Below are 144,179 nucleotides of genomic sequence, written 5' to 3'. Positions count from 1 at the left end.
GTAATGACCTTTGGATTTGGCAAGGAACAGGTCATTACAGACTTTAGTGAGTGCTGTTTCTGTCGAGTGTAGAGGGCGAAAACCGGATTGAAGCGGTGTGCTTGTGCCGGGGAATGCTGGGAAAGCCACTCGGCAGAGTAAGCAGGCTTCTCTTGGGGAAACTGCGGTTCCGACTTTTAGGGTAGGCGGTGCGCAGGCTCTCTTACAACTATTTGCGTTCATTGGTTGCCTTGCCTCTCACTGTTCCGCCCTCAACGTCATCACGTTTTGACGCAAGGGTGGGACAGAGAGAGATGGAGACAGTCTGATGAACCTAACAAACTTTACGAACCCTTCACTTCAGTGAAGCCACGGAGTCAGCTTCAGAACTTTGGCGGAGGAAATTTTTATAGTAGATATTATTTCTGCAGAAATATTATTCCACACCCATTGCTTAGTTTTGTAAAAGTGAGCAGTGATCCACACAGTCTGTTCATACCAACCCCGGAGCCTTCTCTCTGACATAACTTCCTGCCTAGGTGGAAGTAGGAAGTTACATCAGAGAGAAGGCTCTGGGGTTGGAGCGAACAGGCTGTATGAATCGCTGCTCACTCGCACTGACCACTAGAGAGCAGGAAACTCTTAAAAGGTACACTCTGTTCCAGCACAAGTTAAGCTGGCCCTACTAATAAATGACCCTCAACTGAGTGGCTTTTTAGGAGAACGCCTTGAAACAGCCTTGGGTGAAACATGTGTCAGCACAGTACCCTTCATCTATATTTTAGATAAATAATACTCTTATCAACTTATTAGTTTATAAGCTTGTACGCTTTTGAAATGTTTTTAAATATTGAGTGAACAGAAGATTGCAAGAAGAATATAAAGTAAAAGAAAATATATACAAATATGAAAAAAAGTGCAGAACATTATTTTGGATTAATGAAGAGATAAGGTATTACACCAACTTCCATTATTTCCAAAGCCGACGGCTTAAGTGGAAGTTTACCTCTGAAGATCCAATTACATATATGTGTTGATTGTTTTTGATTACAACAGCAATGAATATATAGTACATTTGTAGGCCCACCTAAAGTTAGGCACTCAAATACTGGCTTACGCTAATATGCTATAATGGCTTCTGTGCCCAAAATTTAAAATGAAAATAGCTACAGTATTACATGGATAGTACCAGGGTAAAATTAGGACAGTAGCAACAGTGTTGATATTCATCCTTTATCTATATACCTAACCAGTTTAATTAGAACAGCAGGAATCACCTTACATATATTCATATAGCAGTGCTGAATATACATATTTTTCACATTACAGCCAGCATAAAAAAAATGTATTGACTCACCAGAGATGCTGAAAATGGACTGAAATATGGACAAGCAGACAAAATGACAGATCCTCAACAACAGGTGCTATTGCCAGAACAAAATATACCTAAGAAAAGCATATTGGGACATGTAAGTTTACATTTATTTTGAAAACGTAACCAAACTTTGGAGGAAGCAATTAAAGCAGCTATCTGCAGTGTCCTGAAGTCACCCTAAATATTATTGCTTAGTAGAACACACTCCTTCCAGAAGTCAATGGCACAGAAAGCACGATCTATCTAAATTGATCGACTTGAGAGACTTATTCAAAGAAGAGTTATAATTGAAAATGTTAACAAAGTCAATGAAAATTAAAGCCTTGACATGCACAAAAAAAGATGTGACTAAGAGCATTCAGAACCTTTGACTATTTAGTTCAAAAGCATATTTTTCAGAAAAGTATTGACAGGCTTTACCTTATAAATTTATGCACTTTTATTTGATTTCTGACTTCAACATCAAGAATATAAAAATACAAGTTGACATATCTGCCAAAGCAGAAAAATGTCCCAAAAATGGCATAACAAGCAGATAAATGTATTTTTCACAGAAAAACTTTTAAAATGTATAATCAAACCAACACCAGAAAACCGCCCAAGTCTTCTACCTGCCAAAAAGAAGTCCTTCCCAGAGGGGGCATTTTGTGAGCATGACATGGGCAGTGTTATAATGAACGTTTATAGCCAATAATGAATAGCAAAATGGCTTCCTGTTGGGCGGAAAGAAAAACACCCAAAATTAGACCTTCTTTAAAAGCATCTAGGCTAAGGCTAAATGTGTCTTTAGACCTATTTGTGATTTTGCTGAATTGGAAAGTGGAGAGGTGAAAGTGGTTGTTTGTGAAAAATAATAGTGAGTTGCTGAGCTCTTTGTTACCTTTGTGTGTTTGCCTCAGTCTGAAACTTTTGACCCTTACATTTCCTGACTTACCTCCTCAAGTTCTTGCCAACACCTGTTAGTCCCCCCAACCACACCCATTCCTTTCTCTATATTTCGCCCCTTCCCCCACCAAACCTCCACTGTCCCTAAACCCCACGCCTCCAATTCTACATCCCTACCTGCTTGTCTCCTGCCTCTCATTATTCCTCTGTTTGTCCAGTCCCAATTTGTCACTGTGCTCTGTTCTGCTGCTGTTGTGTGAGGGCGGTGTGCTGTTTCTGGGAGAGTGAGTGCTTTGTGCTGCTGCTGCTGCTGTGTGCGTGAGGTGTTGGGAGAGTGAGTGCTTAGTGATGCAGCTATGTAGGTCTAGATTGTTTGTTAGTGGTGGGAGAGTGAGTGTTTTGGGCAGCTGGTGTGTGTCTCACAACTGTGCGCTGGTGAGAGTGCTGGTGCTAGGTCTTATGTAACATAGTAACATAGTAGATGACGGCAGAAAAAGACCTGCATGGTCCATCTAGTCTGCCCACGATAAACTCATATGTGTATACCTTACCTTGATTTGTACCTATCTTTTTCAGGGCACAGACCATATAAATCTGTCCAGCAGTATTTCCCACCTCCCAACCAGCAGTCCCGCCTCCCATCACCAGCTCCGGCACAGACCTCGTATAAGTCTGCCCTCCCCCATCTTAGCCTCTCAACCACCAACCCCTCTTCACCCCGCCACCCAATTTCAGCTAAGCTTCTGTGGATCCATTCCTTCTGCACAGGATTCCTTTATGCCTATCCCACGCATGTTTGAATTCCGTTACCATTTTCATCTCCACCACCTCCCGCGGTGCAGTAGGTGGATATGTGCACAGTGGTGTTTCTGGGGTCAGTGGGTTGCACCTGTGGAGGTGTATCACATGCACATCAATCATGGATGTGCTGCATTCTTTGATGGATGAGAGTTTGTTGGGGAGATCCCAGAGAAGTTATCCCTATGAAAGAATCTTCAGGCCCTGCACTCACTTCCTGGACCTTTCTGAACAGGAATGCCTTATTAGGTTCTGCTTTGACAGGGCTGCCATACATCACCTCTGTGACCAGCTACAACTCATCTTTCAGCCCAGAACACGCAGGAATAATCCAATGCCAGTCCACCTGAAAGTCACTGCCTCTCTCAGTTTTCTGGCCACCAGCACCTTCCAGTCAGTGCTATCAGTCACCCAACCCACCATCTCCAATTGTCTGGGCACTTTTGTATTGGTCACTGGAGGATGCTTTCCAAAGGCTTTCCTTCCCCCCCTGGTCATCCTTCCTTTCCATGTCATCTCATAGGCTGGGGGTTGACTGCAACACATTCTAGTAAATATTGAGGTTGTGGGCAGACTGTAATGAGGGTAGCTGCATACGCAGGCTTTGATCGGGGACAGAGCTGCTATAAGGGTGCTATGTCTATGATACTTATATTGGGTCCTGAGGAACTCCCTCATGCATCAGATTTGCACTGGATCTTCTCACCGGACATGCCTGTACTGGTGCCGGAGCAACTCAATGTCCCGGTGTATCCCAAATCATCTGCAAAACAGAAGTTGGAAGAGACAGGGTTGAGGTCATGGGCCTTCTTGGCATCATGTACTGTACATTATTATTTTGGACAACATAACAGATGGCAATAGGCAGATCGGGGGGGGGGGGGGGGGGACTGAAGGGGTGGGGTATGTATTACATAGGCACATTTGCTGTGTAAGCTAAGATGACCATGAGGGACATGGTGGCATTTCTGTGGAGCATGTGCACTGTTGCAGGGAGGTGTGGATGGGCAGTGGGGTAAAGCAGATGTGCCTTTGGGTGGCTCAATGCAGTGGCATAGCCAGACCTAACATTTTGGGTGGGCCCAGAGCTAATATGGGTGGGCATTGTATATATAGGTATGAGTAGTGTTTCTTGCTACAAAATAATGCATTAGAATGCACTTGATGATGGATTTCTAAGTAGTATGCCCAGCATCAACATACAGAAAAAACAATATTTTAAAATATAGTTACACTATCCCACATCTTAAACTTGACCAGGTGTAAGCCTACTATAATAGCAAACATCTCAACACACATGACAGGATCCTACAGTGTAATTTCAGAAATGATATCCTTCAAACTTTGCTTCCCTACCCCTCCGTCCAACCCTGTAGCCTGGCATTAGCCCTTCTCTTCTCTACCCTACCCCAACCCCCACCCATAGCCCAGCATCAGCCCTTCCTTTCCCCATCATCCATCCCATAGCTATGCATTAGCCCCACCCTAACCCCCACCCCTCCCCATAGTCTGGCATGTCCTCCCCCCCCCCCCCCCCCCGCCACCCTGAAGCACACCAGCATTAAATATAAAAACTTTTTTTTAATGTCCTGGGCACTGCAGAGGCCGCCCCCACCTAGGAACCTGCCTACATTAAATATAAATGGGTTTTTTAAATTTTAAACCTGGGCACTGCAGAGACAATCCCCACTCCAAAACCGAACATTATTGGTGGGGGTGGGCTCTTCACTGCCTAGGGAAAAAAGATGAAATATACCTTTTTTCTCCTAGGCAGTGAAGAGCCCACCACCAACATTACACTCACACACACAAAAAAAACCCACCATTCAGACAATAACTGAAATGGAGACGCCCCTTCTCTCCACCCAAGAAAGCCAGTCTCTAAAAGCAGGGCAATAACAGAATTTTTTTTTTCTCCTGTACTCTGCAAAGTACAAAACTAAACATTTTTTTTTTTTTAGAAAATGTACATTTCACAAAGCAAGCACATCTCAATCTTTTAAAATAATATTAAATAAAAATAGTTTTTTTTTTTCTTTTCTACCTTTGTTGTCTGAGCTCTTTATTTTTCTGATTGGGCTGGTCCCACTATCTTCCACTTTCCATGTGTCAGTCTTCTAAATTCTTTTCCATTTCTTCTCTTTCCTCTTGTTGCCTTCCTTTCCCATTCAATCACCAAGTCCCACTCATCTTCTGCTCTGTTTCCCTTCCCCCCACACCCCTAGCCACATCCATTTTCTGCTCCTTCTCCCTCCCTCCCTCCCTCCCTCCACCCACACCTTCTAGTCTCATCCATCTTCTGCTCCCTCTCTCTCCTCCACATAGTTCCATTCATCTTCTGCTCCCTCTCCCTTCCCTCACAACCCATAGTCCCATCCATCTTCTGCTCCTTCTCCATCTCTCTCTTACTCTCCCCCCCGGTGGTCTCATTTTTTTAACCCTTTGCTGGCTGGCCTCACATCCGTCTCTCTCGCTCTCCTTCCAGCAACACCCTCCCCCGCTGCCGCCACAGCACTGGAGTCTTCCAGTTCCTTCTCTCCCTCCAGCCCCATGCCGCCCGGTATCATCCCTTCCCCCTAGTCTTCCAATCCCTTGAGTCGCCGGCAGCTTCATCGAGAAAGCAGTACAAACACTGCTTTAGACCTGTCCCTGGAAGCCCTTCTCTCTCCTACAACTTCCCGCCTACATGGGAACAGGAAGTTGAAGGAGAAAGAAAGGCTTCTGGGGGCAGGTCTAAAGCAGCGTGTGTACTGCTTTCTTGCTGAGGCTATCGGTGGATCGGGGGATTGGAGGACTCGGGGGGGGGAGGGGGGCAATACCTAGTGCCGCAATACTGGAAGGAGAGAAATATGGATGCATTCTGGAGAGCTGCTCTTTCCTGTCGGCTGCCTGGTTATCAATAGAAATCAAACAAAATAAAACATGGAAAAGCAGCATCTTATTTTCTTTTCCATGTTTTATTTTGTTTGATTTCTATTGATAACCTTTAAGAGTGGACTAACACGGCTACCACACCTCTCTAATGTCGGCTGCCTAAAAGCACGTGGCTATGGCAGAATTCAAAGGCTGGCTGTGCACTGATTGGAGGAGCAGGGAAAAGTGGGTGGGCCTAAGCTGAGATTGGAGGCCCACCCGTAGCTATGCCCCTGGCTCAATGTACTTTAGTGAGCTGCTGCCAACATTGCCATCACTATGTAGGCATGGGCCAGGATGCTGGGAGTGTGGGGAGGGGATTCAGGTATGTGCAACTCCTCATTTTAGCATTGCATGGTTAGTGGAGGGGGGGACCTATAATTAGTTGTTATTGCATATTCTATACATTCTGATTTCAGCAATATTTGTTTTTCTTTCTTGTGAAAAAGCAATAACATGTATTGCAACAACAAAGGGACCTCAGTGCTTATGTCCCTGCCTATATATGGTGCTTGCACATGAGTGGTGCTGTGATCCTGGAGGGCAATGCTTCACATTCACTCTTCCAAAGTGCTCCTTCTTGATTTCCATGCTCTCATGGAAACATTGTGTGGGGGCAGGTGGTGGTGGTGCTTCATGATTTGTCAAGCACAGGAGGACCAGGAGCTTTGACTCCAACATGGATAAATTAGGCTCCCAAGACATAGCTGTGCCCACTGAGGAATGTTCCTCCACATGCAGAGATAAATACACACATTTTGGATGTGGAGGGAATATCCTGCTGTTGCCACAGACGTTTTCTCAGTCTGGTGTCCTGTACTGCCATTATGCGTTTTGCGTAGTGTATTTGATTGCTGGAAACGTTTATCTCAGAACATCTATGAGGTCTTTCAAAACTTTTTTTTTGTGTGTGTATATTTTCAATTATCGGAAAACATTTAAATTTTTTCTTCCATTACGGACTTCATAAATCCAATAACTTTATTTTTTAAATGTTTTCCAATAAACATTTATTTCACCATTTTTTTTTTGTTACATTTGTACCCTGCGTTTTCCCACTCATGGCAGGCTCAATGCGGCTTACATGGGGCAATGGAGGGTTAAGTGACTTGCCCAGAGCCACAAGGAGCTGCCTGTGCCTGAAGTGGGAATTGAACTCAGTTCCCCAGGACCAAAGTCCACCACCCTAACCACTAGGCCACTCCTCCACTCTTTTGAATGTCATATCGAAAATGTCCTCCACATGTGCATCATTTCTGTTTTCTTGGCCTGAAGAAGGAAACAATTTATCATGCTAGTGTACATTGGGTGGCAATGCTGGTAATTAGGAAGCGAAACCGGTGCTGCGCAGACTTCTACGATTTACGCCCTGATCATGACTGAATATAGATGGGCTGAGTATACATGGGCTTGAAACATTTTAAGGGGTTTCAACATTATCTTCATAACTTTTAGCACAAGAAGAGTGCTGGGCAGACTTCTACGGTCTGTGCCCTGAGAATGGCAAGGACAAATCAAACTTGGGTATACATATAAAGTATCACATACCATGTAAAATGAGTTTATCTTGTTGGGCAGACTGGATGTACTACGTCACTGTAACACCCCTAGTGGTAGACAGCTGTTACTGCAGCTTACAACATAAGAGTAGCTATACTGGGTCAGTCCAATGGCCAATCTAGCCCAGTATCCTGTTTCCAAACAGGGGCCAGGCCAGATCACAAGCTTGTTTTAAATTCCTGTCACAGTGTTGGGTTTCCCTGATAATTAATAACTTAGAGGTGCCACAAAAATAAATAAATAAATAAAAATAAGGAAGCTTTAATGTGCTGAGCAATTACCGTATTTTTCGGACTATAAGACGCACCGGACCATAAGACGCACCTAGGTTTTAGAGGAGGGAAATAGGAAAAAAAATTTTACTTTTTCCCTCCTCTAAAACCTAGGTGCTCCGGTGCTTCTTGTCCGAGTTCGGGATCACCCTCCCCTACTCACGTCATGCAATGTTCTCTGGTGGTCTAGTGACGTCGGGGCAGGAAAGAGCCCCCTCTTTCCTGCCCAGCGTGCTGCTCTCCGTCCTCCTGTATGATGAAACGGTCTCGGCGAGATTCAAAATGGCCGCCGAGACTTCAATTCTCGGCGGCCATTTTGAATCTCGCCAAGACCGTCAGGCAGCATACAGGAGGACGGAGAGCAGCGCGCTGGGCAGGAAAGAGGGGGCAGTTTCCTGCCCCGACGTCACTAGACCACCAGGGAACATCGCGTGACGTGAGTAGGGGAGGGCGATCCCGAACTCGGGGGGAGGGCGATCCCGAAATCGGACCTCGCTACCTTCGGACTATAAGACGCACCCCCCATTTTCCTCCCAAATTTTTTGGGGAAAAAGTGCGTCTTATAGTCCGAAAAATAAGGTACCTAAACACTTTACAGTTTACAGCAATTGAACAATAAACAGCTGAAAATTTTATTGCACAACCATATTGATAATCTGAATCACTTTAAAATAAATGTTAAAAGCAGATTAAAAGCTATTACTTTAAAATCTGAATTAAAAAATTTGCAGCTGCTTTAAAACCATTGAAATGCATATGTTTAAATGTGCACACCAGGTGTAAAGTTCAGAGCTCCTTAAAGGGCAAAATTAAGAATTGCTCAGCATTGCTAACACAAACACCTTTTTGTTTAACAGTTTTAAATAATCCTCTCTTTTGTAATGTGGATACCAGAATTTACTTCAGACAACTCAACAAGCTCAGGATCAGAAACACTAGTCAGATAAGTGTTTTCTTCTTTTTAAATTAATCCTTTCCTTACTTTTACTTATTACACTTTTATTATTCCAATTTTCCTTTTAAAAGGACTGATCCTTTGTGCTTTTATTTTGTCTTTCAGGTTCTCCAAGCGGAGTACATCAGACCCTCTCAGGTAAGTATGAGAACACTAAACTCCTCCCCAGCATTAACCAAGTCCCAAAATGTTGTTCCCTTTAGAGTAGCGGTAATCACCACTTATCTGGAACTCTGTCTTGAGAACGCTTTGGTCTTATTTGCGTGAGGGCCCATGACGCTGTCTCCAAAGGCATGCTGCTCCCAATGGCTTTTTACCTGTCTTTACAGTGAACTTAAAAGGAGAAAAATCCTATCTCCCTCACTCTTATACATTAAATATTTCCCTGAGTATGGAATGAGAGATTATTGTGGTCTCTTAACTACTTTTTAAACTAAAATTAATTTTATTTCCCTAAGAAAACTCCCTATTCTTTTACTTATGTCCTATCTGTAGGAGCCAAGCAACTGACAGTGTCTCGGCCCACAATACCACTGGTTCACACTCTCACATATCACAGGTTCACTCTCTTATTGAGCCCTTGCTTCTCACTTCAGGTAAAGGCCTGTCAGTTCATTCAGGCTTTTATTTAATCCATCAAGATTAGGGAGTCATGGTTACTAGTCTTACTATTAGAGCTGTCTCTCCAACCAGGTGTAGGTTTAACAAATAATTCCAGTCTTTCAGTACTGGAAACAGGCCTTGCCACCATTTAGGATGTGCAACACTCTTGTTCACAAATAAGGAACTGAACTAGCCTCTTGCACACAACTCAGGTTTTGCACTAATGTGCCTCCGTCAGTCTTAGAACTGAAGAATTACAATAGGAAGTTGCCTAACCAGGCTTAACACATTCAAAGCGCTATTAATCTTTCAAAAGCTGTTTCCCTTTCACTCTCAGATTATTCAAATAACCAAACATTCAGTTCTGTAAGAGACTCTTTTATCAAAGCGTTCTAGTAGTCCAACAAAGCCCACTCACTTTGAGCTTCGTCAGCATTGCCTTGCGGGAACCGCTAGCGCGGTTTGATAAAAGAGATCCCAAGTAATTTCTGTCACTTTTTCTCTCTGAGGTTACAGACACTCACATAGGCTTCCAGCCATGCTGATATCCAGGGCTCCTCTTACAACAGCTAAAACTGTCTTTGCTCAGGCGACAAGAGTTTGGCTTGGGTCACCTGACCCTCTGCAACCAATCAGGTGCACGTACTTGGAATGTTTGATTTTTTTGTTTTGTATTGTTTTGGTTTTTTTACTCTTTGCAACCTGGAAAAAATCTTCATTTTTAAACTCATTTTTCCTATTGAAATCAATGGGAAAATGGATTTCTTTACAAACTATGGTCCAAATTACACCACATTTAAATAAAAAACCATACTATTGTCAAAGTCACATCAAACACAATCCAGTCCATGTTTAAAGTTTTAAAACCCACTTTCTGTTGCCAAATTACACAATTTTACCAAATATTAACCTTAAAACTTTACAACATTTTACCAAACTTTCAACATTATAATACATTTACTCTTGTGAATACCACTGTCGGATTTTGAAAATCCACATCCTGGGCAGTGTAAGGCACTCCACACAAAAACTGAGTAACATAACCGTTATACTTGCATTTTAAAAATTTGTAACACCTGAGCCCACCTAAAGGGCACCTCAAGACCCCTGACTATAAAAAGAAAATTTTCACAACAATTCTAGAGATCCCGAAAAATAAATCAGCAAAACTCACTAAAATAAAATAAACCTGAGGCCAAAAGACCTTCTACTTTGAGGTCCAAACGTCCTTCTGGTGGTCTACATTTTTCTTCAGGATCTTAGTGAGCCCTCAATGCCATCGGAGTCCCGATGTGGTAGGCTGCTGAAGCCTGGAAAGCCTCATAAATCGAGGCCCCAACTTCAATTGTGGCCTACCGGAGAGCTACAGAGCCATTCTAAGCAAGTGCAAAAGTTTGCACATGCTCAGAATGCTCCTGGTTCTGGAGCAGGCCCAAGCATGGGATTTTCCTGCTGGCCTGCTTCCTCCGGAGCTCATTCTGTGTCCAGAGGTGACAGGAAAAGACATGTCTGAGTGCCGCTGGACCCCAAAAAGCCCCAGAGCCTTCCCAGCCTCAAATTAGGCCACCAGCCATCAATGTCACTGGAAAATTGGCCCAGAATAGCCTAAAGAAAACACTAGAATCAGAAGCTGTCCCTCTGGAACAACTTGGGGCCCATAGAAGGGTTTCTACAGCGTGAAGATGACCCCGAGCAGCCCAGAAGCGACCCCTTATGTCCTAGACCGACCCAGGATCATCTAAAACCACCTATGGACCACAGGTACACCCCATGATGGGCAAATTTGTTTCACCCTTTACAATATCCAGTATGCTCCTTTTTATCAGCCATTCCTTTTTCTTTTTTTTTGCATGTTAAAGCCTAATTTTCCAATAATTGGTAGGCACATATTTTCTGCATGTGGAAATACTGACAGCTCTTTTATTACTTAGCCTAAAAATGCTATCTCTGAACAAGTGAAACATTTAAAAAGCTTATTTAAAAAAACAACAGCAGTGGAGGAATGACTTAATGATTAGAGTGACAGGCTCTTCTCCTTCTCCCAGGAATGTTCTTTGTAACCTCCATTGCCTCAGGTAAAAACTTTGGGCCTCAGTATCCAGTTAGCATGTAATTGTATAGAAATGCAATTTAGCACATGTAAAATACGGCAAGCGCCATTAATCTCAATGGGGCCTATTTACTTACTATACACTTAATTTGAATTAACATACGTTAATATGCTTTAATACACATTAATTGGTTAATGCATGCTAGTACATTCGTTGTTTTATATTGTAACTTGCCTCAAGCTATTTTGGTGAGGTGTGTTCTCAAATAAAATAAAGCAAAGCCTTTAGGTTATAAACTCTCTTAACAGGGCTTTATTTACTTACTTTATTGTAACTTGCTTTCTGTGTTGCTTTGGAAAAGTGAGCAATCAAATCTAAAATTGAAATCCGAAGTAGACATAGGACTAGCTCTGTCATTCAGTGGCAAGCACTGCATACTGTCATGAGGAGAAACTGGTTTTAATTCCTGCTTCTCCATTTGCCAGGACTAGAGGTCTTGCAAAGATAGTGTGTTAACAGTCATCATTCAGCAATAATCTTTGGATCCACATGGTTCTAGAGGAAGCACTAGCTTGTAGTTCCTGGTGAAAGACCATCACTGAAATGAGTTGGCTGCAGGGCTGGCTTAATCCATGGGCCAGACTCAGGTCACTGGCAATAAAGGGCACCATAATTCTAAACATCTGATGTCACCAACTCGGCTTATCTTTTTTCAAGTTTGTTTACTTATTTATTTAGATTTTGTTCACACCTTTTTCAATAGTAGCTCAAGGTGAGTAACATTCAGGTACACTGGATATTTCTATGTCCCAGGAGGGCTCACAATCTAAATTTGTACCTGAGGCAATGGTAGATTAAGTGACTTGCCCAAGATCACAAGAAGCAGCAGCAGGATTTGAACTGGCCACCTCTGGATTGCAAGACCAGTGCTCTAACCACTAGGCCACTCCTCCACTCCTGATATACCTCTGATCAGGTAGCTTAATCAGTGGTATACATTCAAATAATTCATATAGTAAAAGTACAGAAATGAAACCCTACAAAGATACAATAGTCTGGTAGAGGAAATAATAATAAATAGTAAGTTGTAATACAAAGGTCTCACACCAGTTTTAAATCCCTCTGCTTGGTCTTAAGAGATAGGTTTACAAATGGAACATCTCTTGGAATAAGTAAGTGTTGAAGCTACTTGTGAATTGAATGAACAAAGTATCTTGTCTGATATAGTGAGGAACCACATTCCAGAGTGTTCATCCAACCATGCTAAAAATGGCAATGCAAATGGTGTCCATCCTAATGAGTGTAAAAGAGGGTATTCAAGAAGATTCTGGTTAAGTGAATGGAGGTTCCTAGTTGGAATGTACAGGATTATAAAGCACATTAGAAAACATGGTAATCCTGTATTTTGAATCTTGTAACTTAACTCAAAATTTTAAATCTAATCCTAGTAGAGATAGGTAGCCAATGTACATTACGAAGAAGTGGTATTATGTGGTCAAATATTTTAGCATAGTTTATCAATTTAACTGCAGTATTTTGTATTCATTAGAGGTGTTGACTCTCTTTACTATTGAGCCTACAGAACAGGGCATTACAGTAATCTAAATATGTAAGGAGGGGAGCTATGGTCAAAGTATTTAACAAATATTGGGCTAGATTATATGGCACCTGAAAAATCTGCTTGTAACAAAAATACTTCTAGGCATATTCTGTAAAGTATGCCTAAATATTATAGACTAGGCTTAAATTTCTGCACAGCATGTAGAATACGCTGAGCGCCTCTCCATGTGACCAAATTTGGTCACATCCATTTAGGCCATGTTTTACTTGGCGTAAATCCTGACACCTATATTAGGCACAGAGCATGTGTATTCCATAATAATATGAATAGATTTTAGAAACGCCTTTTCCACGTCTATAACCATGCCCCCTTTTCAACTATGCAGAATATTACAGAATACACTTACTGAATTGTGCAGGTAAATCAATATTAATGCCAATTAGTACTGATAATTGCTTGTTAACATTCAATTGACAGTGCTGATTAGCTAGTTAACCAATTAAGTTACACACATTGTTATAGAATACGCTTTGATTTCTGCATGGAAATTAAGGCACAATATATAAAATTTGGGGGATTGTCACAATAATCTGTGGACAGAGTGAATTAATTTCAATTTAAATGTAAGCCCCTCCCCCACTCCTGGTTTACCAAATGTATTCCGATTCAGGTTTTCAATGTAGTCTAGACCGGGTGGCACAAACACACCAGGAGCGGAGAGGAGATACAAAAAAAAACTAATAAGAAGTAGAATTGATTAAAAGTTACTTTATTTATAACATTGGTTTTAAACTCAACAATCCAATACTTTATAGCTTGCACACTAGTTGAGGGTAATACTCTTCTCTATTCACAATGTGTTCTTTACACATCAAAATGGCAACTCTTAAGCTTCTTTTTTTTAGTGCAAACTTTGTTACCATTACCCATTGACCTTTATGATTTTATTATAGTCTTTATAGCAATTCCCTCAACAGTCTTTGTTTCCTCCTACTATGGTAGAGTTTAAAAGGATACTTTTGTTCCGGTTGCTATAGTTGTCTTTCCTTTCTCTTCTTTCTTCTGTCTTCAAGCGATGGGTACCATTTGTAAGCTGGGTGATGCGATGTCCTCTGGCCAGGAATCAGGAACCAGGAACTTGAAGATCTACTACTCTACCCTTTAATAAACCAATAAACCCTAAATTCAATCTAAAAAATAAATCAAATCCAATATGACTACTGCAAACACTTTCTAACTTCCCCCGAAAAAAAAAACATATAATTAGAAGTCCCTACTCTTTCCCTCCCACATTTAATACTTCAGAGAGTCAGTGTGAACAAATGTCCCTATACTCCAATTTACAGTAAGTCTGAAATACTTTGAAAGTTACTCAGAGCCTCACATGTACTACCATTCCAAACTCATTGTATTTTAACAAACACATATATATTGATTATTTATATATTTAAATATTAGACAGTGCACACGCTTACAGCTTCCTTAGGCACCCCTGAAGATAATTTTTCTCTTCAATATCAAGAACCTTATATACCTATAGCACATTGAATGTGCCTCCCAGACAACATGTTATTCGAAATCTTTAGAGGAATTATTCCTCCGCTGCTCCTATAGGCAGCTTAAGATACCTTTTGCTATCCCAGTCTGAAATCTTAATACATTTTTCTTAGTGTTCAGCAGAAACATCAGACAACTCTCTTAAAGCCTTTATGATCGTGACAGGCTTTTCAGTGACAGTTAACTTTACTCAAACATACTGTTCTCACTCATACATCTCTTAAAGCACTCTAAATCTGCTTCTAAAATGGATTTTCTGCCACTGCTGAGCACAGACTCAAAACGCAGGTCTGCTCAGCACTAAGCTTACCTCCCAACTGCCCAGCAAGCCGTTACCAAGGCAACCAGGTCTCAGCATGCTCAGCTGCTGTCCCAGAGTGATGTCACTTTAGAACCTGTATTTTTTTCTCTGGAGGAGCCCAGTCAAGATTATTTTAACCCCTTGGGTTACATAAAGAAACATTTTTGAACCACATAGGTTACATGTGGACGAAACATTAATTTTGAATCTAGAATGACTCCTAGTATCTTGATAGAAGTTGCTAGTGGTAATAGGACTCCAGGCAGCCAGACCAGGAAGCAAAGGCTACTTCTGGACTACCCTCTGCATCCCTCTTCCCCCCCCCCCCCCCCAGCACATAGGGACTGTCCTATCTTGGAGGGGGATTTCAAATCTCTGGTAGTCCAGTGGGCCCAAAGCCTCTCCCCTTTTCAAACTCTCCCTTTCTCCTCCCCAACCCATGTATCACTCCAACATTCTTCCTGGAATCCAGTTTCACCCATAGGTTCCTGGAGTGATGGGGGCATGAATGATTTCCATTCATTCCTGCCCCAGCAGCTGCATTTACCAAAGAGTGGAGGAGTTGCCTAGTGGTTAGTGCAGTAGTCTGAGAACCAGGGGACTCAGGTTTGATTCCTGTTGCAGCTCCTTGTGATTGTGGGTAAGTTACGTAAGCTTCCATTGTCCTAGGTACAAAATAAGTACCTGTACACTTCAGTTGTAACCACAGAAAGGCAGTATATCAAGTCCCCTCCCCTCTTCCCTTATATGGCAACTTGAACCTGCTAGCTGTAGTACTATGAGACTACTGCTAGAAGTCAGTGATACCATTTCAAAGAAGACATCACTGAAGAGGGGATTGCTCTTCTCCCCATTACCTCCAAGATGCCTGGGCTGATTGTATACAGGAACGAGTGTGGGGGATCTGGATGGATGGAAGGCAGCAGATGCAGGCAAGCTAATGGGTTATAGAATCCAAACTTAGGGCTCCTTTTACAAAGCCATAGTACTGATTCCCACTCAGCAACTACGACAAAGTCCATAGGAATTGAATGGGCTTCATCACATTTACTACACCGGAAATCAGTACTGCGGCTTTGTAAAAGGAGACCTTAGTGCGCAGCATCCCAGCACCCAACTTTATGCAACTTTTTGAGAATTACCCCTGCTATGTGCAATGAGAGTGCACTCTCCTTAAAGAGTGCACGTGGTTTCCTAAAAATGTGCATATGCATGATGGATTGTGCATGTGTAATGGTTCATCCATGCACGTACTATTGGGGAAAAAATGTGAAATATACCTTCTTTACACATGGAGGGGCATTTTTGAAACGATGTCCATGTCATACATAAAAACCCCACCCATCTCAAAGGCTTTTTTGAACAAGAAAGACATCAATATTTCCTGTTCAAAAATACATGAGAAGGACGGTTTTGCATGGAGAATGTCCAAAGCTAACAGCCATTTTCCAAAATGAAATTTCCAACTTATCAACAGCGAAAAACCAGAGACAAGAGCATCTGTCTGACAACTTTTGCAACAAAATGGCCACACAGATGTCTCTGCAAAGCAGAAGAGCAGCCTAGCAGTGGCACTCAGGTACAAATCCAAGCTTAACTCCTTTATTATGTATTGTGAGCCCTCCAGGAACAGAACAATCTACTGAACCTAACTGTACACCACTACAATAGCTTTCAAGCCTGCAGGTATCTCCTATATGTAGGTATGGTAGGTATTTTATTGTATTTGGAGGGCTCATAATTTCCACCAAAACAGAACTAGTTAGAAAAGGATTTGGACCTAGGTCCCCTTGTTTACAGTCCACTGCACTGACCACTAGGCTACTCCTGGGACCTGTTTGCAAAGTGTGCATTTTCTTGATGACATCTGTCCTGAATGAAAAACACACAAATTTTTTTTGGCTGCCCATCACTAAATCTGAGGTAATTCATCACCAGAAAAAAAAAAAAAAAGATTTTTACAGATGTGGAATTAGAAAAAATGTAGAGGAACACCCATGAAAAAGAAATACAAAAAAAAAAAAAAAAGAGAAACGGCTACAGAAGAATCCAAAATCAAAATTGTTTATCATGAACCCTAAACAACTTCTCCAGTAATAGCACAAACAGCATAAGATTATCTGCTGGCTCAAAAACAAGAAGAACTGAAACAGAAGATCCTAGAACATATGAGAGAACAAAAACAGTATCAGCCCATCTGCACTGAAACTTCTTACCAAAAAAAGAAAAAGGTAGTGCAAGAGATCTGGATGAAGTTAAATCTATACAAACAACTTTAGAACAAATCAACCAGCTTATTTGCATTGTAGCAGCGGTGATCACGGAAGAACTGGGATATGCAGTAAAAAGACCGACTAAGAAATACTTCAGTGATCACCAAAGTGGAAAATTTGATTAGAAAATAAGATCAAAAAGTTGAGATCAGATTGAAACAAACTGAAATACATAAAAGAAAAGAAAATCAAAGAAGATCCGATTAAAAGGTACCACCTTGACACAGGGAAGATCAGTGTCTTGGACTTGGAAAATAAAAAAGCAGTGAATAACAGCATAATCCAGAAAATGGACAGATTGGAAGCTAGAATCATCCAGTGCAGGCAGAACCAACTGTTCCAGTCAAATCATTGGCCCTTTACTAGAACAGCAGTGGAGAAGCTAACGGAAGCTGTGAAACTACCCAACAAGAAACAGTTCAGTTTTGGAAGAACCTGTGGGGACAACAATAAAGATTACAACCAGAAAGGGAAAGGAAATTGGGCTTGATTTACTGCCTTTCTATGTTTTTTTACTACTACATTCAAAGTGGTTTTACATAGTATATACAGGTACTTATTTGTACTTAGGGCAGTGGAGGGTTAAGCAACTTGCCCAGAATCACAAGGAGCTGCAGTGGGAATCAAGCCCAGGTCCCCCAAGATCAAGGTCTGCTGCACTAACCACTAGGCTACTCCTCTACTCCTTCACAGTTACATGGTTAAAAAAAAAAGTGGAAACTGAACTACTTGAAAAATCTATGTAAGAGCTAGTAATAACACTTAGACTAGTATTTGGTAATTGAGTGGGATTGATAGATGAAGTGCATATATACAGTCTAGGTACAGGAAGTATCCCAAAGTAGTAACTTTTGGAATCTATAAACTAACAATCTTTCATATTCTACATGAGGAATATCAAAGTATAAAAGGATAGATGGTGGCAAGGGTAAATGTCCACAGTTTTAGAGAATTAACACATTTCTTTCCACAGACCATAATATAAGAAGTGTTAAAAAGAAAAAAAAAACAGCTATACTTCTTCCTGTGCCCTAGGGTGGAATAATTATATTTCAAATAGAGTTTTTTGAGAAGTATATAAAATCTTTATTACTTAATAACTCCTGGTGAAATGGTTCATAGGCACAGTGGAAGGTGTTAAGCTCTGGAACTTGTTGCTGGAGGATGTGGTAACAACGGTTATCATAGCTGGGTTTAAAAAAGGTAGGGGCAAGTTCCTGGAGGAAAAGTCAGTACATAAGTATATAAGTATTGCCACACTGGGACAGACCAAAGGTCCATCAAGCCCAGCATCCTGTCAGCAACAGTGGCCAATCCAGGTCACAAATACCTGGCAAGATCCCCCAAAAGTTCAATACATTATATGCTGCTTATCCCAGAAAAAAGCAGTGGATTTTTCCCAAGTCATTTTAATAATGGTCTATGGAATTTTCCTTGAGGAAGACAGTCAAACCTTTTTTAAACCCTGCTAAGCTAACCGCCTTTACCACATTCTCTGGCAATGAATTCCAGAGTTTAATTACATGTTGAGTGAAGAAATACTTTCTCCAATTTGTTTTAAATTTACTACTTTTTAGCTTCATAGCATGCCCTCTAGTCCTAGTATTTTTGGAAAGAGTACACAAATTATTCACGTCTATCTGTTCTACTCCACTCATTATTTTATAGACCTCTGCCATATCTCCCCTCAGTCATCTTTTCTCCAAGCTGAAGAGCCCTAGCTGCTTCAGCATTTCCTCCATAGGGAAGTCGTCCCATCCCCTTTATCATTTTTGTCACCCTTCTCTGTACCTTTTCTAATTCCACTATATCTTTTTTGGGATGTGGTGACCAGAATTGAACACAATATTCAAGGTGCACTATGGAGCGATACGAAGGCATTATAACGTCCTCATTTTTGTTTTCCATTCCTTCCCTAATAATACCTAACATTCTATTTGCTTTCTTAGCCACCACAGCACACTGAGCAGAAGGTTTCAACGTATCATCAACGCCGCTACCTAGATCCCCATAGTCTGTTATTGAAATGGACATGGGGAAAGCCACTGCTTGTCCCAGGATTGATAGCATAGTACCTGGCAGAAAGCCAAATAGTAGCAATATTCCATGCTATCAATCCTGGGACAAGCAGTGGCTTTCCCCATGTCCATGTCAATAACAGACTATGGGGATTTAGGTAGCGGCGTTGATGATACGTTGAAACCTGGATTGGCCACTGTTGGAAGTAAGATACTGGACTAGATGGATCATTGCTCAAACTCATTCATACCAAATAAATGTTGGTCAGGCTCAAATTTCTCCCTGATAGGCAGTTACTACTCAGAAATGTTAACTAAAAAGATTAACAAAACAGTTATGGTAAATCAACTCCCTTGTGAAGCTAGAGTAAGAAAATGAAGGCAGAGAATGAATGGTACTAATTGTAAATAGACTACTATAAAAAAATGTTATGAAGCAACCCCATTACTCCCACACCAAAACTGCTTTAGCTGTTCTTTTCTTTTAGCACAAAGCAGATTTTAATACCAGCATGCATGTTTATTTATTTATTTATTTAATTATTTGCATTTGTATCCCACATTTTCCCACCTATTTGCGGGCTCAGTGTGGCTTACAATACATTGTAATGATGGAAGTACAATTTGTTACAACACAATTATGGTTACATTGTGAGGAGTTAAGTTAAAACAAGGTCCAGGTATCATTAAGGGGAATAAAACAATGGAGAAGAATGACTGAACAATAGAAGAACAACGGATACTGATAGGGCAACAGAACATTAGCAAGAGAACGTTCGGGCTTAATATTTTTTTACCTGTAAAATTAAGGTTTAAATGTGTTAAAGTTACGGGGGATAATAGTACAGAAGAGAATGTATTGATGCATTGTTAACAGTGTGTGTGGACTTCATGTGTTTTGATCTTTTCAATAGACTTTTTTAAAGAGATGCCTCTTTAATAGTTTGTGGAAGTCGGTTAGTTCATAGTTCGTTTAGATTTTACTCACACCTTTTTCAGTAGCAGCTCAAGACGAGTTACGTTTAAGTATACTGAGTATTGCTATATCCATGGAGAGCTCACAATCTAATTTTGTACCTGAGGCAATAGAGGGTTAACTGGCTTGCCCAAGATCACAAAAAGTAGCAGTGTGATTTGAACCAAGCAACTCTCTGGATGTCAAGACTGGTGCTCTAACTATTAGGGTACTCTTGCTGTTGTGATGAGCGCTGGTGGTCAGGGGATCAGAATTTTGTCTTCTGCCTGGACATCTGGCCCTGGATTCCATATATGGCACACAAAATTGTGAGCACAAATTTGGGTGCATGCTCAATTTGTACACATAACTTAATTGAGTAAGAAGCCAATTAGCACAACTATTGGCAATAGAATTTCCACGCACATCTTGCTAGATGTATTCTTTAAAGATGTGTGTGTAAATTTTTGTGCATGGATCTGGAAAGGGGACACAGCCATGGAAGGGGCATGGATGGATCATGGGCATTCCAAGAATTTGCATGCAGTGTTACAGAATACGCTATATCCGTGCCTAGTTTAACTGCGGAGATTTACACCAGGTTTCTGTTGGTATAAATCCTTACACCTAAAAGTTAGATCCCAGTGCTAAGCACTATTCTATAAACAGCACCCAACTCAGAGCACCATTTATATAGTTCATCTAGTGTTCCGCACCGAAATCCAAGAGTATTCTTTAAAGATGCGTGTAATATAATTGGCTTAACAAGCTAATCAGCATTATTAACAGCACTTAACAAGCAATAATGAGCACTACTTGGCAATAAATAGAAATGACATGCAGAACTTGTTAAGTGTATTCTGTAACGCTCTGCGCCTAAATTTTAATGCGCACAGGCAAAAAGGGGTGTAGTTATGGGCAGGGAAATGGACATTTCATGGGGATTCCAAAATTGACATGCAATGTTATACAATATGGCCCTCTGTGCCTAAATCTATGCGCCAGGATTTATGCCACATTTTTGTTGGTGTAAATGGAGGCATGTAGTTTTAGGCACTGGGATATCAACTAAGCATATTCTACATACCATGCCTAAATCTAGGCGCCATTTATAGAATATGCTGAGGAGGAAATGTTTTCCACGTTGATGTTTTTAGGCACCATATATAGAATCTGGACTATAGCGCTCATTTTTTTCAGCACCATGTTTAGAATGTGGTCCTATGATACTGGCTCCATTCTTGGCATATTAATTGTCCGTTCTTTACATTACTCTGGCCACCTTCAAAATGTGCAGGAAGCATAACTAGGAAAGTGAGCATCACCTCCTCTGGCTAAGTGCTGCTCACAGTAGAAGGTTCTATGTAAAAGTTAATTTTCAGGGAGGTCACTAAAATGGATTGCCAGCCATGGTGAGCAAGGCCAGAAGTGATAAAAGGGGTTGTGTCTGTGAAAACGAGGTCTTTGGTTGCCCCTCTCCTCCCATCAGCGGAGACCCAAGCACCGAGAGGGAAGTCCTGGAAACCAAAGGGAAGACTTCTGCAGTATCCAGCGGATGAAGCCCCTGCCACAGGGCAAAGGTTGCCTATGGGGAGTTTCTGCCTTGGGAACAAGGAGGAGTGCCAGGGGGAAAGGACACCCCGGGCAGGAGAAGAGGGGGAGCCTCATTTCTGGCAGGACATTCAATGGGTGTTCAGAGGGGAATCCTGAACTGGTATGGGACAGAAGTAAAAGAGAAACTGTGCTGCTGATGTACAATGACTTCACATTATTTTTGTCAGTCAAAAGAAACTGAAGCTGATCTGGAACTGTTATGTGACCTGACTATACAGATCAATTTGCATTTCTGAACTGTTTTCAAGTCGTTGTTAATTAATGCCAACTGAAGTTTAACTCAACAACTGTGGCGGATTTTGGGGGGGGAGGGGTGTTTGTTTGTTTTTATGAGGGTGGACTTGAGAGTGCCCAGAAAAAGATTACCCTTTGGCCTACTGGGATTTAGCCCAGCCCCAGCCTGCGCCCAGCTGGCTTGAAGTATGCTCTGTTTTATAACCCCTGTTCCTGGGTACCTGGCCCAGGGAGCTTAGATGGCAGCCCTGACTGAGGGGTGAGCCAGGGGTTACAATAGTAACTTGCCAGTTTCTGGTTGGCAATGGCAAACATTCAGAATTTCACTACAAAATTTGTTCTTCTGATGTTTAGGATGTGTAGCTAGAGCATTTGTTATCTCCTCTTGAAAAGCAGATGACATGAAAATGCTTATGACAGTGTCTATAGCTTGGCAAACATCAGTGCACCAGAGACAACTCAGTAAATTGAGTCTGTGAGCTCTATCAGCCATAGGCTGAATGGATGTACAATTCAGAAGGGATTCTGAGGTTGATTTTGTAGTCCATTTACTCAGGACATTATGCCATGTTGAAAGGATGCATATTAAAGAAATGCAAGAATAGGGTTCTTTAAAAAGATTTAAACATAAATCTTACCATAATTCTTTTAGCACTGACATTTCTTTAAATGGAAAATACCTTGTAGATTCTGCAGTATTTTGTCCTCCTGGAATATTCCCAGTCAAGGTGGGCACACTGCTCCACAGCTGATAAAATGATTTCACTCTGTGAAAGCTTTAATTGCTCCCCTAATGAGCTGACTTCCAGAAAGAAGCACCAATATGCAATATCTAGCTTCTAGATGGAATGGACTCAATGCTTTTGATAATAAATCATTAAATACAAATTAAGGCAGTATATGCCAGATATCTCTTTATGACATAAAATTGTTATTAGCCATATATTTTGTGCCTTGAATGTTTTCTGTCTGCATAATAAGTTGTACTGCAAGGGAAAATTGCCTGTCCGGTATTCATGAAGAGATTTTATCACAAAATAAGAGGGGCAGTCACATCAGCAGTTCACTGTTTGGACAGGCTAGCCCCCCCCCCCCCCCCCCCCAAAAAAAAAAAAAAAATTATTTTACAGTCTGTGAATCCTTAAAAGCAGTACAACTGACTGAAGAAGAGAAGTAGCCTAGTGGTTAGAGCAGTGGGGACCTGAGGCCTGAAAAACAGAAAAACCAGTGTTTCCACTGACATGCCTTGAAATTATAGGTAAGTCATTGCCTCAAGTACAAATTTAGACTGCAAGCCCTCGAGACAGGGAAACACCTGGGTCCTTTTACTAAAATGCAATAAGTTTTTGCATTTAACTCACTTTGGGATCCTTTTACTAAGCAGCAGTAAAAAGTGGCCTGCGGTAGTATGGATGCATGAAATTTGGACCTGTGCTGGTCCATTTTTTACCGCGGTTGGGAAAAAGGGCTTTTTCAATGGGGGCAGTAAATGGCTGTGCACTACAATTAAAAGTAGCACACGACTATTTACTGCCTGAGCACTTACCACCATCAATTGACCTAACGGTAAGGGCTCACATGCCACTCATGCAGTAATCAGGGAGTGCACTCCAATTTGGCCGTACTGCTGATTACTACCAGGAACACCCCCATGGTAGAAAATAGAAAAATATTTCCTACTACAGGAAACAATGCGTACCAACTTTGAAACTACCACAGGGCGTCTGTGCTACTCCTGTGGTAGGGTCGATTTGGTGCCCGTAAACCATACTTAAGCTCTATGTACTGCTATGGATTTACAGCCTGCTTCACTAACACAGACTATTCAGTAATTACTGTGAATTATTTTGGATTCATATTAGGTAAATGAGACCTTTACTAGAGGTTCTAAAATCTACAATGATTAAGATATATACAATGATTAAGCTATATACATACACAACGATTAGCTATATTACTAAAAAGAAACAATACCTATCTATAAACAATCATTACATCACTGGTCTCTACATCTAAGCAATCTTAAGAGCTCCTACACCAGGAAAAGAAGCAATAAAACAATCATCACTGGTCCTTACATCATCCAGGCTCTTATCATCAGCTGGGGGAGCCCTGTTCACAGCGAAACCCAGGAACTTCTTTGACCAGGAAACATGGTTCTCTATGCAGTTTATATGTTACTCACAGACGAGCTCCCCTTTTCACTGAAAGAAACTCCCCTTTTTATTAGGCTTAGAAGTCATGTTCAGAGCTAAGGAAAATTACAGAATGCTTGAGAAACAAGCCATACTGTGGGAATGTGGTCACATGTTCCCTAGTCCAGGTGGCCAATCTGAACTCGAAAACAGGCTCCACCTCTCCCTTCACATACCAAATTAATTAGAGTTGTGTCTTATCTTCTACATTCCAACTTATTTTTACACAATGAAAGTCAAACATCATTTCCAAACAGAACCACTTCTAATCAAAAATACAGACCCCGAGTGCACTGGCCAGTCAAGGCAGAGTTGAAAAGCAATCTTTAAAATTCACTTTTATTACACCCTACCACTGCTTAGTAAAAGGGCCCCTTTAACAGCAAAATTAGCGAGCAGTAAATGCAAAGGGCTATGTGCTGCTGAGGGTGTGATCAGCATGTCTCCTATACTTACCACACAGGAAAGTCCTTCATTGAACATCGGGCACCATTTACTGAATCCAGCCCATAAAGTTAGGCACCGTGCCAGTTCTACAGAGGTCGCTTAGCGCTAAGAGACCTTTATAGAATAGCACTTAGAGCGGATTTCCGCACCCAGTTGTGGGCACAAGGAGTTCCACCTGCTGAAACCTGGTGTACATCCTCGAATTAAACTGATGGCAGTTGGTCACACGAATCCAAGTATTCTATAATATGGTGACTAATTGGAGGAGTAGCCTAGTGGTTAGTGCAGCGGACTTTAATCGTGGGGAACTGGGTTCAATTACAACTGCAGCTCCTTGTGACTCTGGGCAAGTCATTTAACCCTTCAATGCCCCAGATACAAAATAAGTTCCTGTATATACTATGTAAACCGCATTGAATGTAGTTGCAAAAAAGCACAGAAAGGCAGTATATTAAGTCCCATTCCCTGTTCCTAATTTCTGGGAATGCCGATGCCCCTCCCATGACTATGTCCCATTTTGAGTCACATACTGTGAAATGTAGGAGCCAATTTTATAGAATAACGACTAGGCCAGATGCATGCACAAATCCAAATTGACGCCAACTAACTCCAGTTATTGATTGTTGCCACCTCATTGTTTCATTAATTTGCATGTGCATCTGCACTGTGCACCTAAGTTTGTGTACCCTATTTTGTAGAACCTATATAGAATCCGGGGGTATGATTATTCACAATTAGTGCAGATAATATAATACCTCCTATTGAGGTAGTAAGAGCACTCATACCAACTGGACAAGTGACAGCATGCAGTCAATACTATACAACAGAGGTTCTCAACAGGTGGTATGCATACCTCAAGGGGTGCACAAGAGAGCAGCAGGGTTTAATTGGTGCTTGTAAATCCACTGGTAGTTCTTCATTCTCTGCCTCCACAGGACAGCTTGATATTGAGGTCAGCCAGCTGGCTGCACCAGGTCTGTGTGCTCCAGAACTGCAGCTGACCGGTTGCTTGATTGGGATCAAGTTGATCACTGTAAGGCCTGTGTTGCTCCAGGAAATAAAGATCAATGTCTACACTTCATTAGTTGCCTGCCCCTCAATTGCTCTGCCCCCCACGCCGAAGTCAGCATCAGCAAACCATAGAAGTATGCTAAGTAGGCAGCAGAAGCATGCAGCCACCAAGGTGTGAAGATTAGAAGCGGGGGTGTTCTGCAGGCTCAGAGTTTTGTTCACTAGAAGCCCTCAAAGCCTTTACAGTTCTGTTAGTATTACTAATGGGAGAGGGATGCAGGGAAGGGAAAGCAGAAACTGAATGGCAGTTGGTGTGTGTGGGGGGGGGGAGAGGGAGAGCAGAAGTTGGATGGCATTCAGTGGGGGTGAGAAGGGAGAGAAGAGGCTGGATGGCATTCACTGGAGGGTGGAAAAAGAGAGCAGAACCTGGATGTCATTCAGTGGGGGTGAGTGGGAAGGGAGAGCAGAAGCTGGGTGGCAATTGGTTGGAGCTGAGAAGTGAGAGCAAAAACTGGAAGACTACAAGTATGTAGGAGACTGATAAAGAATGAAATTGGAGTTTGCAGATAGGCAGGAGGAAAGAAAGAAAGGAAATATGTCAGACAACTCTAATGAGGGAGGGAATGGGAGAAAACAAGAAGGAAGAAGAGAAAGGACAAATGGACAGTAGCCACTGAAAAGAGAGTTAGCAGGACAGACAGGAAAACAGAAAAGAGAAATTGGGACACCTGCTTGGAAAAATAAAATGCACAGACAACAAAGGTAGAAAAACATATTTTTGTTTTGAATGTATTAAATGGAATATGTTCTGTTTCAGAAATGTGCATTGTGGGTGCCCCTTTATTGTATTCAGTACCTGAGAAAATGCATTTCTGTTTCTATTTCTCCAGTGTTGCAGTACACACTGAGTTTGACTTCTTGGGGTTCTCAGTTCAATTTTTATGTTCATATTTCAATTTCTAATTTGTGATCCCTTGTTCTGCATTTGTCTGTGTTTTGCGTAGGACTGAAGTGTAGTCTTCTGTTTGCATGTAGTTTCTATGGATTTAGAACTGTAGTAGCAGTCCCACTTGTGCAGTTTTTTTTTTTTTTACCATTAGTTAAAATATTAGTGTTCAAGGGCACAGTGTAATATTTGTAGAACTGCCTGTTCATAGGTTGGTCTCCTGCTGTTTGAATCATAGTATTAGTGGTACTGTTCTATGACATGTTTATTACACATGCACGTTGAGTTAGGATTTTTTTTTAAGGTTTTGTATTAGTTGAGAGTGTGCTTGGTAAAGGAGAGATTTATGTTGTTATTGCTCAGATACTATGAAAATCACAGTATTCTTTTGGATGGTGACTCCCATGAAGAAATATCCTAGTTCTGATCTGCACGTTGGGGGAAATAGGATTTTTGTGGATGCAGAGTATATTTACATTTAATTCATAAGAACTGCTATATTGTGTCAGAGCAAAGTTCCATGAGATTTATATGTGCAACGTGTCATATACATGAGTATCATCTGTCAGGTGTGTCCTGACTAAAAAAAAAAGTTGGGGGGGGGGGTCCCTGGAAAACATGTTGTCAGAGATGGCCTGATACACAGGAGATCTGGAGCATTATGTCTCAGCAGTGGAGAACAATTCAAATGCCACGTATGCTGATATTAAAGTATTACAGGAGCAGGTTCAAGCACCTCCATCTACATGGCATCTCTTAAACTTTACCCGAGTACCAGCTGATACCGCTATTGGAGCAGTGGATGGCAAAAGAACTGCCTACGAAGGATGATATGGGACCGCTGCACCTGAAGCAGGCTCATTGCAGGATAACTTGCAGTGCCTCAGAGTTGTAATAGTGAAAGTGCACAGCTATGTGCATGAAGCAGAGATCTTAGATTTTACACAATCTAGAAAGATTCCCTTTAGTATAATGAAGCTTCAGTGCACATCTATCAAGAAGACTGATGGAACGGCATAGGCACTGGAGTGGAGGAGTGGCCTAGTGGTTAGGGTGGTGGACTTTGGTCCTGGGGAACTGTAGAACTGAGTTTGATTCCCACTTCAGGCACAGGCAGCTCCTTGTGACTCTGGGCAAGTCACTTAACCCTCCATTGCCCCAGGTACAAATAAGTACCTCTATACAATATGTAAGCTGCATTGAGCCTGCCATGAGTGGGAAAGTGCAGGGTACAAATGTAACAAAATAACTTTACCCTGATTTGCAGCAAGCATTTAGAACATAAGATATGCTTCATACATTTTAATATTTTGAATGTTTTGTACTGTAACCCGCTTCGATTCTAAAGTGGGATAAAAATCTCTGAAAGGCGGCTGAGGGGAGATATGATAGAGGTCTATAAAATAATGAGTGGAGTTGAACAGGTAGATGTGAAGCGTCTGTTCACGCTTTCCAAAAATACTAGGACTAGGGGGCATGCAATGAAGCTACAATGTAGTAAATTTAAAACAAATCGGAGAAAACCATAGACCGTTATTAAATGGACTTGGGGAAAATCCACTATTTCTGGGATAAGCAGTATAAAATGTCTTGTACATTTTTGGGATCTTGCCAGGTATTTGTGACCTGGATTGGCCACTGTTGGAAACAGGATGCTAGGCTCGATGGACCTTTGGTCTTTCCCAGTATGGCAATACTTATGTTCTTATGTACTTATAATTACTCTACCTAGTGATCCCGAAAGTTTTCCAGGATGGATGTTGAACTAAATTGTTGCAGCTCAGGACTATTTGAATACTTTTGGTGATCTGGACAATGCCACTACCTGATCCCTATTACCAATATGTGGATATCTTACTTTCTTTTGACGCCAGCAGAAATTTATAGTTGGTGCACAGATTTGTGCCAGTGCTGCTGTGGAGTCTTAACGTCCATATTACCAGTTTGGTTTGGGTACTTATGTACATTGTTGTGTTGATTACTGTCAAACTTTGTACAGTTTAAACTCATTGATATTATTGTTTTAGCTATGGATGCAATGGTTGTTCGTAATTATTAAGCTTGATGACATATTTCTGATTCCTAGTTGCTAGTCTTGAATATTAAAGTGAAGTCGTGGACCTCTGTAAAATGTGGGACATGACCCTGTTGCTCAACCCAGCACTTAGTGTGGTGTGGACGATCCTATTATATGATGTTACTATGTTAAGTAAAGGGGGAAAAAGGAGAGATGATGTGGGATTTGGATTGTAAAGAAAAGGGGATTTGCAGATTAAGTTAATTGACATTATTTAGACACTGGGACGTAGAGCGGAGACTAAACTTTCAACTGTGTATCGAAAATTATAATCGCTGGTTCTCACTTAAATACTTTGTGCTAAACACTTGGTTAATGAAGTGTAAGGTAGCATTGGTACTCCCAGGGGCAGGGGTGGACTGACAGATCTGGGCTCCCAGGCAGAAGGAGTTATCTAGCCCCACCACCACCACCACCTTTGCTTCCAGCACCCCCCTCCCCCACCTCCGGGCCTACCTTGAAGAGCCCTGGTGGTTTAGTTGTCTCTTCAGGGGCAGGATAGAACCCCACACTTTCCTGCCTGCCACCACTGCTCTACCCGGCACCTCCGCTTATTCTTAATGGCTACCAAAACTTCCTGCAGCAGACTTGCAGGTCTTGGCAGTCTCAGCAGCCTTTTGAAGACACGGCAATGCTGGACAGAGCAACGCTGTGGGCAGGAAAGAGTGGGTTCTTTCCTGCCCCAAAAGAGGCCACTAGACCACCAAGGCCCTTGAATGTAGGCCTAGGGATGGCCCACTGAGGCTCGGGGGGGGGGGGGGGGGGAGCCATACTGTGCAGGGAGAGAGAGAGAGAGGCACTGGGACCCTCTGGGCCCTCGGGTACTGCCTGGTTGCCTGTATGGTCAGCACGCCCCTGCCCAGGGAGGAGGCTGAGCTCCTAGGGGTGGTTTCTATGATCACTCACAGTTACAGTATCCCATGATCTATTGAAACTATGTGTGCCTTTCACAATATGATTGTGTCCTGGAATGTAGCTGGGATCACATCCTCAATAAAAAGAAGCAAAATTTTAACTGCACTTAATCATCACAAGGTGGACATTGCTTGTTTACAAGAAACAAGACTTTCAAAAGCTGAACATTTAAAACTGCGGTGTACATGGGTGGTAGAGGTGTTCTATTCTTCTTCTTTGGGACACAGAAGAGGAAGGGTGACTGTATTAATTAGAAAATCTTTGTAATGCAAAGCTACTCTGGTTGCAAAAAGGACACTGAAGGGTGATACTTAATGTTACAAGTGAATCTTCAAGGACAGGATTTCATTTTATTGGTGGTGTATGGCTCCAATGTATTTGACCCAGCATCTGGAATGTCTAAGTACTTCACATTTAAGGAAAACACTCAAACTGACTGGAGACCTTAACCTGATTATGGACCCACAAATGTATAGGTCCTTCAGTAGCACTACTCTTTCTTATGATAGGGATAAGGTTCTACATTATATCGTCCAGATGCTGGACCTGGTTGACCCCTAGCAATTATTGCATTCAGAAAAAAAAGGGTTTACCCATCTTTCGAGAGCCCATGGTTCGTTTCCCAGAATTCATTATTTTCTAGTTTCAACTGATTTTTTTTCCCTTCAGTTATTTTAGCAGCTATAGGCCCTGCACAAATATCTGATCACTTGCTCATATGGACTGATCTGGCAATGGAACCTTACTATTAGAAAATGCGGTCCTGGTGTTTCCCCTCTTATCTATCCCAAGATCAGGAATTTCAGAAATGCTTATTTTAAAAATGGGAGGAATTTTTAGATCATAATAGTCAATATATTGGAGATCCACCTCTCTTTAGGGAATCTGCAAAAGTGGTACTTGGATATAATTATTATAACATAGTAACATAGCAGATGACTGCAGAAAAAGACCGGTCCATCTAGTCTGCCCAACAAGATAAACTCATATGTGCTACTTTCTGTGTATACCCTACCTTGATTTGTACCTGTCCTCTTCAGGGTACAGACCGTATAAGTCTGCCCAGCACTATCCCCGCCTCCCAACCACCATCCCCGCCTCCCACCACCAGGTCTGGCACAGACCATATAAGTCTGTCCAGCACTATCCCCGCCTCCCAACCACCAGTCCCGCCTCCCACCACTGGCTCTGGCACAGACCGTATAAGTCTGCCCAGCACTATCCCAGCCTCCCAACCACCACCCTGCCTCCCCCCCACCGGCTCTGCCACCCAATCTCGGCTAAGCTCCTAAGGATCCATTCCTTCTGAATAGGATTCCTTTATGTTTATCCCACGCATGTTTGAATTCCGTTATGTATACAAACAGGAGAAGCAAACACATCTACAGGAATCTTAGTATTAGAAAAGGCACTAAGAACGTCTAGGAGGGCTTATGTGCAATCTCCTACACCCAATGCAAAGGATCAGCTGATGTCGACCCTGATAGTTCTTAACTCATTATTACATGAACGTGCAAGAAAGATGTTATTCCCACAGGTTTGGGAATAACCAGGGAAGCTATTTGCCTCAGATGACCAAGACTTAGGAAAAAAGAGGGCACATTTATTTTGAAGGTAGAAGATATAGCCCACCTTATGTTAAGAGTGTCATAGCAATATTTATAAAGAAAAGATAGGTGCCCCTCTAGATTAGCTTAAGAAATAACTCACACAGTCTGGAATATCCATATTACTACAAGGGATAATTGAGTTACTTAATAGTCCACTTCAGGTGAAGGAAATTCTGAAAACGATAAAGAACATGAAAAGAATTTACAGCCCCAGGGCCAGATGGGTACACAACTAAATTCTATAAAATGTTGTCTCCCCAACCCATTGGGCCTCTTCTGGTATTTTATAGCACTGACATTCATTAGATGTTGTTACCAAAACCTGGAAGACTGAGGGACACTCCTGATTCATATTGACCAATATCTTTAATCAGTTGCCCTTTTTTATTTCAGACCCTGTCTCATGTGAGTATTAATGGTTGGTTTTTCAATGCCATTAAGATTCTTTATTCTGTGACTGGCTGGGCCAGTCATAGCTTGAGATGAGAATGAATGAAAAGGTTGGTTGGCAGAAAAAGCACTGCAGTTTTCCCTATTCCCCACTGAGCAGGCAGGCTGGCAGAATCCTGGAATACTTGAGAGCTGAGCAGGCAAATGTCCTGGAAGGAGAAACAGGCAGGAAGCAATGCCCAGAAAGCTGACCAGTCCCACAGCTTGGGGAATACAGAGGAGAATTTTAGGAATTGTAGCAACAGGAATTGTTTCCTGCAAGTAAGCCAAGTATTCTTTAATTGCATAGAAGACAACATGAGAAAGGCAGACAGGCAGCCTGGGACCTGTAGTAACAGGAGCAGTTCACTCAGTGTGTTTTTTCTAGCAAAAAAGATGCTGGTACTCAAATGCTGGGCCACCCTTCAGGAGTGGGGTGATCACTGAGGGACCCACCCCATAATAGCCAGGCCCCCTGCAACCAGTCACAGAATCTATTACAAGACAGAATGGTGTGTAGAGCCTGAGCTCTATCATTAAAACTTAGGGTCCATGGGTCAATTTTAGCAGACAATGGAAAAAGTGATGGTACTCAGTACCCCCTCAAAAAAAGCCCTGAGTTCACTACAGGTGAACCAATTAGACATTAGCTACCCTCCATCTGTGGAGGAGGGTGTGGCTTTCTGGGTGCACCAAGCAAACAGTATATTAGCAAGCTCTGCTTGCACAGGAAGAGTCCCAGGAGATGTGAAGCAAACTCCAGTTAAAAGAAGAGATGGAGAGAAGCTAGTTCTGGAGAGTCAGGCATTACCCAAAACATCCAGGCAAAGGCTGGGAACTTAGCTGTTCTTTTTAAGAGGTGCTCTGTCTGCATGGTGGGAGAAGTGCTTGGTGTAAAGCTATTCCCAGAAGGTGCTTATAGGCATGGAATAAAGACACCTGGAAGGATAAGGTACAGCCAGTAGAGGGCTGGGAATAAAGTGGTTTAGTGCTGTTCTGTTTGCACAGTGGGAAGAGGGCTTAAGGTAAAGCTATCCCTGGGGAGGTGCATAGGGGGTACAGAGAGGGCAAGGTAAGCAAAGGAAGCCAAAAAGAGATATCAGCTGCCCTATAGAAGTCTGCTATTAGACAGGGGTAACAAGGAGACCAGTTGGACATGGTCTTTGGTAGTCCTTCAGATGTATGGGGTTTGCACCTGGGAAATGTAGTGTGGAAAAGGAAGACCTTTGGGTTAGTAGAAATGGTCAGAGGGCAGAGATATGTTGATTTTACATTAGGCTTCTATATTTAGTCCTGCATTTATTAAATCCCTCACAGGCTCTAGACATTTTGCCTAAAACGTTTATAGGCCAACATCCATGACTTTTCGAAAATAGCACTGCACATCAATTGTCTCACCTTTATCTGCATGTTTATTCACACCTTCAAATGAAAAATGTAGCAGATTGGTGAGGTAATACTTTGTCCCATTAAATCATGCTCATATAAATATTCAATAATTATGTTCTATATAATAGTTTCTACTATTTTGCCCAACACTTATGTCAGGCTCACCAATCTATAGTTTCCCGAGTCACCTCTGGAACCCTTTTTTTTTTTTAATTAGCATTGCGCATTGGTTACCCTCCAATATTCAGATACCATGCTTGTTAATATTAGTATTATCAGTACTATGGGCTTTATACCATCCAGTCCAGGTGATGTCTACTCTTTATTTTGTCAATTTGCCCTTTCACATCTTCCAGGTTCACAGAGATTTATTTCAGTTCCTTGACTCATCACCATTAAATACTACATCTTCCTCTGTGAAGACCAAAGAAAAGAATTAATTTAGGGAGAAACTTATCAATGTAGGCTAATATTAAGGCATGTTATTTTACTATTAATCCCAGTTATTAATAACTAGATCTCATTGCATATAATGGAACCTGTACTAAAATAGCATGTGCTACAGGTACAATAACACATTTTAACTGTAGCTCACATTGATAACTATGCCCCTTAGTCTCTACACCCGTGGTTCCCAAACCTGTCCTGGGGGGAATCTCAGCCGGTCATGTTTTCAGGATATCCACAATAAATATTCATGAGATTGACTACTACTACTACTTATCATTTCTATAGCGCTACTAGACATACGCAGCGCTGTACACTTGAACATGAAGAGACACTACCTGCTCAACAGAGCTTACAATCTAATTGGGAGAGACAAACAGGACAAATAAGAGATAAGGGAATATTAAGGTGAGGATGATAAAATAAGGGTTCTGAACAAGTGAATAAGGATTAGGAGTTAAAAGCAGCATAAAAAAGGTAGGCTTTTAGCTTAGATTTGAAGACGGCCAGAGATGGAGCTTGACGTACTGGCTCAGGAAGTCTATTCGAGGCATATGGTGCAGCAAGATAACAGGAACAGAGTCTGGAGTTAGCGGTGGAGGAGAAGGGTGCAGATAAGAGAGATTTACCCAGTGAACAGAGTTCCCGGAGAGGAGTGTAGGGAGAGATGAGAGTGGAGAGGTACTGAGGAGCTGCAGAGTGAATGCACTTATAAGTCAATAAGAGGAGTTTGAACTGTATGCAGAAATGGATAGGGAGCCAGTGAAGTGACCTGAGGAGAGGGCTAATATGAGCATAGAGACACTGGCGGAATATAAGTTGTGCAGCAGAATTTTGAACAGATTGAAGAGGAGAGAGATGGCTAAGTGGGAGACCTGTGAGAAGCAAATTGCAATAGTCTAAGCGAGAGGTGATAAGAGTGTGGACGAGGGTTCTGGTAGTGTGTTCAGAAAGGAAAGGATGAATTTTGGTGATATTATAGAGAAAGAAGCGACAGGTTTTAGCAGTCTGCTGAATATGTGCAGAGAAGGAGAGAGAGAGGAGTCGAAGATGATCCCAAGGTTACGAGCTGATGAAACAGGGAGGATGAGAGAATGGGGGAAGAGGAGAGGTTGGTTTAAAAGGAAAGAAAAGAAACTCAGTCTTGGTCATGTTTAGTTTCAGATGGCAATGAGACATCCAGGCAGCAAGGTCAGACAGCCAGGATGAAACTTTGATCTGGATTCCTGCTGAGATTTCTGGTGTAGAGAGGTAGGTCTGGGAGTCATCAGCGTAAAGATGATACTGAAAACCATGGGATGAGATCAGAGTACCAAGGGATGAAGTATAGATGGAGAAAAGAAGAGGTCCCAGGACAGATCCCTGAGGTACACCAACTGATAGTGGGATAGAAGTAGAGGATCCACCAGAGTATACACTAAAAGTATGATGGGAGATATACGAAGAAAACCAGGAAAGAACAGAGCCCTGAAATCCAAGTGAGGACAGCGTATCAAGGAGTAGGCTGTGATCAACAGTGTCAAAAGCAGCAGATAGATCGAGAAGGATGAGGATAGAATAGAGACCTTTGGATCTGGCAAGGAACACATCATGGAGACTTTAGCAAGCGCTGTTTCAGTTGAATGAAGGGGGCGAAAGCCAGATTGAAGTCGATCAAGAATAGCTTGAGATGAAAGAAAGTCAAGGCAACAACGGTGAACAGCATGTTCAAGTATCTTGGATAGGAAAGGGAGGAGGGAAATGGGTGATAGTTGGAAGAAACAGGTAGGATCTAATGAAGGTTTTATAAGGAGTGGTGTGACTACGGCATGTTTGAAGGCATCAGGAACAGTTGTAGTGGAAAGAGAAAGATTGAGGATATGTCAGATAAAAGGGATGACAGTAGGAGAGATAGTGTTAAGTAGATGGGTGGGAATAGGATCAGAGGACAGTAGTTAGTTTTGAGGAGGAAAGAAGATGTGTATTTTCCTCTTCAGGTGATTTCAGAAAAGGAAGAAAAGGAGGCAGGGGTTGGAGGGTTGAGAGAATGGACTAAGGGAAGGAGAGGTGGAGGTGACCTGGTTGAGAATTCAAGTTTAATCTTGTGAACCTTATCATGAAAGTACTCAGCCAGAGTCTGGGGAGAAAGTGAAGGGGGAGTTGGAGGTGAAGGCACTTGAGGAGAGTGTTCAGGTGGACAAAGAGACGTCAAGGGTTGAGCCAAGAGAATTTGTCAACTGGATGTAATAGTCCTGTTTGGCAAGTAAAAGAGCAGACTGGAAGGGGGTTATCAAGAATTTAAAATGTTTGAAGTCAGCATGGGCACGGGATTTCAGCCAAAGGCGTTCAGCAGAGCGGGCACAGGAACGTAGGTAGCAGATTCTAGAGGTCAGCCAAGGCTGAGGTTTGGTACGCTTTACAGAACAGGGAATGGGAGCAGCGAGAGTATCCAGAGCAGTGGAGAGAATAGTATTATAGGAAGCGACAGCCTCATTGACAGTCTTGGATAACATAGTGGTAGAGATTTGAAACACTGGAGGACAGAGTAGAAGGGTCTATAGCCTGAACATTCCTAAATGTGTTGGATAAGATTGAATGGGACTGGGGAGGAGGGTGCTTAAGTGTGAAAGTTATCAGATGATGGTCAGAGAGGGGAAGAGTTGATGCACAGAAACTGGAGAGTGAGCAGTTTGAGAAGAGGATAAGATCAAGACTGTGGCCATTCTGGTGAGTGGGGGTAGTGGAGTACAGTTGAAGATTGAAAGAGGATGTTAAAGCAAGAAACTGGGAAGCATAAGAGTCAGCGGGATCATTAGCATGAATGTTAAAATCCCCAAGAATGAGCCAAGGAGATGATGGTTCAAGAAAGAAGGAAAGCCAGGCGTCAAAGTCAGTGAGAAAGGAAGAAAGGGACTTATCAGTGGGTCGATAAATGACTGCTACTTGGAGAGGCAGAGGAGTGAATAGACAGATGGAGTGGACTTCAAAGGAAGAAAAGCAGTGAGACTGAGGTGGAAGAAGAGGTTGAAATCTACAAGAGGATGAAAGTAGTAGCCCAACACCACCTCTGCGGCCAACCGGGCGAGGAGTATGGGAGAAAAGAACCTCCATGGCATAGGGCCGTGACTGAAGCAGAGTCTTCAGGGTAAAGCCAACTTTCAGTTAGGGCAAGCAGATGGAGAGTACAAGAGATAAAGAGGTCATGGATGTAGGAAAGTTTGTTACAGACAGAGCGGGCATTCCACAGAGCGCAAGAGAAAGGCAGGGAAGAAGGGAGGAGGAGAGGAACAGAAATTAGATTGGAGACATCAAGGTGTGACCTGCACAAATAGGATGAGAGCTGATGTGGAGGACCAGGATTGGGATTGATGTCTCCAGCGGAGAGCAGGAGAAGGAGCAAGAGAGTACGGAGAACAGTAGGAGAGATATGACGACAGCAATGAAGGCGAGATGTACTCAGATAGAAAGAAGATGGATGAATGGAAGGAAGGAAATGTTGAAGGTTGAGAGCTGAGAAGAAGGAAGAGGAAAAAAGAGGTGGTGAGATGATGAAAACAGAGGGTGGGCAATGTGTTCCTGCACAGTACAGTGGTTTCAGATGGAGAAACAGATTAGGTAGGGACAGTACCAAGAAGAGAAAGTGTACTGGAGCCATAGGTAGTAACTGGAAGAAAAATAAATGTAAAGAGAAAATGCCCCGCGTGCCGTCGGAGGCCCCGAGTGGATCGGAGTGGACCTGGGAGTCACTCCAGAGAAGGCTGTGAGAATATGCAGATGAGCTGCAAGTCCTTCACAGCACCTGAAAGGCAGCCGGTGTGAAAACTGGGCACCTCTCAGCCAAGAAAAGGCTTACCAGGGGTTAGGCTGAAGCCAGCATGCCTCCCCCTGAGGGTCACCTGATCTTGACTTGACTTGCATATTCTATCTCATTGGTATGACTTGCATATTCTATCTCATTGGTATGCAAATCTATCTCATGCATATTCATTGTGGATATCCTGAAAACTTTACTGGTTGGTGCTCCTCTGGGACAGGTTGGGGAATCACTGCTCTACAATATGGGAATGGAAATGGGACTGGGACTTTAAATCTCCTTTCTGTGGCTTTTGCAACTATATTCAAAGTGGTTTGATATCATAGTATATACAGGTACTTATTTGTACCTGAGGCAATGGAGGGTTAAGTGACTTGCCCAGAGTCACAGGGAGCTGCAGTGGGAATCAAACCCAGTTCCCCAGGCGCAAAGTCTGCTGCACTAATCACTAGGCTACTCCTCCACTGTGGCCTTGTTCTCCCTGAATGCCCCCTTTACCTCTTGATCATCAAATGGTCCAACTAATTTTCTTATCTGCTTTTTGTTTCAGATGTACCTATACAAGTTTTATTGTGTGATTTTGCCTCTAAGGCAAGTTTCTTTTCAAATTCTCTCTTTGCCTTCCTTATCAGTGCTTTAAATCTAACATGCCATTCTTTATGCTGTTTCCTATTATCTTTATGTTGCTCCTATTTCCAGTTACTGAAGAATTTTCTTTAAGCTATAATGGCCTACTTCACCTCACTTTTAACAATATTAGCTGTTTTTTGGCCTTACATTCCACCTTTTTTAATGCATAGAATATATCTGTTTTGGTCTTCCAGTATGGTATTTTTTTTTAGCAATATTCATGCCTAGTGGGTGATAAGAGTAACAAAGCAGTATAATTTTATGGCATATAATTTTATTTATTTATTTAATACATAATGTGATAGAAACCCCAGATCTGTGTTAACTCCTGTCAGATGGGTGTCAAAATATGTCATCATTTTGACTTCAGATCTTGCATTCCTAGATTGTCCTAAAATTTCTATTTCGTATTCTCTCCATAAAAACATTGATGCAGTATTTTGATTTTGTAAAGCGCTGTCCCACAGAGGTGACTTTCTGGTTGGCATTGTGATATTTAATATGATGTCTATATAAACTGATTCTTGTCTTTAGTATCTGGCTTATCTCTCCAGTATAGCACCCTTCTTCGCATTTTTTTATATTGAATGATATGTACCACATTTGAAGATGAGTATGTGTAGGATTTCTTTGTGACTTACATATGTAGAAATGACTGAATTGCATTGTTAAACAGCTAATGCAGAGTTTATCACTTAGTGGAGAGCAGCACAGGTTTGTTTTCTCCTTATATAGGATGCCCCTAGTGGTAGTCTCATGATATTACCACTAGGAGTAAGAGGTGCCATTTTGGAAAACAGCGACAACCTGGGTGGTAGCAAAGGTGGAGCGCTGCCACCTAAAGACTACTCTACCACCAATGATTCTACAGGTATGACTCATCAGGGTTGAGGGCATGGGGGTATTAGACCATGTCAAAGGAAGTTACACGCTGGGGGAGTAGGGTTATGGCTGGGGATCATAGTATAAAGAGGGAACTGCAATAGTGGGGATTTTTGGAAGGGGATCGGGTGTACTTTGTGGTGTCAGGGGTGGGAGGGAGGGAATTAAATAGAATTTATGGTGTCAGGAGGGTGGGAGGGAAGGAATTGAGAGTGCTTTGTGTCGGAAGGGGTAGTGGGATATGCCACCATGACAGATCTGTCACTTGGTATTTATTTATTTATGCTGGGCCTACACTGTGTTACCTTTGATGCCAGATAGTGCAGGAGGGACTATGCTATCTACCACCAGAAGTAATGTAGCGCTGTGCAGTGCGGTAACTCTCTGACCTGTGTGGTAAATGTAGGGCAGATGCAGGTTACGCCCCATTCATTTACCACAAAGTTATTTCACTTACTGTATGTTATTTGGCAGTAAACATGTGGCTCCTTTAATAAAGTAGTGCAATGTGTAACTAGAAGGGAGTTGGCTCCCAAAAGTAAGTGAAGAGCTGCATTAAATCAGTCCAGTAAAAAAACAAAGCAAAACACTTTTTATCCTTTTACTTTATTGGGTTTTTTTTTTAAACCTTTATTTCTGTGCATTATTAAAACACTAAAAAAAAACAACAACCTACATTTATATGAATATCATATCAAGAGATCCAATGCAAATAAAATGACATATAACACAAGCTTCTTTTTTAGGCATATTCTAAAAAGAGGCTCTCTTAAATTCTGTGAGTAGCTGAAAAGCAGACGTGACCATGGGAAGATTGTGGGCGTGTTGGGGGTGTTACTCAAATTTATGTGCATTGTGATAGAATTCAGGGGAACGCACTTACATTTAGGCATGGGTATTTACACAAGGTTTTCAGTGGCATAAATGGCAGCTCCTAAATGCAGGTGCGTTCCCCAGTACTATGAGCTATTCTATACACTGTGCCTAACTTTAGGCGCGTTATATAGAATAGCGCTAAGTGCTTTACTTCAAGACTAGATTTTAGATGCCATTTACAGAATCTGGCCCTTAATGTGATACAATGGCATGTTTCCCTTTCTTACACTGGTAGTGTCAGGCACAGCTGTGTTTTAGGTGGATAGGTAGATATATGGTTCAGAATAGCTTGGTAGGGTAACAAGGGGCTATGTGGGTGGGATGGAGGCAGGGGCGTAGCTGCTATGGGGCCACGGGGGCCAGGGCCCCTGTAGATTTGGCCCTGGACCCCCCTACCAATGACCCTCTCAACCCCCTCCCACCGCCAACCCGCCATCAACCTGCCATCGCCGTCTAGTACCTTTGCTGGCGGGGGACCCCAACCCCTGCCAGCCGAAGTCGTCTTGCTTCGTTTGGTTTCTGAGTCTGTCTGACATCCTGCACGTACACAACGTGTAGGGCGTCAGACTTACAGAAACAGAACGAAGCCTTGCGATCTGCAGGGCTTCGTTCTGTTTCTGTGAGTCTGACATTAGAGAAACCAAACGAAGCAAGAAGACTTTGGCTGGCGGGGGTTGGGGTCCCGTCAGCAAAGGTAGGCGACGTCACGGCGACGGCGGGTGGGCGGTCGTCGGCGGGCGGGCCACAGTTATTGGAGGTGGTTCTGGCGGCAGCGGGGGGTGTTGGCAATGACGGCGGGGGGGGTTGGCGGCGGCGCTGGTGCGGGGGGCTAAAATGTGCCCCCTCACCTCAGCTCTGGATCCCCCTACTACTACTACTATTTAGTATTTCTATAGCGCTACAAGGTGTTCGCAGCGCTGCACAAACATAGAAGAAAGACAGTCCCTGCTCAAAGAGCTCACAATCTAATATTCAAAAAATAAAGTAAGCAAATCAAATCAATTAATGTGTACAGGAAGGAGGAGAGGAGGGTAGGTGGAGGCGAGTGGTTATAAGTGGTTACGAGTCAAAAGCAATGTTAAAGAGGTGGGCTTTCAGTCTAACGGCGAAGTCCAGATACGCCCCTGGATGGGGGCAGTATGTGGTGAGCCAATATGTCTGTGCCTAGGACATGTGGAGTGCGTGCGTGCGTGTGTGTGTGTGTGTGTGTGTGTATGAGGGGTGTTGATATGGGAAGGTGCCTAAATATGCATATGTGATTTATGGAGGTGTGTGTGTTTCTGTGAAAAGGACATATGCCACTTTACTTTCCCCGTACATTGTCTCCCTTTCTACTTCCTTTCATTTTCTTATCCCATTTCCCTTCCCCCTTTCTCTATTTTTATTCTTCTTGCCTTCCATCTCATAGAGAAGGTCCTTGCCTTCTGCTGGTGGGGGTTGGGGGTATGCCACCTCCACTACATCCTCTGGCTTGTGGTTCAGGCTTTCTCCTTTCTAGGTTTGGGATACCCTGCCAGCACCACTGCTTGAGGCTTCTCCACATCAGCACCCCATCCTTTCCTGTAGTGCCATTTGATGTGTGTCATGTGTCACCACTTCAGTAAAGATAAATGACCACACCTACACAAACCATCCAATGCATAAAGACAGATGATCCAAAAGACAGATGAGCATGACTTCTAAAACCCAGGCTATTGCTTTATTGCAAATCTTACCTAAACAAAAAAAAAAATACATAAACCTTACTAGATTAAACTAATCCAAATTAAAATTATAAGGCTGATGTAAGATTTTATAATCATGCTATGTCAGAATTTTTATTACAACACTTTTTAATCTTATTTAAATGCAGGAACCTGAAGGTAATTGTCTTACAGAAATGATCTCACAGGTTAGAAGTTGTTATTATTAGCACTTTTTCTCCCTCTAGTGCATTACAGTTTTCTTCACGAGTCTTATTATTTATGCCACAAATGAGAGCAGATTGCAGTATGTCACAGGTATTTTGCAGACATAGCATAGTCTGTTGTATATTTGATTAAGAAAAAATGTAGGGCTTGCATTGCATTGGTGTATGCACATTGCCCAGGACCCAGCTCTAACGATGATGCAACCAGGCATTGCCATGGGTTAGACAGTGTTTTACCCTCAGAAATGTGGAGTTTTAATTATTGCCACTTTGAATGTGGAAAAAAATTATCATGTTATTCTACAAAGTGAACAATATTGGTCACATTTTTTCTTTTTTTTTTTTAATGTTTCAATTTGTTTATTAATTTTAAACTTTTTAACAAGAATACCCTTGTTATTGAAATACAGCCATAATACAATTCAATAAAGAAATATAGAAAGAAAATTACATAAAATAATAGTAGTTCAGAAGCTAATCTCAATTCTTTAAAATATAAATGTTTGCTTCCTTAGACCTCATTGATTGGGGGAGACGAATAGCGTTAGGAGAAATTATAACAATGATTTAACACATATAACAGGTGCCACATTTTTTCTTACCTAGAGAACAATTTCTTCCTCACTGGGCTTGTCCCTTTTATTACAGGGGTTCTCAATCCAGTCCGAGTCACAACCAACGAAGCAGGTTTTCAGGATATCCACAATGAAGGCACTACACAATGAAGGTAAAACTGAAGGCACTACATCCATTCTATGCAATTTATTTCATGCGTGTGCATTGTGGGTATCCTGAAAACCTGGCTGGCTGGGTGTGACTCAAGGATTGGATTGAAAACCCCTCTTCTATTGGAAACCCAGCTAGAAACTTCCTAGAAATATAGGGGCCCTTTTACAAAGGCGGTAGGGCTACCACTGGGTTTGTGCATGGCAAAGAACCCCCCAATATACCCAGAAAACAGGTAGTAGTTCCGTGTCTGCCACACGCCATTTCTAGCACCAAAAAATGTTTTTATTTTCGAGCGCTGGTGGGAGGGAAAGGGCCTGCCCACCGGAGCCCTCACTGCCCCTCTAAATAGGAGGCGGTAAGGGCTCCAGCAGTAAATGGCCGTGCGGAAATTTTTTATGTAGTGCACGGCCATTTACTGCCCCCTTAAAAAAAAACCTTTTACCCGCTGCAATAAAAGGTGGCCTTGGCGAGTGGTAATGTCACATGCCAACTCCACCGTGGGCCATCTTTTACTGCTGCTTGGTAAAAGGGCCTCATAATTCCTTATAGTGCTTCTACAGCACAATTACCCCTGAAACAGTGGCGTAGCCAGGGGGGGGTGCCAGGAGAGCGGCTGCTCCCCCAAACGGAGTTCTGTCAGCTCCGGCGCCTATTTTTTTCTCAATGTGTTGCATTGAAAATGTGCGCCAGTGCTGGCAGAACTCTGCTCTCGCGCCACTCTCACTCCCCCCGCGCCGTCAACCTGGCTCCGCTTCTGCCTGAAAGAGCATATCAGGATTCTAGTAACACCCAAATCACATGCATTTTCTATGTTAATTGTGCTGTGTTTGTATAGTTTTTCTTTGAATGCACTCACCTTGAGACAACAGGGATAAGGTGTGATGAAGGTAACACCTAAAAATTAAACAGCTTTATGTTTTCATTCATATGGATGTTGTTTTGATGTAGACTAGTCAGCTGGCTTAACATATGTTGCAATTTCATCTTGTCCTGCCACTATTCTCAGTGAGATGTCTAAAGTCATAGCTCCCATCACCTGATGTTGGGGCTCTAAGTGGGCTCAGCTTGTTCCTGAACTCGGGTGTCATTTGAGCTGCTGCTAGATAGATGTGGAAGATGGAAGGTAACTGAGGATAGGGGTAGAAACCATGACATGTTGATCACTGGAAGCCTTTCTAAACTTTGGGACTGTCATGTATTCAGGTGAAAAACCCTCTACCTGCTCTGGAATTGACTCCTCCTCCTGGATACGGATCTCCTAAATAACTTCAGAGACAATTGTTTTTGAGATGAGATTCTGCACACCGGGACCTGCAAGAACTGTATTTAGTTATTGTTGATGACACACATTTATGGGTTATCAAACATTTAATACATGTCAGACTAATTAATATAATCCAAAAAGTTCACAAATAATATGATCATTATCATAAGACTTACATACAGTCTTCCAGATATGGCACCTAGATTTGCATGCCAAAATTTGGGGACACTCCTGAGATGCATGCACAAATTAATTGCTTACAAGCCAATTAACATCAATAGTTAGGTACTAACAACCAATTATTGATATTAATTGGCACAGATTAAAATTTGAATGTGAATCTGGCTGCAGACTATTCTATAACCTAACACTAAAATGCACAAATCAAAAGGGGGTGTGGCCATGAGAAGAGCATTTCAAAAAGTTATGTGCGTTCTTACAGAAAACTTCCTTAGTGCACCTAATTTAGGTGCCAGCATTTACACAAAGTGCAGCAGGCATAAGTCTAGTGCCAAAAGAGGGCGAGCACCCTTTATAGAATCATATTTAGCACTGATTATTTCCAGCAACAATTTTTGAGCACCAATTATAAAATTCCCTCCAATTTGCACATTGAGAAGTATTCACATATGAAAATTGGCATGCTTTTTGCTGGGGTTATTTTACCACCCGGGAACATTGGGCCGCAAAGCCACAAACCCGATGCTCCCGGGCCAACAGAGCCAATCAAGACCCCTGCCCCTATCCCCCACAGGGACTACCTTTCACAGTATTGGTGGTCTAGCTATGGGGGGGATTGGGAAGATGTTTGGGGGATCTGGGGGTCCAAGGCGTCTCCAGGCAGAAGCAATGCCCAGTTGTTCCTGCCCCATCCAGTTCCACTTTCAAAGTGGTTCGACTACTGCTAGGGGTCAGATTTCACCTTATATGGAAATCTGATCCTACAGGTAGTCACATCATTCTGAAAGTGCCACTGGATAGGGCAAGAGTGATTAGGCATCACTCCTACTTGAAGACCCCTTGGACCCCCCCCCCCCCCCAACACACACACACACACACACTGGACATTCAATGCTGTGAAAGGTAGCGCCTGTGGTGGATGAGGGCAATGGGGTTTTGCTCAGGGGGATCAGAGGATAGAGGGGGTCTTGATCAGAAAGGGGGCTTTCTCGAGGAGAGGGGGACCCAGCCTTGTCATTCCAGGAGCATTGGGCCTCAGCTTTGCGGCCTCATGCTCCTGGATGGTAAAATAACACCAGCAAAAAACTTTTATGGCCCTATTAAAACTTGCAGTGTATCACCACAAGTCACATTAGGGTATTTGCATAACAATGTGATGCAAAATTTACTGATTTTGCATCTCATTACTCCCTAACCCACAGCAACCTAAATTTGGATGCGGTATTTGGCGATAGTTTAAGTCAAGCGGCGTTAGGGTCAAATAATCTGCGTTAAGGGCCAAATAACATGTGTTAAAGCCCTAACACTGCTTGATGAATCCCACCCTAAATGAAGTAAACTTGGAAATGGCAAATTTAAATCTAATAATAGGACTATATGAAACATTATAAAACATATACTCATTTAAAAGCACTGCAGATCACATAACAGAAATAATATAAATGTTGGAGATCCACCTGAGTGGGGTTATTTTATCGTGCTTTTGTAGGCAGGATTCATCAACCTGCGGTATCAGAATCCCACAGGTTGATGAATCCCACAGGAGATCAAGGTATGATAAAGGTGAACTTTTACCACACCTTCCCCCTTTTTAATACATAGAAAACGTCTGGTCAGGGCTTCCACCTACCTGATGTAAATTTTTGACCGTTGTACCTGCTCCTCTCAATTTCTTTTTAATCATTCTCCTCATTTTATCGTGGTCTCCTTTTGGAAAGTTAAATGCTAACATATTGAATTTCCTGTGTGTACTTATTCCAGAGAAAATATCAAATCTGATCATGTTGTGATCACTGTTATCATGTGACACCAGCACCGTTACCTCCTGCACCAGATCATGTGCTCCATTAAGGACTAGGTCTAGAATTGTGCCCTCTCTTGTTGGTTCCTGAACCAGCTGCTTCATAACGCAGTCTGATTTTATCAAGGAATTTTACCTCCCTAGCAAATCCTGGTATTACATTTACCCAGCCAATACTGGGATAATTGAAATTACCCAATATTATTGTGTTCCCCAGTTTTTAGCATCCCTAAATTCCAATAACATTTTATCTGTTCTTCCTGGCGATGTGGACAGTAGTACACTCCTATCACTATCCTTTTCCCCTTTATATATGGTATTTCTATCCAAAGGGATTCCAGATGTGGTGTTTTATTTTGTCCTGCAGAATTGTTAGTCTATTTGATTCAAGGTCCTTCTTAATGTAAAATACTACTCCTCCACCAATTCGATCCACCCTATCACTGTGATATAATTTGTACCCTGGTAAGACAGTGTCCCATTGGTTATCTTCCTTCCACCAGATCTCTGAGATGCCTATTACATGTATCTTTCCATTTAGTGCAATATATTCTAACTCTTCCATCTTATTTCTTAGGCTTCTTGCATTCGCAGACAGACATTTCAAGCTTTACCTCCTAGAATAGCAATGATCTCCAAACCCTCCCTCAAAACAGAACTTATCTCTAAATTCAGCTCTTTCCAACTTGAAATACTATCATGCACTATCTGAGATGACACCCTTCAAGATCAACAGTGCTGCATATTCTTCTACAGACCCCCAGTGAAATGGTCAGAAACCCACCAAGAATTCACTGACTTAATTTCCAAAATATGCATGCTGCTACTCGGAGAGCTAAACATTCACCTAGAAAACACAAATGATATAAGCACCAAAGAATGTTACAACTTCCTTCAACAATGGAACTTCCAATAACCATCCCCCCCAACCAACCCATGACAAAGGCCACACCCTCAACTTAATAGCCTACAAATTCACAGAAACATTCCACTTAGTGTAAAATGACTTAAAATGGAAAGAAACACCACAGTCTAACCACTTCAAGCTACTCATGACCCTCCACTGGAAAGAGGCATCCAGCCAAACCACATCCTCCCATACGGCGTACAAATCCCAAGACAAAATCAACAAAGCAATCCTCTGGATCAATTTTTATGCTAATTCTTGGTCTCTCCCCCACAATAAAACACAATTCCTAACTGCCTGGGAGGACATATGCCTGACAGTCCTTAACAATATAGCACCACTGAAAACAAAGAGAACTACCACAACCAAAGTGAACCTATAGCTCAACAATGAACTAAAGAATCACAAAAGAGAATGCAAAAAACTAGAAAGATCATGGCAGAAACATAAAACAGAAGACAACAAAATGAAATGAAAAGCAGAAATCAGACAATACAAATTCCAACTAAGGAAATTCAAATTCAACTACTACAAACAACTAATTGGATCCAACTATAAAAACACAAAGAAACTCTACAGCATAATCAACTCCCTCCTTTCCACAGATCAACAAACGAATAACAGAATGCTCACCTATAACTCAAGAACTAGCCAACTATTTTGAAGACAAAATAACATCAGTGAGAGCCTCCTTCCAAAAAGACGACCCGGACCTCAATATCTGGATAAACTTACCAGAAGCGATTGAAACAGTTCGATACCAACAGATCATGGTCATCTTTCCCTCCCCCCCCCCCCCCCAAACATGCCATTAGCCCGGCAGTTACTGCGAAGAACCACCAAATCCTACTGTTCACTTGACACATGCCCCAGCTACCTACTAAAGAACCTCCCACACATTTCCTAGAAAGCATCACTACCTACTTAGCCGGTCTACTAACTGCAGGCATCTTCCCCTAAGGAAAAAGGTAACATCATTTTAACGCCTATCCCCCAAAAACCCCAAATCAAGCAAATGTGGTGTAAAAAATTACAGACAAGTAGCCTCTATACCCCTCACTGACAAATTATTGGAAAGTATAGTCAACTCACTGAATACTTGAACAACTTTTCAATTCTCCATGACTCTCAATCAGGCTTCAGATCACGCCACAGCCCAGAAACAACACTTACTGTACTCATCTCCAACTTCAGAAAAGGAATCAATGAAGGCAGGAACATATGTTTACTACAATTCAATATGTATTTGGCCTTCGATATGGTTGACCACTCTACTTTAATATGAATATTCAACAAGATTGGCATAAGCGGAGCAGTACTCAAATGGTTCAAGCAATTCCTGACCAAGAGATCATACCAAGTCAAAATGAAAAACAAAACTGTCCACCACCTGGAAAGTTAAATCGAAAATAGGACAATACCACTACGTTTGAAACAAATACAATTTTACCAACCAAAGTGGCTCAATCATTTAACAGTTGCTATTCATCTTATGTGAGGAGGAAAAAAGCCTCTGTATTCCTGTTTCAGTACATACTTGTGTCTGTTAAACCGGGATGGAATCTTCATAGGCTAAAAAAAAACCTCCTTATGAGGAGCCTATGAAGATTCCATCCCAGCACCACCTGGAAAGCACAATCAGGAGTCTCACAAAGATCCTCCATCTCTCCAATTCTATTCAACATCATGATGACCCCACTGGCAAAAACACTCAACAACCAAAGTCTCAACCCATTTATCTTACACAGACGATGTGACCATTTTCATATAATTCAAAAGAGACATAAAAGACATCTCAGAGAATATCGAGAGAGGCCTAAACATACTAGAAAACTAGACCACTGTATTCAAGCTCAAACTCAATAGAGACAAGACCCAATTCCTGGTAGTAACAACCCTCAAAAACAAAACACCATAAGCAATATAAACCATAGACATAACCACATACCTCCTCTCAAATAACCTAAAATTCCTGGGAGTGATCACCGACAAAACTGACTTCGAACTCCAGGTCACAAAGGTAGTAAAGAACACATTGCACACAATGTGGAAACTACGAAAATTAGAAACAACTTCCCCACAAAAGTATTCCAACTCATTATACAATCCACAATTCTCACACATTTAGACTACTGCAATACAATCTACTCAGGCTGCAAAGTGCAAGTCATAAAAAGACTCCAAACGGTTCAAATCATAGCAGCCCTTTCATATTCAGGAAGCCACAATATGAAAGGGCCATCCCTCCCAATAAAAGCACACATAACCTTCAAGCTATGTACCATAGTCTGGCTCATAGTCCACGGTGAAGCGTTGGCATACGTCTCAGACAAGATCATCCTTCCTCTCAAGAACACACTGAAAGAGGCAAGGAACTACCTGACCCTCCATTATCCCAGATGCCACAAGCTCATCTACAAGTAGGTCCACTCAGCGAACTTCCTCTATCAAAGTTCCACTTGATATAAGAAAATTCACATCGGATTTTACTTAACTTAATCAAGTATTATATCGTGCGGGTTCTTCTTACGCCTTGACCACGAAGAACCCGCACGTAGGAAGAACCCGCACGATATAATACTTGATTAAGTTAAGTAAAATCCGATGTGAATTTTCTTATATCAAGTGGAGTAACCTAATCGGTAACACTATTTAGATTCGCTACAGAGGTTTTCTGACCAATGATGAAGTCCAGCCCCTTGAGCTTTGCTTATCTGCCAGGGGCTTCTCGAGGCCTTTCCTCTGTATAAATTCAGACTTTTGTATGCTTCATTTTTGAGATCTCCCTACTGTCCTAGATTTTCACCATATTAACAGGGAGACTTCCTCCTGTTTAGTTCAAATCACTTAACCCTCCATTGCCCCAGGTACAAAAAACACCTTAGACTGTGAGCCTGCTATGGACAGAGAAAGTACCTGAATATACCCCAGGATTCTATATATGGCACCTTAATTTCCAAGAGGAAATCAAAGCGTATTCTATAGCAATGTGCATAACTTAATTGGTTAACTAGTTAATTGGCACTGTTAATTGGATGTTAACAAGCAATTATGAGCACTAATAGGCATTAATAAAGATTTATGTGCACAACTTGCTAAGCATACTTTGTAATGTGGTGCACCTAAATTCAAAGTCTCATAACTGAAAAGACGGCATAGCAATGGGCAGGGCATGGGCATTTCTAAAATCTATGCACGTTGTTATAGAATACACCCACTCTGTATTATTTATATATTTCACGTTTTTCTGTTTTTTTTAGTAATTTCCTTGTGTCTTGATCGAAAAGATGTGGACTAAGTTAAATGACATTTCTTGACAATTAGAATTTAAAGGGAAAGGAGACACTTTTCCTTTTTTATGTAAACATATCTTTTTTCCTGTTTTCAAACAGTTGTATGATGTGAATGTATAATTGAAATTCATAAATAAAGAATTTAAAAAAAAAGAAAATAGATTTTTTTTTCCTTGTATAACAATCTTAGCCCTCAAAATTGGGGAGGGAGGCATTAGAGAATATTTTAGCAGCATTATCTGGGTAGTGCTGGAGCATTCCTGGGGGTACAGCCAGGAAGATATCTGGGTACCACAGTAAATAGATATCTGGTTAATTTAGAGACAGCAAAATACCAAAGAGTTATCCACGTAGTGGTGCTAAATGTATTCAGTACAGATATCCAGGTTCCAGCCAGTACTAAATATTAATACAGATTTAAATGACATAGCCTATGTGTAGATATTGGGGTGAATAATTTAAAATGCATTTAATATGGCAGCTTGTTTCACCGATCTACACAACTTATTCTATTCTTTCAACATAAAAGAACTATTATAAGAATAAGAAACATAATAGTCTTGATTGTGTAAGTATTCACATCTTTTGACTCAAAGCAAATGGAGCTTCCACTAAACACAGCTACAAGCTAAAATAAATATCTATCAGCATCGTAACACCAACTTTGCATGACGCAGCTTTTGCCCATTCTTTCATATGCTCTTGTACTCTCATTTTTCCTCATACTCTTACAATCCTCAAGTTCTCCAAAATATTTTCTATCAGGATAAAGCTTTGCCTGGGCTTAGCCAAAGAACATTCACTTCTTCTTGCAGAGCCTTTTGCTTTGTCCTTGGGCTCATTGTGCTGAAAGGTAACTCTTTCCCCCATCCCAGGTTTATGGCACACTGCAGCAGGTTCTACTCCAGGATCTGCTTGTACTTTGCATCCTTGATCTTATCTTCACAAATCTTCCTGTTACAACTGCTGAAAAGAATCCCCACAACATAATGGTCGATTGTGGGCTGGTACACTGCACTCATGAAATACACTCTCTGAGAGATTCACAGACACAAGTATTAATAGACTTGCAATACTGTGTGACGCAAGACATGATTGCGGATGATCTCATAAACATTCAGCAGGTGTACACACACCACTTGGAATGTTGAGATGGAACAGGCTGCAATCTACTTTAAGACCACTGAATGGCACTGTTCTCTTTTAAGTACAACTTTGTTGCTTTTCAGCTCAGTTGCAGTTAAAAGATACTGCCTGACTGTAGCTGTTAATAAGATGAAAATTAACATGTTCTCACTAAAATTCTGTTTCAGATTCTTGTTGTTGTTTTTTTAATATATGTTGGAACTAGTTTATTCTGTATTATGTTTGTCCTTTCTACCAGCACTTAATCACAATTTAATAATATAAACAAAAGATGAACCATACTGAAACCAAGAACTTTCATACACGATTTCAACCACAAAAAGTGATACCAAACGATCATAAGGAGATGAACAGAGGAAAATGTGGAAGATGAAGGATTCAATCAGTAATAAAAAGTCAACAAAATATCCTCTAATCACTCTTCTCCAGCCCATAACTATAACCAGAGTACGATACTCACTTCCCACCACACAGTGCTGATTGAAAGCAGTCGCTTGCAGCCTCTTACATGTTTTAGTCTGAGAGCAAAGCACTGAAAATGCCCAATTTTGAATGTAAATAAGTTCATGCAAATGTTTGTGTTAATGTACATGCTAAACGATTATATTTGCATTAGGTAGCTAGTACAGACTATGATTTTCATCTCATTAATTTGTACATACCATTTTAACCAGGGTGTTAACAAGCATATTCAAATTTGAGCAAAGTCCAGGTGATGGATCGTGTAATTGTCCCGCAGTTTCAAGCTTTTCATCCTATGCAGGGCCGTGCCTAGGGTCTCTGGTGCCCCCCTGCAGACTATCAGTTGGCGCCCCCCCCCCCCCCTCCGTCTAGCAGAGCAGGAACAGAAGGGAGCAGGCAAGTAAGCTGGACCTCAGGAAAAAATAGCACTTTATGTATCCCTCATTGATAAGTCTCTGGCTCTAAAGTTTAGCAATTCATTAAAGCAAAATGTATTTTCATAACACTTCAAAGATTTCAACTCAAAATAGGATGCTAATTCAAAATGTGAGCAAAGTCCTCTTAGTTTCCAAAGATTCTTTTCTAATCTCCTTTGCACTAAAGGATATAATTCAGATCAAACATTTATCTCTGATCAACTATCTCAGATCAAATATTTATTTCAGATCAAATATAGGTTTCCTTGCTTACAGTCACTCAAATCTACCTAGCCTTTATATAGCTTATAGGATTTAAACACTCTTAAACTGAAATTCACCCTTTTCTATTCTTCATAAACTTCAAGTAATCCTGAAATATTCAGAACCTTTTCTCATTAGAGAACCTCAAACTTCAATCTCCACCAACCCTCTTTTCATTCATATTTTCTCATTTACCACATAATCTGGCAGTCTTTTATAATTTCAGTCAACACACACAGGAACTCACAGCTGCATGTCTCTCTTGGCCAAACCGACATTCAGTTGCTGTCTCACTCTGTTCCCTTCCCCACAGATTTCTAACAGAAGCTGATCATCCAATCAGAGAGCTCTATTTGAATGCAGATTAATAATACAGACACTGTAATGGGAATTTTTAGTGAAAAACACTAGATAAACCCTTCGTTTTTGGACCAAACTTCACACTTTTGATCACAGCCATGCCCTAACATTAAGGCTGTAAACACTTCCATCATTTTTTATTCATAAATATGCAAATGAGAACCTCCCAAAACGGACTAATTGCATATGATTTAAACAAATCTGAGCATATGACAACCAAGTATAGACTCCCAGCACCTGAATTCTGCAATTAGATTTAATACAAATACTTTTAAAACTTATTTTTAGCACTTTTAAAATTTCAGGTTCTCTTTAATTTGAATGCTGTTCAAGCTCTGAAGCTCACCCTGAGTGAGGAGTTAGCCCCAAACCACAGCATATATAGCAATTTGGTTGCATTTTCTTAAATAACTTGAAGAGCCTGCCTGTCTCAGTGAATAGATCGCAACTTCAGGTAAAAGATTTTGCAAGTGAGTGGAAGGCAGGGACAGCAGGGCAGCAGCCCCTTGAAGGCAGGCGCCCCCTATGCCCTAACCAGTATGTTGTACTTCCAGTCTAAATGTACTTCATAATCATCTCTTCCACCTAAGTGACTGTCAACACTGTGCTAGTTGTCTGATCAACAGGCTGGGGCACAGAATCTACTTTCAGAGATATGCAAAATATTTTGTGTCAACAGTGTGAGAAATTGACTTATCTATGGTTTGGAAATGATAATATTGCTACTTATCTGCAAGAAAATTATTTTTCATCAATCAATAGACTTCCTTGAATAATGTTAAATGTCTTTTTTTGAACAGCACCATGTAGACAAAAAGGAGGAAGAACTATAAAACAATACAATATGAATTCTAATAAAAGATCAACTAAAACCACCAGACAACTCACTCTACACATCTACAAGTGGTCCACTCACTACTGAGATAGAAGCACAAGATTTCATGATTTGCTTCTTGCTGCAGAAGTATTGGTTATTGTGCAGTACCTCTTGTGGTTTTATATGTCCCCCAACCCCTGATGCAGCCTAAGAGTGAAACATGACCATATTGTGTTTTATTATATAATTCATGCTGGTTTTAGTTGCTCTTTATTAAAATTCATAATTTATTTTATCTTGATTTACATTTTCCCTGAAATTCTGTATAGGTCACCCAGATTTGGGTATGGATCCCAGATCCACACATAAACTAATCAATTAGGCCTTAATAATTTGTGTTAAAAGCACTTACTTGGAAGTAATAAGTTTCATGTAGATCTGCTCTACGACCTATTTTTTAACTTTAGGTCTACATGTCATAATGTGCAACTCAAAGGGGGGAAAGGCCATGGGAGAGGCCTAGGTGGGTCAGGCGTATTCTCAGAAATTAGACACAATGCTATACCTGCATTTGCACACCTAACTGCCATCAGTTGAATGCAAGCATTTAAACCAGCTTTTGGCAGGCATAAGTGCTTGTGCCCAAATTTACGTGTGAGAAGTGCACCAAGCTAATATTCTGTAATGAGCGCCCTTTTCAGAATATTACCTTAGCATGGATCATAATGGCACCTAACTTTGCATGCCATTTAGTGAATCTACCCCTTTGTTTCTACTAAGTGCTGTTGCTCCACTATTTCTTCGTGGCAAACTACAGCAGTGACTCTCCTTTGTCTTTTAATCCAGTGATATAAGGAAGCTAGTTGGTATCTGACTCTGTATAAAATCACCAAAAACTGGGTCACTATTGGCAAAAAGGGTGCTGATGACCATGTATTAACTATATGACTAAGCAGCTCATTTTCAAAACATCCAAAAAGTGGCACAAGTCTGCATTTGGATGGGTTTTCTCACAAAAACATTGAAATTGGTATTTTTGAAACCAATTTTTAGATGTTTTTTCTATGAAGTCCATCAGAAATGCATTAAATCACAAAGGGGCATGTCAGGTGCATGTTAAGGGTAGGATCTGGGCGTTCCTAATACGTGGATATTTTTCTGCCATAATGGAACAAACCAAAAGCATCCTGGGCTATAAGTTTGACATTTTGGTCTAGACCTGTTTTATTAACAAACTAGTGAAAAAAGCCCATTTCTGACAGAAATGAAATGGGCGCTAGCAAGATTTTCCTCGGAGTGTGTATGTTTGAGAGAGTGTGTGTGAGATTGACTGTGTGAGAGAGAGTGAATGTGGGAGTGTGTGTGTGCGACAGAGAGAGAGTGAGAGTGGGTGTGAGTGTGTCCGTGAGAATCAGAGTGTATGCCAGGGGCCCCTCCCTCCTCCCTCCCAGTTCCAGGGTCCCCCCATCCATCCCTCCCTCCGAGTTCCAGGGTCATCCCCTCCTCCCTCTGAGTTCCAGGGTCCCTTCCAGTTTCAGGGTCCCCCCACCCTCCCTCATAGTTTGAGGGTCCCCACCCTCCCAGTTCCAGGGTCACCTTCCTCCCTCCCTCCCAGTTCCATAGTCCCCCTCCCAGTTCCAGGGTCCCTCCCCGTCCCTCCAAGGTGCTTGGGGGGGTTGCTATTGCTGTCAACCTAAGGAGAGACTGCTTCTGGCGTCCAGCAGCTAAGTCCTGTTGTGACCTACAGGTAGCTGGAGCTCCCTCATACTCTGACACACATTGACAGGCAACGGCGGGGCTGACACAGCCACAGGCACTTACCTGGATAAAGTTTGTATTGTTGACAAATGATCTGACAATACAGAGTTTAAAATTGCTGTTTGTACCAGGTAGAATATTTTTTAAAGCTGTTTTAGTGATATTTAATTTAGATTTCATGATATTCATATGTACAGATGTGTAGCTTTCAAATAAATTAAAAAGGTGTGCAGTAAGAAACCAAAAATCTTTTGTCCTTTACCTTTTAAGGCGCAGTTTATCCAGTAGAAACAGCTTTAGACATGTTTCAGATGGAAGAAGGAAAAAAAATGTCAATGTGGATCAGCAGCTCCTAGGTGTGCTTGGTTTGAGTGTATGGGAATGATGGCTGTGTTGAGGAGTGGAAACAGAGATTAACCAATGGGCTACCTTGCTTACAGTGTAGTTGATTGGGTCACTTTCACTCGTGTGTCGTAGTCATCCTGCTGCATGGCCAGAGTCGGAGAGGAGAGGGGCTGCGGCTGAACGGTGAGCGAGCTGCTGCAGGAGGGCGGGTGAGGGGGACGGGGTGTAGCGGCGATTTTGTTTTGAGTGTTTTGGAATGACGGCAGTGTTGTGGAGTGGAAACAGAGATTAACCAATGGGCTTCCTTGATTCGTTGAGTGTCAGTGCTCTGCCCTCGACATCATCACGTTTGACACAAGGGCGGGGCAGACACATAGGCAAACAGGATATCTATGCCACTTCAAGTTTCTGGCTTGAGGCTTCATTAGAACGTTGGAGGTGCGTTTTATATAGAGAGAAAAGCCACAAAAAAGTGCCCTAAATGACCACTGGAGGAAATCAGGGATGACCTCCCCTTACTCCCCCAGTAGTCACTAACCCAGTCCCTCCTCCCCAAAACATGTGATTAAAAACATTACTTACCAGCCTCTATGCCAGCTTCAGATGTTATACTCAGGTCCTCCTTCTTGGGAGGAGATTCTATATAAGGTGCCTAAAAAAATCAGCTCTGAAATCAGTGCCAACTAAGCATATTCTATAATCTGCAACTAGATTTAGACGCTGATTATAGATTATGCTTAGTTGATATTTCAGCGCTATCTGAGCGCATCCATTTACGCCAATGAAAACCTAGTGTAAATCTCAGCATGTAGATTTAGGCACACTGGATCATATTCTATAACTAGGCGCCTAAATTTTGGAGCACCCATGAAATGCCTATTTCCCCACCCATAACCATGCCCCTTTTTGCCTCCATGCATTAGAAGTTCGGCGTACATTGTTACAGAACACATTTAGTGAGTTGTGTGCCTAAATTCTAATCAGTGCCAATTAGTGCTCATTATTGCTTGCTATATACTGTTATCAGCGCTCATTAGCTTCTTAAAAAACATCTGCGCCAATTTCGGTGCCTATATCTAAGTGCACTATATAGAATCTGGGGGTTAGACTTCATTTATGTCCTTTAGATTGTAAGCTCCTTTGAGTAGGGACTGTCCTTCTTTGTTAAATTGTACAGCGCTGCGTAACCCTAGCAGCGCTTTAGAAATGTTAAATAGTAGTAGTAGTGACATATTCACAGTTATTCCTGCTTTTTGGTCTTCAATCATGGAGGGCTATTTTTGTCTTTAGAGACTTTGTTTTCAAGAGGGATGGACTAATTTTAATCTGGGCAAGTGCTCAACAAATGGGACGTTATGGGTCAGTATACAAGCTAAGTATTATGTATTGCTGCTTTACTAATGCATGGCAATTTTTTTACAATTAAAGCACTGTGTTTGGTTTAAACCTTGATCGTGCATATCCGGTGGGGTGGGGGGGTTGAATATGTTTTCTTATTCATGTGGATTTGTATGGTGTTGAATAATAAATGATACTTATTACATTTTTGGTTTGTGTATTATATTTTGCATATTTATTTTTAGTATTATTTTCAACAATGTTATATTGCATAACGAATATGCATGAGAGAGATTTGTATGCCTGTCACCCCATTATATACAAATCTCTCTCATGCATATCAAATTAGGGATATCCTGAAAACCCAACTGTGGCCTGTGGACTCCTAGGACAGATCAGGGTTGGGAGTTACACCTGCTGCCAAGCATAGTTTTGACAAAACAACTGCTATTGCGCAGCACTCCACTAGAGGGATCAGGACAGATTGCCCTCTTAATCCCTCAGTGGTTTTTGTTCCCTCTAAATGCCAAGGCATCTGTGACATTCATGTCTAAAATGGCACAGATAAATATGTATATGCTGGCACAAACACGTTTCTGTGCTGGTTTTCAACCCAGGAACATTTCTAATGTATGGGTTTTATTGTCCTAAAATAGACGTTTATGCCATGCCCATTCGGTGCAGAAAAGTCCATTTCTCCTGTATTTTAGAACAGCCTCTACTCAGTAGAGTCTGTTCTAACATAGTTACAATTGTCCTCAGCTGGACGTCTTAATTTTGACTTCTACATCCTGTTTAAAATGAGGCTGCAGATGTTAACAGTTGCTTAACTTTTTAGTTCAACTATTTCAAGGGTCCTTTTACTAAGCTGCGCTATGAAATGAGCTTAATGTGCCCTTACGTGGGCCTTTCCCGCACGCTAAGCCTATCTCTAGCAAGCCAGAAAAAGGGCTTTTTCCAATTTGTTTTATTAATGGCCGCGTGCTGTTAGCATTAACACACAGCCATTTACAAAAAATACTGTGGGAGTATTTATAGCCTCCAATTTAGGTGGTGTTAAGGGCTCCCTCATTATGGATGCGCTAACGAATTAGTGAGGTTGTAATGTGCACGCGCTAGGTGATTAGCACATCGATGCCCTGATATGCTCCCACTAATATACAAAAAATTTATTGCCAAGCAGTTAACACGTGCAGATGTCAAATTAAAATGGAATGTTAGTATGTCCCACTTCAGGACTCATTAGACGCAAATTAGCACCTAACACAGCCTAGTAAAAGGGGCCCTCAGTTTGTAAATGCCTTAATCATCCAGTTGTGCAGCTGATCCCCCTTGCAATTAAGAGTCTTTGCTACTGAAGTACTGCTTGCTATATATATTTTTTAATTTATATTTTAATATTAAAGTTAAATATAACTTGATTTATTTTATAAGCAAACTAAGAAAAATTAAAAAAAAAACCTGATGAACTCAAATCAGGCTCAAAGCTGCAAGCAGAGACGGCACTAGGAAGCCTAAGAACCTCAGAGGTATAAATAATGCAAGAAGCAGTTTTCATTGGAAAGGAATTTATGTAACCAGTGGTCAAGATGTTGACTGAAAGAGGATACACACCTGGGAACAACACAAGTGTGGTCTGCAATATTGCAAGAGGAAGGGAAAATGAGTGAAAAACGCATGACCTGTGGGCTTTCTCTTTTATCACATACGATCTCCTGGATTCTATATATGGTGCCCAAGATACAAACGCAAATTAATTGAATAACGAGCCCTTCACTGTCAATAATTGAGTGCTAACAACCAATTATAGATGTTAATTGGCACTCACTAAAATTTACATGCACATCTGGCTGAACGCTATTGTATAAGGTGTGATGCCTATCTCTACTAGTGTGTAACTCAGTGTGGCTATGGGCGTTTCAAAAAGCTGTGCGTGTAATTATAAAATATGACCTCAGCACACCTAACAGCAGGTATCAGAAGGCATGTCTGGCACCTAAAGTTAGGTGCAGGAATCAGTGCTCTGCACACACCCTTTAGAGATCATCCTTAGCATTGATTTTTTTTATGGCCCCAAATTTTGCGCACCATTTACTAGATCCAGCTCTATGAGCTTAAATCAATAAAGGACCCCTTTATTACAGTATGCTATGCAGTTTGCAAGTGAATTAGTGTGCACTGCTAGCATACTTCACGGGCTAATTCATGTGCTATCTGCATAGCCTTTTGTGAGAAAAATTATGGACTTGGACTATCCACTGGCCAAAATAACAGAGGAAATCCAAAGCACAAAAAGTGAAAAGAAAACATGAAGCACAAGAGGCCTTCTGAATTGGGTATCAGTGAATGTTTATTCATATAGGACCCGACACTGGCTGTGTTTCGGCAGATGCCTGCATCAGGGATTGTACAAATAGTGGAAAAGGACTCGAAGTCCTTATTTTTATCTATTCAAAAGACAAACAGCAGTTGCACACAATGCTAACTCACACAGAATAAGGAAAAATTTCAATTGCTATAACTATGGACTGCAGTTTACACATGTTACTTTACCAAACACTGTCAGTAATAAAGAGACAGTAAGCACATCTGTACTACCTACAAAAACACATATCTCCAGATTCTATATAAGCCACAGCGAGTAACATGCATTAAATTGTGTGTCAGCCAATTTATTGACACTACTCAATTGAGTAACAAGCCAATTAGTGATGATAATTGGCCGAAAACCAGGGTAATTTATAATAAGGCACCTAAGTTACAAGGCCAAGTAGGTGCCAACTTGGGCACCATTTTATAAAAATAGAAATTGTGTCTTGAATGCAGATGCAGGCATGTGCATGCCTGCACCTCCTTATATGTACTTTATAAGAAGCTCTGCATTCAGTGGAGCCTTTTGTAAAATACAGAGGAAATTGATTATGTTTTGGCCTGGTCATCCCAATGCTTCTATTGATGTCCTGTGCTAAGTGGGGCATTTTGTGGATCTTTATTTGAGAACCCATGTTTTCTAAATTTTAGTCTTAATAACATAAAATAAAATCAACTGTTTAAAGGTAATCTCACTTTAATTTAGCAAATGAGATTAGATAAACGTGCAAGATGAAAGAGCGGAAGTGACCTCAGTGGGGGCCCTGTTTACTAAGCAGTGCTATAGGCGTTAACATTTTTAATGTGCGTTACCAATGTACGAGCGTTATGTACATGCCTACAGTATTCCTATAGGTGCCTACATGGTTAGTGCACACTAAGTGTAGGAGTGCTAAAAACACTAATGCATCTTAGTAAACAGGGCCCTAACGGGCATATTTGAAAGAGAAGGACACCCATCTTCCGACACAAATCGGGAGATGGGCGTCCTCTCAGGGTCGCCCAAATCGGCATAATCGAAAGTTGATTTCAGGTGCCCTCAACTGCAGTTCGTCGCGGAGACGACCAAAGTTCACGGGGCTTGTCGGAGGCGTAGCGAAGGTGGGACTGGGGCGTGCTTAAGAGATGGGCATCCTCGGACAATAATGGGTTTATATATGCAAGAGAAAAAAGAAAAAAATATGCTATACCTTGAGGGTGAAATTTGTATGATAATTATGACATTCCTTGAGAGTGATATTGATCAATGAAGGCTTGTAATTGCTCTGGAGAGTCGTATGTTTTAGTTGAATTGTGAATTGTAACCGTCATTCTGGCGGGATACTGGAGGCCGAAGCATGTTCCCATCGACTTCAAGTGGGCACGCATGCTGAGAAAGGCCTTCCTTTTTCGTGCAGTTGTTTTTGCGAGATCAGGCACAATTAATATGTTTTTACCTTCTATATGGAGTGATGATTGTGCACGAGCAGTGGTGAGAATCTGGAGAGCATGTGGAAACCGAAGCAGTTTAGCTATAATTGGTCTGGGATGTTGTTGATTGAGCTTTAATGTGGAAGGGGAGCGATGGGCTCTCTCAAATTCCAAAGGAGGATCAAACGTTATGTTTAAAACTGCTGGGATCCATTTTGATAAAAATTCAATTATATTAGTCCCTTCCAATCCTTCTTTAAGACCTAGGATTCTTATGTTGTTTCGTCGGGATCTGTTAGCGAGGTCTTCCAGGTCTGATTCAAGTTTCTTGAAGTGTGAAGTTACCGAGAGATCAAGCTGTGAAAATTGCAGAGCTGTTTGTGCTGATCTTTCTTCTATTACTTCAACTCGATGCTGAAAGGCATTAAGAGTAGTTGAGATAGTTGCTATCTCTTCTTTTAGCTGGCATGTTGTCTCGTAGTGTTTAGATGAGAGGTCACGCAGGGCTCGCAGCTCTTCCATAGCTGGATCTGATAGTAGCGGTTGAGCACTTTTTCCCGACGCCATTTTCTCAGGTGTGGGGGGATCGTGCTTCAGTCGCTTTGGTCTGCTTTGCTGATTCAAAAAGGTTTCTGACTTTGATGAAGACATCCGATGTTTAAGGTATGTCTCCTCTATATCCAGAAACTGTTTTTATAAGAAAAAACTTGATGAAAAGCGCTTTTCCATACGATTCTTTTGGTCTGAGCGAGGGAGAGCACGTCTCAGATGTCCATCAGAGTCAAAGGCTCACCAGCGCCCCCCCTCGGACAATAATGGAAAAAAGAAGGGCGTCCCTGATGAGAATTTGGTCAACTTTACTTGGTCAATTCTTTTTCACGACCAAGCCTCAAAAAGGTGCCCAAACTGACCAGATGACCTCCCCTTACTCCTCCAGTGGTCACCAACCCCCTCCCACCCTAAAAAAAAAATTTCTTTTTGCCAGCCTCAAATGTCATACCCAGCTCCATCACAGCAGTATGCAGGTCTCTGGAGCAGTTTTAGTGGGTGCAGTGCACTTCAGGCAGGCGGAGCCAGGCCCATCCCCCCCTACCTGTTACACTTGTGGTGGTAAATGTGAGCCATTCAAAACCCACCCGAAATCCACTGTACCCACATGTAGGTGCCCCCTTCACCCCTTAGGGCTATGGTAGTGGTGTACAGTTGTGGGGAGTAGGTTTTGGGGGGCTCAGCACCGAAGGTAAGGGAGCTATGCAGCTGGGAGCAATTTGTGAAGTCCACTGCGGTGCCCGGTTGGTGTCCTGGCATGTCAGGGAGGCCAGTGCACTACGGATGCTGGCTCCTCCCAAAGCCAAATGCCTTGGATTTGGTTGTTTTTGAGATGGGCATCCTCGGTTTCCATTATGGCCGAAAACCAGGGATGATCATCTCTAAGTTCAACCTAAATGTTAGGATTTGAGTATCCCCGACTGTATTATCGAAACGAAAGATGGACGCCCATCTTGTTTCAATAAAGTGGGTTTCCCCGCCCCTTCGCCGGGACGTCCCTAGAGATGGGCGCCCTTAGAGATGGTTGTCCCGTTCGATTATGCCCCTCCACGTCTTCTTGTTGTGTCACTTCCATTCTTTCGTCTTCTAATTGTGCTTTGTGGAAGTGTTTTGTTTTCCTTTTTTCTGGACCATGAGATAATTTTGCATATTCTGACTGTGCCATGAACAAAATACTAAACGCTTCACAAGTGCAGGTTGCTCTCTGAACAATCAGAGAGTAACCACCAAGTGTAAACCTTTGTGCATAAATTTTCGCAAGCATACAAGTTAATTGCAGTATTTTATGATCAGTTTACACACTTGTGAACTCCATCAGATCCCTGGCTATGCCAGTTGATATTTTATACAAGGCCACATCAGTGCAAAAAAAAAAAAAGACTAGAAAATGACTCCCTTATAGCGCAATAAAGTACATGTACGAGAACTTTGTGGAAATGCCCCCAACAATGAACAGGGTTTGCACTTATCATGCTGTAAGTACAAAACTCTACTGTACTGTATACAGGCCCTGAAGACTTTTTCTCTCATTTTAGGTCTATGAAAAAATGGCTTCATGAATCAGGACTGAAATTGCTAACAGCATAATGAGTCACCAGTGAAGTGACTTGCAGGTTAAATAAATAACAGACAACTGCAATGCTGTCACTTTCAGGAATTTGCTTTGCCAGACACTAGGAAGGCAATATTTCAGCATGAGTCTTTCAGTAGTTGACTCAAGTCCTAATTCACTCTTCTGTACAAGCAGCTGAATTTATAAAACGAAAAAGTGATTTTCTGACAGCAGACTGTATACATATGAGTTGCCACTGGAAAAATAAGTAAATAAAACATCCTGGTGTGCTAAAGCTTTAAAATGTTCATAGTGTTATCAAACAATTTTTCCCCAGGCTGTCACAAACTATAAAATAAATGTGATGTGACAGCTTTTCCTTGGTATTTCGGCACAAATTATTACAGATGTAAGAATCTGAAGGGCTTTATTTGCTAAACAGACAGAGCTATCAATCAGTAATGTCATTCCCATTTGACATTTTCAATTGTGCAACTGACTGCCTGTATTCTTCAGTGAGGTCTGAATGTGGGAGAATGGTTGCTCGGATAGCGACCTACACTTGTAAAGTGTTTTGCATTTTATTCATGGCGCAGTCAGATTATGAATATATTTATCTCATCTCCTTTCCTAACTTAGGGGCCCTTTTACTAAAAGGCTTACCGCACAGCAAATCAGAACTACCGCAGGACTAACATAACCTCCGGTGGTAGCTCCTCCCCCAGCATGCGACGTTTCCGATCCTACTTCATAAGTACATAATTACTGCCATACTGGGACAGACCAAAGGTCCATCAAGCCCAGCATCCTATTTCCAACAAAGGCCAATCCAAGCTACAAGTACTTGGCAAGATCCCAAAACAGTACAATACATTTTCTGCTGCTTATCCTAGAAATAAGCAGTGGATTTTCCCCAAGTCTATTTTAATAATGGCTTATGGACTTTTCTTTTAGAAAGCTATCCAAACCTTTTTTTAAACCCCGCTAAGCTAACTGCTTTTACTACACTTTGAAAATAATAACAAACACAAATTCTACCTCTTATACATTCTTCCAAATGATCGGCCCACCCCAACATGGACCAAACTGGCAGGTTTCTCAAAACAAAACCTACCGGAGCTCTAGACTGCCTCCAGATATGATGTATACTGAATCACTGAATTCACAGCTGCGACCAATCTACTTCTTTGTTAAGCCCTGCTGGTTCTACTGTTTCCCAAGTATAAATCATTTTTTGTTCTTCTTGTATCAAATTCTGGGCAATATCCACCCCCCCCCCCCCCCCTTCCATAAATCTACCTGTAATAGTACTATAACGCTTAAATCTGAGGGTTGATGATGCAGTTGGTTCCATGAGTAACAAGTGGTGCTTCCAAACGGTTTAAATGCAGATTGCTCAAATGTTGAGCAATTCTGCATGTTAATGGTCTAACTGTTTGACCAATATACCATTTCTGGAATGGGTATACTATTCCAAATACCACTTGTTTGGAATTATAGTTTGTACAAGATTTTAATCTAAATTCCCTCTGAGTATAGGGGATCTGAATTCTATCTGTCTCTATGCATATGCGGCAGTACACACATCGTCCACACTTAAAGTGACCTACTTTACTCAATGATGGCAATTGAGTTTATCTACTTTGACTTAACAATTCACTTAGGGGCCCTTTTACTAAGCTTCATAAGCGTCTATGAGCGCCCAACGCTTGCCAAAATGGAGTTACTGCCCGACTACCACATGGATCTTGCGGTAATTTCATTTTTGGTGCGCATCCAATATGCGCGTCTGAAAAATATTTTTTATTTTTGGACAAGCGTAATGGACACGCGCAAAGTGGCATTTGGAGTGTGTGGGTCATTACCGCCCAGTTACCGCTTGAGTCTTTACCGCTAGGTCAATGGCTGGCGGTAAAGTCTCAGACCCAAAATAGACGTGCAGCAATTTTCATTTTACCACACGTCCATTTTTGGCAAAAATTTTTAAAAGGCATTTTTTACAGGTGCGCTGAAAAATGATTCTGCGTGCACCCAAAATACACGCCTACACTATCGCAGGCCATTTTTCAGCGCAACTTATAAAAGGACCCCTTAAATTACGACTCCTTGGAGAACAAGATGGCGTCCGAGGAGGACGTATGTCTCTGAGCTCCTGACTCTCGCTAAGCTCTAGGTCGAGATTTCCCTACCCGATAGACATCATGGGTAAGAGGAAAGGGAAGACGGCGACGCTAACCTCCTCAGCTCCCGTAAGCTCTACTCCCCGGCAGCTGACACTCGAGAGTTGCGGAGTACAGAGAATTGAGCTGCAGACACACACGAAGGCCAGTTCCGACGTTGGATCGCCGGACTGCAGTATCGAGGGGGCATCGTTAAGCCCGCTACTATTCTCTGCTCCCCCACGACCCGGAAGCAGTTTGCTCGTAGCGGGATTCCAACCTGTTGAGCCGTCCAAAGAGGCAGGCCGACAGACAGTGAGAGGAGGGCCCTCTACAATGGCGACCCCAGTTAAGACTACTACCTGGAAAGAAGGGGTAGTAAACCCTCTCTACACCAGTGAACCGGGAAGTGCCTCCGGAGGTATTCGTGGACCAGTAAAACCTGCAGTGATTACTCTTGAGAGCCTATGGGACGCCATTCAGGGCATGAACAACAACCTACTTCAGGTAACTGACGTTATGAAAGACGATATAAATTCCCTTAAATTTCTCAGAATCTTACTGCTTCTCAAGCACAGAAAAACGAAGAACAAATTGGGACAATGAATGATGAAATTAAATTTATCCATAACTTAACAACTACAATGCTTAAGGATAAGGAGATAATGGTTAAAAAAGTTGAATACCTTGACAACCAAGCAAGAAGGAATAACCTTAGACTTCTTAATTTTCCTAAAATACCGTTAATTCCACCAGTTGATATGTTTAAAAGATATTTGGAAGAAGTCTTAAATATTCCTAAGGAAGCTTTACCACCAGTTGCCAAGGCGCAGTATATTTTTGGAGTTAAACCCGGTTCACCAGAACCTCCACCTGACTTAAATATAACTGCTTTTTTGGAGAACTCTTTAGAGATAGTGACACAAAGACTGACTCTTATAGTTTCTTTTGCTTTTGAAGTAGATAGAAATAATATTTTCCGTTTGTATTTCAAGCATATGCAAGCCAAATTTATGGGGGATAAAATCCAGATTTACCCAGACCTCAACAGGGACACTCAGAAAAGACGTCGTGATTTTTTAATTTTAAAGCCAAGGATTATTGCCTTAGGCGGACTGTATATGCTGAAGTTTCCCTGCAGATGCCTGGTTACACTTGAAAATGTTAGCTATGTTTTCTTAGACCCTCAAAAAATGGCTGTATTTATAAAAGCCAAAGAAGAGGGGAAGGTTCAACCCTGAATGACAACATAGGAAATGATACTGTTAATGCCTGCTAGTGTGTGGACAACGCTCTCCACCTTGGTTGATTGATTTATTTCCTTTCTAATTTTCTGATATCTTGTTCTCCTAAATATTGTGGTCATTATGTATACGATTTAAATTCCTTTTTCATTGATATGATAATATCGTTTAATTTAATCTTAAACCTTGCATTTATAGTGATATGAATGTATTATTTTCAAAAGTTATAAATAAAATAAAAAAAAAAAAAAAAAAATTACGACTCCTTGTATAAGTAAACCTGAGTCCCTCAATAAACTGTGAATGTAATGATAAAATAGACCAGTGTCTACTAATGTTCTTCCTAATCCAATTAGCTTGGTCAAAGTGTGGAAGAACACAAGTAATTCTTGACTCCTTAGAACCTTTGGGCTCACTAAACAAACATTCTCTGTGCGTGTTGGCCGCTCTTTTGAACTCTTTATTCACCACCCTCTTTGAATACCCAGCTGTGTGCATAAACATTTTGAGGTAAAAGAAGGGCCCTGCTGTAATATTTTATTTTAACTGTAGTGGGTGGAAACTACAAAATGCAGTATTGTGTTTCTATCAGTAATCTTTCGGTACGACTGAATTTTAAAATTTCCTGGATGATATTGAATACTGATATCCAAAAAAGTAGTTGCTTCTCCTCCAATTTCTGAAGTAAACACAATATTAGGGTCACAGTATTAGGTAGACAATAAATTGATTTAACTGATTTCCCCCAACCACACCAGCAGCACATCATCTATAAACTGTTTCCAGAGCAATATGTTATTCTTGAACCTTATGCAAGATACGTACATATTTTGAGAACAGTGAGGCAGAACACTGGCAAATACACATGTATGTGCACTACACACATATGCACATATATGCGGGTACTTTAAAAATGTACACATATATTGGGCATGTAAATGGTAGCGCTTATTTTATAGACTTGCCCCCTTACCCCAGAATTCTATATAGCGCACCTTGAGATCCGCAACAAAATCCAGGTGTATTCTGTTAATGCATGTAACTTAAGTTTCAAGTTTATTTAGGATTTTCTCTCCCGCCCATCAATTGGGTGTCCGAGTGGCTTACATGCTAAAAGTACAAAAATAGTAGTACAGTAATGAAGATCCCCTATGGGTGAGGTTTTTAAAAAGGGTGGTATAGTAATATAATCACGGTGTAAGGGTCCCACTCTAAACACTCACCACTTAGGTAAGGTACAAAGAAAGATGAATTCTGTATATTATACAGTGTGCAATTCAAGATGTTAAGCGAATTTCCCTAGATGTTACAAAATTTTAATGATGACAATATTGCACACTAACTTTTAAATTATAATAATTTATTGCACAAGATGTTGTTCAGTTGTGTTAAAATACCAATTTTTAAAGTGCAAATGGATTTTTCATTCCATGGCAAAAATATGCATTCAAGACCTGTAACAATGTTTCTTTCTAACTTTCAGAAAATGTATCAACTTTCAATCAATGAATTTTCATCTAACTGATATCCTGTACACAACAAATCAGATAAGTAGTACCAATAATTTCTTTCTCTGTTACTCAGAAGTGACTTTAACTAAGAAATTTTAACAAGAAAATTGATTCTTTGTGTCAATTGCTTTCTTTCAGGAATCAGACCTTTTCCACCTAGATCTGAAGATACGCCCACACCTCCAGGTAAGTATTTAACTATGAGCGTAGAGTCTCTGAGACGCTGTAGACGGTGATGTATTTACTTAGCTGCTTTTTGGTTGGTCTTTCTTGCATAGGGAAAATCTTTGGTCTTTTGTGATAGTTGGTGCACTTGTTGCTCCTGTGTTGATCCTCCTGCGTTGCCTCTTAACAGCCTCAGTACCTGTACTCTAGTTAATTAAAAGAAATTGAAACCCCTGTCTCCCTATCCTGTGGGAATTTTTGTAAGGATTTTTGTTATTTTCAAAACTGTGGCCAACCTATCTAGATTAAATCAATAGATAATTAATGTTCCCTATTGCAGGACCTGCCTTGTTACTTTTCCCTGCCTAATGAGGAACACTTTTGTTTATACGGGTTGATCACACTTTATAACCAGTCACACCTTTCACAAAACAGTACAGAAAGGGAATTCAATCTCACTCTCACATTTCACAATTTCCCACACTAGTGCCTTTATCAATAGTGGCCCAGTTAAGGACAACAATTTCCTCTAAACTCAAATTAGCACGTCTTCACTGCAAACCAGTGTGCTGTGGTTACAGCCTTGCTCCCTGATAAATAAATCAAGAGCCGCTTTTACACAATCACAGTTATCACTCACAATTACTAGTCACCAACAAAGAGTTTGTAGCTTGTTTTAAAATCATGCAAGAATTTCCACTTTATGAACCAGCACACACCCTCTCAGAATATTTATCAGGTGTACTGTGATTTTCAGTATGATTATCAAACTGTCTATTCACACAAATTTCTTATACATACACGGGCAGAGCATCTTTCATGCAGGTCTATCTTCCCTGTACCTTCAGTCCCTCTGCTCCACCAAATTCCACTCCCTCCAAGTCACCAGCTGCTCTGGTTCAGCTCTGATTCTGTATTACACAGGCAGAACCTTTTTTCACTGATCTGTCTCCTCCTGTGTCGTTAGTTCATCTGCTTTCATCAAGCACCCCTTAAGTTCTCTTTATACATATCAATTTTACAAACACACACAAGCAGAGTACCTCTCATACCGGCCTATCCTCTCCTGTGTCTTCAGTTCCTCTGCTATAGTCAGACAACCTTTAGTTTAAGCTCTCTCTCCTGTGCACATCCAAATATTCTCACACACACTGGCAGAGCAACTCTCACACAGGTCTGTTCACTGTGGTGTCTTCAGTTCCTCTGACCTTGTTGTCACCAGCTCTGTTTCCCCTAGCAAAAGGACTGCAGCTTGGCCATCTGACCTAGCAGCACCAATCAGACACTAGCTTGTGGAATGTTAACCAACTTTTACAGTTTGGAAACTTTTCACAATCTCCATTTTGAAATCCAATTTTCCATTAAAGTGTATGGAGAAAATGGATTTCAATACAAAATACAAGGTAAATTGCATTACACTTTAATAAAAATTGTACCACCATCCCAGTCACTTTTTCCTGAATCCAATCCATGTTTTATTTTTTTCAAAAACCATTAATAGGCACCATTTCACACTATTTTTATCTAAAAACCCCATTCAAAATTAATGAAATTTTCCCAAAATTTCCACATATGTGAGGCAACATGTGCACTCCTAAACCCCGTCGTCGGCTTTTTAAAAAACGCAATTAGAGCAGCGCACGACGCTCCACACCAAAAATACTCCCCAAAACCCCTTCAAAATTAACTTTAAAATTTCTAAATGGTACAGTCCATCTAAACAGACCCCCCCCAACCATAAAAATAAATTTTCAAAAAAATTCAGGGAAGGCCCAACAAAAATCACTCCAACTAACTCAAAATGTAACTAAATTAAGTCAAAATAAGGCAATGGGACCTCTTACCTGACCCCTCTAACGTTCATCCTGGGGTCAATTTGCCTTCTTTAGAGTCCCGGTCCCCTTCCGATGCTCCTCCTTGTTTTCTTCGGCCCAAAAATCAAAATTGAGGCCCAGGCTTCATTTTTCAGCCTACCGGCGTTTCCCTGCATTTGCGCATGCGCGCACACACGCAGCTGGCCCAGAGGCAGCCGGCCTTCTCTCTCCCCAGCTCCCCTCTCGATCGCGGCATCGCGGCGGCACGTCACTCGCGCCAGCCACGATTTTGAGCTCTCCTGATGTCCTCGGCCCCTCTTCAGTCCCAGGACTTGCTCCGGTCCCGAATCGGGACTCAACACCATCAGAGCAAGCCTGGGGAAGCCCGGAACGCTGGTCACCATTAAGGGAGCCCCTGAATGGGCCAAAAATGGTCCGAAGACCAGCCGACCCACACGAGGGTCAGGAAAAACACGGGGCACATCCAAAAGGCCCACAAAATGCCCCCCAGCCCTGAAACTGCCCAAGATGTCCCCGGAGCAGCCCAGCATACCCCGGAGCACCGGTACGCCCCTTAAAGGGGACACTGATCATTAATACCCCATTTACAGAAACAAAACATGACTATAAGGGAAGAAGGGTAGAACTGCATCATAAATAGGACAGGAAGAATGGAAAAGGGGAGAGGAAATGCTTCACAACTGTGCTGTTAATTCAGTCTGGTCTCTGTGGAGAAAGAAAGAGAAATTAGGAGTATGAATCTATCCACCTTCTATAACTACCCTAATCACTCTCTTCCTTCTTCTCTTCCTTGATTACTGCACATTACTAACTGTATCTGATATCCTGAAATGACAATGTTAACAAATCTATGTAAGCCACATTGAGCCTGCAAATAGGTGGGGGAATGTGGGATACAAATGCAATAAATAATAATAAAAGGGAGGTCTTAACAAGCTAATTAGTGTTGATAACAGCTCTTAACTAGCACTAATTGGCAATAATTAGAATTTACACACACAACTCGCTAAACGTATTCTGTACCGCAGTACACCTAACTTCTAATGCGTGCAAGCAAAAAGGGGCATGGTTATGGGCGGGAAAATGGGCGTTTTGTGGACGTTCTAAAATTTAAGCATGTTGTTATAGAATATAGCCTTCTGCACCTAAATCTACGCGCCGGGTTTTACATGGTTTCATTGGTTTAAAATGGTGGTGCATAGTTTTAGGCGCTGAGATATCAACTAAGCGTATTCTACATACTGCTCCTAAATCTAAATGCTGCTTATAGAATACACTTAGGCAGAAATGTTTTCCCTGCTGATTTTTCAGGTGCCATATATAGAATCTGGCCCATGATGCTGAACATTTTGGAAGAGATGGGGCCAAATTTACCAAAAAATATTGGGTTGGATTAGATTTATTAACTTGTTATACTGCTCAGAACAAATGTTTTAAAGCAGTGTACAATAAAACATTTCACAGTTCACAATATAGTGAAAACATATTTCAGTTAGCTGATGAAAATCAAATACAATATTTTATAATTCAACAGCAAGAACCTTAGCCTAATAAAAATAAGCTTCAAAATCCAGGATTTGAGCACTTTGTGGAAACCAAAATAACTGGTCATGCTACCAAAACTAGATGGTAATGTATTCCATAATGAAGGTCCCATATAGCTCTTTTCCTTGTGGTCGTCAGCTTAATAAATTGAAGTGAAGGAATTTGTACCAAACAGCGCTGCGAAGAACGCAAGAAAAAAACACTGATTATCTTGAAATTCAGGAAGATTCAGAAAAAGAGCTTTAAAACCCGGACACAATCCCCTGGATTCTATATAGCGTGCCTAGAAATCTGCGCCAAAATCCAGGCATATTCTATAACAATATGTATAACTTAATTGGCTTAACAAGCTAATTACAGTTAACAGCACTTAACAAGCAATAATGAGCACTAATTGGCAATAATTATAATTTACGCTCAGAACTCGCTAAGCGTATTCTGTAATGCAATGCACCTAACTTCTAATGTGTGCAGGCAAAAAGGGGCATAGTTATGGGTGGAGAAATTGTCATTCCGAAATTTATAGAATTATGGCCCAGTGCGCGTAAATCTATGCCACATTTTTACTGGTATAAATAAGAGGCGCATTGTTTTAGGAACTGGGATATCATCCAAGCGTATTCTATGTACCGTGCCTAAACTTAGGCGCCGCTTATATTATACACTCAGTCGTCAATGTTTTCCACCTGGATTTTTTTTATGCACCATATACAGGATCTCCCCCAATATTTTAAAATTAATTCTGGCAGAAACAGGCAATCAGTACGATTCTTTAAAAATAGGTGTTACATGATCTATTCTCCTTCCATTTACAACCACATGTGCTGCAGTATTCTGGACAACCCGAAGCCTCTTCAAACTATTCAAAGTAAGTCCATGGTTCAAATAATTACAATATTCTGTTTTCTCATTCAGTTTAAATCTGTGATTCGGCATCCACTTGATCTCAAACAGTTCACGAGAGGGGAATTAAATCTCTCTACATCAGCTCCCTATGGAAAAAGCTTTGAACATCATCTGCGTGAGACCTACATTTTGGATCACAGCTATCGATGGCCATTAAACAGTATTGGTGACAAAGGAGACCTCTGGCCAACCGCCAAAGGGGTAAAGAACAAGGAAGACACCTCTCCCTCCCTCCCTAGCAGAACATCCTTGGAAACCTGTCTTTATTGAAGTCCTTGATCCATTTCAAGGTCAACCCCTGGGTAATTTTATAAATGCCTACTTGAGCACATAAAACACTGTTCTATATGCTCAAATCCATTATACAACTACCCCCTTTATGTCATACCTATTAAAAGTATGTAGAAATACCTAAGATCCCCCTTTTTTTGGTTTGAAAGTGTTAACAGCATGACTTTTCTTTTTGCAGGGTACTGAATGTGCAGCCTGAAAATTAAAAGCTTTGCAAAATCACACTTGGAAAACTATTATTTTTTTTTAAACACACTGCCACTTTCTTAGGGTGCTGAGAAAGGCCTCTATGGAGATCACATATAAATGTCAGGCTTACGTCTAGAGATTTTGAGTAAGCATCACTTTTGACAACCTACTTTAAAAAAATGTACTTTGGACATTTGTGTACTGAAATACCTACCTTCAGGTGTCAGAAACATTGCTATTGAACTATTTTAGACAAAAAGATCAGAAAGCATGAAACTGTCAGTACATGGTCCCACAAGAAAAAACTATTTCTAAATAGAGATACCATATTCTGAATGGTTTGCGATCCCATAGTCTCAAATGCATATAAAATATAAGACCACAGGACAATTTGCTTCAAACTTTTCTACTTAACTGTATTAGTGTTTATATGAGTCTCTAATAAAAGATTTCCTACAACAAATTACATTCCTATTCAATGAATTCCAACCCCGAGAAGGGCTTAGAATCTAAACCAGTGTCTAAAAGAACAGGAAATAAAATTAGATTGAAAGACTAGGCCATATTTATACATAAAAAAGTGTAAAACGCCTGTTGAACTGTCAGGTTGAGCTTTTTCGAAATGGTAGTTCTCTTCCATAGTACCTGGACTTCCTGGCTGCCTTTTTGAGCTTCAAGCACAAATGCTAACCAAGGTTGTTGCATAAATGTTTCTTCTGTAATGTTCTTTCCAAGTATGTTGTATCATGACACCTCAAAGGAGTGCCAAGTTTTGTTCCTGTGGAAATTCTGTTTAGAAATGTATTGTTACTTCATACTTTCTTGTACATGGATCTGCTTACATACCACTAGATTAAACAATGATTCTCAATTAAGTGTAAAACGTTCTCGATAACTGCTTCTCGTGGAGGGCTGGCATCAACTGGTATGCATCCAGGGTTCTCCATTCTTTTGTATAACTCTTCAACTCTTAAAAAATAAAAGAAATAATCAACAAAACTGTCATCTGTGCAGACTAAATCAGTAACAATGCACTGACACCATACACATTAATGTGGTCATTAATAAGAATTCTGTACAAAATATAAATAATTATTCTAGTATTACTCCAGCTCTGATTTCTCTACACTGGTTACTGTACAAGCCAGCATTTCTTTTAAACTAGCTTGTTGGTATTTAAAATGTTTAACAGAATTAGTCCAGAATATTTGTTAAACTTGGAGGGGCATAATCGAACAAAAACGTCTATCTCCATGGGTGTTTATCTCCGAGAACGGGTCCGTGAAGGGGCGGACCGAACCGTATTTTCGCAAAAAATAGACATCCATGTTTTATTCGACAATTTGTGAGCTGGGCGTTTTTGTTTTTCAGCGATAATGGAAAATGAAAGCGCCCAGCTCAAAAACGAATAAATCCAAGGCATTTGTTCGTGGGAGGGGCCAGGATTCGTAGTGCACTGGTCCCCCTCACATGCCAGGACACCAACCGGGCACCCTAGGGGGCACTTTTACAAAAAAAGGTAAAAGAGCTCCCAGGTGCATAGCACCCTTCCCTTGTGTGTTGAGCCCCCCAAATCCCCCTTAAAACCCACTGCCCACAAGTCTACACCATTACCATAGCCCTAAGGGGTGAAGGGGGGCACCTACATGTGGGTACAGTGGGTTTGGGGGGTTGGACGACTAATAAGCATTAAGCAGCACAATTGTAACAGGTAGGGGGGGGATGGGCCTGGGTCCACCTGCCTGAAGTCCACTGCACCCCCTAACAACTGCTCCAGGGACCTGCATACTGCTGCCAGGGAGGTGGGTATGACATTTGAGGGTGAAAATAAAAAGTTGTGAAACATCATTTTTTTGTGGTGGGAGGGGGTTAGTGACCACTGGAGGAGTCAGGGGAGGCCATCCCTGATTCCCTCTGGGGGTAATTTGGTCATTTAGGGCACTTTTGGGGGCCTTATTCGTGAAAAAACAGGGTCCAGGAAAAGTGCCCTAAATTCTAGCTACAAACGCATACTTTTTTTCCATTATCGGCGAAAGCCGCCCATCTCTGTTCGGGTGATAACCATGCCCCAGTCCCGCCTTCACCACGCCTCCGACACGCCCCCGTCAACTTTGTACGCTTCCACGATGGAGTGCAGTTGAAAACGTCCAAGTTCGGCTTTCGATTATACCGCGTTATTCGTTTTTGTGAGATAAACGCCCATCTCCCGATTTAGGTCGGAACTTGGGCGTTTTTCTCGTTCGATTATAAGCAGGTTGGTGGTCTTTCCTTTCAAGAAATCCTCAAGAACAAGAGATCTTTTTCTCTTACTCCTTCCTTTGTTTGTTGGCATTAAGTATAAGAAAATTCTAGAAAAATATTTTGGTTACCAAGCTGTTCAGTTCTGGCTCTCATTACCTGAGGATCTGCGCTCTGTTACCTCTTAACTGCATTTCGTAAAGATTTAAAAACATATTTAGGAAATATTATGCCTGAATTCTGTAGAAATCATATTTCTTCTTTTCCTGGCTTAATATGTGATTATTCTGTAACCTGCTTTGAACCACCATTTGGTTTGGGATTTATCAGGATATAAGCGCTATCTCATATCATATGATGTCATAATTGGTATGAAACCATGAGTGATACAGATCTCCAAAGTGAAATTCTTGCATGTGACCAGGAGGCTTATTTTCAAAGCACTTAGCCTCCCAAAGTTCCATAGAAACATATGGAACTTAGCCTCCCAAAGTGCTTTGAAAATATGCCTCCAGGTGACCTATCTTTCTTATTTGTCATGAGAGGACGGTCCAAGTCTTAGCCTTTCAAGACTAGCAACTTTAAAATCTAGGCCAGTTGTAGTTTAGAGTCAAATGCTGTGATTTATTAAGCCGCCTGTGCACTAGTGCTGACACAACCCATTCTCTTTGAATGGACTGTGTCGGCAATGCCGCGTGGAAGCCACTAGTGTGGCTTAGTAAGTAGACCCCAAAGATTTTCTTTCAGTCGTTCATTTATTTATTGAATTTACTTCATTATTTAACACCTTTATGAAGACATTCACTCAAGATGGTGTACAGCAAGAATATGGACATTGTTCATCCTTTATCTTCTCCTTAGTGCACGATCTGTTTAGGTTAGTATTTCCAAATGGCTTTATTTGCACATCCCATGGGAGAAATGGGCTTTACTCTCATGCTGGGTACAATCTGTCTGTCAAATTTACTGCTAAGGTTCTTCTTAATACTTGTGTAGGGCAGTTGGAATCTTGCAATATTGGTTTCTAATGTAATTTTACCTCCTGTCTGACATCAGTTTCTGGGCAGAGTACCACACGACCCCTCTGCATTCTAGCCTCTTATAGAAAGCAACTGCGTGCCCTGGGATTTGTAGTATGGAGTGTTGCCACGATTTGGGTTTCCGCCAGGTACTTGTGACCTGGCTTGGCCACTGTCTGGAAAAGAGGATACTGGGCTAGATGGACCATTGGTCTGGCCCAGTATGGCTAATCTTATGTTCTTATGTAGTATCTAGTAATCCAATATAAAAATCAGAAGGAGGAAACAATTTTTGGTAGGAATTGCCCCCCTTGCAGAGTTCTCCCCTTCCCCATAAATACAAGGGGAGGACTCTGTAAACCTAAAGCTTTGTAGACCAGAAATTCTAGAGACTTTATATTGTGCTGATTGGGGGGGGGGGGAAGGTGTCTGGATCAGGAGGCCTTGATTTGGCAGGAGACCTTCTGAGTCCAGAGGGTTGATGAGGAGGGTACCATCTGGATTGAGGGGACTTTATGAGTGGGGGGGAGGGGGCATCTGGGTCAGGTCAAGAGTTATTCCAGGCACATACAAGCGACAATAGCTGCTTAAGCATCTGCCCTGTTTAGTGCCTGAGGGAACAGGGAACTGTCTACATTCTTTCTTAGACACTGACAGGAAAGAGACTGGGCTATGTGCATTTCTCCAGCATGGCCACCTGGGCTATTTTCATCTACTGGTGGTCCAGGAACACCTACTGGGCTGAAGAAAGTTTAGCATCTATGGAAGAGAGTTATCAAGCTGTGTTATGGCAACAATGCACATTATTTGCCCCTTAACACGTGTTAATGGGCTCTAACTCAAGTGCTGTTGGTGTAACAGTACAGGAATGAACCTCAGGACTTTTGAACACCACCACTTGGATGCTGCCTATGGGTGCCCATACATTTGGGCACATAAACGTTTGGGCACACAAGGTGCCTAAAGTTCAGCTAATATTCTATAATGGCACATTAGTGCAACTAAACTGTTATAGAATACTTGTATGTCAACATGTATGCACCCAACTTTAAGCGTGACCACTTATGCCATGTCTATGGCTGGTGTAAATAAGTGCATCTAAATGCTGCAGTTGGTGCGCAAATGGAAGTATTCTATAAAATAACGGGAATGGGAATGTATTTCCTGATCTCTTGTTATCGGCCCCTTTTTGTTACCCAGCTCTGAACTTGTTTACAGGGGTAAAGCGAGCTACAAATGCCAAACCTAACATATTACAATTGTGGCTAAAATTCACCTGTGTACATTTACATCCACTGGGGAGCAGATGTAAATCTATGTTGGTGAAATGTACGTATAGGTGCATATTTTATAAACCAAATGTGTGCTTAATGACTCTGCCCGTACTGTGCCCAAACTATGCCACCAAAATATGTACATACAAGTTGGGTAAAAGTACACACCTTCTTGTCACCACCCATAACCCACTGGGTAATTTTATAAGAAGCCTTTTATAAGAGTAATACCCCTTCTGAAGTGTTCCATAGATTCAAAGGTGGGGACTCACCTGACAGATGCTGCCACCAGGGTCAGCTCTATCTCCCCCCCCCCCCCCCTTTATATATCTCTGGCACCCTGATGACTCCACCCAAGGAGAAAGGGTATTAAAAGGTAGATTTCCTTCCCTCAGGAACTACTACAAAACCTCAGTGAATATAACTTTCTTACATTTCTCACAGTTCTTCCTCATCACTAAGCTCTGTCCACTCTGACAGCATCTCAGAGCTCTCACAAAACCTCTCACACCTCCCTCATCTGAGCCCAGCAGTAGGGCTGATTTGCTGTGTGCTACCCCAGCAGTAGCCCTGCCAACCATTGATAAAAGGGCCCCTAAATAAAGAAAATGACATTCATAAAAAAAGATTATTTTGGAAAAGAAAAAGAGCAACAGAGCAGAACATTGGAAAATGCAGAGATAAGACCTCTCAAAAAATAGTGTGAGCATTGATCTCACATTCATTTGGCAGAGCTGAAGAGATTGCTGAGCACGGGAAGGGCCATGCATACTCGGAACTTTATACAAAGTTCTGAATTTTGGGAGAGCTGGTCCGTCCCGATGATGTACAATGACATCATCCACTTTTGTGCCTGTTTCAGTCCTGCTTGTTGGCAGAAATACAGAATAACCTTACTTTAAATCTCTGCATTCTGCCACATATAAGTAGCACACTTTCTAAAATCTCTGGTTATGACGACTTGTCATACGTATATATGCTTTTTAAACATGTAAAAATGGAACCTACAGTTTCTAAAATTTATTCCATAGTGAAGTGGCATTGCTAGATATTCAATTTTCGGAGGCACCTGAGCACAAAGTGAGTGAGCACAAAGTTTTACCCCATCTCCCACTTTCCAACCCTGCCCTGCTCTCTGCACACCCCCCCCCCCCCCCCCAAAGAGATCCCCAACCCAAACTGTAAATATCTCAGTTAATGGGGATCTCCAAGCCCCACCAAAGGAAGAGGTGCTCCTCCAGTGGCCAGAAACTCCCCTACATTCAGTCAACAGCACTTTCCATGGGCCACTGGTGTGCCCCCCTTCCCCGCACACACATGCTCAGTTTTTGCACATGCGTGAACACCAAGCATGTGGAGTGGGGGGGGGGGGGGGGGGAGTACCAGTGGCCCATGGAAAGTGATGCTGAATGCAAGTTTAGAGGACATTCTGGTTGCCGGAGGAAAACCTCTTTTGCTGGTGGAGCTTGAGGATCCTCAGCAGCCATAGCAAAAGTGCCACAATTTGGGAGGGGTGCAGCCCAAAATGGGCAGGTACAGGCTCCACCCCTTATTTGCATAACCATGGCTGTGTCCCTTAAACATCAATAATTGCAGTAAGAGTATTCAGTTTCCTAAACAGTACTGTATATAGAGCATGTTAATTTTTTAGACATACTTTTCACGAAATCGAACATTCATTTCTAGCTCAGCTTCCTCTTTTGTCTTCTCTATTCCTCGACTTTGTAGTCGGCGGACCCTTTCCTCGTGGCTGAGGGTCAATAATACTACAAGATCAGGCTTGAGAAGATCTTCAGGCCACTGATACACTTCATGGTGATGCACAGGGAGGTTATGCAGTCCGCCGCTAATTTCAGTGGCAATAGCATAGGCAGCCGTACTGTGCCAATATCTACCAGAGAAACAGTAAATCAATATACTGAAGGATACATGAATGGATATCATTATAACAAAGGATCAAAGACATAAGACGATAAGAGTAGGCATACTGGGTCAGACCAATGGTCCATCTAACCCAGTATCCTGTTTTCCAAACAGTAGCCAAGCCAGGTCACAACCCAAATCGTGGCAACACTCCATACTACAAATCCGGCAAGCAGTTGTTTCCCATATCTGTCTCAATAGCACACTAAAAATTATATATATATATATATATATATATATATATATATATATATATATTATATATATATATATATATATATATATATATAAATTCTGTTCACACCTTTCTCAGTAGTAGATCAAGGTGAGTTGCATTCAGGCACATGGGGTATTTCCCTGTCCTTAGGAGGGCTCACAATCTTATGCTTATGTTTTCTAAGGTGCGCTATAGTCGCGTTAGCATTTTTAACATGCGTAAATGCTTTGCGCGCATTAAAGGGTAATGTGCCCATGGAAATGTATAGGTGCTTTAGCGTTTAATGAACCTTAGTAAACATACCCCAAAGTTTGTACCTAAGGCAATGGAGGGTTACGTGACTTGCGCAAGATCACAAGGAGCAGCAATGGGATCTGAACTGTCCACCTCTGGATGTCAAGATAGGTGCTCTAACCATTAGGCCACTCCTCCACTCCACAAGTAATCTTATTTTTAAGTGTCAACAGGACTTCATGATCAAATTTTCTCCATTTCTCAAACCTTCAGGAGGTAAAGAGTTATTTCAAAAGATTTATAGTAAGTCTGCAATTTTAACTGGAAATCTACTGTAGCTGCATTTAATTTTCAAAAGGGCAACTATAATAAAATGAGGGAAATGGTTAAAAAGAAACTAAAAGGATCATCTGCTAAGGTTAGAACACTAAATCAGGAGTGGACATTATTCAAAAATACCATCTTGGAAGCCCAGACCAGATGCATTTGACATATTTGCAAAGGTGGAAAGAAGAAGAAACGACAGTCAGCATGGATAAAAGATAAAGTAAAAGAGGCTATTTCAGCCAAAAGGCTGTCCTTCAAAAAATGGAAAAATGACCCAAATGACATTAATAAGAAGAAATGTAAGCACTGGAAAGTCAGATGCAAAGCATTAATAAACAAGGCTAAAAGAGAATATGAAGAGAAACTTGCCGCAGAGGCTAAAACTTCTCCAGGTATATCAGAAGCAGAAAGCCTGAGAGGGAATCTATGGTACCGTTAGATCACAAAGGAGCAAAAGGGGTACTCAGGGAAGGCAAGGCCATAGCGGAGAAACTGAATGAATTCTTTGCTTCGATCTTCAAGGAAGAAGATGTAAGAAATCTGCCTGTACCGGAAATGGTTTTCAAGGGTGATGATGAGGAGGAACTGAAAGAAATCTCGGTGAACCTGGAAGATGTTTTCAGCCAAACTGACAAATTACAAAGCAGTAAATCACCTAGACCGGATGGCAAACATTCAAGGGTACTCAAAAAACTCAAGAATGAAATTGCTCATCTGCTGTTAATGATATATAACCTGGCATTAAGATTGTCCATAGTACCTGAAAATTGGAGGTGGCCAATGTGACGCAAATTTTTAAAAAGGGTTCCAGGGGTGATCTGGTAAATTACAGACCAATAAACCTGACATCAGTGCTGGGCAAAATAGTGGAAACTATTATTAAGAATAAAATTATAGAACATGTAGACAAACATGGTTTAATGGGACAAAGTCTGCATGGGTTCAGCTGAGGGAAGTCTTCCCTCCCAATTTGTTTCATTTATTTGAAGGCATGAATAAACATGTGGATAAAGGTGAAAAAGTTGATGTAGTATATCTAGATTTTCAGAAAGCTTTTTATAAAAGTTCCTCATGAGAGATTCCTGAGAAAATTTAAGAGTCATGGGATAGGAGGCAAGGTTCTGGTGTGGATTAGTGTTAATCTACTTGTGAGCCCTTGTGCCTAGGCCAAGGCTTAGAAAGGACCAAACAGGCACTAAGCAATACCATGGCAACAAAGTCCCGCACACTCAGAACAATCAACAAGCAGCACCAGAAAAGGGAGATAGACCACTCAGGCAGGCCTCATGGCCAATCCAGAACCCACTCGTACAGAGTACAAGCGTACGGGCCTCACAGCCAAACTTGAACCGAGTCATACACTAGGGAAGGGAAAAGAACAACGAGGGGTCCCCGAAGGGACTGGAGCTCATAAAACGCACACAGCACTAGATAGTGACACAAGGGAAGGAAGACAGACAAAAGCTGGCAGAGGGAGAGAATGCAAACAAAAGCTACACAGAAACACAGGTAGCAGAGGGCAAAGCCCACAGGGAAAAAGGGAAAGCCGGGAACAGAATGGGACACTGTAGACACAGACTCTACAAGAGCGAAGCTCCACAGTAATGGCTAAACAGGGAAAAACAGGCTGAAGGAAAATGTTGCTCTCAAATAAAGACAGGAAAAAAGCAGGCACACAAGAGCACTGAAAGGGAAAAGGCAGACACCAGAGAAGGCTGCCTAGCAGAGGCAGAGCTTACAGAAGGCAATACCAAGCTCTGCACGAAAAGGGTTAACACTGAGGAAAGGGAAACTTAAACAAACGAACAGGAATGATTACAACGGACAGAGAGGCTGCCTAACAGAGGCAGCACTTACAGAAGGCAAATACCAAGCTCTGCACATAAAGGGTTAACACTGAGGAAAGGGAAATTAAAACAAACAAACAGGAACAATTACAATGGACAGAGAGGCTGCCTAACAGAGGCAGCACTTACAGAAGGCAAATACCAAGCTCTGCACATAAAGGGTTAACACTGAGGAAAGGGAAATTAAAACAAACATCAAACAGGAACGTTTACAACAGACAGAGAGGCTGCCAACAGAGGCAGGACTTACAGAAGGCAAATACCAAGCTCTGCACAAAAAGGGTTAATACCGTGGAAAGGGGAACTAAACAAAGCAGGGATGAGCTTACCACCGACAAAACAACACAAGAGCCAGGCAGAGAACAGACCCAGGTGCAGTGTAGTGAAGCAATCAAGCACACGCTGGTAACAACCAGCACACACAGAAACCACAAGAAACAAAAAGAGCAAGCAAACTCCAAAGAGTACACACTGTGCCACAAACACAGACCGAGTGAGGGAATCAGGTTCTGCTGACAGAAATCAACTCGAGCATAGGCTGTAGGGAGAGGTAAGTTTAAATAGATCTGACTTCTGACGTCTGCTGCTTCAGACGTCAGCTCAATCCCAGTCATTCCCCTGCCTGTCTCAGCAGGATCATAACAATTATGAATTAGTTATTGGCCAGAAAACAGAAGGTAGGCCTAAATGGTCTTTTCTCTCAATGGAGGAGGGTGAACAGTGGAGTGCCAGAGGGATCTGTACTGGATCCAGTGATATTTAACATATTTATAAATGAAATGGAAATCGGAACAAGTGAGGTGATTAAATTTGCAGATCGCACAAAACTATTCACGGTTGTTAAAACATGTGCGGACTGTGAAATATTGCAGGAAGACCTGAGGAAATTGGAAGACTAGGCATCCAAATGGCAGAAGAAATTTAATGTGGACAAATGCAAGGTGATGCACATTGGAAAGAATAATCTGAATCATAGTTACCTGATGTTAGGGTCCACCTTGGAGGAAAGCACTCAAGAAAAAGATATAGGTGTCGTTATAGATAATACGCTGAAATCTTCTGCTCAGTGTGCAGCAGCAGCGGCCAAAAAAGCAAACAGGATGTTAGGAATTATTAGGAAAGGGATGATAAATAAGACCGAAAATACTATAATGCCTCTTTATCACTCCATGGTGCAACCGCACCTTGAGTACTGCATTCCGTTCTGGTTGCTGTATCTCAAAAAATATATAACGGTATTAGAAAAGGTTCAAAGAAGAGCGACCAAAATGATAAAGGGGATGGAACTCCTCTTGTATAAGGAAAGGCTAAAGAGGTTAGGGTTCTTCAGCTTGGAAAAGAGACGGATGAGGGAAGATATGATTGAGGTCTACGAACTCCTGAGTGACATAGAACGAGTAGAAGTAAATCGATTTTTTACTTGTTCCAAAAGTACAAAGTCTAAGAGACACTCAAGAAAGTTACATGGAAATACTTTTAAAACATATAGGAGGAAATATTTTTTCACTCAACAAATACTTAAGCTCCGGAACTCTTTGCCGGACGATGTGGTAACAGAAGTCATCGTATCTCGGTTTAAAAAGGTTTGGACAAGTTCCTGGAGGAAACGTCCATAGTCTGCTATTGAGACAGACATGGGGAAGCAACTTCTTGCCCTGGGTTTTGTAGTGTGGAATGTTGCCACGATTTGGGTTTCTGCCAGATACTTGTGACCTGGCTTGGCCACTATTGGAAACAGGACACTGGGTTAGATGGGGTCTGACTCAGTAAGGCTACTTTTATGTTAGCATAATATAAAGTATAGAGGATTCTCTTTTACAATGTTTGCAAGCACTGGGAGTGTTACAGGAGGAAAAGCCTCGAGAAGCTCCTAGACTTACTATACAGTCTTACAGGAGCAGGGCTTCATCATCAGCAGCAAAAACCTCCTAAATTGCCATCGCAGCACACAAATCAAATTATAGAACTTAGATTTGGCTGCCGGGTCTCTTTTCTTCCCTTTACAGGATCTCTTCAAACCAACCATGATCAACGGTGGCCAGCGTTTCGGTATAATTTGATTTGTGTGCTGCGACTCTGTGGGTGCTTGAGCACCCCCAATATTGAGAAAATTCCTTGTATGTGTCCAAGGGAGGGTTATTTCCACCAGACTTAGCACCCCCAATAATCTTGAAAAGTTGGCTCCTATGTTTATGAGGATAAACAATTTGTATAACTTTTATCCTTGGAAATAATAGATAAGCTTGGAGGTGGAGTTAAGTTGGGGGAAAATAATAATACATGCATGTGATGGCGTGTACAGGGGTTCTTCTTAACAACAGTCTCTCACAGAGCCACATTAAATCCTGCAGGATAGAATAGAAAGGGAATGGCACAGAAAAGGTAAGAAATTTTCCATGAGTTATTTTGCCCTCAGACAAACAGACATTCTCAATTCCTTACGTATAATTTCTTTCCAATAGTCAGTTGGACTGGAAAGAATTTAAAAAGAAGAACTTTTTAATATTTCAGGTTGATCAGCTTCATGGCAATTCATTTTTTTGGTTTTCATTATTGTTTTCTTTGGGTTTTTTTTTTACAGACCTGTCTACAATCACTGGAGACTTTGTAGATTGAGCCGCTATTTCAGAAGCAACAATGTAGTTGCCCAAAGCATAAAATGCCCTCCTGATGAGTGTTGGTTCATTATCAAAGATTTTCCTCCACTGGTTAATGCAAGCGGGAGGTGACTTCAGCAGCACAGCTCTCATGGACTCCTTAAGTGACTGAGTCAGAGTGGTTTTCCCTGCATTTCAAATGAGCAAACAATAGAACATACTTCATATAAAAAAAAAAAAGCACAAAACTTTTCTGTTGAACATAAGCATTTTATCTGTTGTCTTCTGATTTTTTCAGAAAATATTTTCCTGGCAAACTGAAGGGCCCTTTTACTAAGCTCTATATTTCTGCTTAAACAGCATTGCTTAATGCTTGTAGCTTAGCTCACTTAGCTCTTCTGCCTCACTGTAAAATTCAGATTTTTCAAGCATTGATTTCTAAGGCTTAAATACCTTTTTAAGCACATAATTATAACTATTTCACTTCCACAATGTGTGTTCATTAACTAAAAGCCATTTACTCATTTGCTACAATTAAATATTTCTATAGCAAAGGTAGCAACCATTTTTATTTCTATGTTTTATATTTTTGGCCTCCACAAATATGGCAACCCTAATGTCAGCTCTACTCTTAAAATGGCTGCCGTTACCTCTTGTGGCAGTCTTGCAAGATTGCCACTAGAGGTCAAGGCAGCCATTTTGACAGCAGAGCCAGAATGGGCAGGAGCAACTGGGGATCACTCTTGCTCTCATTACACCCCTAGACTGCCAGGGATTGTAAAACAGGCCCAAAAGAGGCACCTACAGGTGGGGCAGGGGGGAGGCAACTCCAATTCGGAGGGGAGGGGGAAGGAGGAAGACAAACAGGACAAAGCACAAATTTCCGGCTTCCACTGAAAACACACGATCAATTTCAGCAGAAACCGAAACCATGGCCATAGCCTTTTGGCCAAAACTGAAACTGGGCAGAAAAAGGATTTTGGCCCAGTTTCAGCAGTGTAACCAAAACCAAAACTGAAATTTGGTCGGCCTCTAGCTAACGTTTCTGGTTGGTAGGGGACAGAATTATTGGAAGAATGCCGTGTGGTCCTTCATGGATTTTGTCAATACTTAGGGGTATGGCACGATTCAAATGAAAGATCAGATTGCCAGAGCGGTGTGGAGGGCTTTTTTACTTTTCAGACATATTCACCAATTGTGGCCATTTTTACCAGAACTGTATTTGATGTTGGTCTCTATGGCATTGATTCTCATGTAACTTGATTAGTGCAATGACTAGTTCCTGGGATTATCGTGGAAGGATGTGCGACACCTCAATTAGTGCAGTATACTGATGCTAAGCTCATTAAGATTTCTCCGTAAGTTCCGTCACATAACGCCAGTTATAAAGAAATTTGCATTACTTCTTTTTAAGTTTCACATTTGCTTTTAGGTGCTGGTCTTGGTGTTTAAAATCATGCACATGTTGCCTCTTGGCTACCTGGTGGCCCAAATACATCCCTATATCCCAGGTAGAGCTTTATCCCGCTGATATTCAGCGCTATTTAACTGGTCAGAAATGGCTGCTGACCAAGGGGTCTTTTACTAAGGCACGCACATTTTTGGTGCACACTAAAATTGTAGGCGCACTAAACGTTAGAGACGCCAATGCATTCCTATGGGCATCTCTAACGTTTAGCGCGCCCACAATTTTAGTAAAAAACGCCCCAAGTAAATAGCATTTTTGTGGCTAACTGCGAATATTCAGCAGGAGATAACCGGTTATCTCCTGCTGAATATGTACGGTTAGCGCCTACCACTAAACTGGCTATATCACGTGACTTATCCGGTTAGGCGCGGATATTCAGTGCCAGATTGGATAAGATTAGCAGTTAAATCAGACCGCATAAATAGCAGTACTATCTTTAACTGCTATTACTTAACCGATCAGCTGCTAAATCTCGGTTTGACTGGGTAAGTTTTTAGTGGCCAAAAAAATACTGGATATTCAGTGCCAGTCACCAGAAATGACCCGGCATTGAATACCTGGGTTGAACGTCAACGGAAGGCAGTCAAAGTGCTGCCAACCGCTGGCTTAATATTTGGCCCTATGTACTCAGGTGAAGAGGCTGTTGTCAGACACAGCTGTTGGTGTTATAAGGATGGAATTCTGTCAAGGTAGGGTCTTTTCAGTTATGGCTCCAATACTGTGGAAACTCCTCTCTAGAGCCATGAGGGAGAGAACTAATTTGCATGCATTTAGGAGAGCTTAAAACTTGTTTACAAGAGCTTTTGAGGGGGTGTTGTAGGTCATTGAGATGGGTTGGTTGGACTGTTTTTTTTGTCTGTGTAATGTAATATTTATATGCTGTACACCACATAGAACAGATTGGAAATATGGTTTATAGATTTGCGTAAATAAAAAACAAAGAAATAAACTTTATGCAGAAGGATTTTGAAGATACACACACCAAACTGATAACTATACAAGAGATCAGCAAGTGCACACACTATCCCACTAATTTTGTAGAAGTCGCCAAAAACCAGTGCTTTTTTTGTAGAAAAAAAGGTGCCGGTACTCATTATGGGCGGGGTCACCACATATGGCTCCACCCCTATGATAGCCACACCCACATTAACCACACCCCCTATACCAGCCATGGCGCATATAAACAGACATCATTGAAAATATTATAGTACTATAGGAGAAAAAAATAACGTGATTTTTTTTCATGATAAATAATCTCTGTAAGCTCTTACAGCTCCAGTATACCCAGTGCAAAATAAGACAGCCAATGTAAATTCTCAAATTGGACATATTACAAACACTAAAATGAAAATAAAATGATTTTTTCTACCTTTGTTGTCTGGTGACTGTTTTTCTTTCCATATTGGTCCCAGTCTGTGATTCTGCTTTCCTTTGTTTTCGCTTAACTCTTCTGTGCCATTTGTCATTTTTGTCTCCTTTTTCTTTGCTTTCTTCAATATTTTTCAGGCTCTCTCTCTGTCCAGATTTAATTCATTCTTACTATCCATTCTTTAATTTCCTTCATCTACCTGTGGCTTTTCATCTTTTCCTCACCCTTGTTCTCCCCATGCCCCTTCCTCTTATTCTCCAGTCTTTCTCTATTCCCCTTTTCCATCCAGCAGCTCTGCTTTCTCTCCCCATCCTTCCAGTGTCTCCCCTATTTCTTTCTGCATTCTTCCATCCAGCATCTTCCCTCTCTCTCTCTCCCCATCCTTCCATCTGTTTTCCCCCTCTCTCTCCCCATCCTTCCATCTGTTTTCCCTCTCTCTTTCCCCAATCCTTCCATCTGTTTTTCCCTCTCTCTCCCCAATCCTTCCATCTGTTTTTCCCTCTCTCTCCCCATCCTTCCATCTGTTTTCCCCTCTCTCCCCAATCCTTCCCTCTGTTGTTTTCCCTTTCTCTCTCTCCCCAATCCTTCCCTGTTTTCCCTCTCTCTCTATCCCCATCCTTCCATCTGTTTTCCCCTCTCCCCAATCCTTCCATCTGTTTTTCCCTCTCTCTCCCCATCCTTCCATCTGTTTTTTCCTCTCTCTCCCCAATCCTTCCCTGTTGTTTTCCCTCTTTCTCTCTCTCCCCAATCCTTCCCTCTGTTGTTTTCCCTCTTTCTCTCTCTCTCCCCAATCATATAACATAAAACAGTTTTCCCTCTCTCTCCCCAATCCTTCCCTCTGTTGGTTTCCCTCTCTCCCCAATCCTTCCCTCTGTTGTTTTCCCTCTTTCTCTCTCTCCCCAATCCTTCCCTCTGTTGGTTTCCCTCTCTCCCCAATCCTTCCCTCTGTTGGTTTCCCTCTTTCTCTCTCTCCCCAATCCTTCCCTCTGTTGGTTTCCCTCTTTCTCTCTCTCCCCAATCCTTCCCTCTGTTGGATTCCCTCTCCCTGCCAAGTTTGGCGCGAACGGCGCGAAGACGCGACGCACGCGGCACCAGCCCCTATTTCCGGCCGCTGCTGCTTCTCCTGTTGTTGAGCAGCAGCGGCCGCTACACAAAGAAAAAGAAGATTAAAACAAAAATTGAAACCTGGCTGAAACGCGGCACCCCAGCACTATAGACAGCCATTAGGCATTGGCTGTTGCCCCGCAGCCGCTCCTCCTCTTGCCTTACGTCACTGCCCCTGGAGGAAGACCCCGGAGGAGCGCAGTGACGTAGAGGCAAGAGGAGGAGCAGCTGCGGGGCAACAGCCAATGCCTAATGGCTGTCTACAGTGCCGGGGTGCCGCGTTTCAGCCAGGTTTCAATTTTTTAAAAAATCTTTTTCTTTGTGTAGCGGCCGCTGCTGCTCAACAGGAGAAGCAGCAGCGGCCGGAAATGGGGGCTGGCACTGCGTGCGGGACATGGACTCACGGGGCGGGGGGAGCAAAAAAAAAAAGGTGCCGGTACGCCGTACCGTTGCGTACCGGCACAAAAAAAGCACTGCCAAAAACTGAGCATGCAATTTAATTAAATAACAAGCTAATTATCGCCAATAATTTCATTTTTAACAAGCAGTTATTGGCACTAATTAAATTGAATTAATTGAATTTTTCATGCAATTTGAAAAAAGAGGGTGCAGAAATGGGACGGTCATGGCAGGATCATAGGCGGAACGGAGGCATTCCTAAAATTAATGCGCATTGTTATAGAATAACAAGGATGCACACCTAATGTAGGTGCCACGCCATTTTGCATTCACCGGATTCAATGGAACTTCTTTGCAATAAGGGTCTTTTTTATGACCAACTGTTTTCAATGTTCTTATGAGATAGACCACTGACCATAGGATTATTTCACATATTTTCAGCAAAGACTCCTGAAGCAGGCCTGTGGTCGAAACACGGTACTGTGTCGAGTCTTCATCAATAAACTTTATTCAACTGATCAAAGTTTCCTTGTCTGTCTCTGAGTTACTTGGACTATTTCCCACTGTTTGCTTGTATCTGTATTGGTCGTGAGATCTCAGCATTCCTCCGCCTCGGAGGACTTCCATTCAATGTACATTTGCACCACATTTCAGATGGTGCAAATGGCCAAGCCTAAAGTTAGGTGTGATTCCCAGGCATAAGAGCTATTCTATAAATCACCCCTAACTTTAAAAATGGCTTATAGAATAATGCTTTATTAGTGCCATATATAACACCTAGCCCTATGCTTCTAAGCCAGAAAAAATATGTACCTACCTGTGGCATCCAGGCCCTCAACTACTATGACTGGAAAGTTTCCTTTCTGGGGATACTTTGGGCACTTGTCCCATAATTCAAGCACTCCTCTGGCTTCAGGAATAAATGGAATACACTGTCAAAAGTAAAAAAAAAAAACTAAAATAAAAAAGAATCCATAAATCAATCAATACTATATGTTTTACAGAGTACACTCTAAAGCAAACACCTGTTATCATTGACTTAGGTGTGGTAACTCCCAATTTGAATCACTAGTGTTTGTTTTATCCAGATGTTTGCTGACCAGAATTAAACACAGCCATGACTGGTATACTTTTCGATCTGAAGATAGATCTTGCTAAAACAATGTTATTGGGTAATTTTTATTTGCATGTTGATGAAGAAGGAGTTAATCGCCATGCTGCCGATTTTTTTTTTTGTCTGCAGTGTATTCCTTAGGTTGGCAACACGTGATTAAGCAAGCTACCCATTCAGAAGGAAATATTTTAGATTTGATTTTTATGATAAGAATTTATCTTACTGTGCCTTTAAATAACGTTTTATACTGGTTCCACAGTGTGATCATTTTTTTTAATTCAGCTCAATCTTATGATTAACAAACCTGAGATTAAGGGCAATTGTTTACAGCACATTACTAGGAGACCTCCTTTTGAAGTGGCTGATGTTGAATCTAAACTGAAGGGTACACTTAATGGAATTGAATTTTTTTTTCCATTTAGAATGGAATTGAATTTATTAATGCTCAGGATGCTACTGAGTTATGGAACCATTCTTTACAGAGTACATTCGATGAACTCACACCTAAGCAAGTTGTACTTCTTAAGTGAGCCCATAATGCCTCTTGGGTTAATAATACTGTTAGGGCAGGTAAACAACTTCTGAGAATTATTTATTTTATTTTATTTTTTTTGTTACATTTGTACCCCGCGCTTTCCCACTCATGGCAGGCTCAATGCGGCTTACATTTTGTATACAGGTACTTATTTGTACCTGGGGCAATGGAGGGTTAAGTGACTTGCCCAGAGTCACAAGGGAGAGGGAATGGTGTTAAGCATCCTATCCTTCAAGATCTACTCTTGAAAATTATAACAAGTATGCAATAGTAAAAGTCTATTGTGAGTGATGCTAAAAAAAGAATTTTTTAATAAGAAAATTGAAGATTCTTCAGCTCAAATTAAAGAATTATTTGTGACAGTACAAAAGCTGACATCTCCTGATTCGTTTAAGAAAAATGGAATGATGAGACAGAGAATAGCTTGACTAGAGCCTATTTCGAAGCTGATCCACCACCAGGACCCTGAAGCAGTTTAATGAAACGCTGAACACCGTCGGCTTGGGGCGAAGGGAGAAGAAATTAGCTCTACTAACAGAAGCTACAGTGTCAGTAGCCAGAAAATTTGAAAGATAAGTGATCTTTCAACTATATGAATTATCTATACATTTCAGCTCAGTATATTGAGAGTTTAAGAAATATTTTTCTATGCATTGTATAGCGATCTCGAAGGTTTTTTTAAGGCCTATGATGAACAGAGGATCATATGAAGATCAGTTCTAGCTCTATTAGATTGTATTAGTCCAGGAGCTCTGTGAGGCCATTTTTTCCTTCGGTGTAAATATCTATGCTATTTAAACATTTTCTACACGTGGATACCATTGTTTAGTTATATCAAAATACAACAGCTCATATTATCTATGGTCTTTCTAGATTGGATCATATCTTGCCAATTCTTATGCGCTTGCTTGCACTGGTTACTGGTTCAATACAGGATTCATTATAAAATCCTGTTACTTGCATTTAAGGTGTTAACAAATGCTAGCTCACCAATCATTTCTGCCAGCCTGCACATACATCAGACCTCACGAGCGTTACTCTCTTCTTCTTCTGCTCATTTACTAGATGTTCCATCCTTTCGATTGATTCAGTTGGAGAAATACAGATTAATGATTTTTTTTTATGTATCAGGACCAAAGTTATGGAATGAACTGCCACTTCAGATTCAAGCAACCAGATCAATGCCTACCTTTAAAAAGATGCCAAAAACAACACTTTTCCAACCAGCATTTGGTGAAGACTTAACTGACAGAATGTGGGGGGTCACAGCAGCATGCACTGTCGACTCTGCTGGTCCTCTGCCCCCACTGACGCAGTTCCGGGGGGGGGGGGGGGGGGGGGAGGGTGGCAGAACTGACAGCATGTGCCTGAAGGCTGCTTCAGCCTTGTGCTTGCTTTTATTTTGTAGTTTTTCTGCAGCAGCTGCTCATTGAGAGAAGCAGCAACGGTGGTGGCAGTGTGAGAAAGAACGATTCCCTGTCTCAGTGGGAGACTTTCCCATTTTGGAAGGCATGCAGAAGACTCGGCAGGTCTGAGACTGGATTACTGTAATGCACTCTACAACGGTCTGACTACAAAGGGCCTGCACCAGCTCCAATTGATTCAGAATGCTGCAGCAAGACTAATAGAAGGCTCCAAGTGACGTGACCACATCGCAACATTTTTGCAAAAACTTCACTGGCTACCAGTACCATACTGGGCTAATTTTTAAACTCTACGTCTGATCTTCAATGCTCTTAAAGGAAATGGCCCAGAGTACGTGGAAAAATAGGATGATCCTCTACACACTTCCAAGGACACTAAGGTCCTCTCAGGGCTATTACTAGCCACACCATCTCCAAAAGACATTACATGATGTGATACCCGCAAGCAAGCCTTCTCCGGAATAGCCCCCACACTCTGGAATGCACTCCCTGAAAGGCTCAGCTTAACACAAGACTATCTGTACTTCAGGAAGTGGGTGAAAGTTTGGCACTTTCACCAGGCCTTTAATGGAAGAAGTAACTAACTTCTTAGTCTCACACACACAGCATTTTTAATGCGTGTAAATGGTTTACGTGTGTTAAACGCTAACACACCCATAGAAATGTATAGGCACATTAGCGTTTAATGCACCTTAAATTTACAGGCGCATAAAAAACGCTAACGCACATTAGTAAACATACCCCAAATTTCTTCAGTTGCCTAAGTTTTATTTTATCGCAATGTATTCATTGTATTAACGCTTCTACTATCTTATTATATATGATGATCGTGAGCTCTGGTTGGAAAGGCATTCTAAAGTAAATAAATGGTCCCAGAGCCAATTAAAAAATTTCCAACCTATATTTTGCCCTGTAATGTCACAGTATAAATATCGCCCTTCGGAACTCGACTGGCCTTACCTCCCGCAGCACTCTCTGTGCCTCCTTCCAGCACCCGAAGACAGCCTCCCTCCTTAGCGTGGACACCGCCGGGTGCACCGCAGGGTCCACCTCCGCCTTCTGCACGAGCCGACGGGCTCCGTCCGCTCCCCACGGACACTGCCAGACCCGATCGCCACAACTCAGCTCGTAGCCGCAAACCCGCAGGTACGGCAGGTGTGCGGCCAGCAGGGGGCGCAGCCTGCGCTCCTGAGCGGCTTTGGAGCGACCCGGCTGCAGCAGCAGGAACCCCCTCTCCCGGGGCTGCAGGGAGAACAGCGGCAGCGGCCGCCCCAGGCCCCTCTCCGCGTCCAGCGCGCGCCTCAGCGCCGCGTGCAGCTGGGCCGCGGGCACCCGTTCCGAGCAAGGCACAGTCAGTGAGTGAGCGCTGCCGCCCCCAGCCAGCAGGGGGAGCAGAAGAGGCGGGGGCCGCCGGGAGGGAGCGGCGCAGGAGGCCGGGCTGCAGGAAAAGTAAAGCAAATCTCCGTCGTCCGCTTCCACCGCTAGGAGCGAGTCTTCAGCTAGAAGGCGACTATAGGAGGCAGCCATCATGCAGGCTCTTGCCAACCGCCCCTGCATAACGTAGTGGCCAGATGGAAAAATGAAACCTTAGCAGCCGGCGACAGAAAACAGAATCGAAAGAGCAAACGGGATCTGTTGTCAGCATCCGATGTTATGTTGCAACTAAGTGAAGTCAGAAAAGGAAATCGAAACCGATCATGAAGTTTTTTCCCGTTTACACCCAGCACAAGCCAAAGTCCTTCTTCTTACTATTTATATGGAAGATATTTTGGATTTCAGTCATAATTCTTGTTCAGTCATAGCTCAAGATGAGTAGTTGTTTTCCTACCCCATAAGGGTTTATAGAGTTGGCTTTCAAACCGACCCCATAACGCCGGGATTCTAAACGCAAACCTAATGAAATATTTTATCTTCCATTGTCAGAGAAAAACCTGCGCACGCTGCTGCAGTAATAGACAGCTATTTCTTGCATCCAGAGTAAAGTATCTCCCTTCATGTGGATGTAAGGTCTTTTTACTAAGCTGCGGTAGAAAGTGGAAAATGCCAAGGCCATTTTTACCACAACCAGAAAAAATGGCTTTGTGCTATTTTTTTTTCCATTAATGACTATGTGCTAATGTTACTATTAACGTGGCCATTTTTTTAAATTAACTTGTAACTACCTACCGCCATCTATTTTGTAAGCAGTAAGAGTTCTTGTGTTATCCATGCACCAACTGGTTAGTGCATGGTAACGTAGATGTGCTGACAGGTTAACGCAGAAAAGCCCACTCAGCCAGTGACATGCCCCTTTCAAAAAATTAAAAAAAAAACATGACTGCACCCAGATTTCAATGTTACCACAAGACACCTGAGTGCGTCCCACAGTAATCCATTTTTTGGTGTGTTAGACAAATGTTAGTGCCTAATACAGCTTAGTAAAAGGGCCCTATATGAGCGAGATTGGCTTACGTGCTGACAGGAGGGGAGTAAGTCTGAAAATTGTTAAAGGCATGGGACCAGAAGAGTTATATCATGGGATACTGAGAGAGCTCAGAGAGGTTCCATATCCACAATGAATGTGCATCAAATAGATTTGCATGTACTGCCTTCTTGGTATGCAAATCTCGCACATACATATTCATTGCAAATATCCTGAAAACCCGCCTGGCCAGGTGGTCTCTGAGGACTGGGTTGAAAACTAGTGCTTCAGACCATCCCCTACAAGGTGAGTTCTGAGTAACATTGGTCATAAGAGTAGGAGGCAGAAGAGTGTGGTCCAAGGATCAGGAGAGGTATCAAGACACTGCACTTCTCCTAGGCTCCAGGTATCAATGGAGGCAGCTGTGGGTTGCACTTTAAAGGCTCTGGAGAGGAGAAGAAGGATCCTCGCATTTCCACTGCTCAGTTAACTGAGATCCTCTAGGAACTCTCCTATCAGGTGGGTTTGGGATGTTTGTCTCATGTCTCCTGGACAATGGAGCCAAACCAGATTCACTCAAGGCAGCAACCAAGTATGTCTAATCATTACCATGGGACAAAAGGATTCAGGGGATCACAATACAAACTCAAGGAAAGAGAGCTGAAAGGAAACCCCCAAGGAGTCTAAATAGTTCTATAGCAACACTGAGAAGTGAGGATTGTGAAAAATTACAAAAAGACCTCACGAGACTGGGAGACTGGGCATCTAAATGGCAGGTGACATTTAATACGAGTAAGTGCAAAGTGATGCATGTGGGAACGAGGAACCCGAATTATAGCTACGTAACGCAAGGTTCCACATTAGGAGTCACCAACCAAGAAAGGGATCTAGGCGTTGTCGATGATACGTTGAAACCCTCTGCTCAGTGTGCTGCGGCGGGTAAGAGAGCAAATAGAATGTTAGGTATTATTAGGAAAGGAATGGAAAACAAAAATGAGGACGTTGTAACGCCTTTGTATCAGTCCATGATGCAACCGCACCTCGAATATTGTGTTCAGTTCTGGTCACCGCATCTCAAAAAAGATATAGTGGAATTAGAAAAGGTACAGAGAAGGGCGACAAAAATGATAAAGGGGATGAGACGAGTTCCCTATGAGGAAAGGATGGCGCGGCTAGGGCTCTTCAGCTTGGAGAAAAGACTGCTGAAGAGAGGTATGATAGAGGTTATAAAATAATGAGTGGAGTGGAACGGGTAGACGTGAATTGTTTGTTTACTCATTCCAAAAATACTAGGACTAGGGGGCATGTGATGAAGCTACAAAGTAGTAAATTTAAAACAAATCGGAGAAAAATTTCTTCACTCAACATGTAGTTAAACTGGAATTTGTTGGCAGAGAATGTGGTAAAGGTGGCTAGCTTAGAGGGGTTTTAAAAAGGTTTGGATGGCTTCCTAAAGGAAAAGTCCATACACCATTATTAAAATGACTTGGGGAAAATCCACCGCTTATTTCTGGGATAAGCAGCATAAAATGTATTGAACTTTTTTGGGATCTTGCCAGGTATTTGTGACCTGGACTGGCCACTGCTGGAAACAGGACGCTGGGCTTGATGGACCTTTGGTCTGTCCCAATGTGGCAATACTTATGTACTTATGATTTAGATTTGGGTTTTTTTTTCCACTTAGGAAATTGAACTGTTTATGCTGGTATTTTTGTGTTCTGCAGTTCTACAAAGTATTTCCTGTATTTTGGTACCTTTCATACTTGTTCTCACTTGAGGAAAAATTATATTTTCTAGTTTGGAACAACACTCATTGTGTGGAGATGCCCATTATTTTTAGAAACATATCCACATGTAAACAGTAGCATTTACACTTGTATTACTGCGTACACATACGGTATAAATACCAATTTCAGAAAGCTGCTATTTACACATGGAGGTCCACATCATGTACAGATTTTAAGGGGTTTGGCTTAGTGGAACTAAAATCTAAACGTATATTCCCCATTTTACAAAGGCAATACATCTGTATGGAGGAAAATTTCCATACTGGGATTTATACCAGCAAAAAGGCACATATAGCTTTTTTTTAGGGCTGCATGTTAATTATGGTTAATGCCACAATTAATCCATTATTAATTGTGATTAAAATTTTTAAATATGATTAATAATCATGTGCTGCCCTCCTTCTGCATCCCTTCTGTGCCTCCCCCCACTATGTATGGTCTGGCATCGCACCCTCCCCTCCCTGCCCATGGTTCTCCCTCCGCTCCCTACTCCACCCACACCCGGTGTACCTTTCTAAACATGTCTTTGACCCAGCAGGCCAGCGGCAGCTGTATGCAAAAGTTGCCTGCAGCCTGCACCAGGCCTTTCCCTGTGACCCGGCCCACCCCTTCTGATGCAACTTCCAGCAGGGCCGCTAGCCTGCAGGGCCAAAGACCTGCTGTTTAAAAAGGTACACCAGGTGAAGATGCAGTGTGAGAGGAACCTGATAGAGAGCCACGGTCAGGTCCGGGAGGGAAGGAAGAGGTAACGGACTGTGTGGGGGAGGGAGGGAATTGAGAGAAAACCACAGGCACCGTGAGGAGGTTAAGAGAATTGAGAGAGAACTGCGAGTAACGTGGGAGTTGGGGAAAGGAGAGAATTAAGAGAGACCTGCGGGCACCATGTGGGAGTTGGGGGAGGGAGGAAATTGAGAAAGAACCTCAGACTCCATGTTGGGTTGAGAATTGAGCGAGAACCTTGAGCACCATGCAAGGGTTTTGAGGGAATTGAGAGAGAACTGCGGGCAACGCGGGGGGGGGGGGGGGGGGGGGATTGAGAGAGAAGCACGGGCAGGGCCAAAAGGGGAGGGAGAGATGCTGGACTATGCACAGAGGGGGGAGGGGTGAAATACAGGAATGCCAAGCTGAGGGAGAGAAGTGGAGGGAGAAGCGAGAGGGAGATATGTTGGGCTCAGAGGGAGGGAGGAGAGAGAGAAAGAGAGATAGTGGACCTGGGGTGGAGAGGGAGGAGGGAAGGAAGAAGAGAGGTGTTGGACTGGGACGAGGTGACATCCGTTGTTTATTATGACAGCAGGAACAACTATGGATATATAAGCTGAACACAGAGGCGCTTGTAGATCTTAATAGCAAAATTGAATGGCCCATGTTTTATTGATTATGGATTTCTGATTGGTTCTTGTTTATCCTGGTGATGACATCAGCTAGAGTGACTGTTTTGAAAAGGAAGCAGTCATCCTCCAATTCCAAACTATTGCAGTTTTGAGACCGGGTGAGATGGTATACCTGAATGCTGTGGAAAAATTTAAGGCTATGTGATCTCAAACTACAGCATCAGCGAAACAGGGCCACTGTTGGGATGGAAATGCCCCAGTTAAGTGATTAAGTTAATGTTTAGCTGTCATGGGTAATTTTCTGAAACACATATTTAGGGGTCCTTTTACGCAGGACTTTCCCATGTGCTAAGGCCATTTGTATCGCAGCCAGAAAATGGCTGATTTTCTATTTTTTGTATTAATGGCCATGCACTACTTTTGCCATTATCATGCAGCCATAAGCAATATTATCGCGAGAGCCTTTACCAACACTTATTCTGTAGGTGGTAAGAGCTCACACTCTTATCCTACACTAATCAGCATTGAGAAATGTAGATGTGCTGATTAGCACAGATATGCCCACTCTTGCCCCCAGACACGCCCCTGTGTGCTAAAAAATAAAATATGTATTAGTGTGTGGTTTGCCTGTACAGATCCTAAAATTACTGTAGGATGCTTGAGTGCATCTTGCAATAAGCCACTTTAAGCTGTGGTAAGCATGCGCTAGTGCTTAATATAGCTTAGTAAAAGGACCGCTTAGTTTTTTGGACACTGCATCTCATTAAAGACGCCACTCTCGGTCTGCTTTTTTGTGTGCACTTTTTTGCTAGATTATAAGCAGTACATTTTTTCTAGCAAAAAAGGTGTTGGTACTCAAATGCCAAACCACCCTTTAGGGGTGGGGTGATGACTGAGGGACCCACCCCACAATAGCCTGGCCCCCCTGCAACCAGTCACAATCTATGACAAGGCAGAATTTGTGTGTAGAGCCTGAGCTCTTTCATTAAAACATGGGGACCGTGGGTCAGTTTTAGCAGACAATGGAAAAGGTGCCTTGGTACTCAGTACCCCCTCAAAAAAAGCCCCGATTATAAGACTGTTTACAAGTTTGCACCTTAAACTTAAAAATTAGTTACTTCAAAGTTTTGAAAGGTTGTGGAGGGTTTTCGGGGGGGGGGGGGGGGGGGTACCAGTGATGGTGTTGCTTCCACCACTAGCATGATAGTGCATGTGGTTGCTTTAAGTTGGATATTCAGAGGTCTTATTTTCGCCACATTTTTTCACTTTTGTGCAATATTTTAGTGCTAGCAGACCACAGTTGTTCTCTTATATGTACAAAAATATCCTATTTGGAGACATTGACCCTGAATCTACTACAATTAATTGCCATGGACTTGTGGATAATATTTAATAACAGTATAAAGACAGTACATACAACACACGCAGAGCTGCACGTTCAGTAATATACAAAAATATTTATTGAAAATCTATACAAAGAAAAGTTTACAACAAATGTATCTTAGCAAGTAATATCATCTGAACAATACAACACAAATTATGGAATTCCTGAATCAGCACCTGATGTAAACACATACAGCTCTTCTCATGGACTGCAACAAAATCAAATGTGGTATTTTATAAGACAATTATACACATAAATGTCACCTCAGGAATTTTAATCTAGCCACTGTTCTGCTGGCAACAAATTAGCTCCTTTTAATGTGCCTGCAGTCATGCTTTTATACAACTAGTACTAACTGTGTAACATGGCAATATAGTTTAATTAAGTAACATCAAAAACTATGGGCTCCTTTTACAATGCTGCAGTAGTGATTACCGCACACAGAATGCAACAAAGCTTATACGAACTGAATGGGCTTTTGTTACAAGGTTTAGGCGCAGTGTTATAGTATAATAGAGATCTGCATCCAACTTGCACAGCAGGTTTCAGCAGGCGGAAGTCCTTGTACCCAAAGTTGGGCACAGAAATTCATACTAAGAACTATTTAGTAAAGGGCACTCATCCCTTATTGAACAGTGTGGCGTGTGGATTTTTCCCAGTGCCTAATTTTCAGCACCATTTATAGAATCTGACCCATATGGTACATGTTTATGCTTGTTCTCAAGCGGGTGTAATGTCTGCGCTTTCAATCTAGGTGCAATATTTGCCCGATTGGTTCTAGTATTTCATAAAGATAAATAGGCACTTGTGTATCTTTATAAAATAGATTTAAAATAGGCAATCTCTTATAAAATGACCCCCTTAATGACTGTTTCCTCCCAATTTTCCTTCCCCTTTGCTCCTGATTTACCTCTCCATCGCTGTCCTCCTGCGCCACCCCATTATTCATCTCCCCTGAAATTTCCTATAACTCTTCCCGAACCCCTATTCTCTATCCCCTCCCCAAAGCCTGGGGCAAGAAAATGTATTTGTGCTCCATCTGTCTCCTCCCTAATCCCTGCTTCTTTTCTGCCTACGCCGTGATCCCACGTTCTCTTTCCCATTCTCCCTCTGCCACTCCCCATAGTCTAAATGGTTGGAGAAGAGTAGCACTCTTAGGGTAAGGACCATAGTTTTGATATACGCCTTTCTGTAGTACAACCAAAGTGGTTTACATATTATATGCAGGTAAGGGTAATGGGATTTGATATATTGCCTTTCTCTGTCCCTAGTGGGCTTACTTTCCTTTTCATCTGCTGCCAATTCATACTTTGCAGTGCCCACTAACCAGTGAATTAGTGTGAGTTAAGTCAATTAGCACACTTTAAGAGGTTCTGACATGTGTTAACATTTCTTTTATTAAAACAAATGTGTGAAATGATTCCAAAAAAAGACCCAAAAACTGGGGGGGGGGGGGGGGGGGGGGGGGAAGCCATAACAAATTGTATCAACCATTTTTTGCTCTGTGCATCAGGTTGTTTTTTTACTTCTGTCTCCAAGACCCTTTGTGATCTGTGCAGCTCCCCTTCTTTCCTACCCATAGTCACATTCCCTGTCCCTCCTCCTCCCTTCTCTGCACTGATCACTATAATCTTCCTTTTCTACCCCCTGCTCCTCAAAAAAAAAAAAAATCAAGGGCTCATTTTACAAAGTGGTACTACCGATTAGTAGCATGCTGAATGTGGAAAAGTCCATTCAATTTTCATGAGCTTCTTTGCAATCAGCACATGCTAATGGGTAGTGCCGCTTTGTAAAAAGAGCCCCCAAATAAATTAGACCACACAAAATATCAGAAAATTATTACAAATTAGAATGCAAATTATGCAAGCAAGTGACACAATTGCCACAGAACCTTGAAACCTCTGCTTTAGGAAACTGGAGGTTGTGCATATTACCAGCACATGGACCTGCATACTACCCTGTATTTTATGCGCTAATGGTGGCAGATTGCATGTGATAATAGATTTGACACACACTAACCATTAGTAAATGTCCCCCTTTGTTAGCATTAATACAGTGTGCAGAGATGCCAAGTTACCCAGTTCCAAGCTGGAGATTTTGCGACAGTACTGGATTTTTGACAACCCTATCCTGTTGCACTATGGGACCTGCAGCACTGATTTCGATGGGTAGGATCGGGCACTACAATTTCCACACTGCTTTGGGATGTGAATTCAAAACCATGCCTGTCCCAGAATCTTCAGCCTGGAACTGGGTAACTTGGCATCTCTTGAGTGTGGAAAACAAGTCCCTGTGCTGGTAATATTCACAACTTCCAGTTTCCTAAAGCAGAGGTTTCAAGATTCTATGGCAGTTGTGTCACACGTTTATATAATTTGCATTATACTTTGTAATAGTTTTCTGATATTTTGTGTGGTTTTAGTGAGACAGCTCCCACCTTGTCTAATTCATTGCCATCAGACTTAACACTACAATCATCCCATTCTACATTCAAATCGGAACTGAAACACTTCTTATCCCGTGATGCATATGATTGAACAATAGTCCGTGAGAGCATGATTACATCTACCCTCCTCCCGCCTTTGCGCCTCCTGGAGAACGGGGCTGTAGGTCACCACTGATGCGACCTCTTCACCCTGTATACAATGGTCTTTTCTTTCTATTCTTTCTTTTTTCTATTTTGTCTCTTTCCTATCAAAATTTGTAGTTCCTTTCCAGACTCTAATTTTAGTATTTATTGTAAACCACCCAGCTAATATGCTCATAGGCAGTATAACAAGATATAAATAAATCTGAAACTTGACAGGGCCCTATAATTGTTAGCACAAACGAGTATTGGGACGCATAAAATCTAGGTGCCCGCAGTTACACCAGCCACACACCTAATGAACCTGTGGGCACCTAAATACAGCAAGGGCATGCGTAACTTTAAATATTCTGGGGCCCTTGCACTAAAGGTGTGGCACTGGGCTTCCCCGTGCGCCAATCCAGAACTATTGCCAGGCTACCGCAGGAGCTTGGCAATAGTTCCCACCCCCAGCGTGCGCCATTTCCGGTGTTACAAAAATATTTTCTATTTTTGTAGTGCTGGTGCTTACCAGGCAGTAATTGGTGCTGCCCGGTTACTGCCAGGTTAGTGTTGGAGGCCTTATCAAAGTGCTCTTCCCCGCACCCCCCCCCCCCCCGAAATGACTGCACAGCCATTTCTTTTTGAGAAAAAAAGACAGCCTTTTACCCGCAGTAAAAGTGGGCATCGGCGTGCGTCAAAAACATTTGCTGATGCTAGCGCAGGTCCCCTTTTACTGCAGCTTAGTAAAAGGACCCCTCGGTGAATTGTGGAGGGAATTCTGTAAACAGTGGCCAGAGTTAGGCACTGGAAAGATTTGTGCTAAATTAGTATTCTACGCAGAGCACCCTTTGCAGAATATTAGCTTAGAGCGGATCTTGTGCTGAACTTTATGCATGGCAGTGTCGCCTGCTGGAACAATTGGGCATGTAAATGACACTATTCTATAACACTACACCTAATTTCTGGAAACACCCCTGACCCACCCATGCTCCTCCTATGGCCACACCCCCTTTCAAGTTGTACGCTATAAAATGTAGGCACGCATTTTAGAGAATAGGGCGCAGGGCAGGTCCGCACATAAACCCGAACTAACACCAAATATTGTTAATGGTTCATGTTATCATATTGTCCTTTACTTTTTAAAATCTCTTCAATACTTAAATATTTACCACTGTTCCCTCTAAGCTGAGTGGGAGTCCACCACCCCTGCCAGTGGGTGGTGCTGTTTTACTATGATATTTTCAATGTCAAAGGACAGGCAAGCTCTGCAGAAGTCCAGGAAACCTGCCTGTCTCTAGAGACTGAAAATACAATATTGAAGTACCACGTCCCACAGGCAGCAAAGCAGCTGGAGGATTCCCGCTTAGCTTAGAACGGACAGTGATATTTATTTCTTACATTTTATATCCCACTATTTCAAAAAACATACTTGTCCAAAGAATTTTATAAAGGAGAAAAACTTACACAGTTTTAAAGACTCTAATAAATGTTAAGTAGTAGTAGTAGTAGATTGTACATGTTACATGTTTAACAGGACAGAAACAACCACAAAAGTGGAGAAACTGGATCCGCTAAGAGGGGATATTCAGAAACAGAGGAGTAGCATGATCAACAGGACACTTCCAAAGAGACCAAGGAAACGAAAAAATAAGGAATAAAAACTGTTCTTTAATAGTGGAAGAAGATAAGACTCGGCACGGCACCATGTTTCGGTGAGGAACGCCTACTTCAGGAGTCTGTATGTGGTAAACACCAGTAGGTAGAGCTGAACCAAATCAAGCCTTTAAAAAGACTGATGATTGGTGAATATACAAGATACGTTGGTGAAAAAACTGTTTTCTTTCTTCCGTCATTTTGATGGATGCAAAACCATTTCTCTTATAGTGAAACAGCAAGCGAGCTACACCCACACAGGATGAGTTACTGTTTTAGCGCAACTAAGCTTGCTTTGAAGCATTCCACATGGCTCCACATGTTAATGGGATAAGTAGAATACTGAAATTCCTTTATAGTGAACACTGATACCTTGAGTATTTTTCTGCCTTCTGGATATTGTTCAAAAAGTCAAACTTTGCAACAAAAGCAGAGACCTGGTCACCAATCCAGTTTCAGGTTTGCTTTGCTCCACACATACCTCCCTCCTCGCTGCAAAAACATTTTTTCATCAAATCCACTGAATTTGATGGCATTTTCAACACCAATATCCAGAATAGATTTAGAAGGATCTTTCCGTCCATTCCTACAGTTTAGAAAGCGCATCTGCAAATTTAATAGATAAGAGAAACGAAAACTGTAACATTTTGTCTGCTTTTAACATACATAGGATTTTATTAAATTAAACACTGGGTTAATGTCTAAAAGATAACAGGGCCAATGAAGTAATTCACAGTACGGGTTACTGGATTCTTTCCCCTGCAAGTTAGCAGCAGGTGCAGATAAGCTTCACATAAAGCTTGCATGAGAAGCCCAGATTTAACGAGGTATGGCTTAGCACGGCCAAGCCAGCACTCCTGATAGAAGTTGGGGCTAATTAAAGGGTTAAAACATAGTAAAGGGTGGTTGAGTGGTAAGGGATGCCATCTAAGTAAGGAGTTGGGCAGGGTAGGTGCTGGAGTATGGGCTCAGTGATAGTGGCCAGCTAATCAAGATAGGGCACAATTTAAGTGGATTTGGCGGAAAAGGTAAGGAGGAATCATTTTCAGGAGAAAGCTTTGGATGATGAGGGTTGGTTTTACCTGCCCACCCACCCATCCATGCTGAAGGGGTTTTGTGGTGTTGGGTATGGGGTTGGGCGGTATGTTGTTGGCCAGGATTTGGGGCAGTGTTGTAGTAATTATAGTATGGGAATGAATTTCGGCCCATATGCATCACTGTCATGGGGACAAAGGGGGCAGTTTGAGGCCTGGTCTGGTGGTATATTCCAAGGGAGGTTGAAGTTATCCAGAAGGGGAAATAGTCTCCTGCCTCTTGGTTAATGCATCACAGTCTAGCCAGAGGATTTGTGGATGAAGTTGGGGCTTGAAAATATGTATAAGTTTGACAAGATGTATTATGATTATTCTGTTCATTTTTTCTATGAGATGTTTATGTTGTGATAAACAGTTTAAAAATTAATTAAAGCTGGTCGATTATGCCACACATATATATTTTTTTTCTGTGTAGTTCTTTAAGTATAAATGTAGAGTACGATGTGTGAGTGCCTATGTTAGGGGCTGGCACAAACCAATAACCAAATCTGAATGAGACATTGTCGTTTTCTGAGAAAACCAGTGCACCAGTTTGTGCTTGATTCTGAATTACTGAGTTACTTTGCATGACAGGGTATCACAATAGCTCATTATCTCAAAAATAGAGGAAACTTCTTCTTTCTTGGTAGTTCATTTATCATCAAATCAGAGAAAAGGTTTTTTTTTCATGGTTGCTTCACAATTATGGAACTCTCTTCCATTAGAAATTAGATTACAATCACGTAACATCAGCACTCACACCATACTGTGCTCCAACCTATAAGCTAACAAAATAGGCACACACTATATTTACGGCAAATAACCAGGCTGCAGTTTTAATCGTAATCATATCAAACCTTAAATGAACATTCAATTAATTAATTAACTTACAATACAAATGCAATCCTCAATATGTAACTAGTCAGTATCAAACTAGCCTCCTCCTTCAAACTAGTCGCTTTACTTTCTAACTCTTCTTAGTCTTACCTACCTATATGTTCCATCTTTGCTTGTACCCTTCACTATCAATTAAAATGTTCTATTAAGTATTGTGTTGACATTGTAAGTAGTATACTGTGCCATACTTTATATTGTTATTTGAACATTTTTACTGCTATAATTGCCTATGGCTCATGTTTGATTTATTCTTACCGTTCACCACCTTGAGTGAATTTCTTCAAAAAGGCGGTAAATAAATCCTAATAAATTATATATATACAGTGGTGGAAATAAGTATTTGATCCCTTGCTGATTTTGTAAGTTTGCCCACTGACAAAGACATGAGCAGCCCATAATTGAAGGGTAGGTTATTGGTAACAGTGAGAGATAGCACATCACAAATTAAATCCGGAAAATCACATTGTGGAAAGTATATGAATTTATTTGCATTCTGCAGAGGGAAATAAGTATTTGATCCCCCACCAACCAGTAAGAGATCTGGCCCCTACAGACCAGGTAGATGCTCCAAATCAACTCGTTACCTGCATGACAGACAGCTGTCGGCAATGGTCACCTGTATGAAAGACACCTGTCCACAGACTCAGTGAATCAGTCAGACTCTAACCTCTACAAAATGGCCAAGAGCAAGGAGCTGTCTAAGGATGTCAGGGACAAGATCATACACCTGCACAAGGCTGGAATGGGCTACAAAACCATCAGTAAGACGCTGGGCGAGAAGGAGACAACTGTTGGTGCCATAGTAAGAAAATGGAAGAAGTACAAAATGACTGTCAATCGACAAAGATCTGGGGCTCCACGCAAAATCTCACCTCGTGGGGTATCCTTGATCATGAGGAAGGTTAGAAATCAGCCTACAACTACAAGGGGGGAACTTGTCAATGATCTCAAGGCAGCTGGGACCACTGTCACCACGAAAACCATTGGTAACACATTACGACATAACGGATTGCAATCCTGCAGTGCCCGCAAGGTCCCCCTGCTCCGGAAGGCACATGTGACGGCCCGTCTGAAGTTTGCCAGTGAACACCTGGATGATGCCGAGAGTGATTGGGAGAAGGTGCTGTGGTCAGATGAGACAAAAATTGAGCTCTTTGGCATGAACTCAACTCGCCGTGTTTGGAGGAAGAGAAATGCTGCCTATGACCCAAAGAACACCGTCCCCACTGTCAAGCATGGAGGTGGAAATGTTATGTTTTGGGGGTGTTTCTCTGCTAAGGGCACAGGACTACTTCACCGCATCAATGGGAGAATGGATGGGGCCATGTACCGTACAATTCTGAGTGACAACCTCCTTCCCTCCGCCAGGGCCTTAAAAATGGGTCGTGGCTGGGTCTTCCAGCACGACAATGACCCAAAACATACAGCCAAGGCAACAAAGGAGTGGCTCAGGAAGAAGCACATTAGGGTCATGGAGTGGCCTAGCCAGTCACCAGACCTTAATCCCATTGAAAACTTATGGAGGGAGCTGAAGCTGCGAGTTGCCAAGCGACAGCCCAGAACTCTTAATGATTTAGAGATGATCTGCAAAGAGGAGTGGACCAAAATTCCTCCTGACATGTGTGCAAACCTCATCATCAACTACAGAAGACGTCTGACCGCTGTGCTTGCCAACAAGGGTTTTGCCACCAAGTATTAGGTCTTGTTTGCCAGAGGGATTAAATACTTATTTCCCTCTGCAGAATGCAAATAAATTCATATACTTTCCACAATGTGATTTTCCGGATTTAATTTGTGATGTGCTATCTCTCACTGTTACCAATAACCTACCCTTCAATTATGGGCTGCTCATGTCTTTGTCAGTGGGCAAACTTACAAAATCAGCAAGGGATCAAATACTTATTTCCACCACTGTATATATATATATATATATAATATTTAATGTTTTAATATGCTCCACCCTCTGGAAACCCATGGAGACACAGGACTTCCAATATACTCGAGGCTATGTTGCACTCGATCAAACAAATCCTTTGCTCTATCTTTGCATTCTCAAATATGCTCAAGCCACTTTTTGTCACCACCCCATATTAATGCACCACCACACAAAAGCTGTGACTGCCCACCCCTCCAACCCTTCCTATACCACAAGAACCCCCAACCAACAAGGGAGGGCTGCGCGGGTGTACACCACAGCTCCCTACACCCGCTCCCTCCTGACACCTCCCTCCCTCACTAAAAAGAGCCTGCCAAAACCCAGTCACATCCCTACCCACACTCCCAGCTCCCTAACCTCTGTCCATCATGCCACCCTCCAATCCCTACACGGCTATCCCTGTACCTTCCTCCAATTACCCCACTCCCTTGTCACCAAACCTACCTATCACTAACCCCCTTACAAGTAATTCCCTCAACTAACTTACTGGCCACCCATCCCTTTTCCCCACCCTATCTCAGCATGGCATGTCTGGGCTGATCAGCTCACAGCTCATGAATACGAACACCCTTATACTTGCTTTCATAAGCAATTGAATAATATTTTTAATGAATTGAAATTTTAAATATTCTTTTATAGAATTATGTGATTGTGAACTATCTTGAACTCTTTGGTATTGTTTATAAAAATGATGTATTAGTATTAGTGTAGCAGACTGTGCAAGAAGGGCTCCTTTTACAAAGAGGCACATTTGGTTAGTGTGTGCTGAATGCGAAGAAGCCCGTTCAGTTCCCATGGGCTTCTTTGCATTCAGCACATGCTAATCGGTAGCACCGCTTTGTAAAAGGAGCACGAAGTGATTTATCAAAAGGGGGCTTCATGTGTAAAAAGGCACAAAATACCACAGTTGTTGGTATTTTTTGGCGTTTCAGTACATTCTGTGCATTTTTTCCACTTTTATCACATTGACCTTATTGTTACATGGTTCTCTTTCTGGTTCTTCCCACTTTCTAGTGCATTTTAACCTACAGTTTACTGAAACTGTGTTCTTTTAATCTCTCTTCTCTTTACCATGCCAGATTTTAAGCGAATTATATTCTTCTGTATGTTTCAGTTACAAGAAATCATATATTTAAAAAAAAACATATTCACATAATTGCTATTCATCTAAAAAGAGTTCTTCTGTGACAAATTCTATATATAATCCCTAGTGTATAATAATTATGTAAAACAAAGCTGAGCTGCTAAACCTTAAAAAGAGCATCTCAAATGAATATAAAGAAATTCATATTCTTTATTCAGTAATGACTTACATATTCATCCAGAATGAGGTAGGAGTCCCGCATCTGTAACAGATTAGAAAGAATAATGCATAAGTAATAAAGAATCTATTCAATTGCATTTGGATGTTTCAATTTCTCTATCAACTCCAAAGTAAGGGCTCTTGCTATTAACAATGCAGTTAACACTGCTCCTTTGCAGTTCAATCACACTAATTTCCACATTAGCCTAACAGGAAGGGGAACAGAACGGGCAAAGGCCATGCATTTGAGGTAATGCAGAAATAATCACATATCTACAGCAAGGTAGATAATTTAGTTCAGTTAACGCCACTACAGTAGGTGCAGTTGTAGACAAATATTTATTGTAGCTTCGTCTATTATTCGATTTGGCAACTCGATTCAGATACATTTCTAAGCAGGGCAGTGGCATAGTGAGGGCGGCTGCCACCAGGGGCAGTTCGCCGCTGCGCACCCCCCCCCCCCCCCCCGGGTGCAGCATGACACCCCCCCTTGGTGCATCAACCCCCCCTTGGTGCATCACCCAAGCTCCCCCCCCCCCCCCGAGTGCATTCTTGCCTGCCGTGTGCACACCGCTGAGGGGTGTCGGTTCCGCTGGTTCCCTGCTCTCTCTGCCCCGGAACAGGAAGTAACCTGTTCCGGGGCAGAGGGAGCAGGGAACCAACAGAGCCAACACCCCCCCCCCCCCCCAGCAGCGTGCACCTGGGGTGGACCGCCCCGCCCTTGCTACGCCACTGAAGCAGGGTACTAGGGGGTGTGTAGAGGGTAAAAAGTTTCAGTTTGGGCTTTTTTTTTCCTGATTTTCAGATATTGTTAATGGTAGTCCTCATTGATAACTTCCCCCTTTACTCTCAGATTCTATATAGCGCACCTAGGAGCCCTATTACTAAGGCACACCTAAAAGTGGCCTGCGCTGGTGTAGGCGTGTGTTTTGGTCACGTGCAAGTCCATTTGCTCAGCGCGCCTGGAAAAAAAGCATTTTTTTGTGCCGGAAAATGGACGTGCGGCAAAATTAAAACCAGAGCGCGTCCTTTTTCAGGCTGAGACTTTACCGCCACCCATTGTCTTAGCGGTAAGGTCTCATGTGCTAACCAGGCGGTAAGCAGCCAGCATGCATAAACTGCTGATTACTGCCGGGTAAACGCCACGTGGTAGAAAATAGAAAATATTTCTACCGCATGTTTTTTTGGTGTGTGTCAAATATGGAATTACTGCCTGGGGCATGCGGTAGCTGGGTGGTAGTGCCAATTTGATGTGCGTTGGATGCACATAGGCGCCTACGTGCCTTTGTAAAAGGGCCCCCCATGAGATCCGTGCCAAAAGCCAGGCATATTCTATAACACTGTGCGTAACTTAATTGGTCTAACAAGCTAATAAGCATGGATAACAGCGCTTAACAAGCAATAATGAGCACTAATTGGCAATAATTAGAATTTACCTGCACAATTTGCTAAATGTATTCTGTAACGCAGTGCGCCTAACTTCTAATGTGCAGGCAAAAAGTGGCATGGTTATGAGCGGGGAAATGGGCATTTTGTGGGCATTCTGAAATGACTTCTAGCCCAGTGCGTATAAACCTATGCACCGGGATTTACGCCACATTTTCAGTGCTGTAAATGGAGGTGCATAGTTTTAAATGCTGGGATATCACCTAAGCGTATTCTATATAGCTGGCCTAAATCTAGGTGCCGCTTATAGAATACGCTTAACAATGTTTTCCGCACAGATTTTTTAGGCGCCATATATAGAATGTACCTGAATATATGTAAACCGCTTTGAATGTAGTTGCAAAAACCTCAGAAAGGCGGTATATCAAGTCCCATTTCCCTTTCCCTTCCCCTTAATCTACATTAATTGTTTTTAACAGCACTGACACACTGAATGAGTACTGATAAATTCAAAACTGTATCAGACACAATTAAAATTAAGGATGTTTTGGATGAATGATACAGGGGAAAAGGTGAACAATAATTTTTTTTTATTTGTACCCCGCGCTTTCCCACTCATGGCAGGCTCAATGCGGCTTACATGGGGCAATGGAGGGTTAAGTGACTTGCCCAGAGTCACAAGGAGCTGCCTGTGCCTGCAGTGGGAATCGAACCCAGTTCCCCAGGACCAAAGTCCACCACTCTAACCCAAGTTAGTGCTATCAGAATACTCTCCACTGTACTGTCCAAAGGGGTAGGGAGTAATTTATGGATAGCACCAGAGGGACCTTTTACTAAGGTACGTAGGCGCCTACGCGCATACAACACGCATCAAATTAGAACTACTGCCCAGCTACCACGTGTTCCGGGTGGTAATTCTAACTTTTATGTGCGTTCGATACATGCGTCGGAAAATATTTTTTATTTTCTGCCGCTCAGCGCTAACCGCCCAGTTAACGCGTGAGACCTTACCGTTAAGTCAATGGGTGGCGGTAAGGTCTCAGACCCAAAGTGGACGTGAGCCAATTTTTATTTTGCCACACGTCCATTTTCGGCCAAAATAAAAGGCCTTTTTTGCAGGAGTGCTGAAAAATGGACCTATGTGCGTCCAAAACATGCACCTAAACTAGCGCAGGCCATTTTTTGACACACCTTAGTAAAAGGACCCTTAGGTAATAAACAACAGGAAGTTCAAAGCTCCACAGAACAATCCAGAGAAACCACACAGTGGAAGCAGACAAAACACACACAGAGTCAGTGTGCAATTAAAATATTAGAATAGTTCTTTATTAAAACAATGAAGGACCTGACATGGGCCTTCGAAATATTGAGTTTTGGCGCCAACGCACTTCTGTGCTGGGATTATGAGTGACAATTGACACGGGATTCTCTGATATTGCAAAAGCTTTACAGAGGTCCCTCTTTGTGATTTCATATAAGAATTTCAACACCGCATTGATTTTCACAGATTGTTTGGACTCCTGAGGCAGGCCATTAGGCCAAAACACAACCCTTTGTTGTTTTAATAAAGAACTGTTTAATATTTTAATTGCACACTGACTATGTGTGTGCTTTGACCAGTGCATTTTTTCTAGCAAAAAAGGTGCCGGTACTCAAATTCCGAACCACCCTTCAGGGGTGGGGTGATCACTGAAAGACCCACCCCACAATAGCCAAGCCCCCTGCAACCAGTCAAAGAATCAATGACAAGGCAGAATTGGTGTTTAGAGCCTGAGCGCTTTCATTAAAGCTTGGAGATCATGGGTCAATTTTAGCATAAAATGGAAAAGGTGCCGGTACTCAGTACCCCCTGAAAAAAAGCCCTGGTTTTGACTGTTCTCCACTGTTTGGTTTCTCTGACAGTAGGTAAGACAAGAGAAAGCTATATTTTCAACATTTTCTTAAACCATTTGACTGCTTGATATGAAAAAGAGAACAGAGAAGGGCGACGGCAATGATAAAGGGGTTGGGACGACTTCCCTATGAGGAAAGGCTAAAGTGGCTAGGGCTCTTCAGCTTGGAGAAAAGACAGCTGAGGGGAGATATGATAGAGGTCTATAAAATAATGAGTGGAGTGGAACGGGGTGACGTGAATCACTTGCTTACTCTTTCCAAAAATGCAAGGACTAAGGGGCACGCAATGAAGCTACAAAGTAGTAAATTTAAAATGAATTGGAAAAAATATTTCTTCACTCAACGTGTAACTAAACTCTGGAATTTGTTGCCAGAGAATGTAGATAAAGCGGTTAGTTAAGCAAGGTTTTAAAAAGGTTTGGATGTCTTCCTAAAAGAAAAGTCCACACACCATTATTAAAATGGACTTGGGGAAAATCCACTGCTTATTTCTAGAATAAGCAGCATAAAATGTATTGTACTGTTCTGGAATCTTGCCAGGTACTTGTGACCTGGATTGGTCACTGTTGGAAATAGGATGCTGGGCTTGATGGACCTTTGGTCTGTCCCAGTATGGCAATACTTATGTACTTATAAGAGGACATAGTAATGCAGCTATATTTTAATAAATATATGCATAGTCTGTATATTTGTGGCAGAAACACAAATATACAGACTATGCCATGCAGTTTATAAGTATTACTGCTGCTGCTGATGTTGTTATTTATACAGTACCTTCTGATTGGATTCAGGTACTAAACATGAAATCCCTTTGTGACGTTCAAGGAACAGGTTGAACTCTTCATCACTAATAATAAACCTTTCAGCTTGTCTCAGAGCTTCTTCACCTGAATTCTCACCTTCAATGATCAGGCACTGGAATACCTGAAAAATATGAGTGAACAATTTCACCGGAATAACAAAATAGTTCCAAGCTTGTACCTCTCACACATGCAGCAATTTAACTATTTCTTTTGTTCTTGTTATTAAAGTACATAATTATATTTTACGTGTGTAGTTAATCACTTCGAAGGGTAATGCCATTTGCCATTTATGAAAAGTAAATTGTGAAAGGCTTTATGGTTTGCATTTTGTGTAAACCAACCTGATCTAGAAATGATAGGGCTCATAAAGATTTCTGTGGGTAACTTTTGGAAGTACTTGGAAAAAAAATTAGCTTTTAAACTTCTTGCTCTTCAAATTGGTTAATTTTGTCCAGACTTTTTTTTTAACAAAACGGAAAACATCTCTCTTATGACTTTGACATAAAGAAACTTGGACAAGAAGGTGTATATAAATATCTAGTAGAGGGAAGGGAACAATCTAGCACAAATTACGAGAGAAACATCATGGAACAGGAGAAAAACCATCAATCAGCTTGCAATCTCTGTACTCTTCTACTGCTTTAGAACTGCAGATTGTCCTCTTAAATATACTGAAATATTGAATGTACGAACAAGAAAACTCCTCCATGCCAAAGAGGTAATTTATAAGAATTCAATGTATGCTGAGACTGTACATTCCTTGAGGCCTCATAAAAATAGATAATGCATATAGAGCTATCACCATGTTTAGGTGGAAAAACCTTTTTTTTCTATCATAAGTCTCTGCCTACTTAATAGCCTCAACAGACTCGCATGCAGAAAGAATGTTCAGAATCCAGTTGCATCTTTAAACTTGGACAAGCATTCTAATGAATGAGAATCTACCAGTATACATAGGAAAGGAAGCAACAGAATTTAAAAAGCAAGAAAAATCCTATTTATAGAATTAGATCAGGAAACAAGAAAAACAATTGGCAAATGTGCAAATACAGTGATAAATATAAAGTTCTATTTATGAACCATATGTTGATCAAAACTGAACATGTAAATAAAAGGGGAACTGAAACCTAAGAATGAGAGATTGATAGTTGCAGCTTAGGGCAGTAGTCACAGAGGAAATGGTTCATAACAAGCATATAAAAACCAGACATATGTAGATTCTGTTAAAAAAAAAAAAAAGAGAGCTCACAACAGTTACTTATCTTGTAGCTGGCTGCAAAGTTTTCAATGAGAAATAATTAATTAAACAGAAGAAAATGATTGCCTAATTTTGTTTACTTTGGATTGAAAGAACTGTGCAAGGTCTTCAGCGCTAGGTTGTAAGGATTCAGGAATCATTAATAATCTATCTGTATCAATTAAATTATCAAATATTTTAAAGGAAGTTTTAGATCAATTATCTGAGAGGCCCTTTTACTAAGCCGAGTAGGCGCCTACGAGCTCCCAATGTGTGCCAAATTGTACTGCGCGGTTACCATGTGGCCCTGGCAGTAATTTAAATTTTGGTGCGTGTCCGCTACGCGCATCTGTAAAATATTTTTTATTTTCTGGCATGCATAGACCATTACTGCCCTGTTACTGCATGAGACCTTACCGCTAGGTCAATGGCTTGCGGTAAGGTCTCAGACCCAAAATGGACGCGCGGCAATTTTCATTTTGCCGTACATCTGTTTTTGGCAAAAAAAGGCATTTTTTGTAGGTGCGCTAAAAAATAATTCTGTGTGTGCCCAAAAAACATATCTACACTACCACAGGCCATTTTTCAGCGCACCTTAGTAAAAGGACCCCTGAATTTTTTATTTCCTGATCAAAAAAATTAATCTTAGCCAGACTAATTGCTAGAACCACTCTAAATCGAATGTTGCTAGCATGGTAAGCTTTGTACATTGGGCCCTTGAAAGTCAACTTTCTATAGTTGGATTTTAAAAAATCGAGCTTTTAATTAAAATGGAAATTGTCTCTATATTTGAATGCTAGTTACATGCTCTTGGCTGAGTGTAGACCTCTTCTGGGCTTTATCAAAGAGCTGGGCGTGGAGCATGGTCATGATAAATGGTGGTGCCTACAGAATTCACAGATCAATGCCCCTCATAAGTTACAGTGTAGAGAACTTAACTTACATTGTTTTACCTTAACCATGTGGGCAGAGCTACGTAATGAACGACAAGATTATACATGATCTGTATGCATTTATTTTGAAGCAAATAGCTTTTAAGTTGGTTAAGAGCAATGTACAGCACTGTAGTGTCAACCAGTATTTCTTTTGACAAATACACTTAAATAAATAAAAAAAAGCCTTAGGCAGTATTCAGAACCATTTTGTTGCTATAAGCGGTGTTTAAAATTATATGGGCATTGTATTAGGATTGTCTCCCTCATAGAGAGAGAAGTCTTGATTTGAATAGGTGAAATCTTTAATTATTTTCTTCTGCAGTTTTGGATTCAGCACTGTACTGGTTGCCTTTGAAATGTTGCGCGATGGGGAAAGGGAGGGATATATTTATACTCTGTGGCTTGTTTCATTTGCTTAGCATGTTTGTTGTTTGTCTTGTTTGTTAGTTTGAAGGAGTGGATGGTACATGGCTGGGTTTCCATAGGATCACTCCCTCACTGAGTCTGAAGCTGAACCACCATACAGCACCACCCCTGCTAGTGGGTGGTGCTGTTTCACAATCACATTTTCAATAGCAAAGGACAGGCAAGCTCTGCAGGAATCCAGGGAACCTGCCTGTCTCTATAGAATAAAAACACAATATTGAAACACCAACCCCCCCCAGTGGCATGAATGCAGTTGGAGGACTCCTGCTCAGCTTAGAGGGAACAGACCATCTGAATGCAGAAACAGGGTGGATAACTTTGAAAGGACAAGTTATTCATATACATTTATTCTGGCATTTTGAACATTCAAAACTGAATGCTTAACTTGAACTGAAAATACATATAAAAAGACTGCTTAGTGTATGGTGGTGGCCAAAAAAGCAAACAAGATGCTAGTAATTATGAGGAAAAGGATGGTGAATAAGACCGAAAATACTATAATGCCTTTGTATCGCTCCATGGTGCGTCCGCACCTTGAGTATTGCATTCAGTTCTGGTCTCCAAGATATAGTGGAATTAGAAAAGCTTCAAAGAAGAGGGACCAAAATGATAAAGGGGATTGAACTCCTCTCGTATGAGGAAAGGCTGAAGAGGTTAGGGCTTTTCAGCTTGGAAAAGAGACATATGAGGGGAGATATGATTGAGATCTACAAAATCCTGAGTGGTGTAGAATGAGTACAAGTAAATCAATTTTTTTTTACTCATTTCAAAAGTAAAAAGACTAAGGGACACTTCCAGGACGTTACATGGAAATACTTTTAAAACAAATAGGAGGAAATATTTTTTCACTCAATGAATAGTTAAGCTCTGGAACTCTTTGCCGGAGGATGTGGTAACAGTGGTTAGTGTATCTGGGTTTAAAAACGGTTTGGACAAACTCCTGGAGGAAAAGTCCATAGTCTGCAATTGAGACAGACATGGGAAGCAACTGCTTGCCCTGGGATTTGTACTATGGAGTGTTGCCATGATTTGGGTTTCTGCCAGGTACTTGTGACTTGACTTGGCCACTGTTTGGAAAACAGACTATTGGGCTAGATGGACCATTGGTCTGACCCAGTATGACTACTCTTATGTCCTTATGTATTCCACTGTGTCCTTCAAGACAATTCATGGAAAGCCATTATATAATTTTCAGAAAACAAAGGTGGCTCAAAACAATTTTTAACCTACCTTCCAACGTACAGGATTGATTGCCTTTATCTGCTCATTCATATTTTCACCAAAATTAAACCTGTTAATTACAGAATTTAATTTGAATGCCACACCATAATCTCTGCACCAGTTTCTCAGTCTTTGCAGATTTTCAACGTGACTCTTCTTTCCTTGCCCTCGACCAATTAGAAAATTGATGTCCTCATCAAAGCTGTCACAGGAAACAGCAAGAATATCCAGATACTTCCCTGTATGCGGAAAGCACATAAAATTCAGTTTACCTTAGTTTCTATATCCACACATTTAAATTAACAGATAGGGGGTAATTCTAAACAGAGAGCCTATATTTGGACAATGATGGGGCCCTTTTATTAAAAGGTGTTAAGCCCTATCGCATGCTTAGCATGTGCGTAAAGGCTTACAGCAAAATGCATCATAACGTTTTTTTAATGCAAATTTTCAATAACACATCATTTCATTATAACCCTTGACAAGAAATTAAGCAAAACATTCCCCAAAGAAATACAAGAAAAAGATAGGCAAAAATACCTAATGAACACTCATCCACATGTATGAAGTAATGTACATGGATCACGCTTAATTTCTTTTTTATTTTTGCATCAAAGCATTTTGCAGTGATTTTCTTGTTTTTATGCACTGAGCATGTGTTAACTATTTAAAAAAATATATTATTTTGAGGGGGCTTATCATGGGTCAAAAGTGGGCATTCCCACAGTGTCTAGCTAGTGCATTAGGATTACCATGCACTAACTGAATCATGCTAGGTTAACATGGGAACACTTAGCACCTCCTAAATAGCAGGCAGTAAGCGCGCCTGAATTATTTTTTGCAGGTGCTATGTGCTAATGGGAAATTAGTGCATGATCTATTTAAAAAAAAGCCTGACTTCAATGCAACAGTAATTCTGGGCTTAGCGAATTGGAAAGTCTCACATTAGAGCATTCTAAGCCCAAATCTCACCACACCTTATTAAAAAGGCTCCTATGTTCCTTTGTAAAATACTAGAATAAGCAGGTATATATATAGCATTAATGTGTACACCCATGTTCAAGTTAGGCATATTACTTATAATATTCCATATATAAGAAGTGTGTGAGTCCCATCATGTCTACACCTACTGTACGTATAAGCCTATAAGATAAGTGCGTATTTACAGAATAGTGCTTAGGTGGATTTTTGCCATTTTCCTGCATAGGAAAGGTACAGAGAAGGGCGACAGAAATGATAAAGGGGATGTGATGACTTCCCTATAAGGAAAGGCTGAAGCAGCTAGGGCTCTTCAGCTTGGAGAAAAGATGGCTGAGGGGAGATATGATAGAGATATATAAAATAATGAGCGGAGTGGAGTGGAACGGGTAGATGTGAATTGCTTGTTTACGCTTTCCAAAAATACCAGGACTAGGGAGCACGCAATGAAGCTACAAAGTAATAAATTTAAAACAAATTGGAGAAAATATTTCTTCACTCAATATGTAATTAAACTCTGGAATTCTTTGCCAGAGTGTGGTAAAAGCAGTTAGCTTAGCAGGGTTTAAAGTCCGTAAGGCATTATTAAGATGGACTTGGGAAAATCCACTGCTTATTTCTAGGATAAGCAGCATAAAATATATTGTACTGTTTTGAGATCTTGCCAGGCACTTGTGACCTGGATTGGCCATTGTTGTAAACAGAATACTGGGTTTGATGGACCTTCGGTCTATCCCAGTATGGCAACTCTTATGTTCTTATGCATATATATGCCATTATCCTAAACCCGGATTTATCCCCTCCCCGGATTCTATAAAGTTCACCCAAATTTGGCACTTATCTGCCGTCATGTTTCTATGTAAATACTGGCAAAAAATGGCACAAGGGGGAAGATGGACGTGTTTCTCACAGGAAAACATTAAACCATGTAATTTTTTTTTAAAGTTTAAGTCCGATATTCGCCGAAAGAAAAATATTTTCAAAGTGGGCGTTTTGGGGGCGTACCGTGGGCATGAGATGGCAGTGCTATTTGATGTTTTTTTTTTTTTTTTTTTTTTTTGCAATAACAGATAACAAAACAATTTGCTTGTGCTGAAAATGTTGTGAATTAGACCTGCTTTAAAAGCAGCTAGCTCAAGACCAAACTTGTGTTTGGACCGATTTATGTTTTTACTGAGTTGGAGAGTGGAAAGGTGGAATTGTTTGTTTGTGGGGAAAGAGTGGAAAGTTGCTCAGTAACTTTTATTTCTTTGTCCAGGTCTGAACCTTTAGACCTTCACATTTTCCTGCTTGGCCTTCTCTGTGTCTCACCTTCTCAAGTCCTTGCCCACACCTGCCAGCACCCCAGCCATACCTGTCCCTTGCACTGTATCTCACCCCTTCCCCCACCAAACCCACACCTCTCATTCAACCCCCCTACCTGCTTGTGTTCTGTCTCTCAATGTTTCTCTGTTTGTCCCCTCATAGTTTGTCACTGTGCTTTATGCTGCTGCTGCTGTTTGTGTGAGGACTGTGGGCTGGTGCTGGGTCCCACTGGGTGCAGTAGGTGGAGGAGTGCACAGTGGTGTTACTAGGCTTAGTGTGTTGTACATGTGGTGATGGGACACCTGCATGTCAATCATGGATGCGCTGAATGCTGTTGTGGCTGACGCTCTGCTGGATGTGGATGAGAGTTTGGAGCGGAGGCCCGTGAGGCGATACCCCAATCCCAGAGTATTTAGGCCCAGTACCTGCCTTATTAGGTACTGCTTTGATAGGGATGCCATACAGCACCTCAGTGATCAGCTACAACTCCTCCTTTAGGCCAAGACATACAGGAATAATCCATTGACAGTCCACCTTAAGGTCATTGCCTCCCTCGCCTTTCTTGCCACCAGAACATTTTAGTCACTGCTAGCAGTCAGTGCAGGCTTCACCCAGCTCAACATGTCCAACCGCCTTGCCCTGTTCCTTGATGCCTTCCTTACCCACACCTCAGACTATATTACCTTCCCTACCACCACCAAGGCCCTCCAGAACACAACTCAGTTCTATGCCACAGACCGCTTCCCCTCAGTCATTAACGTCATCAACTGCACACACATCACACTCAGACCCTCCCTATAGGAGCAGAAAAATCATATCACTTCATGAACATGCAGGTTGTCTGTGATATCTGGGGGGACTGTGGACATGTGTGTTCAGTACCAAGGTTCACATGATGCAGCATTCTGGAATGTACCACAGGTTTGACCGAGGGGTGAGGCAGATGGCTACTAGGTGAGCAGTACGGGACTCCTAACCCCCATACCCGCTCACTCCATCCCCTTATGTCAACACCCCACCTCCCTCAAAATGCCCCCAGAACCCACACCCATGACCTGTACTCCACAAGGTCCAAATACAAATACACAACTATGTCTGTGAATCCTGCTTCCCCACAGGTGACAGATCTGGTCTATGGGATAGTGGAGGTTAGTATATGACATAAGCATTTGTGGAAACCAGCATGTTGGACCCACAGTCCAGATCTATGAAGGATCACCTGTGATGAGAACTTTGTTCCGGGCTCCAACATAGATCTGGACTGTGGGTCCAACATGCTGGTTTCCACAAATGCTTATGTCATATACTAACCTCCACTATCCCACAGACCAGATCTCTGTAGACAGCATTGTTATAGGATTATGCACAGATTGTGAACCCTCAGGGGACAGATGCCTACAGTGTGCAATGGAGATGTAGATGGACAGTCAGCCCTATCCTGTGACCTACAATGCTGTTTCTCAACTGCTTTGTTTTCTCATGCCCAAGTTACTATAGCTACATATGGGAAGATTGGCATTGTTCAGTTCAGCTGGCCATCCTGTAGGGGTATTTTCCTGCTATCTCACCTTTGCTGGTCTGAGGCCTGTCAAAGCCTGAACCAACTAATATGGATTCAACAGCCTGTGGCCTGAATACATCAGAAACCATCAGAAATGGAATACTACTGCTTGGCATAACTATGATGACTTCATCCAAGTACAAGTTGTTTACTACAAACTAGCTTCCGGTTATCTCCTCACACAGACAAAAGTCTCCGAGATTATGTGAACCAAGAGGAGTTTGCTACCATCAGACTTGTGACTGATAAGAGTTTCTTTGCTAATCACAAGGCCTCTCATCATGACAGTGAATTCTGCTGGACAGAAGTACACAGTTTGTGATTGGTCCATAGGTATCACCTGAGCGAGAGGGATGCCTATATTGGACAGAAGAAAAAGGAAGAAAGAGAAGAAGATTTATCTGGTGTATCATCTCTCTCAGAGAAATTAGAGAGACTGATTTTCCTAACCACCAGTGAACTGAATTCCTTGTGATAAAAGCTGACAAGGTCAGTTCTGCTGCAGATCTGTAGTTTCCTACAAGACTGTGAATCAGGGCACACAACAAAGACCTTGGATTTTATTCCTGGACTGGGATGCACTCGCAGGCAACCTGCTAAAGTCTCAATGGAAAAATCTTTATCATTCTGGAAGTCTTAAACCTAAGGACTGCAAAAGGGGTGAGAGAGGTTGGATTTTATACCTATGGTTCAGAGTATAGTTAGTCTATGTTTTTTGTTTGTGAAGAGCTAGTTTGTCCTAGGATTGTCCCAGGATTTGTGGTCAGTAGTATAACTCACTGCTAAGAGTGTGATCTTCTATAGTAAAAAAACCGGAAGTGAGCAATGACTTCTTTTATATTAGTACAGATGTCAAAGGTCAGACTTTCAATGCATTGAAAGTCTGACCTTTGACATCTGTACTAATATAAAGGAAGTCATTGCTCACTTCCGGTTTTTTACTATAGAAGATCTTTTTGATCATATGATGTCCCAATTTTGAGCGCAATATTGCTTGGGAAGAAGCTGACCTGTTTATATGCTTTTGCTTTGTTTGATATTACAGCAACTAAAAGCCCCTGACGCAGTTCTTGTGGGCAAAACACAGTCTGTGTCGGGCGATTATTTCTCCAATAAAGTCTTAGTAATACCACCTAGTGATCTGCTCTTTTGTTTGCTTCCACGTTGGATTTTGCGGATCATCTGCCTTCTTGTTTTCTTGAGACACAGGAGGACCAGGAGCTCTCTCTATCTTTGGAACACTGAAATTGGTCTACATCCGAAGAGACATGACTGGCCACACCGAGGAATGCTTCTCCATATTCAGGAGGTATATATGCATGTGGAGAGACTGTGCTGTCATTGCCACGGATGTTTTCTCGACATGGGGCCCGTACCGGCATTGCATGTTTTGCATTGTGTATTTCCAATTGGCGGAGATGTTTATCTCAGGACATCTATGATTGCAATGCATCCTCTTTCTAAACATTTTTTGGGGGTGTATTTTCAAATATCGGAACACACTTATTTCTTTTATTATGGAATTGTTTTTTAAACGTTTTCCAGTAAACATTTATTTCACAATTTGAATGTCATATCGCAAATGCCCCTCCACATAAAATTGTGTCTTATGCTCTTCAAAGTTATCTCTCTGTCTATATTAAATGTCATTCTCACCATATAGTTGGAACCACTTTTCAGTGATTCTGCTCCCGTTGCTCACAATGCTCACACTTGGCAGTTTTAGCTCCTCTTTGCAGAACTGAACTAACTTTCCAACAAATTCTCCCCTCATATGCAGAAATGGTTCTCCTCCAGAAAAATTTATTTTTTCCATACCTGCAGAAAAGTAAAGCACTCTTAAGTCTATGATATGATAAAACCTTGAAGACTCCGTAGCTGAAAAACTCCCATTTCCTTTGCTAAAACACACATGCTCTTTTATCGACAAAAAAATGCTGTTAAAATCAGGGGGGGGGGCCCACTATTCAATGGATCTAGTCGGCAAACAGCCTGGCACTTAATTTTTTTTTACATCTTGAGGCTCATTTTCAAAGCACATAGACTTACAAAGTTATGTGGAAGGAAGGTCATTTTTAAAAAAGAAAAACGTCTTTTGTTTTCAAAAATACTCTTTTGAACAAGGTTTTGTGATTTGGACGTCATTTTCAAACACAAAATGTCCAAGTACAAAATGCACAAAATCAAGCCATTGGGATGTAGGAGAAGCCAGCAATTTTAATAGACTGGTCCCCCGACATCCCAGGAAAGCAATAGAGCACTGTAGGGGGCACTGCAGTGAACTCCATAAAATGCACCCAGGTACATATCTCACCATTGCTCCCTTATCTTGTCTGTTGAGCCCCCCAAAACCCACTACCCCCAACTGTATACCACTACCATAGCCCTTATGGGTGGAAGGGGCACCTATATGTGGATACAGTGGGTCTCTGGTGAGTATTGGAGGGTCACAGTTTCCTCCACAAGTGTAACAGGCAGGGAGAGGTATGGGCCTGGGTCCACCTGTCTGCTGTGCACTGCACCCACCACTAGACTAATCTAGGGACCTGCATGCTGTTCTAATGGACCTGAGTATAACATCTAAGGTTGGCATAGAGGCTGGCAAGTAATGTTTTTAATTACATTTTGGGGGGTGGGAGGGAGTTAGTGACCACTGGGGGAGTAAGAGGAAGTCACCCCTGATTCTATCCAGTGGTCATCTGGTCATTTAGGGCACCTATTTGTGCCTTATTCATTATAAAACACAGGTCTAGCTCAAAACTTCTTAGTGTTAGTCTTGAACAGTTTTGTTCTATTTCATTATGGCTGAAAAACGTCTAAATGTTAGGAATGCCCAAATCCCACCCTCAACACGCCCCTGACATGCCCCCTTGTGATTTGAATGCCCTTCTGACAGACTTCATAGAAAAACATCTAAATATTGGTTTTGAAAATACTAATTTGGACGTTTTTGTGATTTATGCCACTTTTTGGATGTTTTTCTCCTTTGAAAATGAGCCAAATAGTTTACTATGGATCTTTGTAAGTCTAAGTGCTTTGAAAATACATCTCGTATGTAAATTTGTAAGTGTATATGCTTTGAAAATAAGCACCTTTGTGTCACTATCTGTTTAACACTGCTGAATATAAGCATGAGGGGTGACCACACTAACACTTTCCAGTGTGTAAGTTACCTGCTTACTTGTGGGGAGCAAAGTCTACAGTGGTCCTATTAGCATTGGGGAGAGGAGCCAATTCAGCATGAACACCTGCAAATTTTGAGAGAGCATAACCCACACCTGCACTCATGCCCATTCCAAACCATGCCTGTCTACTGAGTATATTCCTCCATATAGGGAACATATAGCTGGAGAAGATCATAGGAACAGAAAGAATTTGCAGCATTAGGGATTAATATATAATATAGTAAGATTGACTGTTAGGAGAGGCTGCTTTGCTGAAAGCAACTCTTTCATAAGCAGGGTCATGAACACACAGGGAATCATTTACTAATGCTTAGTAGTGTGTGCTTACAATATTAGGGGCCCTTTTACTAAGCCACAGTAAAAAAAAGTGGCCTGCACTAGTTTTGAGTTTAAATATTTTTATTAAGTTTTTCAAAAATACAGCAAACAAAAGAAAAAACAAAAAAACAACTTATACTATACAAGACAATGGTATACCTTAAGCTGAGATCAAACATTAGGCAATACAGTTAAACAGCTGATAAAAGAAAGAGGTCGAAAGTTTTCCATTTCTGAGAACCATAATTAGACCCAGGGATATCATTCACTGACAGTTGCTCATATTTCTTGTACAATAAGACCCAATTCCTCCAAAGAATGACATTGACTGGAGAGTTATCTTTCCAATGCGATATTATTAATTTCAACGCAATAGAGACCAAGAAGTCAAAAAGCAGTTTATCGCTCTCTGCAAATATAAATGGGGTGCAAATTGACTTCCAGATTACATACTTTGTTAGAAAAGAATCCTGAAACCCAAAAAACCTTTGCAACTTCCTTTGCAAAAATCCTCTGCCCAGAACAATACCAGATTAGGACATTCTAGCAAAAGATGCATAAGAGTTCCTGTGGTTTGTTTACAGGACCAACATAAATCACAACTTAAAGTCCCGGACAATTTGCTCTTTCTGCGCTAGTTTTGGCATGTGAAATTGGTATGCTCTGGGTCATTTTTTACTGCGGCGGGAACAGGGCCTTTTAAAAAAAATGGGGCAGTAAATGGCCATGCGCTAACATTAAAATTAGTACGTGGCTATTTACTGCCTGAGCCCTTACTTCCACTTATTTAGAAGGCAGGGCTCACAAGCTACTCGTTTGGTAATTGGGCAGTGTACAGCAATGTGGCCATGATGCTGATTACTACCAGGAATGCCCCTGTGGTAGAAAAAAAGAATATTATTTTCTACCATAGGAAACTGCGCACACCAACTTTGGGACTGCCACTGGATGCCCCGGCGGTAGGGCCAATTTTGCACATGTTAACCGCTCGGGAACCCTACCACAGCTTAGTAATAGGGCCCCTTAGTGTGCACTATCCATCAGTAAAAAAAACCCCCACAATGTAATAACAGGCGTAAGGCTTAATCCCCTAGCTCAGTGGTAACCAAACTGTGCACCACAGCACCCTGGTGCACAGCAGCGAACTCTCAGGGGTGCTGCGGAAAATCCCAACCTCCCTCCTGCTACCACCTGAACTGCTACTGCTCCCTCAATCCAGCATCTTCCTCCTCTCTGTCCCCGCTCCTCGCACACACACCCATCGCTGCCGTTGCTGCTTCTCTAGATGAGCAGCAGTGGCAAAACAAACTGCAACCACACGGCGTCGGACTCTTCATATATGCAGCTGACAATCCTGCTGCCCTCGAACATCACGTCCTGTTCCAGGGCACAGCCCCACATGGCTGCAGCTTGTTTTGCTGCTGCTCCTGCTCATCTAGAAAAGCAGCAGTGATAGCAGCAGGGATGGGTGTTTGGGGGGGGGGGAGCAAGACAGAGAGGAGGCAGGTGCTGGATTGGAGAAGAAAGAGAGAGAGAGAGCTTACCCTGGATGGAAGGGGGAGCACGAGGGAGGACAGAGGCTGGATGAAAGTGGGAAGAGAGGGAGGGAAGAGGCTGGATGAAAGTGGGGAGACAGGGAAGACAGAGGCTGGATGAAAGTGGGAAGAGAAGGCAGAGACTAGATGAAAGTGGTGAGAGAGGAAGGGTTGGAAAGGAGTGAAGGAGGACAGATGCTGGATAAAAGGGGGAGAGTAGAAGGACAGCGGCTGGATGAAAGTGGGTAGAGAGGGAAGAAGCTGGAATAGTGGCAAGAGAGGGAGGGATAGAAGGGAGAGAGAAGGAGGGCAGATGCTGGATGAAATGGGAAGAGAAGAAGGGAAGACACTGGATGGAAGGGTAGAGAAGAGGAGGGCAGACGCTGGATGGAGTGGAGAAAGAAGGTGGGTAGACGCTGAGTGGAAGGGGGAGAGAAGGAGGGTAGATGCTGAATGCAAGGGGGAGAAAAGGAGGGCAGATGCTGAATGGAAGGGGGAGAGAAGGAGGGTAGATGCTGAATGCAAGGGGGAGAAAAGGAGGGCAGACGCTGAATGGAAGGGGGAGAGGAGGGCAGACACTGAATGGAAGGGGGAGAGAAGGAGGGAAGACACTGAATGCAAGGGGGAGAGAAGGAGGGCAGACGCTGAATGCAAGGGGGGAGAGAAGGAGGGCAGATGCTGAATGCAAAGGGGAGAAAAGGAGGGCAGACGCTGAATGGAAGGGGGAGAGGAGGGCAGACACTGAATGGAAGGGGGAGAGGAGGGCAGATGCTGAATGGAAGGGGGAGAGAAGGAGGGCACACATGGGAATGCTGGTGTTGGTGGCTGAAGTATGCTACCAATTTGCTTGTGCAAGCAGCGTGGAGCTTGAATCTCAGGCATGGACCTGTTCTGCTAGTGAAGCTTGGGCATTCCTGCCAGCAAAGGTAGGATTCAGTGCTGTTGGGAGTGGGAGTGGGGTGGGGGGAGACTTGAGAGGAAATGTGTAGCCTAGGGGCGCCATGACCCAAGAAAGTTTGGCAACCACTGTCCCTAACTAATGCAAGACAGTTAAATATCAGAATGGGAACCTGCATTAGCAAGTGACTTTAATTCATGTTAATATATTGGCCCCTAAGTATTGGAAAAGAAGTAAAGATTTCCAGGGTTCTGGCATCTATTGGTACAGCAACTGAATTACACCCTTGTAGTTTTAAAAATAGGAATACTGAGAAGATGCAATAAATAAAAGTGAAAGAAGCTGATATAGTATTTCAGTACAGTATAGAGCAAATTCAATACCTTGAATGACACATATTACAACAGTCTCAGAATGAACAATTCTCAATTTCAAGAAAGGCGTGGAATAGCAGCTTAAACTACATTTTTTTACAGGGACGAATGTGAAATAGCTTACCCGCTTCTTTCAGCATTGAAAGCCCTCTTTTGGCTTCTTCAAGAGGTAAGACGAAGGAGGTTTTAGCTGTGTGGAAACAGAAACCGCATTTGTAGTTGCACTGTCTGGTGAAGTGATAGTTCACACTAGTGGGGATGACAGCTGCCTCTTGTTCTGGGTTTGCATGGCTTGTCTTGCTCCTTTGAACCAGGGTGCTTCTCACTCCCACCACTGTCTTCTCTTTACCCCAGCCACTCTGCCAGCACCAAAAGGGCAGCAGCTTCAGGATGAACAAAAAGAAGTTGCTCAGAACCTTAAGTACCTCCTTTAAAAGTGCTGCTGTGAAACCCTGCATTTTCTTTTCAAGCAATGCCAAGGCTCTTGCCTTCTGCTGCTCTGTGGAGGTTTTATTGAGGAAAGTTAGATCTCCTTTAAATAGAGCCTTGTGTTGATAAGGAAGCACGTGGCTGATTTCCCTAAAGATTCCCCTAAGCCCATCCTCAGAGAGTTTCATATTCTGTTTGCAGAAAGAGAAACTTGGCAGCTATTAGTTCCCTGACAGAAACTGAAAGCAGGATTATTTCCCCAAACGTTCATTTAGCAATCCATTTCGCTCTCTCTTCTCACCAGTTCTTCATCATATTTCCTGGAGAGCCTAAAGTATTTTCCACTCTCTGCTGTCAAACCTCAGATTTTGGTTTTCTTTTCTTCATCTGTTCCCAGGATTCTTCACAGGCTGAGAGCTGATGGAGGTGGCCCCTGACTGACATCATTAAATTACACTACTTTAAAACTGTTAGATACCGCACATGTCTTTTCACAGCTCAGAATAGCTAACAGTAAGATAAACCAGGCATTCCTGGGAATTTACAAATTGTACATGGCCATTAACAAAAAGATAATACATAATTTCTGAATTAAGTTCGGAGTGATTTTTGGAACTTTTTATAATCCACTGACCCTCTTCGATATTACTCTTGTAATATTGCTCCACTAGCTGTGTCTGTGCTCCAGTAACTGTGCCTGTCCTCCTTCCAGACTTCTCAAACACTATATATAAAGTATTACTGAATTTATAGGGGGAAGTTATCGTTGGTAACTGTTAAGACGGGTTATTTTAGCACAAGGTCTCATTGTATAAAATTGACTTATTTTAAATACCCCTCTTAACAGTAGCCCATATTAATAATTTCCCCCCTTATTTAGTGTCTGTAATGCTCAGCTAAGCAAAGATGGAAGGACCCTGTTTTCAAAAATGATACTTCAAATCTGTAATAAAAGTATTTTCACAAGTGTTTTTGGCTAAATGATTTTCAAAAGTCAAAAATCATTTACATGTGCATGAATAGCACCAAACCTTCCGTGCAGGTGCATTTTGAACATAGAACATGTTGCATACTGGATCAGAACACAAGTAATGCCCAGAATCTTGTCTGATTGTGGCCTGTCCAAGTTACAAGTACCTGGCAAGATCTTTGGGAGTTGATCCATTCCTTATTGGAGTCACTGGCAAGTACTTTGCAGATCTTAAAGAACAAATCTGGGTTTTTTTTGTTGTTGTTGTAGTTCTTTCTCAGGGATAGCATTCAGGAAACTTCTCAGCTATAACTTATTTATGTATGTTTACTACAGGACTTTGTTCAAACCACTTTTAAATTCATCTGTGCTAGACACCTTGATCACATCCTCTGGCAACAAATTCCACAGCTTGATTGTTTACTGAGTGAAAAAAATTACTTTCTACAGTTTGTTGTAAATCTGTTACCTGTGAGTCCCCTAGTCTTGGTACTGTTTGGAGGCTTAAACAACTGTTCCGTTTACTCATGCCCACTCATGATTTTGTAAGCCTCTGTCACATCCACTCGCAGTCCGTTTTTCTCTCTTTTACATCCTCCATCTCCCTCTTTTCATTTTTCATCTGCCTACTTTCAGTGAACCACTCATTCCTTCTGCAGACCATCTTGCCACTCCTTCCATTACCCTAGATATTTCTACCCTCTGTCATTCACCCACTACCTATTTCTCTTTTTCTACTCTCTGTAGTCATCTCCTCCGCAGCCCTCATCTACTTACCAGCCCCAGCTCTTTCTGTTGCTCATTCCCTCTCATCCTTGGTCTCTGTCCTCTCTGACTCCTACCTCCTTCCGAGCCCCACTTTTATCCTCTCTTACTCCCCATAGCTTGCTTCCTATTCCTATCCACTGCCTCATGCCCTCTTTGTAGTTATTTAGTTCCATCAATTTCCCATTGCTCCTCCATCTGTTATCCACCATCTCACATTGACAGTCCTTTCTGCCTCCAATGTATGCATAGAGATCTCATGCATATTCATTGGGGAAATCCTGAAAACTTGACTGAATTGTGGCCCTCGAGGACTGAGGTGCCCACTCCTGCTCTAGCATATACATATTCAGGACATCCACATCTCTTCTCATATGTCTTCTGGCATAGACACTTTTCTCTGAACTGCTTCAAGTCTTTTTATATCATTAACGAACTATGGTCTGCAAAACTGAACACAGTCCTCCAAAAGAGTCCTCACTAATGGACTGAATAGGGGAATTATCACTTCCTTCTTTCTGCTGGTTGTGACCCTTTCTATGCAGCCCAACATCCTATTGATCTTGGCCACCACCTTGTTGTGTTAGTTCAGCACCTTGAGATTCTCAGACATTGTCACCTTGAGGTCACTCTCCTGGTCCATGAAATCAGCTCCTCACCTTCTACTGAATATATCTCCTTTGGATTTCTATACCCCAAGTGCATCACTCTGTACTTTTTTTGCATTAAATCTTAGCTGCCAAGCATTAGACAATTTTTCTCATTTTTGTAGATCACTTCTCATACTGTTTATTCCCTCCAGGGTAACCACTCTACTGCAAATCTTCAAGTCATCCTTGACAAGGCAAACTTTTCCTACTAATCCTTCAGCACTATCACTCACAAAGGTACTGAGCAGAATTGGCCCAGGACTGAGGAAAGAACAAAAACGGTAGACCCCAAGGGGCCAAGAAAGTTCTAAAAATAACACCTGAATAAAAAGAACAGATGTGTAGTGAAACAATTCCAGAAAACCTAACATGGCTGTGTTTCAGTAAAACACCTTTATCAGGGGTACATTAGCGCTGAAGCCCTTACCAACACCTATTTTCTAGGCGGTAAGGGCTCCTGTGTTAACCATGCGCTAATCGGTTAGTACACAGCACTATAGATGCGCTAACTGGTTAGTGCTGGGCATGCCTACTCTTCATCCCCATCACTAAAAAATATTTTTTTAGCACATGGAAGCGCATGGAGATGCCAATACTACCGTAGGATGCCTGAGTGCAGTCCGCAGTAGTGATTTTTAACCTGTGGTATGCAGTGGCATAGCCACGGGAGCCTGGGTCCCCCAAAACTTTTCCCTTGGGCCCCTGGTTTTCCTGGTGGGGGTTCTCAACCCCTGCCAGCTGAAGCGTTGTCTAGCGCTGGTCTCCAGCACCGCTGCGTTGCCTGCCCTGCTCTGCCTTCCCCTCACATCCTGCATACACTAAAAGGAGCATGTCGGACGTGAGGGGAAGACACAGCAGGGCAGGCAATGCGGCAGCACTGGAGACCGGCGCTGGACAATGCTTCAGCTGGCAGGGGTTGAGGATCCCCGCCAGCCAAGGTATTTGCTGCGGCAGTGGGTGGGAAGCAGCAGGGTGGAGAGGCAGCAGGGGGGGGGGGTGGCAGCGGGGTAGCAGGCCAAAATGTGCCCCCCCCCCCACCTCAGGCTCTGGCCCCCTCCCACCATGAGGTCTGGCTACACCCCTGGTGGTAAGCATGTGTTAGTAACTTGGATATATACTAAGTACTGTTGTTTCATTTGTGAGTGGATAGTCAGACCAGACATTAACACCATTTCAAGAAAGAATAGTTACTCCGCAAACATTTGCTACCTGACCAGAAGACTGTATCGTATAAGCCACTTATAGATCTAATGAAGATCTTCTTGCTACTCCTTCATATCAAGCTGAGACTCATGAAGATCTTTGTCAAAGCTATGAACAAGGAAGGGAAAGATTTCAATACCTGAGAGAGAAGCTTCCATGCATTAGTGATGCCAAAATTACCCCCCCCCCCCCCCCCCCCCGTTTACTAAGCTGCGCTAGTGGCTGTCAGTACAGTAGGCTGTGTTGGGCAAAGCCGCATGGCAGGCGCTAGCACAGCTTAGTAAACAGGGGGTTAAAGAAGGTGTTTTTGTTGTTCCTCATATAAGAAAAGTGAAGGACGGTAAATTTGAGAAGCTCATAGACAATATTGAGCTGGTGGGGAAGAAGTCTATGAAGTATGTCATGAAAATCTTTCTAGGCACCAACATGGTACCAAACCAAGCTATACTCATTGACAATACTCTCAGATGAAGAAGTGCAATATGTCACTAAAGAAACATTTTTTACACTCACACCTGGATTTCTTCCTTGCCAATCTGAGACACAAGTTACAAACATGGCGAGAGGTTTCACCAGGACTTTGCAACAATAGAAAAACGTTCAGGGGAAGTTCAGTCCAAGCATGCTGGCTGATTACTGTTGGACTTTTAGTCAGAGAAGCTCCTGACACTGAATACAAATGCAACTTAGCCACAAAACAATTTTGACAGTGCTGAACTGACTAATTTGCATTGGTTCTATGTTCACAGTGAAGTAGACATTTCAGCCAGCTCTGTGTGACGGAGATATTGCAAGACTATATTCTGACTTACAGTTGTAGATTTTATTAGATTAACTAAAATTTGTTGAAGAAACTCCCCTCCACTGTTTATAAAATCTATTAATAAATGACCTTCTCATTTCTTATGTCTTATGTAATTGACCATGACCATTTGAGTTTAAAAAAGAAAATCTTTCTGGAACATTCTCCAAGTTGTAAACCATAAGCTCCACTAGTAAAACTATATTATCCTTAACTAATGCAAAATATAATCTTTTAGATATAAATTTCTAAATCAATAAATCAAACCTTTTTTTAAACGTTTTTTATATTCCTAGTGTGTTTTTTTCTAGCGAAAAAGGTGCTGGTACTCAAATGCCAGGTCACCCTTCAGAGGTGTGGGGTGATCACTGAGAGACCCATCCCTCAATAGCCAGGCCCCCTGCAACCAGTCACAGAATCTATGACAAGGCAGAATTGGTGTGTAGAGCCTGAAATCTTTCATTAAAACTTGGGGACCATGGGTTAATTTTAGCAGACAATGGAAAAGGTGCCGGTACTCAGTACCCCCTCAAAAAAAGCCCTGTATATTCCCTATCTGAGAATTGGAACCCAAATCACAGCAATGCATGTACCTGCTCCTGGCAGTACAAGCTTCGCATAAGCTACTGCATTTTGTATGTTGCTGTTAATGACAAACAAGAATTCACCCCGGGCAAAAATCAACATCAGTAGCAGCATAAATTACTTCTACTTTAAACACCTCTAAATTAAATTCTAAATAATCATCTAATTATCTACACATTTGGGTGCCCTTTTACTGATGTTTAGTGTGTGTTAACAAAATGAGCTAAATGCTAAGAAGTCCATATAAACCTCCTAATTCTATAAAAGCTTCCAAAAATTGCATGCACAAATTTGGGTGCATGCCCAATTTGAGTGTGGAATTTAACTAAATAACAAGCTAATTAGCGCTAATAATTGGCTTTTTAACAAGCAATTATTGGCACTAATTAGAATTAATTGGAATTTGCATGTGTAAATTTAGGTGTGGAATCCGTGCCTAAATTCTACACGTGAGTAAAAAAAGGGGGACATGAAAATGGGAAGGTCATGGGCGGAACAGGGGTGTTCCTAACATGTATGCACGTTGCTGTGGAATAAGGGGGGATATGTGTCTAATTTAGGTGCATACATTTCCACTACATTTCAGTTGGTGCAAATGGCCACACCAAAGTTATGGCCAATTCCCGGGCATAAACGCTTTTCTATAAACCATGCCTAACCTTAAATGAGGCTTACAGAATAGAGCTTTTTTCAGCGCCATACATAAAATTCATCCCAAAGTGAACTAGTTAGCATTTAGCGTGAGCTAATTCCATTAGCTTTAGTAAAAGGGTCCCTTCAAAAATATGTCAAACTCCACAACACTGAATAAAACAGGAGTACATTCTAGAACATACTTACCAATCCTATGAGAAAACATCTCATGTTAACCAGCACACTAGCATACCAAAACTGCTGCAGTATCTCACTGCCATACAGAGAAATTTCCCTTATTTTTTGTAAATGGAAGCCCAAGAGCTAGTATCTCAGGGCGATGCTAACCAAAGTTGCCATGTCCATGGTAGACGGTTTCTGATGGGCTACCATGGGAAATTTTGAAAAGCTGCAGGTAATGGCTTTTTGGGCGTTTTTCACTGCCTTAGCGAATTGGGAAGGGAAGGGCATGCATGAAGGAAATCGCATGCAAATGAGCTGCTCGCTGTTAGCTCATTTGCAAGCAATTTCCTTGGAAGCCAGTCGGCCAGCTGGACATGCGCAGAGCAGCCAATCGTTATGCTGGCTGCCCTGCACATGCCAAAGATGGCTTCACGTTAAAAAAAAGGTCGTCCCTGACGAGCACTGGACTTTTTTTTCCTACAGATTTTTTTGATGGGCGTCCTTCTTGGCTGTGTTTTTCTTACGACCACTGCTGGAGAGAATCGGGACGTGCGAGGACGTCCAACTCAAACTATTTGGACGTCCCTTTCGATTATGCTCCTCTTTCAGGTCTCTCTCAGCCAATCACAGCGCGTTTAGCTGTCACTGGTGTCAGCTAAACACATTGTGATTGGCTGAGACCTGGAGGGGCATAATCGAAAGGGACATACAAATAGTTTGATTTGGATGTCCTCGCATGTCCCGATCCCCGAATCATTAAAAAGCTTTACAGACCGATTACTGCTGCTGAGCCCGAGCTCCTCCAGCCCTCATTACCGGTTCAGCAAACCCCTCTCCTTTCAACAGCACCATAGCTTGGCCCTCCTTTCTTTTTGTTTTTGAGTGAAGGATGTCCATGCTAGGCACTTTAGAAGGACGTCCCTGACGAGCACTTGGACGTTTTGTTTTCCAGATTGTCATCCTTCTCAGACGTGTTTTGGAGATATGAGACTGTAGTACTGACTCCAAGTCAGCGTTTTATGTTTTGGCATCTCTGATCCAGCTGTTTTTCCAGATTAAAGTAATCTTCTTTATATTGATCTGCAGGACATTCTATATTTGTCTATTACATTTGACAGTGAAGGACTGTCGTGTAGCCCCTGAAGCAGCCCTGTTGGGCGAAACACGGCCTGTGTCGGGCTGTTTGTGTGTATACATATATTGCAATTGGTTTCTATTAATAAATTACGTTTTGTTTGTTAATGATCTGCTCCGCACTTTTAGTGGGTGCAGTGCACTTCAGGCAGGTGGACCCAGGCCCATCCCCCCTACCTGTTACACTTGTGGTGGTATATGTTGAGCCCTCCAACCCCCCCCCCCCCCCAAACCCACTGTACCTACATGTAGGTGCCCTCCTACACCCCTTAGGGCTATGGTAGTGGTGTATAGTTGTGGGGAGGGGGTTTAGGGGGGATTTGGGGGGCTCAGCACACAAGGAAAAAGAGGTATGCACCTGGGAGCAATTTTTGAAGTCCACTGCAGTGCCCCCTAGGGTGCCCAGTTGGTGTCCTGGCATTTATGGAGCCGGCCACGGAGATGGCCGGCACCGTTCGATTATGTCCCTCTCTAATACTAATTTGCTCATTTGCATTCCGTTTTCATTAGCTGCTACCGTGACAGGAAAATGGCCCGGAGAACCCTTTCGTGCATGTCCCGGTTTACTACTTGCGCGTTAAACTGGCTAGAACCAGTTTAAAAACCACGTTGCTGGCTCGTTAAGTTTAGTGCATCTAGCCCTAGATCAGAAAACCTGCTCCAGCTGTAACACTTGAAGACTGAAGTGGGGAAAAGCAAAGCTCAAAAATGACAATCTATAGTTTCAATCACAATCAATGCGGTCGCCAGTAAGGTTGTCACATTCCTCTTGTTTTGAAAGACATCACAAAATATAATTGTCTATTCTTCATAATTAAGGCTAACAGACAAGGTGCCATCCAGCACTGTTGTCTTTTTTTCCCCCCTTCTAGTCACTGTGAACTATAATTTTACCCACTCCACAAAGCAGAGGTGATGGATTTAAGGGAGGCCAGTTGGTGTCTGCACCTTTGTATCCAATTGTTTAGTTCTTGTTTGCAGGCAGGGAAAAGCTGCTGATGAAATTGCTTTGATTTAAGCTTATCAATTTGTCAGATTCTCTACACAGAAGAAGGATGGATTGTGAACTCTATTCCCTTTCTGTTTAAATGTATTTATTTATTTATTTGTTGCATTTGTATCCCACATTTTCCCACCTATTTGCAGGCCCAATGTGGCTTACATAGTGCAGTAGTGGCAGTCCCCAATACCGGCAAGAACAGAGGTTTGATAGACATATTGGGGGTCAAGGGGAAGAGTAAGTTAGGTTATGTCCAACATGAACATTTATATTGATGTATTGCGGGGTTAGGCATTTAGGTTGAGTCGTTAGAGTATGTCTTTTTGAACAAATAAGTCTTTTAGGAGTTTCCGGAAGATTAGGTGGTCGTATGTTGTTTTCACAGCGGTCGGAAGCGCGTTCCATAGTTGTGTGCTAATATAAGAGAAGCTGGATGCATAGACTGACTTATATTTAAGTCCTCTGTGGCTTGGGTAGTGGAGATTTAGGTATGCTTGAGTTGATTTTTTGTGTTTCTGGTTGGTAGGTCTATAAGGTCTATCATGTATCCCAGGGCATTGCCGTAGAAGATCTTGTGAACCAGAGTGCATATTTTGAACGCAATGCGTTCTTTGATTGGGAGCCAGTGCAGTTGTTCTCGTAAAGGTTTGGCGCTTTCAAATCTTGTTATTTCTGAATATAAGCCTGGCTGCCGTGTTTTGAGCAGTTTGGTGTTTCTTTATGATTTGTTCTTTACATCCCACGTAGATTCCGTTGCAGTAATCTAGATGGCTTAGTACCATGGATTGCACTAAGTTGCAAAATATTTCCCTGGGGAAGAAAGGTTTCACTCATTTGAGCTTCCACAATGAGTTAAACATTTTCTTTGCTGTGGCTTTCACTTGGCTCTCCAGGGTAAGATTTCAGTCGATTGTAACTCCAAGAATTTTCAGGCAGTCTGAGATAGAGAGGATGTAGTCTGGGGTGGTTATGTTGGTGGGTTTGATTGTGTTATAATGGGATGTGAGGAGGAGACAGTGTGTTTTTGTGATTCTAACAAGGCTGAAGAAAATGGGTTGTGAAGCTTCATATGAATGTCAGTAATTGATAACGTGCATCCTCAGTTATTAATTCATACACACTGTCTTGATATCCAAATTCAAATTGCAGTGGTTCTTATCGCTGCTGTGATTTGCATCCTCCGGCTTGGCACAGTGGTGCACTGAAAAGATTTTTTCTGTGTTTACATAATAATAATGTGTTCTGCACTCATTGCAAATATGAAAGCATGGCTCTGATTTAGAGCTCTGATTCTGATCTGTGATAATTAGTGTGATCTGTGTCACTCCCTTCTGTATGTACATTCAAGAATGGAAGAAGGTTGCTTTTTCACCATTCTCTTTGAAAATATATTTATTTGAAAACTGTAATGTTTCATCTGATAAAAGCTCTCAGCTGTAGGTAAACTAAAAAAAAAAGGGGGGGGGGGGAATCCCCTGCCTCTTCTGTCTCCAACCAACAAGATAAAGCAGTGTAACAGATTTTAAAGAAATGCATTTGTGTGATCCAGTCCTTGCTGTTCAGTCAAAACAGAAGATTTTAGTCTAACTGGAAAAAAAAAAAACCTTGGCGTTGATCTATAACATTCACAATATAATCCAACCTTACCCATGTCCTCCCTTCTAGGAAAAGCACACATCTACTCACATATTTACCATTGTTATGAATAAACTAAGACTAACAATATTATCATTCATTATTTCAGTCAACCTTAACAATATTTGTTACTCAAATATAACCTATTCCAGCGTGAATTCTAAACAATGCTGGTAACTAAATTGAGTTGCTTAAATGCTTCTTATTTTTTGTAAGCGCACTTATCTTAGGGCTGTCGGGTGTATGTACTACACTCGGCAGCCATGATGTCCTCACGCGATGTTTACCATTACCTTCCGACCATCTCATGTGGCAGGATCCACTTGGTGTCCAACACTGCAGAGTTTCAAAAAGATCATCATCAGGGACCCGGATTCCAGGGGCATAGCCAGACCTCGCAGTGGGAGAGGGGCCAGAAGCTGAGGTGGGGGGCACATTTTAGTCTGCTGCCCCGCTGCCTTCCCCCCCGCCTCGCCTCCCCCACCGCCTTGCCGCTCCCCTACCACCACCTCACAGCTCTCCCCACCACCCTGCCGGACCCCACAGCAGCAAATACCTTTGTTGGTGCGGGTCCCCAGCCCCCACAAGCTGAAGCCTTCTCCAGCGCCACTTTCTGGCGCCAATGCGTTCCCTGCCCTGCCTTCTCTTCCTCATGTCCTGCACACTCCTTTAAGTGAAAATTCACTTAAAGGAGTGTGCAGGACGTGAGGAGGAAGAGAGAGCAGGGCAGGCAACGTGGCTGCACCGGAGACCGGCACTGGACATGGCTTCAGTTGGCGGGGGTTGGGAACCCCCGCCAACAAAACTAGGGGCCCGGATGAAATTTGGGGGACCCAGGCCCCCGTAGCCCCATGTAGCTACACCACTGCCGGATTCATACTGCCGCCATCTGCAACAATTATAAATGCAACACTTATTTTGGGTAAAGTTGGCTTACATTGTGAATGTTATATGTTATAAATTGTGATAGCCAAAGAGGAGGGACAATATTGCCAATCACCCTCTTTAGTTATATTCTGTATACAGTGCATGGCTTGGTACATATAAAAGAATTGGGAGCACAGGGTGTGCTCATATTTATAGAAAAGAAGAACTATTAAAATATTCTGATGATAAGGAGATTTTCAGTGACTGAGAAACTTATCCACCCTCTAGGAGGAACCTTTGACCTTAGGGTGGTATTCCGCTTGGGTAAGTTATTACTCTGAGAATTTCTCCTTTATGTTCTTCTTGATATATTTGAAACATAGCCATACACTGTTTTTAGTTGACTACACAGTAGAACATTGACATAGAAGTATTTTCTTATGTCCGTCTTGATTTTTGATACAGTACACCCTGGTTTGTTATTATGATTCAACTTGTTACAGCAAATCCAAGAAGACAGGAGGAGCCTCCACGGAAAGTCAAAGCAAAACAGCAAAAGTAGAGGCTGACAAATGCGCAAACCAATAGGGAGATAATCTCAAAAAACAGTTTATTCAGAATATTCATATCAATATCAAGGACCCGACATGGTCCGTGTTTCGGTGTTTGCTGATCGGTTGGCTGTTCCTTTGTTCTCTCTGTGGATTAACTTGCATACATAAAGGAATTCAAGCCCATCAGCTTCTTCTCAGAGAAAGTTGATTGTGACCCCTGAGGCAGGCGCTTTGGCGCCGAAACACGGACCGTGTCGGGTCCTTGATATTGATATGAATATTCTGAATAAACTGTTTTTTGAGATTATCTCCCTATTGGTTTGCGCATTTGTCAGCCTCAACTTGTTACAGGACATATTAGTCAAGATTATATCTGAAATGACTGAATATTTTAGTAGCCTATGGTCCCCCTGAAAACATTTGGACATCTTTAGAAAATGTGTGTTATGTAAGTGCTTTATTCTTTAGTTTTCTGCTGGGATTCAGGTTTAATGAGCCTTGCAAATGTGTAGATTGAGGACACATTGACATAAATGGTGCTGTGGTTTGCTATGTGGAAAGACATGAGCTATATTGCATATCAAGAGTCACAGTTTACAACATTATTTAGTTAATACTATGAAAGAGATCAGCTCTGACATGTGAGTAATGGCATGAGGCATTTCTATTTCTATGGATGCTTTCTTTAAGGTTGATTTAAACTATAGTACTTTTATTTCTAGAATCGGAATGTGTTCGAAACTGTGAACTTATTTGCTAGAATACAGCAATCAGTGTCTCAGGTGCCGATGACCAGCTCCCTGCGCTATTCGGAACAGCATGGGGAAAAATACCTCTGGAATTAACTCCCCAATGATCAATGCTAATAATATGCAAATTCATGCGTGTTATTACCGTTGATCGTAAGGGGACTTCTGTTGCAGGATTTTGTCTGGGCATGAGCTCAAGGGACAGTCCCCCTGCAGAAGGATCCAGGCTGCCAATAAAAAGCCCAGACCTCTCAAACTAAAGACCTAGTTGTCCGGTGGACCTCCAAGCCCACCACCCAGGGGCGTATCTGCGTGGGGCCACAGGGGCCTGGGCCCCCGCAGATTTCGCCCTGGCCCCCCTCCCCGCCGTCAACCCTCCCCCTCCTCACGCGATGTTTACCATTACCTTCCGACCATCTCATGTGGCAGGATCCACTTGGTGTCCAACACTGCAGAGTTTCAAAAAGATCATCATCAGGGACCCGGATTCCAGGGGCATAGCCAGACCTCGCAGTGGGAGAGGGGCCAGAAGCTGAGGTGGGGGGCACATTTTAGTCTGCTGCCCCGCTGCCTTCCCCCCCGCCTCGCCTCCCCCACCGCCTTGCTGCTCCCCTACCACCACCTCACAGCTCTCCCCACCACCCTGCCGGACCCCACAGCAGCAAATACCTTTGTTGGTGCGGGTCCCCAGCCCCCACAAGCTGAAGCCTTCTCCAGCGCCACTTTCTGGCGCCAATGCGTTCCCTGCCCTGCCTTCTCTTCCTCATGTCCTGCACACTCCTTTAAGTGAAAATTCACTTAAAGGAGTGTGCAGGACGTGAGGAGGAAGAGAGAGCAGGGCAGGCAACGTGGCTGCACCGGAGACCGGCACTGGACATGGCTTCAGTTGGCGGGGGTTGGGAACCCCCGCCAACAAAACTAGGGGCCCGGATGAAATTTGGGGGACCCAGGCCCCCGTAGCCCCATGTAGCTACACCACTGCCGGATTCATACTGCCGCCATCTGCAACAATTATAAATGCAACACTTATTTTGGGTAAAGTTGGCTTACATTGTGAATGTTATATGTTATAAATTGTGATAGCCAAAGAGGAGGGACAATATTGCCAATCACCCTCTTTAGTTATATTCTGTATACAGTGCATGGCTTGGTACATATAAAAGAATTGGGAGCACAGGGTGTGCTCATATTTATAGAAAAGAAGAACTATTAAAATATTCTGATGATAAGGAGATTTTCAGTGACTGAGAAACTTATCCACCCTCTAGGAGGAACCTTTGACCTTAGGGTGGTATTCCGCTTGGGTAAGTTATTACTCTGAGAATTTCTCCTTTATGTTCTTCTTGATATATTTGAAACATAGCCATACACTGTTTTTAGTTGACTACACAGTAGAACATTGACATAGAAGTATTTTCTTATGTCCGTCTTGATTTTTGATACAGTACACCCTGGTTTGTTATTATGATTCAACTTGTTACAGCAAATCCAAGAAGACAGGAGGAGCCTCCACGGAAAGTCAAAGCAAAACAGCAAAAGTAGAGGCTGACAAATGCGCAAACCAATAGGGAGATAATCTCAAAAAACAGTTTATTCAGAATATTCATATCAATATCAAGGACCCGACATGGTCCGTGTTTCGGTGTTTGCTGATCGGTTGGCTGTTCCTTTGTTCTCTCTGTGGATTAACTTGCATACATAAAGGAATTCAAGCCCATCAGCTTCTTCTCAGAGAAAGTTGATTGTGACCCCTGAGGCAGGCGCTTTGGCGCCGAAACACGGACCGTGTCGGGTCCTTGATATTGATATGAATATTCTGAATAAACTGTTTTTTGAGATTATCTCCCTATTGGTTTGCGCATTTGTCAGCCTCAACTTGTTACAGGACATATTAGTCAAGATTATATCTGAAATGACTGAATATTTTAGTAGCCTATGGTCCCCCTGAAAACATTTGGACATCTTTAGAAAATGTGTGTTATGTAAGTGCTTTATTCTTTAGTTTTCTGCTGGGATTCAGGTTTAATGAGCCTTGCAAATGTGTAGATTGAGGACACATTGACATAAATGGTGCTGTGGTTTGCTATGTGGAAAGACATGAGCTACAGTGGGGGAAATAAGTATTTGATCCCTTGCTGATTTTGTAAGTTTGCCCACTGACAAAGACATGAGCAGCCCATAATTGAAGGGTAGGTTAATGGTAACAGTGAGAGATAGCACATCACAAATTAAATCCGGAAAATCACATTGTGGAAAGTATATGAATTTATTTGCATTCTGCAGAGGGAAATAAGTATTTGATCCCCCACCAACCAGTAAGAGATCTGGCCCCTACAGACCAGGTAGATGCTCCAAATCAACTCGTTACCTGCATGACAGACAGCTGTCGGCAATGGTCACCTGTATGAAAGACACCTGTCCACAGACTCAGTGAATCAGTCAGACTCTAACCTCTACAAAATGGCCAAGAGCAAGGAGCTGTCTAAGGATGTCAGGGACAAGATCATACACCTGCACAAGGCTGGAATGGGCTACAAAACCATCAGTAAGACGCTGGGCGAGAAGGAGACAACTGTTGGTGCCATAGTAAGAAAATGGAAGAAGTACAAAATGACTGTCAATCGACAAAGATCTGGGGCTCCACGCAAAATCTCACCTCGTGGGGTATCCTTGATCATGAGGAAGGTTAGAAATCAGCCTACAACTACAAGGGGGGAACTTGTCAATGATCTCAAGGCAGCTGGGACCACTGTCACCACGAAAACCATTGGTAACACATTACGACATAACGGATTGCAATCCTGCAGTGCCCGCAAGGTCCCCCTGCTCCGGAAGGCACATGTGACGGCCTGTCTGAAGTTTGCCAGTGAACACCTGGATGATGCCGAGAGTGATTGGGAGAAGGTGCTGTGGTCAGATGAGACAAAAATTGAGCTCTTTGGCATGAACTCAACTCGCCGTGTTTGGAGGAAGAGAAATGCTGCCTATGACCCAAAGAACACCGTCCCCACTGTCAAGCATGGAGGTGGAAATGTTATGTTTTGGGGGTGTTTCTCTGCTAAGGGCACAGGACTACTTCACCGCATCAATGGGAGAATGGATGGGGCCATGTACCGTACAATTCTGAGTGACAACCTCCTTCCCTCCGCCAGGGCCTTAAAAATGGGTCGTGGCTGGGTCTTCCAGCACGACAATGACCCAAAACATACAGCCAAGGCAACAAAGGAGTGGCTCAGGAAGAAGCACATTAGGGTCATGGAGTGGCCTAGCCAGTCACCAGACCTTAATCCCATTGAAAACTTATGGAGGGAGCTGAAGATGCGAGTTGCCAAGCGACAGCCCAGAACTCTTAATGATTTAGAGATGATCTGCAAAGAGGAGTGGACCAAAATTCCTCCTGACATGTGTGCAAACCTCATCATCAACTACAGAAGACGTCTGACCGCTGTGCTTGCCAACAAGGGTTTTGCCACCAAGTATTAGGTCTTGTTTGCCAGAGGGATTAAATACTTATTTCCCTCTGCAGAATGCAAATAAATTCATATACTTTCCACAATGTGATTTTCCGGATTTAATTTGTGATGTGCTATCTCTCACTGTTACCAATAACCTACCCTTCAATTATGGGCTGCTCATGTCTTTGTCAGTGGGCAAACTTACAAAATCAGCAAGGGATCAAATACTTATTTCCCCCACTGTATATTGCATATCAAGAGTCACAGTTTACAACATTATTTAGTTAATACTATGAAAGAGATCAGCTCTGACATGTGAGTAATGGCATGAGGCATTTCTATTTCTATGGATGCTTTCTTTAAGGTTGATTTAAACTATAGTACTTTTATTTCTAGAATCGGAATGTGTTCGAAACTGTGAACTTATTTGCTAGAATACAGCAATCAGTGTCTCAGGTGCCGATGACCAGCTCCCTGCGCTATTCGGAACAGCATGGGGAAAAATACCTCTGGAATTAACTCCCCAATGATCAATGCTAATAATATGCAAATTCATGCGTGTTATTACCGTTGATCGTAAGGGGACTTCTGTTGCAGGATTTTGTCTGGGCATGAGCTCAAGGGACAGTCCCCCTGCAGAAGGATCCAGGCTGCCAATAAAAAGCCCAGACCTCTCAAACTAAAGACCTAGTTGTCCGGTGGACCTCCAAGCCCACCACCCAGGGGCGTATCTGCGTGGGGCCACAGGGGCCTGGGCCCCCGCAGATTTCGCCCTGGCCCCCCTCCCCGCCGTCAACCCTCCCCCGCTGCTTACTTTTGCTGGCGGGGGGCCCCAACCCCCGCCAGCCGAGGTCCGACCCGACGCCGAACTGGATTCAACCAATCAGCACTGCAGCGTTACTTCCTTGAAGCACATGGCCACGGAGGAACTGCGGAAGACGAAATATGGAGATTGCGGGTCGGACCTCGGCTGGCGGGGGTTGGGGCCCCCCGCCAGCAAAAGTAAGCATCGGGGGAGGGTTGACGGCGGGGAGGGGGTGGAGAGAGGCGGCGGCGGCGGCGGGGGGGGGAGGGGGGGAGGGAGGCAAAAATGTGCCCTCCCTCTCTGGCTCTGGCCCCCCCTACCGCCGGATTCCAGATACGCCCCTGCCACCACCACCACCAACACAAGGACCTGGAGGTCCAGTGGGCCTCCAGACTCCCCATCATGAATACATAACCCTGGTGTTCCAATGGGACCCTGACCCAGCCCAGCCTCTCACCCTGAAAGCTAGCTCTGGTAGTCTAGCATCCCCCCAAGCCCCCTCATACCTTAAAAAATGACTCCAGTCTCAAACAGGAGGAGAGACTAGGACTTCCTCCCTCCTCCTCGTTGAGACTTTCCTCCATCTAGGTTTCAGAAAAGTGTTGAGTGGAGGAGTAGCCTAGTGGTTAGTACAGTGGACTTTGATCCTGGGGAACTGAGTTCAATTCCTAGTGCAGCTCCTTGTGACTCTGGGCAAGTCACTTAACCCTCCATTGCCCCTGGTACAAAATAAGTACCTCGATATACCGTATTTTTTTGGACTATAAGACGCACTTTTTTCCCCCCAAATTTGGGAGGAAAATGGGGGGTGCATCTTATAGTCCGAAGGTAGAGATTTGGCTGGCTGGCTGGCTGGCCAGCTGGCAGGCCGGCTGGCTGGCCGCCCGCCCTCCCTACGAATTCGGGATCGCCCTCCCCCCGGCCCTGTCACCATTTCTCCACTTACTCATGCGATCTTCCCTGGTAGTCTAGTGACGTCTGGGCAGGAAAGAGCCCCCTCTTTCCTGCCCAGCGCGCTGCTCTCCATCCTCCTGTATGCAGCCTGACGGTCTCAGCGAGATTCAAAATGGACGCCGAGACTTCAATTCTCGGCGGCCATTTTGAATCTCGCCGAGACCGTCAGGCAGCAATGCATACAGGAGGATGGAGAGCAGCGCGCTGGGCAGGAAAGAGGGGGCTCTTTCCTGCCCCGACGTCACTAGACCACCAGGGAAGATCGCGTGAGTAAGGGGAGAGGTGGTGACAGGGCCGGGGAGGGGGGAGGCGGTAACCCTGAGGGCGATCCCGAACTTGGAGGGAGGGATTTGGACAAGACGCACCGGAGCACCTAGGTTTTAGAGGAGGGAAAAAGCAAATTTTTTTTTCCTATTTCCCTCCTCTAAAACCTAGGTGCGTCTTATGGTCCGGTGCGTCTTATAGTCCGAAAAATACGGAATGTAAACCACTTTGAATGTAATTGCAAAAACCTCAGAAAGGTGGTATGTTAAGTCCCATTCCCCCTCCCCCCTCTTGCAGGCAGCTCCTCAAAATGGTGGTGCCCTGCCCAATGCATCCTGGGATATGCTGTGTGGGGCTTAACTACTATATAAGGGTTCTTCTGGATGTTGTTGTCAAGTATATCCTGTACATTGGATTTGAAGAGTATATTATGAACATATTTTTTGGATTTTGTGAATAAATTGAGCCTTCCACCCTTTTTGATTATTTGCTGTGGAAGTGTTTGTTTCCATCTTATGTTTGAGTGAAGGCATGAAGACCAATTCAACATTATAATCTGCAGCATTTTCAATGGGGTGTCACTCCCCATGCCCTTCTCAGGAATTTTGAAACCCCAAGTTTTTTCCTTCTCCCCTTAATATTGGCCAAATCTCTCCATGTGTTCCTATTAGATATAGAAGTCAGGTGGAACAGGGCAGTTGTAACCTCATGAGGCTCTGGTCGTCTGAGACAAGTATTTTTAAAATGTCCAAATGCCCAGGGGCCACACTTCAGTACTTTGCTGCTACAGCCACCTGT

General features: G+C 42.2%; 2 protein-coding genes across 2 annotated transcripts; both read right to left on the bottom strand.

Moving 5' to 3' along the window:
* Nucleotides 1–67,163: 67,163 nt before the first annotated feature.
* CMPK2 (cytidine/uridine monophosphate kinase 2) lies at nucleotides 67,164–92,882 on the bottom strand. Its single transcript, XM_030195155.1, has 6 exons — nucleotides 92,316–92,882; nucleotides 89,100–89,214; nucleotides 83,929–84,130; nucleotides 78,455–78,688; nucleotides 73,113–73,235; nucleotides 67,164–70,040 (listed from the first exon to the last, which is right to left on the bottom strand). The coding sequence occupies exons 1-5, from the start codon at nucleotides 92,880–92,882 to the stop codon at nucleotides 73,115–73,117; spliced, it is 1,239 nt and encodes a 412-aa protein (XP_030051015.1). The 3' UTR covers nucleotides 67,164–70,040; nucleotides 73,113–73,114.
* Nucleotides 92,883–102,921: 10,039 nt separating this feature from the next.
* On the bottom strand, nucleotides 102,922–127,956 carry RSAD2 (radical S-adenosyl methionine domain containing 2). The gene is made up of 7 exons (XM_030195154.1): nucleotides 127,921–127,956; nucleotides 125,869–126,364; nucleotides 121,091–121,252; nucleotides 115,600–115,829; nucleotides 111,743–111,892; nucleotides 107,700–107,732; nucleotides 102,922–103,086 (listed from the first exon to the last, which is right to left on the bottom strand). The coding sequence occupies exons 1-7, from the start codon at nucleotides 127,954–127,956 to the stop codon at nucleotides 102,922–102,924; spliced, it is 1,272 nt and encodes a 423-aa protein (XP_030051014.1).
* Nucleotides 127,957–144,179: the final 16,223 nt, after the last annotated feature.

Source organism: Microcaecilia unicolor, chromosome 3, assembly GCF_901765095.1.
Source record: "Microcaecilia unicolor chromosome 3, aMicUni1.1, whole genome shotgun sequence".
Lineage (NCBI taxonomy): Eukaryota > Metazoa > Chordata > Amphibia > Gymnophiona > Siphonopidae > Microcaecilia > Microcaecilia unicolor.
This window is presented reverse-complemented; position numbering and strand designations above follow the sequence as displayed.

Bases quoted from the DNA above. Each gene is read 5' to 3' on its own strand.
- CMPK2 (XM_030195155.1), bottom strand. From the start codon at position 92,882: ATGGCTGCCTCCTATAGTCGCCTTCTAGCTGAAGACTCGCTCCTAGCG. The intron at 84,131-89,099 runs GTAGGTACATAT...TTTGAAATGCAG, and splicing joins TGAGGGCCTGGATGCCACAG to GGAAAACCACTCTGACTCAG. The intron at 73,236-78,454 runs GTATGTCTAAAA...TTATTTTTTAAG, and splicing joins AATGTTCGATTTCGTGAAAA to AGTTGAAGAGTTATACAAAA.
- RSAD2 (XM_030195154.1), bottom strand. From the start codon at position 127,956: ATGAGAGGGAATGAGCAACAGAAAGAGCTGGGGCTG. The intron at 115,830-121,090 runs GTGAGAATGACA...TTCCGCATACAG, and splicing joins AAAGTGGTTCCAACTATATG to GGAAGTATCTGGATATTCTT. The intron at 107,733-111,742 runs GTACTGTATAAA...AATCTGTTACAG, and splicing joins TACCTGAATCCAATCAGAAG to ATGCGGGACTCCTACCTCAT.